At 39.9% G+C, this 143,484-nt stretch overlaps 1 protein-coding gene and 1 long non-coding RNA gene across 5 annotated transcripts; one reads left to right on the forward strand and one right to left on the reverse strand.

Moving 5' to 3' along the window:
* Positions 1-10,496: 10,496 nt before the first annotated feature.
* On the reverse strand, positions 10,497-114,963 carry OTUD7A (OTU deubiquitinase 7A). Of its 4 annotated transcripts, none has more exons than XM_066558678.1 (17): positions 114,915-114,963; positions 79,120-79,195; positions 74,104-74,221; positions 73,440-73,545; positions 55,936-56,068; positions 49,732-49,886; positions 48,483-48,637; positions 38,067-38,249; positions 35,973-36,191; positions 30,847-30,948; positions 29,338-29,465; positions 28,501-28,613; positions 22,635-22,762; positions 20,980-21,129; positions 16,686-16,800; positions 16,351-16,435; positions 10,497-14,556 (listed from the first exon to the last, which is right to left on the reverse strand). In XM_066558678.1, exons 7-17 carry the CDS (start codon positions 48,565-48,567, stop codon positions 13,123-13,125), a joined length of 2,742 nt encoding a protein of 913 aa, XP_066414775.1. In that variant the 5' UTR covers positions 48,568-48,637; positions 49,732-49,886; positions 55,936-56,068; positions 73,440-73,545; positions 74,104-74,221; positions 79,120-79,195; positions 114,915-114,963; the 3' UTR covers positions 10,497-13,122. The 4 variants fall into 4 exon arrangements, with proteins under 4 accessions (XP_066414775.1, XP_066414777.1, XP_066414773.1 ...); XM_066558680.1 differs by lacking the exon at positions 114,915-114,963 and adding an exon at positions 114,698-114,849 and having other exon boundaries at positions 10,497-14,553; XM_066558676.1 differs by lacking the exon at positions 114,915-114,963 and adding an exon at positions 114,698-114,849.
* LOC136562068 (uncharacterized) lies at positions 55,346-70,693 on the forward strand. The gene is made up of 3 exons (XR_010784460.1): positions 55,346-55,408; positions 58,177-58,273; positions 69,839-70,693. It is a non-coding gene; the product is annotated as an uncharacterized lncRNA (long non-coding RNA).
* Positions 114,964-143,484: the final 28,521 nt, after the last annotated feature.

Consider the following 143,484-nt stretch of genomic DNA (forward strand, 5'->3'; position numbering starts at 1 on the left):
ATACATTTCCTCCTCCCCCCACCAAATTCCCAACACAATACATCTATTCCTCAAATCACCAACTCTTAGTCCAGCACCACTCTTCAAACAATCAATCCTCAGTTCATCAAGAGGAGAGGAGTCCTTCTTGTACCATGGGCTTCCCCTGGAAACACAGCTGAAGCCTCGTGTGTTTCCGTGTCACTCGTGGCACTGCCCAGAGTACATCTGCCGTCGTGACCTCTTCCTTTTCATGTCCAGTGCTCTCACCACTGAACACAGACCAGAACTGCTTCTAGGGTTGTCTTTTTAAGGATGCTTTGTCCCGATCCAAAAAAGGCACAGTCTCTCCTTTGGGACACCTGTCCCCACAATCTCTCCTTTGGGACATCTGTCCCCCCCATATTTTTTCACCCCCTGGGGCCGAGGGGCACCAACACTGAACCCTCTTGGTTCTGTGGCCATTGCCTCCCCCTAGAATGCAGTCTCTGTGTCACAAGGAACATGGTTCTGTCCATGGCTATACAAAAAGAGCCCAGCAAAAGCCACTCCATCATCTCTTCCCACTAGGGTTCTTCTGTATTCTTCCACTATTTCTCACTCGCCCAGACCTCTCTCACACTTGCACATTCCTTCTTCATCTTCCACTCTATCTTCTAGGAGAGGTCAATGATCTGTAAAGTTCTCATTCTCTGAAAAGGGGTTAAAAGCTCCTACAAGCGGCCAGCTGAACCCCCCCTCTTCTCCGTCCCAGCCGTGCTGCCGGCACAGGCCCATGTTTATCAAGTCTCAAGGTTACAGTCCCAGGCAGCGGCTCTCTCTCTCTCTCTCTCTGTGTCTCTCAGGGGGGGCTGCCCGATGGCTCCCGGTCTCTCTCTCTCTCTTCCACCCTTCCACCCCGGGGCTCAGGCCTACCTCTCTCGGCCTCATGGCTTTCCCCTCCCCCTGCCCAGCCAGCAGCTGGGCCGGGGGAGAGACCCGAACTCTTTCCCGCCGGAAACCCAAAAAGGACCCTCCCAAGGGAGAGCTCTGCTTTTAACCCCGTGTTCTCAGAGGCGTGTCTATGTCCTAAATGGCCAGGTTAAATGCCAATATTAAAGTCTGAATATCCATTGGCCAAAAACACAGCATCCCAAAAAACACATTTCCTGTCAAACCACCACACAAATCCCAAAGTTTCCCTCTCTGGAGTTGCTGTACAAATGGTGTTTGCAGCCTGCTGGGAGGAACAGGATGACTGGACAGAAGAAGAAAGTTTTGTTCAGGAATGCCATCCCTCCTCTGCTGCCAGCTTACAGGGCCAGCCAATGGAGACACCCATGCTCCCAGGCACAGCAGCTTGGCCGGTCCCCCAAAGGAAATGACCTTCATGCACCTTCCTCCCTGCACGAGAGGAGCCACTCTCAGGGGCAGAAGGTTTGAAGGCAGCCACACTCCCCACCTTTGCAACCTCCCCAGAAGACTGTGTAGGGGATGGCTTCCCCTTCACGTGTCCTCGCAGGCAGCTGTACTGATTAACCGGGTGAGCAAATAAGAGGCAAGCCTGGAAACAGGAACCTGGTGCAGGGTGGGTCTGCAAAAACAACAAGACTGGGTGAATAAATCAGGTCTGGCTGTTGGCTTCCCTGCAAGAAACCTTTCATTAAGGCTCCACTGGATATTTTTGGACCACACCTGTCTATTTTTAGGAGGGATAATTAATGCTGAAGGAAATAAGGAAAAAAGTCAAGTTTTAAGTCCAGGAATGGGAAATTTGTTATTCTCCACAAAATCACTGTGATTAAGGAGATCTAAAATGGAAGGGCTGTATTTCAGGAGTAAAAATATGCTGCCAGTCACTGTAAAAATTGCATGTTATGGGATGTTTGCTAAGAGAGGGGAAGCTTTTCAAGGAGACAGCACTTCACCACTTAACTACTGTTAAATAGGAGTAAAGGCACAGCTGAATGGCCAGCCTTAAATCACAACTGTGCTGTGGCTGTGTTTTTGGCTAAGTCTGTGCTGTGCTTAGGCTCCCTCTTCTCTGGGTGTTGTGATCTGGCTTTGGGAGGGCCAGCTGGGACCTGAGAACATGCCCAGGCCTGTACATAAAGTTACACAGTGAAAGAAAAATCTAAACTATGCAGCACCCTCACCAGGTCCTTCAAATAATCTGCCTGAAGTACAGGACAATTATAAGGCCAGAAAAGTGGCTTTATGGCCTGAGATAGGAGATTGTTGGGAAAAACATGGGTATTTTCCTCCACAGCTACATTCTGCTCCACAGAAAGGATCTGGATGCTGTAGCAGAAACAGCAGATAAGCACAGCCCTGCCTAAAAACCATCTTCCTTCTTGCATGTGTCCTGTTCTCTCAACCCTGCAAATTCTTTAGCTCTAATGGCAAATGTATAACACACTTGGTAACACAGTAGCCAGCCTTGTGGAAAGTGTTTGTTACTGTATTCAAACCCAGCTAGCACACAGAAATTCTGGAAAATTATCAGAACAAGGTATGTGTCACCTTGGTTTTTTACCTTCTAATTAAAATGTATTAATAGCTGGGTCCTTCACTAGCCACTGCCACTTGTTTGTTTTTGTTTGTTTTTTTTTGTCTTCAATTCACAGCACTTTGTGAGTTTTGATTAGCTGTTTAGTAGTCCTGTTAACCATTATTATCAGGTGCTAGTGTAGCCCTCTAAGTCCTTGAAGCAGCCTTCATCATCCCTTCTCAGAGGCACATGGCTGGCACATCAACCACAGCCTCTACTTCCATTTCAGGATCCTTTTGCTGCTTTAAATTGTTCACTCAAGCTACCCTTGGTCTTTTTCTTTTTTCTTCATTTATTTCCCTCAAGGGGCAGCCTCTGCAACGTCCTCTTCATTTCCAGTGTGTCCCTGACCTGAGTAACTGTGACACAGACATTTTTCAATGGTGCAATTCCATTGTCACCATTTCTGATGTACACTTGTCATCTTATTGCAAAAGCTCCAAACCTCGGTGATTTCTCATAGGCAACTCCTCACAGCACTGACTCCTTCTTCCTCACAGCACACAACAAACTCCAGCTCCCTTCTCACCCAGCTAACCCACTCTTGTATAGCACTCATCCTTATTGGACACAGCTGTGGCCTGTTAAGGGCAGGCCTGTTCTTAATCTTTGGTAATTAGTACAGCTGCAACTCCTCAGGGGTGAGATTACCTTCTGCACTGTCTTTATTTTCTTACATTCTATCCCCCCACATACACTGAAATTAGATAAGACAGAATTAGCCCCTACAACAGGCAAGAGACATGAAATCTTTCCCACAGGACTTGTACTTGCTCCTGCTCTGGGGTTTATACCAATGTTAGGCTGCTTGAACTGCTTTCATTTTGTTTCCTCTGAGGTAACAGAATTAACAGCTTGATTTCAGCAAGGTATCCAGGCTAGATGGAGTTTTGGGAAAGGGACTCAATTTGGTATTTAAATGCACTTTATGGCAGCAGCACACAAGGTTGTGCTGAGCCAATTGCCCTCACAAATTGCAGCAGCCCCTTACCCTTGTCCCTGCTTCTTCCCTGGGTCTGTCCAGCATCACCCTGAGAGAGCACAGAGAAAGCACAAACAAGAATTCAAGCAAACAGGTACTTTAGAAATAAGTTAATTTTATTGAATAGGCATTGTAGCTTCTCTCAGATTCAAATAATGGAGAAGCCAATTCACACAGATTACAGAGCTATCAGTTACTTTGAGTAATCTTTCATAAAAGAAAGAAATTAAATACAGTTCTGCTATAAAAAGTGCAACAGTTATAACTGGAAGTTTTTCAAAACAAAAGCAAGTTTTACTACCTATTGCAAAAATTGGTTTAGTGCTTTAATACTTTACAAAGTAACAATCCAACTGCTAAAAACAGCTCTTACACATCATCTTTGTCAAAGTATGGATCAGATTAAAAATGACATTTAACTTGAATGAAAACTGTATGTAGAAAAGGTTCTCAAGAACTCACATTTTTCACAACAAGAAATATTTCTTATTCTTGAATGTTAATTAATGCTCCTGTTTCATTTTAACAGTAGATTCAAACAATATGGCAGTCAGCTTAAAAATCATCAACTGTTTTCTTTTGCAGAGAAAGGTGACTGCAACCAAGTGTGTTTTGAAATTATAAATATGGAGGGGAAATGGGAAAAGAAAAATTCATTCATTTTTGCATGAAAACGGTCAAACAAAAAACCTGAAGAGTAATTTCAGCTATAAATAAATTTCTGTAATTTCTATTACATAGTTTATTGAAAGCGTAAGTCAATATTTGCTAAAAGAGTATAAACTTATAGAAGGCAACAAGAAACTCAGACTCTGAAAAATGAGAAGAGTGGTAAGACTATGAAGAAGTTGAATTCTCAGCCAACCAAAATCAATGAGACTTACTTTATTCTTTATTAACATTTTCTTAAGCCCCCATGAGAGCCAATTACTTTCTTTGAAATAGACTTCAAATACAAATACATTTATTGTACATTTCTATGGGTTAAAAATGCTGAGTTGGTCAGGTTATTAGATAGAGTCACATTACCAGTCCTGACACTTTATATAATTAGCTTTGGTTATAATTGAACAGAGACTCTCAGTTAATGAGTAAAAATACTTTTTTAAGCCAAGGGTGCAACATCTGTTACCTTAATTCTTGTTAGGGAGACAAGCCACTCTATATACAACCTGAACTGCAAAACCAAATCTTCTTTACTGGAAAATCTACCACAGGCTTTAAGGACAAAGAGCTTTAGAATTTGTCTAAGAAAACAGAAGATTAAAAAAAAGTTAGCGATAGGAAAAAAGATGTACAAACAATGGGGGGGGGGCATATTATATAATAGCAACAGTAGAGTTCTGATGAATTAACTACATATACCTTTTGCATCTAGTACTTCAGACTGTCCTTCAAGCTTTGCCCATGTCTGAGAGGCATTGGGTTTTAACAACACAACGTGTACCAAATGGCAGAAGTACATGTAAACAGCGGAGGTACTTTCAATGGTTCATTCAACTTTTTCCATACAAAACTGTTAGTCACAAGACTCAATGAAGAAGAACAAGGCCTCCCAAGGAGAACAAAGTCTTTCAGCCCCACAAGAGACAAATTCAAGGCATTATGAAAAGTTCATAATATTTTATGTCTTAAAATTCAATGCAAAGTAAAACTCGAGATGGATTCCAAAAAGAAAACAAGAGCTCTATGGAAATTTTAAAAACTGCTTCCTAGCTGAATCATGCTAAGCCTGGCACATTACAAACACAGGAGTTAGAGACTAAGAGCAATGGGCTTGAAAAAGACACAGAAGTAATTGCCCCTCCCCAGGAAAAAGCACAAACCTAATCTCAGTCATTGGGACAGAGTTTTGTACAAAGCTGTCAAAGCTGGCCTAGAACATTTCGGTTGGGAACTCGCAGCTGTTTAGGTCTATGTGGCTAATTTCATCCATTATTTAGTCTAGGCCTAAATCCTGTTTGTTCCCCTTGGTTAGGGTGAGTGGGCAGAGTTGGGCACCGTGTGCATGCAAGACTCTCCGGTGGCTCTGAGGGAAAAGCATTTCTGTACTGTACACACACTGTGCATTATACAAAGACTGTATTTACAGTACTCAGAATCTTGAGCAAATAAACAATAAAACCATTACTCCATTTTTGTTAGTATTTAAAGTGCTCACAATTTTCAAAGTTGAAAGATGAGAGCGCTTCTGTGACGCCCATATGGCTGTGTTTCAATTCATACCTGATTGCAAAGCCCATTTAAAGGAGATGTGGGGCATTCTCTGAGCCTAAGATGCCACATTCTGCTGGCTGCATCTCCTGCATATTTTAACCAAAAGCATGGGGAAGAGGCTTTTTGTTACTCAAACCTGGAAGCAAATGGCAGCAAGGCAGTGTTCCACTTCATCTTTACTACAAAGATACTGTTCAGACACCCTGGGCCAGAGTGAACTGCACCTGTGTTAAAGGCAAGAATGATCAAGAGCTGCTGATTCAGTTACGGCAGCCATGGCTCTCAAGCTGCTGACATGCTGTCAGCCTTCATCAGGCAAAGGTTCCATTTTACTCTGTGACAATGCAATTTCATGGAATTTACCTATTTGGTAAATGGAATTTACCTATTTGGTGGCTTTTACCTCTCAGCAGGGCAAGTGCAACTCTAGTGTAACTCTTCTCATGTTTATATAGATTCCACATGTGAAAGAAGGAAGAACTGGATCATTAACATACAAGCTTAGTCTCTTAACTTCCCCATCCTTCTTTTTCTAAAGAAATGGTGTTTGAAAGGGGCAAAACGGAAATTAAATACAGAATGCACATAAGAGTTAGGCACTGTTTAGTTCCAACATTGGATCATATTTTTGCAATCTCAGATGATTCTGCCACTAGAATTTGCTTTAAGAAGGGAAGAGAACTTCCTTTTCTCCCTTCTTCCCCAAGAGCAAACCTCTGCAACAAAGTAAGAGGCTCCATTAGATGCAGAGAGGAATGGCAAAAACATTTCTCTGTTTTCCCAGAATACAGGAAGATCTACAAAACATACAATGTTGACAGGAAATAGCTTTGATACATCTTAATAATTTCCCCCTTTTTAGTATTTTGGTGCCCTGGTTCCTCCACTAGCCACGATAATTTCTCTGGTTTTACTCCATCTCCTCTTTTGACTAAGGTTTCCTGACACATTAACACTCTTTAAAGAAGCACAATATTTTAAAGAAAATTTTCTGTTAAGATTACAGGGTATTCAGATGAGTATGTCTAGAGACACACAGACTACCAGGCTTGAAATTTTTACAGTCATGGTTAAATGAGGAAGTAGGACAGAGGCTGCATCCAGTTAAGTGACTCTCAGTCCCCAGAGAGTAATAATTTTAAGGCTGTTTGGAACACGGTGGCTTTAACCCACATGGCCTGTTCCACAGTGCAAATGTGCATCAGCCATTTCAATTCTCTTGGTATACAGTACAGGCATTCAGGTAATGGGAGATAAACCATCAGAAAACAGCAATCACAATAGCATATTCACTTCAGAGGAATAACCCAATCAGACAAAGAACAGGATCACGATACCCAAGGAAAAAATAAGGTCTTATTTCCCCACCCCGGCAGTGGAATACAAGAGCCCCATTAAGAATTCAACAGTTAAACAATTATGTGGTGTTTTGGTAAGTAAGGCGAGTTTCTCCATACTCAAACAATCACTTTATGAATAAGCCCAATTATTTGTTTCCACATGGAAGAATGCTAAAGATAAAATGTAAATTCCACTGACTGAAAAGAAGAGTGCTAATAAGGAAAAGACTTGAATATGTGTTTGAGTAACACAAGAGGGAAACCAAGAGGGAGCTTTTCTTCCCACACAAACTGATGCTCAGTACACCTTAAAACCAGTCTGTTGATCAGGAGAAACCCAGATGCACAATCATTAGGTATCCAGGTTTGAAAATTTTGGTTGCAGTAAACACCTTAATAGTAATTCTTAAACAAACAAATCCCAACAAACTAAACCAAAAAAAGTTAGGGAATTTTAAAAACTACACAGACTTCTAATTTAACATAGGCATTAGTTTGTGAAGTCTTTTTCTTTGCACAGTTCATCAGTAATTAATATGTACAGTACAAAGAACTATGAAGAAATAGAATCTGAACACTTCAATCTGCAAGAAGCTAATCCCTACTTGATACATATTAAGAGGATGTACCTGCCAATTAGGGATGACATTTCCATGATCTAGAGTGATTTTTTTATTCCAGATGCTAAATGGTTGCATTCATTCTTGACTTTCATTCTGAAGGAATAATAAATAGCTGATTCTCTTTAAAAAAAAAAAAACAACAAACAAATGAATCCTACTCCAATGGATTCAGGGTGTATTATGAATGTCCCAAGTCAATCAATATCTGTGCAGAAATGTTTCATTTGGTAAGGAAATTTTCCAGATGCATGTTATTCAGAAGCTGCTTATAAAAGTGGCTATTGGCTAGGACTGGAAGAGAATTAAATAGAGGAACATTGTTGTACCAAAATACATAAAGAAAAATTTAAAGCTTTTCAATTAATAAAAAATTGTATATTCAACTCATATTAGATACAATGTGCACAACAGACAGAGCAGTTAAAAACAAGTACATTTACAAAGCTTTCTTTTCATGGTTAATTTCTACCAGCATTTCTGAAAGTAACCCACTAAAATGATGACCCTGTTTATAATCAAGGCGCAAAATATTGCTCTGTAGTGTATTTTGAAAATAATATAAAAATAATTTCTATACTACAATTTAAACTTGGATTGTAGAATTCCAACATAATACAGCCTTAAGTCTAGAAATAGAACATACTTACAAACACCTTTGTGTTGTTTTCCTCTCATTTTTAACAATATAATATTTTAGTCATATACACTGGAAATCCATGTGCAAATTAAAATAGATATTAGTGTCAGTTACTGAAATAATTTCATTTCTATGCTATAGTTTGGTGATCCTCCACATAAGCTGCCATTCCCTAAAACAAATACTCTTCATAACACTGACAGAGACTTAAAATACACTAAGCTAAAACGCCATCTACAATCAGCATCAGTAATTTTGCTTCTCTGGACTTACGTTTATCTGAGATCATTGTGGTTTCCATGAACATATGGGTTTTCACCTGTGCAAAACACTCACAGTGCTATGAAGACCGTACTCCCTTACTAGCCAGTTTGCAATGTTTTACATGTCAATGAAGCACCTGGTTTAAGGCCCCCACTGCTAATGGGATTCTGTCCACACACTGCAGAGGACAGCAAAGGTAGCCCAAACAGACCTAAGGCTTCTCTCTACTTCTCAGGCAGAATTCTCATCCACTGTCTCCTTGGAAGAGGAAGGTAGGCAGCCTGTGGGGAGCAGGCACTGCCAAAGGCTCAGGCCTCCATCAAAAACATTTCTTGTGTAACACTTGCTGAGAGTTTCTGAAGAGAAGCAGTCTGCTTGCTGTCAGGGAGAGCAGTCCCATTGGTGAAGGTGAGCACCAGAGTGGCTGTGTCAGAGAGGGGAGGTGGAGGGCAGTGTTTGTCAGCTCTGTGCTGTGTTTTGATACCTGCACGTTCACCACCCCAGCAGATGAGGAGCAGCCCTCCGGGCCCTGCAGCCGGCTGTGACAGGTCCTGGGCACCTGGGCAGTGTCCTCAGCGCCCTCTGGGCCGCGCTGCACTGCTCACACCTCAGCTCCCAGCCCCACAAACACCCTGAACGCTCCACTTGGCCTGCTTAGACTTCTAGGATACAAGCAACACAAAGCTTTTCAAGTACAGCACCTTTCTTTTACTGATGCTCCTCACGTTACCTTTGATTCAGGAAGAAGCAACTAATTGCTAAAGAAAGCTGGGACAATATTGCCATTGTATTTATAGAACAAAAGGTTCACCAATTGTTTTAAAATCCAAAATCTGAAGTTACTTTTGATAGTCTACAAAATCTTCTTCTGAAGGAGCTGCTTGTTAGCCATATGCTACAACTGACACCCACCTCTGAAAATATATTAGTAAACTCTAACAGTGGCTTATTAACTCTGTATAAATAATTTAAAATGAAACTTTAATATAAAGCATGACTGAAACCCATTATGTATCACAGGTATCCTCTGTTAGAAACAGACATTTGCATCATTGTTTAGAACAAAGTAAAAAAAAAAAAATTGCATAATAGGTTTAAGCCTTTTTTAAATTAGAAAAATTACACATTCACACTTTAAAAGAATTCCAGCTTCCTCCAACCTAAATATTTCCTGGTGATCCATCTGGGAAGGTGTAGCCTACCCAGCATTTACTCTCTACTTCTGAAATCTGGACTACAGTGACAAACGCTGAATCAATATCAAGAAGAGAGGGGGGAAAAGCACATACAAATGCAAAAATACATGTGTTCACTGCAGCCAGTCGGGCTAACAGAAGGAATGAGTAGGGTCCCTCCAAAGCAAAGCTGATTTCTCCGTATCTGGGACTATGTGGGAACTCTACAGCTCTGGAGGGTGTAGGGAGAGCAGATCAGGCACAGGGCTGGCTGGCCTGTGGGCTGCAAACACTTCCAATTGTCAGGAAAAATAAGGCAAAAGAGCACTGAGAGGTTAGCATATAGTACAACAGAAAAATACATCCAAAGATAATTACCTCTAGCATGTAGCTAAGGAATGGCACAATGTCTTTCAGCCCTGGTGAATGCAACTCACAAAGCAATTGGGAATTCTCTCTACAAAAATAGGTAGAAAATTTTCTTCTATAGTTACAGTCTTCTTTTAATGGAACAACACTTCTTCAGGAGGAGGGCACAGTTTCTGCATGTTTGGTCTGTTTAATGACAGCTATGGCACAGCTGCCACAAATAACTCAGAAACAGAAATAATATTTGAAGAGAATTCTAAAAGAAAACACCAATTAGAAAATTATTCAAAGATATCCCAGCAAAAAGATTCTAAGGAAATAGGCACAACTAAAAAGGGTTCTGTCAGTATTTCATACAACAGATATTTTAAAGTGAGCAATCCTGTAGAGGTAAATATTTATTGAAATATCTGAGTGTCCTGAGGATGATAATGAACACTCAGGTTTGGTATCTCACACAGACAAGACTGACTAACTTTTCAAAATAATCTAACACGCAAGCACAATGTATTAAATAATTCAGAACAGAGTAAATTATACCTAAATGCTGACCAGTTGTAAATCCCTTTCTTTTATGAGAAGATCATAAAAACATACTATAGAAATGAACCCTGTAAAAATGGGAAACAGCAAAATCTCATGGTAATTGCTTATTTTTACACATGACCTGCTTTTTTCCTCATTCAGAACAGATGTAACTCACTTCAGCACTTGGGCTGGTGTGGTTTGCTGCTAATGTAATATTTCTTAAGGACAACTTTACACAGAAATGATTCTTAGAGTATTACACAGTTCTGCTACTCGAATGCCCTAAGAATTCTTAAATATTTCTGTTTTTCTTGAAGTCATATCCTGCCAGTTTTCTCAGTCTCAGCAGCAAACACAATCAGGTATAATACTGAATTTCTTTTAACATGGTCTGGCTTGTTTTAGAATAATTTGCAATCCCAGTTTTCTTTGACAATTAGAACTTAAATGTAATAATCACAACAGCAAAGCAAAACAGGACACTGCTTACCGGTGTATGCAACAGGAGACAAGGGATTTGGAAGGTGCTTACCTTAAGGACAGAAGTCACATGGAGCTTTAACAAATACCAACGTTTTCCTTTCATGAAGGAATGCAAGTTCAGTAAGATTCAGTGTATGCTTAGTATACAGTAAGAAATACAAAGTACAGGTCTGGATTCATGGAACAGCTAACATGGCAAAGACCCTAACTTTTTATACAAGGGACCAAGGAACTTATTTTGAAAACTCCCATTCAGCAGAAAACCTAAAAATATGGTCAATTTTAAGTATGTTCTCAGTTCTACCAGTCTGGGACACTGGAAAAGCTCACGTGCTTTTTCTGAAAGCCAGGACACAGCAGCAGAAGTTTGTGTATCTTGTTTCACAGGGGACTTGGTTTCAGGGTTAATTAGGATTAACTGTATGCAACGGTGCCACCGTTGTCAAGAATTAAAATTGGGCTGCAGCAAGCAAATAATCAGAAATGGAGATTCTTTGGCAAAGAATCTTTCCTGTGTGGGCCATATTCCTTAATGAGGAAGGCAGAACTCCTGTTCTGCACCTTGAGGTGGCAGAGTCAGCAGCCCTGAAGGCAGTACCTTCACCTGTTATGCAAAATTGGCTCTTAAAATGAGCCATTGTTCACAAGGGTAACAACACCAAACAGCTCCTGTTCTGCATTCTGCCAGCTGATGGTGGAGGGGTGCAAACCCAGAGCTGTATCCCAGAAAACTTCCTCATGGCATCCATCTACTTCAACAGTATCTGCAGTGTCTGCTTTGCAGAAATGCTTCTGTGAGCAAAGTTTTATTTTCAGAAGTTATTGCAAACACTTACGTAAATATTTGGATCTCAGACTTGTGCAAATCTGTGCTAGGAGCTGCCATTCCTGCTGGAGGCATTTTACAGCCATCTGGGAGCCTGCTGGGGGGGAGATGACTCACTAGGAGACTTGAAAAGAGTGGGAGCCAACAGTCTTCAAGAAAGGCTCAAGTAGTTACACTTGCAATAATTATCACTCAATAATGTTCAGAAGCAGTAAGTAAATAATGATTAGGTTCATGCACTAGCTAAGGCAATAAATTGATGCATTGCATTGGTTTTGGCAAGTAGTTGGAGTCTAAAATGATCCTAAATTTCCTAGCTGGTCATGAAATTTTCCATATCTAGTAATTTTTAAAAATATTTTATTGTAATATTTCTCTGCATTTTAACATCAACAGAAATACGTCTAAAATTCAGGTGTGCAGAACTATATGGTGTGGGGGCTTGGGGACAAAGTCATATTGAATTTTCCTATAAAACCTCTTCAAAAACTCAGTGCAAACAAAAGTGGCTCAAATCTACTTTTTTTTTTTCAATGAAAATTTAGAAATAATTGGTAAGAACTGAAAGTTAAGATGACCTACAGCCCTCATGAATTCAGACCTTTCACTCCCATTTTTCCAGAATCATTCCATTTCAGACTGAAATATACAAACATTAGTAGCAATGCCATATGCTGCCATGTTAAAAATGTGCAGTATGCAAAATCACTACCCTCCTAAAAAAAAAGGCTATGAAAAATTTAGGTTTTACTAAGGAAAAAATACTCTATACCTATATAATTTCAAATGTCTGCAAGGCAGATACTACCCTACTACAACACCACATCTTCACTAGTATGACATTCCCCTATCATTCTACTACCTGAGTGATATCAGTGTAAATTCAGGCACCATTAGTAAACTTTTGACCAAACATATACACAGCACTGACAAAGGAGTAAACAACCCTTCAGCTTACCAGTACATGTAAAAAAGACACTGACAAAATGGAAAATAATATTTTTATGATAAATTATTCCTATTATTTCCTCATTGCCCCAGAAAAGCGAAGAGCTAGACACTATTTACTCATCAATCCTTTATTCTTTAAGGATTCCTTTTACTGCAATCCAACACTGTTTACTTTGTAAGTAAGAAAATGGTAAAACTAAGTAGTCATGGAAGAATCCTCAATGCCTGTGTCCCTTGCTGTCCCTCTCCCTGCGCTTTAACTCCTCTTTGTAGCAGTAGGAACAGTAATTTTCAGTCTCAGGACGACCATAAAAGGAACAGTTCTCCTTCTTACAGCGGTTCTGCTGGATGGAATATATTGGGCAAACTGTGCTTCTGCCTTGGTTTTTGTCGTTGTTCAGCCAGCTCTGAGGAGCATCCTCGTCAGCGTACTCCAAGCAGTCTCTGATGTCCCCGGTGTTGAAGCCATTGGTGTAGGTCTGGGACTTGTGTTCGGCCGGCCTGGCGTAGCTCAGCGACTCCACCGTGTTCACTGTGCGCATCCCGGGCAGCCGTGCGGGGCTGTAGCTCTGCGAGGACAGTGACCTGTTCTGCTGGGGGTAGGTGGCACAGGTTTTCAGGGTGCCAACCACTGGCTTGTAGGTATCATCCTGGAAGCTCGATGGCTTGGAGTTGACGTCATGCAAATGGATGACACTTTGCCTTTGAACAGGGGGGGTATGGCTATAGTGGGCAGACACCGGGATGGGGCCGCTTCTCTTGGCACCGTTGCTGGGTGAAGAAAAGGACCCAGGAGTGGGACTAGTGCGGTCTTTAAACTTTAAAACCAGTTGGGTCGTATGGCTTTGAGGTAAGACGGGTGATGCCCTATCCTGAGGAGATGGTTCTAATTTTTCTTTTGAAAATGCCTCTGGCTCCAGTTTCCTGCTAGAGGAGCCATTCAGCGCAGCCTTTTTCTCAGCTTCCTTTCTTTTCTGTTCCTGTTCTGCATTGAAGCGCTCCTGGGCACTGGTCAGGTAATAGCCGATCATCTCCTCGTGGAACTGATGCCTGTGACTGGTCAAAAGAAGGCCAGCAAAAATAAACTTTCGTTCACCCTGCATGGCAGCTCTCAAAATATTTAGGCTGAGTTTCACGTCTGTGCTGTACTTCCATGGGTCAGACTGCTTGTCAGAGAAGGGTTTAGTGTTCACTTTTTCAGTGGGGGAACTGCTGGCTCTGTCAGTCGGAGATGGAGTGGTCTTCTCAGACGGAGACGTGCTCGCAGACTGTCCAGATTCCTCTTTGCTCCCTTTGCGAGACTTGGACTTCTTCTCTTTGACTTTCTCTACTGTGTCACCATTTTTTCCATTCCCTGAATTGGCTCTGCTCATCTTCCCATGCACCAGACCTCCAAGACCACCCATGTTCTTTTTCAGTTTAATTCCCAGGGTTTTACTGAGGCTTCCTATTTTATTGGCAACTGAATCCGTCCTGGTTTTGTCTTTATCTTTCCTTTGTTTGTCCTTTTCTTTTTCTTTACCATTTTTGCCGTTATTGCCATTGGAATTACTACAGATGGAATCTCGGTCTGAGTCCATGGAGTCAGCCAGAGACTGCACGTCTTCTCCAGCAGAAGCTGTAGGGGATTCTGGTTGAGCCAAAGGGGCCTGCTATGGAAAAGGAATTATAATTAGATACAGCAAAATTCATTTCATACAGGAGTTGGTGCAAAAATACCCACCCCAAATTCAATACAGGTTTTGACACCGATTTTAAATACACTTTTTAATTTATGCACTGACATTTTTGACTGGTTCCATCACTAAATAAAGCTTTTCTAGCTGTGCTCATTATGTTATTTTGCTTGTTCCTAAGTAGCCTTTGGCTCATTTCAGGCACATTTGTAGAATAGAGGTCAGTCACTCAGATGCTCTGTGAAAGTCAGTGTCTGAGTCTTGGGGGAAAGCGAGTTCCCTCCTGCCCCAGAGAGCCAGGACAGGGAGGATCAGCAGTGTAGGCTGTCCCTCAGGCTGCAGGAAAGGAGCTGGGGAAGATGCAATGGAAGGGGAATGAGCTGCTGCTGAAAGCTGTGAGGGGCATACAGCACACAAACCTGTGTGCAGCAGTATTTCAAAATTGATTATGTTCAAAACCCAACTTATTTGAATTGACTTTTTATTTATTTAGGTCACTGGTGCGTGAAAATTAAAGGGAGGATGCACTGGAGCTAAACATCTCATATGAAATATCAAACATTAAACTCAAGCAAGTCGGCTGAGGAATACAAAGATGTGTATTCATGTTTATTGGAAAGGCAATGCAGATAAAACTGGTCATAATCCTGAGATCCACTTTATATTTTAGGTTACATGATAAAACACCTTCCTTGAAAATGCAATAACATGGATCCTAGGGTACTTTAGAACAGGACTCTGTTCATGTACTGCTGCAGAACAGCCTTGCTTTCAGGCACCATGAACCTAAAATCTGCTAGAGATAAATCTAAAATATTCAACTGGCTACAAGGACATGGGGAGGGTACGCTCTGTACATGTGTATACTTATGGTCTGGAAATACCTGCCAACATTGTCCCTGGGTACTTCCATGTCCTCTCTCCCAGGAAGCCCTGAGCACCCCAACACTCAGTTGGGAGCAGAGGTGTTATTCCCACAGAGCAGAGGGGAAAGTGCTGCAGTGACCTGACCATGATCATGCAGCAAATGTGAGCAGAGAGAGGTAACCCAGGTTCCACAAGGGCTCACCACTTACAACTGCAGGACCATTTTGACTCTCCTTTTTCTGATATGGTAGCTACTACTGTAGAAAAATGGATTTTTCCTCTCTTGCATCTTGTTCAAATACTTTCTCCTTTTGTGTTCTCTTTCTCTGTTCAAAATCCATCTGTGTAGGCTGTCTAAATCACCTCCATCCTCCCCTAGCAACCTTTTGCTTCCAGCCCAACCCCTCCACCTATTCAAATGCAATTTGCAGAGAAATTTCAGTGCCAGCTGGGCATAGTTCTAAAACAGCTCTCTGGAAGAGGCAGGCTACAGTTTAGTGCCAGTCTATAGCCTTTTGTCAGCCACTCCAAACTGGGAGTTGTCCACAAGTGCAAATGCACTCTCAGAAAGAAATTGGTGACCTCTGACACTAGCATCAGGAGAGCAAGACAAAGTTCTGAGATGACAATGGTGAGAAAAGTTTTCTTTAAATTGCACAAATAACTGAAATTTATACCAGAAAAAGTAAGCTAGAAGACACATTTCAGCAAAAAATATACAAGCAATAGTGCTATTAAAACAAATAACCAGAAAAATCTGTAAGCCTGATTGGTGTCAGTGAGCCATGAGTGGCTGTCCCTGCTGCCAGGGCACTGAGCTATTTGCAGCTCATTCAAGGATAGGCAAGGCAGCCTATCCTTGAATCTCCCATGCTGTGGGAGCAAGGGGGAAGTTTACCTTACCCGTGTCTCAGAGGGGATGCGGATCCAGGTTACATTCATGTAGCTGTGCAGAAGATTAAGCTTTGCCTCAAGAGACAGAATCAAACTAAAGATAAAAAAAGAAGGGAACAAGCAGTCAAAAAGCTTGAAAGAAAAAGCAATACTTCATAACAGGGGGAGATGCAACAGCATTTGATTGTGACTGTCAGCTGAAGAACCGCCCCCCCCCATGTCTCCTACAATGTAAGAAGAGCACATGAACCAAGCCCTCACTGTTAGCAGTTCTCCCAGTACTACCACCAGGTACAGCTCAAGACATTTTACTGCTTAACACTAAAGTTACAGAAAGGTCTTACTTGGCCAGTCTGGTGTTATCATTGTCATCTTTTCCCCACTCCCAGTCTTTGCCAGGATCGACCGCAAAGTGCAAAGGCAGTAACTTGTGTTCAGAGTCAGTCAGGGGGATCACCGCTGAAGCAGAGAAGAAACAAGGATTGGGGTGGGGGAAACAAAAATTGCAAAAAGAAGAAAAGATTCAGCTGTGAAAAGCAGAATCACTGCTTCAAGAAGAGTAGAATTTGTGCTGCAGAACTGCCTCATTCAGAGCACCACAAATGATTTATACTGGGCTCCATTTGCCTGTTTTCATGTTTGTGCAATAAAAGAGGGAGAGGTTAATACACTGATTGTTCGTGGAGTGAATGATAGTCACCTGTGGAGGAGGGGAGACCTCAGGAGAGAACCACATGGCCATTTGTACTGTACAATCAACATTTCCTGGAGACAGAGCCATTAGAATAGCAGAAAGCAGTAAAATGTTGCAATGTTCCTGCCTATTCCTCAGAATCAGAGATTCACATGTTCGTTATTTTGCCTTTTTAGTTTACTACCTTTGTACTATCAAAGAAATAAAAATATATTGATATCAGCATTAAGAAAGAAAACGAGAGGAAGCTACTGTGATTTTGGATTCAAACTGAATGAACATAATTGAAGAGCACAGATTAACAAGTATATGGGTTAAGAGGTCAGTTTGAGGCCTCTGAGTGAGTGCAGTGCAAAGGCCATTATTGTTCTTACAGCCCAGCACTGCTGCCAGCAGTTTTGCTCTTCTGCTCTTTCCCCTCTCTGCTCAGGCTCTGTCCTAATGACTCGGCCTCTTCTTTATATTCAGCATGCAGGGACCACACTCAGATGTCACAGAGTGTCTATCATTCATCACCAGCAAGCGACTAAGAAATAAAACATTGTCAGTTTTAATTAAAGCCACCGATTCACTTCTATTTGATTAGGAAAACAAGTAAAAAGTTGTTGAGGGTCTGGGTAGGATCCTCGGCATGGTGCAGGTCACTGCTGCTCCTCTGACAGCTAATCAAGGCATTTACCTTTCTGCACTAGAGCTCTTCAGGACTTGCCTTGAGTATTCATTCCAGACAATCCAAGGGCAAAGAAACTTAGAGAAGCCACCCAAACATCGTGGCACTCAGTTATTGAAACCTGACTTCACATGGGGTTCTATGCTGTTTGTAACCCTTTCTGCGGTGCAGCACACACGCGCGGTCAGAGCGGAGGCGCAGCATTTCGGGCACAAGCTGCTCCCTCGCCCCCGCAGCGGCTCCGCGGCCCCGGTGCTGCCCAGAAAGGCCCGAAGCGGCCTAAATCCCGCGAGGCGGCGCCCCCTGCCGGCCGCGCCGGGAACCGCCGCGCTCTGCCCCGCAAAGCCGGCCCGGGGGCGCCGCTCCCCGAAGGCTCCGCACGGACACAGAGGGACAAGAGCTCCCCAGGACAGCTCCGGGCACACGCGGGGAGCCCAAGTCTGCCGTTCGGAATACACTGCACTGCAGCAGCCTGGGGCACCGGAACAGCACAAATGTACAGCAGGTGTGACAGATGAATGCACTTCTAACACTTCCTGGTGTAATACAAGGTCTTACCCTAATGCATTCAATGAAATTATTGCAACCAAGAAGCTGGAATAACTGAGAATACAATTAACTGAACGTGTTTCACAAGGAAAATGCATATTCTGCCAATTAACTGAGTTACCGGCAGGCACTGACTGGACTGACATCTGACCTCAACCATTTAAAGGAAGAAGGCAACTTAGGAAAGAGCAATGTTGTAAGTTTACAACACAGCAGTTCCCTTCTGGTAGCACCTGGTCTTACAGGTACAGCCTGGTAAAAAAACTGTGACTGTAATCCTAGGACAGATGATGGAAAGCTTGGAGCAAAGAACCACCAGAGAGTTGAAGCACTTTCTTCTTGGGATAGAAACTTCAAAGGGTAAATGTGGCTTTCTTCTCTATGGGCAGCTTGAAACTAACTCATTTTCACATAGTTAAATAAATATTTTGGTTTATAAACAAATTTTTTTAAAATCCTTTTAAAAGCTTGCTATTTCTACTGATACTGAAAATACCTATTAAAAATGCTTAGTGATACTCCATTTTATTAAAAGACAAAGTTAAGTAAAAAACAAAGCTTAGAACTGATTGTCTGTAGCATGTCACTGTTGTCTTAACTCCTGTATGCATTCTGAGTGTCAGAAATGTGTTCACTGGAGTTGAGTGCTGATTGTATCCCCGTTCTAAGGTATAGTCTTATAGGCTGGTGTGAAGCACTGCTGTTTTCATGGAAAACAAATCTGCTAAAGTGAAGGACTTTGAAAATTCTGTCTTCACTGGAAGAGCTTTTCTCTCTCAGGGAATTTGGTTTGATAGTTGGGGTTTAATGTAAGATTTCCCCAAGTTCCTGAAATAGAAAAGTATTTTTTTTGTCACAGCTGCAAGCAGAGTCCACCCCATTCATTTCTAAAGCAAACCCCACAGACTGCAGCACCTACCTGACACCCAGCAGGGTCTGCAGCTTTGGTTGGTGCTGGCCCCACTTGGCTGTGGCTCTCTAGATGGAACTGCACTTCTGCAAGCACAGCCTACCAGCCCTAATTCCAACAGATGGGATAAGTGACAAGCAACAGCTGCTGGCTGGTCCATGGCAGTGTGACACACACAGTGAGGACTCTGCTGCCATTCCCTAGCTGGGTGTGCTGCCTCCTGTGCTGTGAAGGAAGTCACAGCACTTCCCAGCTCTCATCCTCATGCCTCAAGTGCCACTATTCATCTAAAAAGAACAACACTTTAACTCTTTCTGAACATGCCAGTACAATAAAATGCTGGCACAGAAACTGCCATGGTGCTGCTCAAGACCACTGCCACACCTCTCTCAGTGTTACTTGGCCTGAGCACGGCAGCATGAAAAGCTCCAATGCCAAGGGAGCAATCTCAGGGACAGTTGAGACCTAGTCTGTGTTTTCCATAAACAAAGACACAAAAGACCTGCATCAGTAGAGTCTGCATTAATATAAAAGTATTTACCTGTTTTTAATCAGACACTGGATTTCAAAGAGGGCCCCTGGTGACCATCAGAATGCCAGGGGCTGTGTGTAATAAGAAGTGTCAAAATGTGTCTTAAATCCTCTCCAGACAAGGGGATATTAGCATGTTTTCCCTTTATATCTATTTACAGTAGTGTTTTAAATGTTCTGATACAGGACTCTATGCCAAAGCAGAACTTAAAGCATTGACATCAGTATTTAAGTGACCACACATACTTCTCAAATGCAGACATAACTGTCTCCTCCACTAGAGAGCTCAGCAGCTGCCTAAATATGTGTGTATGTACCTGCAGTAGTTCAGACACCTTCAGATGCTGTTCCTGACACTTGGTGAGAGCATAAATACTACAAGTTATGAATGGCCTGGATCTCCAGGATGCTATTTTAAGAGGGTGCAGCTCTAAGTTGCATTCTGATAGCTCAAAATCTGCCCATATGCTGAGGCCCCTGTGCCATTGCTGCTGACACTTGACAACTGTGGCTGTCCCTTGCCATGTGCCAAAGCTGCCAGAGCTGCTCTGCTGACAAGGTACAAGCCCCAGGCATTGCTGGAGCATCCCTGTGCCCATTTCCCTCCTGTCACAGCACATGGAGGACAACAACAATGCTGTGACTGCTGCTGGACTGCTGCAGTCTCCAACAGCAACTAGCTTGGCAGCTACAGCATTCTCTTCATCCCAAATTACATGCCAAATGCTCTCAGCTGCTCTACACAACTGAAGCCTTTGCATTTAAGGCCCTGAAGTAAGAGAGGTACAAACAGGTCACACAAAACAAACACCACTTTGATTCACTAACCCTTGTAATTAACCTGGATGAACTTGTACATTAAAGTCAGTAGTTAATGTTTCTGAGGCTGTGCTGGATATCTGGTAGGGGTTTCTTTCCCAGCACCTTTCCTGTGGAAGTACAGGTATAGGAAGATCCTACAGAAAAGCAGTTGCTAACCTCAAGAAGGACATTTAACATTATTGTAACATTACTGCTCTTGTAGGACCTGAGGTACTGAAGGCAGAGAGATGTGCCTGAGATAAATGAGGCTCCCGTCTGCTGATATTATTCCAGCTGTTTGAAAGGAAGAAATGGACTGTGCCATTGTCTTGTGATTGAGCCACTCAGATTCCTAAACATGCAGCAATAAAATTTAGTGAGTACTGTTTCCTTTCTGACAGATAAATATATCTACAGGTAAAAGAAAGTACTGTGTGCACTGTATTCAATATATATGCCAGTGTTGCTGTGTTTAAAGCATACCTTGTTCTCTCTGTTGGTCTTTTTGTTCCATGGAGACAAGAGCAGAGAAATGGGCCTGATCATAGGCCAGCACAAGAGGTGAGCAATGGCATCTGTTAGGCAGAACTTCAAGTGGCAAATAAATTCCTCCAAATGGTATCGGTGCAAATGCTGTAGAGAATAAGGAGATTTGTACAACTATATGAAAGAACAGATGAGTTGTATAAACAATTGTGCTGCAATATCATCAGAGCTCCAGGAGAGCAGCTTAAAGTGGGTAATCAATGCAGAAAACAGTTACAACAGGTAAAATTTCATTATAAAATGTCAGGAAATAAACAAAGAACCATAAGGAAGATCTTCCACTCTTACATAGTTTTTCTTGCTCTAACTGTTTATTGGTAAAGGTATTATGGTTTTATAAAAAAATCTTGATGACTCTCATGCATGTAAGCAGAGTTGTACCTTCCTGTAATGCTTCTAGGCAGAATTATTTTCTAATAATCATCAGTAAATACAGTGTCAGGTCTTTTGGTAACATACTCTGCTTGTGCCTTCCATTTACAGATATCCATAAGAAACATTACAAACATGTTTATAGTCCACACGTTGTATATATCTGAATGCACGTACACATGTATGTATGATAAAGTTAAGGAAGGACTCAAAAATCCTTCAAGTAGAATTTTAATAGAATGTTCTATCTGGAGGGGCACAATTTTCCTTTGAAAGATTCTACACTTGTTTATACATATAATTATGGGAAAGAGCAAGTTTGGCCAGGAAAACTCTCTCACTGTTTTTGCTTCCAACCAATTATTTTTCCTTTTGCTACAAAAATATGAGACTTTATTGCTGAAATATTTGCAAGATGAGTTCCCCTCATGAATCCCTCACTCTGCACTGTCTTTCAGGTGTGTTTCTCAATAGCCTACAGAATAATCTACAACCATTACTTGTAGTTCATGATTTGCAATGCAAACTGAAATTATGCAGTATTTTCTTGTGGAAGTAAATTTCTGTAAACTCCGTCACCTGCTGAACATCCTCTTTTAATCAGCCAAACATCCCCCTTAAATTAAGTAACACCCCATCATGAATTAGAATCCTGTTAGTTCATGGTAGAGAGTGACCTGAATTTAATGCTTTGGGTCCTGCTCTGATAGGGTCGAGCTGGCTCCACATATAGATCTAACATTTCTGTGCTCATATGTGCAAACTTTTGAATGAGAAGCTGCAAAGGAGTCATTAAAAACAAAAATCCAAGATACACACATTTAAAATTCAAATGTTCAAAGTCAGATTAGATTGATTTCTGCAGAGTTTTAAGGGGCACCTAAATAACATGGCAAAATTAGAGCTTTGTTCACTTAGACCAGTCAGAAATGTATCGTGTTCTGTAATTTGGTGGTTATTTAAGTTAATAGGGAATATCTAGGATAAAGAGATTCTCAGCAAGGGTTGTATAATTATCCTGTATTTTTTTACTTTTATCTAATAGAAATGGATTGAGTATCCTTCTGTTTTCCTTTTTTTTTTTTTTTTTTTCTTCCTTTCAGAAAAAGGCAGCAGCTCTGCCATGAACACTGGTGTGTTACAGCTGGGTCCTTTGCTGGTGCCAGTTTACAATTGATTCAATTTACAGAGGTGCACGGATCTCTAATTAAAGCTCTTACCTTCTCCCCCTGAGTCTCGTAACATTGTGTCTGCTACTACAACAATCGGTCTTCTCAAGATATGGGCTAAGACAAAAACATGGAACTCTTCCAAGCTCTCATACACTGGATCTTCTGCATTGTCCACCCTGGAAGGCACAGCATTGAGACTTTATGAACCAGCTTGAACCAACCATGAGACTTTGCTGGATCAACACACCCCAGCAGCTATTTCTTCTTCACTGTCCCTTATATCCCCACTCCTCTGAAACCCATATTTCAGTCACTGAAGTAGGTAAAAAGAAATGGAAAGGAAAATACACTTTTGTAAATAAAATAATAGCAGCATTAAAAAAAAATTCCAGCTAGTATCACTATGCTTTAGATCAGCCCCACAATCTTCCAGGAGATGGAAATGCCCAGCACCTTTAGAAACCAACCTAGAAAGTCAATTTTCTACCAAAGAGGTCATTCTTTCACCTGGACTGCAAGAATAAATCTAGTAAAGTCTCCACTTCTCTAGGTGACCATTACCAAGCCCTTCTATGACTACATAAACAATTTAATGAATTTTTGGTTTCAGTTATTCCCTTTCTGTTTTCCCAGTTTAATGTCATTGATGTCAGTACCACATTTCAAAGCTTTGCCTTTGCCTTGAAAACAAAAACAAACTAGATGAAAGAAGACTGAAAAATGGGAGGGTTGTGGGAAGCAGACAAAAGTGAAGATGATAATTCACTGCTGAGTGCAACTTAACAATATAATACACCCAGAGCCCAGCTTTTGTGAGCCCTGACAAATGAAGGTGGGCAAGGTGACACAGGCACACTCTTTAATGGAGGCAGCTCCTGTCCTCTTCCTGCCAGCTGTGCAGGGAACCTCCAGAACTGACTGCTGTTAATTTTCTGTGCATGTGAAGAACAGTAAGAGAGCAGAAGTGCCTGGACACTGCTCCAGGGTATGTGGGACAAACACAGCAACCTCTCAGAGGTCTCACAGCATCCAGCCCCTCCCTGGAGCATCACTTGAAAATCCTTCATCCCAGCCTAGGAGCATAGCGGGGTGGAAATGATCCTGGTGCAGGACATTCACTGGTCAATGAAGGTCTCCTTCTCTGGATCCCTCCTCCTACTACCCACACTCATCAGAAAATGTTTCCTGATGTTCAAACCAAAGTCCCTGTTTTGCAATTTCTTCCCCTGTTCCTTACTGAACTCTCCTCCACAGCTGGCTGCAACAGCTTTTCAGCATTTGCAGTCCATTCTGTCAGCTCAGAGTAAGCTGTCAGCCAAAAGCAACTCAGGGGAATCATGTTATTGGCAAGACAATATGCCAGATAGATTTCCAGCTATCTTCTCACATTAGTATTTCCAGCCTAACAGTCCTAATTTTTCCCTTCAAATCCTCTAATTATTCCTCATCTCCTAGTTAATGAGGTTTCTAGAAGTGAAAGGCATATTCCATATACAGCTGTTATCAGAGGGATCTCTATCCCTTGGATCAGCTGATGCCATGTCTGACTGCACAAACTCCAAAATTCCACTGGGCTCTTTTCCTCTTCAGTATCACATCCCCATGTTGCTTGATTCACTGTCTCTGATCATATTCACACATTTCAAACCCTTCTCTGCTATTACACATTCCACTGCTCACTGCCACAGGATCAGAGTGTCTGGGGTCATAAGGGAGCTCTAGGGAACCCCTTATTCAGCCCCTGCTCCATCAGGGCCACCCAAAGCCCAGGACTGTGTCCAGACAGCCTTTGGGTACCTCCAAGGAGAGAGAGTTCACAGCCTCTCTGGGAAACCTCCTCAATGCCCAGTTTTCTACCAGCACTGCCAGTAATTCACATGGCCTGTTTTATATTATTTCAGTGCCACTTGCTGAGGATTCAGTATGAATTTTCCTAAAGATTAATGAGAATGAAAAATCATCATTAACAAGTATCCATAGCAACCTGCCACATCCTTTGATCCAATGATCATTCCACTTTTTTTCAGAGATTTTTATGTATGCTGGCTACATGACCACGAAAATCATGGACAGAGTAATTTTGTCAATAAAACATAGAACCAAAGAAAATTTAAGAAACTGAAATTAATTCCTCTATTCATGTAAAGCTAACTTTAAACAATGAAATCCACTTATATAAGAGTAGGTAAATCTGCATTGCAGAATCCTGCTCAACCAGAGCACTCTGACTAAATAAATTATGTTTATTCTAAGAGCAAATTACTAATAGAAAGAAAAGCAAGTAAAAAATCTCAGTCTGACCTACAGGACCACTAGCACCTCCAGTCCAAACATGGGAGACACAGTCTCAGCACCCCAAAGAGATTCCCTCTCTTATGGAAAATCCAACTTGTACTGCAGCCAGGAATGAAAGAAACGCTCTTTCAAAAAGTTGGAAGGGAAAAGTCACCAACCCTGCTGTTCTACCTGGCTGGCTGCTGCTCTCACCTGTAAATTCTGAGCAAGATCTGTTCTCATGTCCTTGGATTTCCTTCTAACAGCTCCCTATGGTAACATTGCTTTCCTTCCCCACACACAGCTCCAGACTTTCAGTCCAACAGACTCTAACAGCTATTCTGAGTTTAGGACTCATTTTGGGATTCACACAGAGCAAGAGACCAAAGCCCTCAGACAGCTGAGATGCACTGAAATAACATGACAGGGATAAAGTTCTCCAACCCCGTGATTTGCCAGAAGCAGGAGATCAAAATGATATCTGAGTTCTGGGCTCTGCCTCCATTCCATTTCTGACACCTTTCTTTTCCTGCTTAACAATCCCCAAATGAAAACCAGCACAAACCACAGCTGCAGCTGTAGGTGTAGGAACCTCTCCTTTGATTTCCTTACAGTGTTTGTCAGCAATGGGCTTCAATTCAAACACAGGAAATTGCACAGTAGTGGAACATTCTCTTTCATTCTTCAAGGAAAAAAAGGTATATTGAATTGACTAAAGGAAAAACACAGAATGTGAATGCTTTGGGTTCCATATTTGAACCACCACAGCAATTTGGATGTGCTTGGCTTCAGTACTTTATGTGAACTGAAAATAGGCCAGATAAAAAGAGGTATTAGCCTTTAGAAACTACAGCTAGTAATCAATAAATATGTTATAATGAACCATTTCTATCTGCACCCTACAATAGCTGCATATACTGAACAGTTTAAAAGAAATAGCACTCCTGTAACAGATGCTAGATCAAATAAAATCATTTTAGAGCAATGTCTTGTTAAATGGTCTAAACTACATTATGTACAAGGTGAGGGTCTTGCATGGCTGCAGGAGTTGTGTATGAAGAGCTGTTGAAGCACTCTGAATACCAAGCCAAGTCCAAAACCTCAGGGGACACTTGCATTTGAGAGGTACTTCCTGTTTAAATGTTCTGGGTTTCTGCCTCAAACTCAATTCCAGTGACATACACGAAGACTACAGCAGTATTCCCTCCCTTCTTCCCCATTTTAAGTCCCTTGAACTTATTAATAAGATAATGCCAATAGCACAGATACAGCTGGGAGGTGACAATAAGTACAAATACCATCCACTTCCAGGGTCTGTATGAGCTCAAAGCACAACAGCACCTGGGTTTTCAACAGTGAATAACAACAGTGATATTCACTCTCACATGAGAACAGGCTCTGACTGACAATTGCACAGTGAAGGAAGGGGTTGGAATTTTCTCTTGAGCAGGATGGCAATAGTTAGGTTCTTAACAAAAAACAGGGTACCAGACGTTTTCCTTTTTTCAATGCAGTTCCTTCAATTCAGTGCCCCTACTTTTGCTTGTAAATAGAGATAAATGAAGCAATTATGTTAATCTAGAACTCATTTTTACATTTACAGGAAGATGTGCAAATCTGTTTCAAAACAAGAATCTGCTTCATAAGTTTGCTTTGCTTTACATGCTGGAAACAAGAACTTAAGAACCAGGTTTTTCTGTGTTTCCTTTTTCTTTTTTTCCAACTTCCAGCCTCAGAATGAGTGTCTCAAAGGAGAAATCTTTAGAAACTTAGCAACGATTGCTGATCTCCTTTGCACCTAGCTTACTCTGAAAAATAACTAAAAGAAGTTTGCAGGTGAATGAAGCAGCACAATTCCAGCCTTAGGTTTGTCACTGAATTCTTTTGAAGCAAATACAACTTCTGATGCTTTAGCTAATTCTGACACCAAAGGAAAACATCTCATCTACAGTTCAAAGACTGATGTGCAAGCTTGCTTAATATAGCAACTAACTAGAGGACAAAATATACCCCATCTCAAAAATACTATTTTGATATTCCTTTTCCTTGTCAAGGGCCCTACTTTGAACATGGGCTCATTAAACTGAAAAAATAATTCATTCTGCCACATTCATTCTGTCTTTGGAATGAATGCAAAGAGAAGTATACATTCAAATCTTTAACAGGATAAGGATTTCTTGCCTGATCCATCTTTCACTATTTCAAAGGAAAAATTAACTGTTGGCTATTTGTATTTACTTTATTTTGATTGAAAAAAAAGATAAGTGCAAACCATAATGAGAAGATTATTTATGTACTACCTATACTCCCCGTGTAGGTACCTGGGAACTGAAGGCTGATTGCCTGGCAAAGATAACATTTGAGAGCATGTCTGACTAAAAGCTACTGAAAATATGTGGTACATGGAACATAAAGAATGAAATGGAACAAGTCAGAGAAAACTGGGGCTGAATGACCAGATTTAATAGAAATATGAACTGAACTGCCTTAGAAAACTGAAATGTATTAACAGGAAAATATCTACAAACATAAGAAACAAACTAGAGATTAAATTAAAAATCTTTTTTTTTCACTACAGAATAGAAGAAAAGGAGACACACTGTGGCTGACAATTTTCTAAGCAAAGTCCTCCTGAATTCCTAGAATTACCTATCCTTAATATCACAAGGTTAAAGGGAAAACAAAATATTCTTTCAAAGTCCAAAGAATATTTTCTACAAACTTTGTTACTCTCATTGTGCTGTATCCCTTATTTTGTCAATTTATTTATCACCACGCATTATTTTCTCCAGGGGCAACAGTAGGTAGAGAAAATTATGCACTGAGCAAACACTAAATATTTTTAGTGATGAACACTCGACACAAAAACTAAAGCTTCTGCATTCTGAAGGCTGGTAAATAATCCTGTCCTTTGGGGATAACTGCACTGAAAGCAAGGGATGGTTTATAACAGCGGCTATTTAAAGCAGATATTCTGTGTGGGTCAGGGGTATTTAAATGTTGTAAATACTGTTTCATCCCAAATCTTTTCACAAATATATTCCTGAAAAAAACTAAATGATACTGCCAACATGCTTGTTCCATGTCATTGTAGGACATGAAACAACACAAGCGCACACACTGCTGCTTTCAAGGTGAAGAAAAGGGAAGTTTATTTTCTGACTTTAATATTTATAGTTTTTTAAAAGTGACAGTGGATTGGAGGGCGAAAGTGCCACCTTTCCAATGACATTGGACAAACTAACAGTCTATCAAATTTCTCTTCTTCTATAAAAGAATACAAAACAATAAGTTATTTACAGAAAGCGTGTGAGAAAGTTCGTTACAAAAATGTAAACATCAGAAGGTTTAAAAAAAATCTTAAAACATCAAAACAACAGTTCCACAAGAAAAACAATTAGGATTTATTACATGCAGACTCTTTTGGATACAATATAACCTCAAGTTAGTGTGGTAACTGTACAAGAAAGCATGACCAAAATGCTAAATACTATAATGGGATATTTAGATAATTCTGCCATGCCAAACGAGTACAACAGCTGCAAAGGCAGTTGGGTGGTGCTATGAACACCTTCCCTCAGTTGTGACGTGCTGTTTTCCTACCGAGAGCCAGCCTGGGGCTGTGTCAGTGTGAACTTACCCCCCACCAGTGCCCCCATTCTTGCTGAAGTGCGTGCGTGGCTCGCTCGACGCCAGCTTGAGCAGCTCGTTCCACTCACGCTCCCACTCCTCCTCCGTGTATACCAAACCTGACTATGGGGCACAAGGAAACGCTGTCACCACTCTGCTGACACACAGTGCAAGCTGAGCTCTGTACCAGTGTTTACAACTCACCTGAGTTTCACACATGACTCAGTTCAGTATCTTGGGCCATTAACAGTTCAACATTTCTACTCAGGTGAAAGAACATTAACTTATTAAAAAGATCTAAAATACCAACTGTAGAGTTAGCACATTCACTTGTTTGCCCTCAGGATTACTCCTGAAACTGGCTTTTCTAGACACTGCCAGACATCTTCAGGAAATAGTAACATGCTGAAGGTACAGCTTTTAATCTAAAATAAAATCAGATTTAAAGACTATTTTAGTTAGAACACTTCCACTCAATATTTGGCCACAGCTCTAAAAATCCTAATTCAAGAATCTGGGAAATCTTTCCTAAATGGGGTTCACTCTGTTTTGTGGATTTCATCCACTCATTTTTAAATGCTTTTGATAGCTAAATAACACATTTCTTTTTCTACATATTCCAAATGCACCTTAGACCTTTTAGGCACAAAACTCTGCATACTTATACCCATAAAGCTACAAACACATTTGTATTCTGGTATGAAAATTTCAAATAAAGGTATCTTTTTCCCCAAACAAAATGGCAGCACAAGGAATTTAATAGCAATTAAAACTTTCACAGCAAACTTCAGAAGAATGCTTGTAACCCTAAATAATATTAACAAGGCTGTCTTTGGGCCATACAGACCTCCTTATTCTGCTGAGTCTGTTGCCATCTCCATCTTCTTTTCAGTGCTTCCCTTTCAGCTCCACTCCTCATCATAGTATAGAGAGCTTTCCGTAACACAAGGTCCCGGTCATGAAACCCCCACATCCCTAAGGCAGCACAAGATGAAATCCAGTTTTAAAGAAGCTACAGTGAAATAGAAATAGCTAATAGATAATTGAAGATTCTCTCTAGCAAATAATTCACTCACTATTTTTAAGATTTCTGAAAGAAAGAGTTATCGCAAATAAGCTAATGAGCAACAAGAGTTCTAACACATTTTAAACTTTGATTAGGAACAGCCAAGGATATGAGCTGGTTCAGTTGCTTGCAGGCAACTCCAGCTTTGCTGCAAGCCATGGTATTCCCTGCAATAGTCAGTGCTCAGGTTGGTTTTAGCTGCAGTTGCCAGCAGGCACAAGGGTGTTAATGAGCACTGCAGGCACCCCTTGGAATCACAGACAGTGCTGGCTCCCAAAGGCTCCGGCTCTTACACAGCAGGAAATTTCCTCTGGCTTCAAAATGAAGAGAAAAGCATTCAAGATGATAGAAAGTCTAAAACTATCACCAGTCACAGGCTTTCAAGTTCATTTTAAGATAATGAAACATCTTTATATGGTTGGGAATAGTAACCTACACCAAAAGAAAGCAGAGCTGTCCCCAGTCCCGTGCCTACAGACAGCCATGTTTCAGTCACTACATTGTCAGCTACTGGGTTCGGGTCAAAATACTCCAAACATTTACAGTAATTAACATATAAAATTAAGTAGATAAAGATAAAAGGATACTTGGACACACCAAAAACTCTTTTCTTACTGCATCTTTCAACAAGAGGAGTCGCTTCAAAATATTAAAAACCCCAGTGTTTTTAAACTGTCACTCTTTGGAGTACTTTTGGTGGAAGATTTTAGCAGGCTAGGATGTAGAAAGTCCATCAAAGAACTTCAGCTCCACAGCTTTCTACTGATTTGCAGAAAGGCTTAAAAAATCTTGCAGAAACAATTAATTTATCAATTGGAGATTATTTTAATTCACCCCAAATGCTGTTTCACATATGCTTAAACACTACAAGGAACTAACGGAGATTGACACTGCATTCTTGAAACAGCAGAGAACTGCTTGAAGAATATCAAGAGAATGAATGAATTTCTTTGCACATAAAGTGGACAACCCTGCAGAAGCTCCTGGAATTTGCCTGTTGACCTGTTAGAGCACAAAAAATATAAGGAAAATACAGATCACTGGAGTTTGTGATACATGGGTCTGAACACCGTTCCAGTTATACTTTTATATCCTGAGAAATCTTTTCCTTTCCTGCTTTAGGTATGCTTGAGGTAAACAACACTACAGTGAAATGTGAAGGACATATTGCTCCAGAATCAGACTTTTAATGCAAATCTTTGCATCTCATGTGTTTCTGAGCTTTGCTGGGGCTAGAGGAGAGCAGTGAATATTTCTGGCAGAAGGTTTCCTGCCCAGACTGCCCCTTACCTAGAGAGGCAGCATGCAGGAGGCAGTTTCCATCACCCGTGGTGGCCAAGGGCAGCAGGCGCTTGCAGCTGGTGCACACCGTGGACCACCAGTTGAGGCGTCCTGGAAGGGAAACAGCAGTTACAGGGGGAGAGGAACCTGGAACAGGAGCAGTGCTCTGTGCAGGTAAACACAGAGCAGGAGAGGTAACCATCAACACCCTCCTTGCCAAATAACCTTAAATGTAATGTTAGAAGTCAAAACTGAGAAGATCAGAAATGAGGCAGATAAACTATTCTCTACATGGATCTAGAAAAGAAAAGAGCACCTTTAATTCCAGTCTCATATGCTGCATCCAGTGATGGATTTCCAAGGAGTTTATTGCCTTAATACCATTATGAGCCTTGCTGTCAGTTCCCAAACATAATCGACATTGGCCTCCCACACGCACATGACAGATTACATTAAGGTAATAAAGGAATTTTTGTCTACAGACAAAAGCAATATGGATGTGGTAATCAAGATAGGTTACTGTAAAGGTAAGTTTATTACGTAAATTATTTCAATCAGATGGATTGTTTCAACAGCTGATTCTCCTCTCATTTCCCATAGTGTAAATCATTATTAGATCTACTAAAACCAACAGCTACACTACCAGAGAATTAAAATGACACCAAAGCATAGCCCGAGGTGTAGTATAGAATGTGGCCTTTCTCTTTAGGGAATACTTACAGTACCACTTATCCATCATTGCTATGTGAAGCATGTTTTACAGATTATAAACCAGAGACAGGCTCTGAAAAAGCCTGGCAAAAGGACATCTATTCAGTGAAGAAATAAGTCATGAAGACTATCACTGCCCAAGCCCACACTAAAAGTGGGTAATTCCTGGCACACAGGCTGCCATGTGCTGGCAAACTGGAGTGTTAAGTCTTGGTTAAAAGATCATGGGAGCCCTCCTAATAGAAAGAAAGCAAATGGGGGTAATTGTGTAGCATCTCTGGGGATGAGGAAGAGCAGATGATTAACAGGGATGAGTAGAGCTGGTACATTTCCCAAGACTTGGCAGGTCTGTGGATAATGCACAAGTGAATAATTGAATGAATAATGCAATAGTCAGACTTTTTCTCCCCCAGCTTCTTGACTGGGAAGAAATAGCATCTATGTATTTGTACAGGCAGTCTTGTGCTTAAGGTTAAACCCCAAATCAGAAGGAAGTCCAAACAAAAATAAATGCCTCTCCATTGATAAGTTCTCATTACAAAATTATAGTGAAGCTTATTTGTAACTACAGGTAATATACATTAGGGGGAAAATAGTGTAGCAATATTTATTATATATCTCAGTTATTTGATCTGGGTACTAAGAACAATGAAATTAAATTGCAATTAGTCCAAATGTGTTAAGAGTACCAGACTGTAAAGATGCATAGTAGATCAATAAGCACATCTGGTAATCCTCAAATGATTTTAGCAGCTGGTTTGTAAATGCACTACACCTCAGACTAGGCTTGAGTTCTAAATTAAATATGCAATAAAGAAGCTTAATTTAAAGCACTATTAAACAGCCTTTGGAAAGAACAAGATCATTTTTAGCAACTCCTGCATCTGTGAAATAAAAATTTGCCACCTGTTTTTAGCAGAATGTTTTGGTGGGATCATATTCAGCAATAAGCTATACCAAGGTGCTGTGTAAAGCCTAGTTAGAATACCTAAAAACAGACAGACCTTAGGTAGGACTTAAGGAAGTAATGAGTGGCATTGCTTTGCAGATTAACTAACATCTATTGGTAAGAAATGCCAAAGTCTGGTGTTTGTGAATCTTTTGAGTAACAGGAGGTTTCTATAAAAGTAATCTTCTGTCAAGTGCATCCTGCAAAAAGCGTTTGGGGCTTGGTTAACACCACAAAGCTTATGGCTGACTGAAAAAAATAGCAGGTATGGGTTTATAATTGGATTATAATAAAAAAGTGGTGCATTTTCATTTTTCAAATGTAGTGGTTATAGTGGGCCCCTTTAGGGAAAAACCAGGAAAATTAAGCTTAGATGAAAACTGAGATCAAACATTTCCACAGTTTTGGTGGATTGATTTGGGGGACACAAAGCCCAGGCTTAACAGCATATTACTGTTTACTTTGGTGGTAGCTTTCTAGAAAACACAAGCAGGAGCACAGAAAGAAAAGTGTAGGGAAACAGCTCTTGGACTGTCATACATTTGTATGTACCATTTGTATTGAATTATACTTCAGCACTGCAATAGAATTGGTTTTTCTTTCAGTTAAAAACACTGTGTTGGTCCAGCCATTCCTCTGCCTGTACTGTTTTTTAAAACACACTACTTCACTACAGCAGAAGTTTTCATAACATCTCTTTGTGTCAACCCACACATTAACAACACACAGGGGAGCACGTGTCTATAATGAAAATCAACCTGCTGCAGCAAAATATTACGAATTATAAAATTGCTTCCACCCGGACTTCATTTAATATTATCAGTACCTCGAGTCATCCTCTGTTGAAGAACCACTGCAATTCCTGCCAGAGCTCACAGAGATCAGCCTGTTACTCAGGAGCTGACCTCATTCCAATTCTGGCAATAATCAACAGCTGAGTTTACAAGATGGACAAAACCTCAAAAAGTTTTTATGAATGTGATGCATTCTATCCTTTCAGAGGAATATTTGGAAAGCAATCATATTAAGGAGTAAACAATACACTGCAGCAGTGGGGAGTAAGTAAATCACACTTTGTCTAGGCCTTTGTCTAGGCCTTTCCTTTATCATCTCACACAGCACTTTGCAGTAAATTGGGAATTTTCTTCTGAGTTTCCATACAGATAGGATGTAACCAGGACATGCTGTCACATATAGATGTCAAGCTAGCAAGAGTTTAAGCATAAAAAAAAATAACATAAAACCTTAGAGGCTTTTACAGACACCCAGCTCATATGGCCACTTCAGAACCCACGTGTGACACTGTTAGTGACACTTCTGCTCTCCCACTCCAGGTTTTGGGAGTAGTAAGCTGTTAGTTCCTAGCAAATGCCCTCTTCCTTTGCCTAATCAGCTTCTTTTTTATTTCTTTTCTCTTGAAATTCATGGTATTATACCCAAGCACACGCCCCTCTTCCTTTAACAACATCCCCAACCTCACCTACAAAAATTACTGTCCTTCATGGGTTGGTTTGAAATATATTTTAAGCTCTTTGCAGGGAATACACCTCATCTTTTAGAGGTTTTTTTTATGTCATTGACCAAACCATAGTCAAACTGTTGGTAGGAGACAATAAAATGTCTAATACTATGTGGCTTTCCTATTAATTCATTATCTTCATTTTGTACAACAAATAAAATAAAATAGGCAGGAAACTGTATATCTTTACATCTAAAACAAAGACAAAAGGTTCATCTCTATGAAGTCTTACATGATTTTCTTAAGCAAACTATTCGCTCTGTTTAACTTACATGAAATACAGAAGTGTTTCTCAGAAAGTTCCAGGTTATCTGAATGAAATGCTCACAAAGTAAACTAAGTCTATGCAGGCTACAAGGACACCAGTGATCAAAACCCTGAGGACTTCAAATGGTCAAACCCTCTCCTTTCCAGGTGCAAGAGGCTCTGGGGATGAAGGCACTTTTCCAGTGTGTGTCAAGTTACTGCCCTAGTTAATGTGAAGAATAAATTATTTGTTCTAATTTTCAGAGAGGTTTGAGAGAGGAATGCTAGCAGCAAATTCAGTAGTTTCTGCAGCCATTTCCAGTTCAAAGCCAGCCAGCTCTGCATGGATTAGAGGATGTCAGCTCTAAATTCACATATTCTCTAATTTTAAGGTCAGAAAGCCTCTGTGATCTTCTAGTTCATACTAGACTCTAAAGGCTGTAATTGCACTGAAGCAGGTAGGTCAACAATGGTGCTGTACCAAGGTATCTTCTGTTATCCCTATGGAATTTGGAGGGTTTGGCAGAACTGCCAGAGGAAGACTCATTCCATTTTGCCCTGTCCTCCTTGAGTTAGTTGGTTCTTAGAGAAACTGGATATATTTTCTTTGTAGGTGACTTGCAGTTTTCATGCTTCATAGTTGCCTGGTAGCATTCCTACCTTATTTTACACTGCTATTTCTCCCAGAAAAAGGCCTAAAGGCCTTCTGAACACTGCTTGGGGTTCTTTTGGTTGTTCATAGGTTTTGTTTCTATTTCCTTAAGTATGTACTGTTTGGGGCTATTATCTAAGTATGTCTGGCTTTTCAATTACCAAAGCCAAAAAAGAACACATGACAATATCTCCCAAGTACTCAGTGGGACACCAGATTAGCAGAGCTCCTGCCTCAAACGGGAGCTGCACTTCATCAGTTTGGGCTCACACAGGGCACCAGGCTTGGAGAATGAACCTCAGATCAATCCAGTGTTACACAAGTCAGTAGAACAATCCACACACAAAAAAGGTAACTGTCTGTTCCATATCCCACAAGCAACCATGAAATCTGATTTTACAACTCACTATACAGATGTGTTCATTTCATGGTTCATTAGCACTCCTGCTGTTTCATAAAGCACCAATACTAATTTTAAATAGATTTCTGCATATCCTTCAAAATTGGCTTAAAACTTAAAACTACTAATAGATGTGAATTAACATTAATTTTAAATATCTATACTTTTTTTCCCCATGGCAATACTGAACTATTGCTTCAAAGTTATGTAGTTTCTCATTATAAAAAATAAGAAATACATAAAATACATATCTATTTTCTCAAGCTGCAACAGAACTTGAAGATGTTTCCTTTCACAGTCACTGCAATGTAATTTCCTCATGAGAACTGGAAGTACCAACTCCCTCTGACCATCCAGACTCATGTCCTTGTCTATTGCATGACTTCCCCACCAGTCCCTTCCTTCCTCTCTCAATTTCTTTCTTTTATTAACGAAATTTGACCTTTTTTTCTATAATGTTTTAAAAGAAACAGAGGATTGGGATATGAGTCATTTGGCAAAGAACACAGAAACTCTCTGGCTTTTATTTCCCAGGCAGGATGTGCAAGCTCTGGACACGAAGCAGGATTAGAAATGCCAACCCAAAATGCTGGATTGGCCACCTACTGACACCCACGGTGTCACCCAGCTGCTGACAGACACCTGAGGTGTCACCCACCTGCTTGCTCCAATGCCACCATGGTGGCCTGCTCAATTAGGTCCCTCTCAATGAAGCTCCTGAAGTCCTCGCTGTACACGCTCAGGTCTGGCAGCTGGAATGTGTAGATGGGCATCTCCAAAGGGAACTGCTCATTGCTGCAGTCATTGGCTACATGGGAGCGAGCAAGGGACACTATGGCTGAGCTGGCATGGGAAATCCCTCTGGAGAGACGCTTTTCTGTGGAGAAACCAAAGAGCAGTTACAGCCTGTACCACTGCCTAAAAGGCCAGCACTGCCAAGGCTGGTGGATGCACTTTCATTTCACTAGGAATTTATTCCATGTCTTGTTTGCTACCTTTTTCAGGTTATTTTCCTACTGTAAAAGATTGCTTGTTCCTATTACAGGTCCCTTTGGCAAGCCAGAGGAACTTGACTCTCCTTCTAGCAAAAAAGACCAGTAGTAAAAGTAACAAAATATGAAAGTTAAATATTCCTATAAAATTCTTCCTTGATCTATCTTAAGTTTTCAAAGATTCATTGGAAGAAATATTTATTGACAGACAGATGATAATTAGTTAATGTTTTGAACTCCTAATTAAAGCTTACTTTAACATAACTTATCACTAATAGTGTTTTTAAGACATCACAAACTGACTAATGGTCATTTAAAATTAACTTTCTTGCAGTAGTGGATCAAATGGAGAGTTAAATTGCACTCCCTAAATTATCCTAAATGGATGGTGAGGGCAGAAGGTTTGATTTTGCATTGGTTTCTTCTCCCTCTACATCTCAGCTAAAACCCCTGAGAAGGGGCACTGAAGTGCAGGGCAGCACCTCCATGTGACATCCCATCTCTGCCACTCCATCACCCCTCCCAGCACAGCCCAGCCCTCCCCTGCTGGCTGCATTCTCCACTCCTTGCTGCAAACCAAGGTGCTCCTTTCCCTTCTCTGCTCCTCCCTGAACACCCCTAGGTCCACCTGTCAGTCAGAGGTGGCTCTCTGGTCAGGAGATCCTCAGCTACACACTGAGTTGGCAGGCAAATTCCTGTCAGTCCAGGCTGTCAAAGCCAGATGTACCTCACACTACCTACTGCACCCACTAAACATCAGATGGACATTTCAGTGCAAACTGTATCCCAAAGAGGCTGAAGGGACATGGTTTTATCAACTGTGCTGCTCTCGCTCCCTTTATTTGTATTCAGTGCTTTAAGGAGACTTAAGAAGCACCACAGTTCCTTTTCTTCTGATGGAAGTCAGCAATTTTTAAAAAACTTTACTGAAACTCCTAAGAACTGATGCTATTTCCTGTTTAATAGGAGGGAAGAGCCAGCAGGAGAAGGGAAGCCCTTCTGTTCCTTTTAATGGCTGCACAGAAAGCCATCACCAGGCTACTGCTATTACCTGCCTACATGACAAGCTGCCAGACCTGCAGATTTATTTTGGTGCAAACTACAGCTTCTTGAGAAATTCATGGAAAAAAATTGCAACCCAACTGTCAGAGAGAGGGAGAGATCTGAAATAAAATCCCTAAGAGCTCTGAAAACAAAAAAGCAAATTCTAATGCTTATCATCTTGTACTGGAAATTAACTGTTAGAGATAGCTGATTAATTTTACTTAAGGTTTCATTTTCTATTCAGCAGGGGATAGGAGGCAGTTTCTGTGGAACCATAAAAGAATGACATTTTAAAGCTGAAAGTTATTCATAGTCTGCATACACCCTTTTCACACACTGTGAGTAAGAATGCAAAGAGTGAAATACGATTTTTAAACCTTTTGGTTTGTTTGTTTCAATAAGCATAGAAAACTATATACAACAGTGGTCTGTGACACCCTCTAATTAAGTCCTTTCATGAGTACCACAGGTCTGCTTGGAGACAACATATTTTACTTTAATCACTCATTAAAAAAATAACTTGCAGAACTGATGCAGAGCTCACAACCACCAAAACATGAAAAATAGGGTCTAGCAGCAGCTCTGAGCCCCGTGACAGTGACACAGCTCACACGCTGCTGGCACATGGCCTCCCACTCTCTGCAGCCAAGCACAGCTCCCAGGCAGACAGGCTGGAGACCCTCCTGTCCCCTGAAACCCCACAGAGGAGCTCTTACCTTGGGCAATGTCATCCTGCCTTTGCAGGCAGGGCCTCTCAGCCTTGGTCACCTGGGGAGGCTGCTCTGGCTCCTGCTGCTTGTAGAACCTGCCCTCGTTGAACACCTGAGGCAGGTTGGCCGTGTGCACCTGCCGCAGCTGCTCATAGTCGTTCAAAGCTGCTGTCAGGTCCCAGTTCTTGCCTGCAAAACAGCAAAGGAACCCTCAGCTCAGCTCTGTCTGGGGAGCAGCTATCCCCACCACCCACCCTCCTGGGACCCCCCCCAGCCTGTGGCATCCCAACACAGCAGCACTGTCAGAAGAAGTGTCAAAGCCAGCTAATATTGACTAAAAGGCACCATCCACTGCTCTCCTCTCATCCATAAACCCAAAATCTATGACATTTATCACAGGAGGTGATCAAGGCCAGGACCTCCCTTGCTCAGATTTCAATCAAATGGCTCCAGAAATTAGCAATTTAGGATGAACTCTAAATCCCACTGAGAGGGAGCAATAATTTGTAATTGTGTGGTCGTATTAATAATAAATAATAATTAGGAGCAATGATGGAAAGACAAGAGTGATAGTGTCATAGCCCAAAAGAGTGAGAAACTTTCTTATCTTTCATTTGCAGAACAGCTAAAATGCACACACAAACCCTTTATCTCATACATGAGAGAGAAGTCGCTCTCTTGGAGATTTTAAAAGCCTTTTAGAAAGCAGGTAATAAAGGACAGAGTTCTGTAACAAAACCTGCAGTTTTTGAGAGACTCAGACAGCGTGGCTCCATGTCTGTGGGAGCTGCTCGTGGAACCTGTCAGCACAGAATCCTCTAAAGGATTTGCTTCCACCTTCCACTTCAGTATATTGCTCTGACCAGTAACCACAGAATGCAGCCAACATCCAGAGATGCACAAATCTGTTTAGCACAGGTAGTGAAACAGGACTTTGCATTCTCAAAAAAAACCATGAAAAACACGTTGAGGTGTCTTCCTGCTATTTTCAAAATAATCCTGCTCAATTAAGATACAGAGATGTCTACCATTCTCCAAGTACGTGTTTCTAATTGGAAAATCAAAAATATTAAATAACAAGAAAGAGAGACCCTACAAGTTACATGAGACTTTCAGAGCATTCCACAAGCACTTTTCCTGGCAATTCAAAAGTAACCTGATTCTGACTAATACATGATTTATTACACCATAGAAGGTTGTCATTTTATGTACTTTGAGAAGCTACATTACCTGGGTAGCAGTTAAAGATAACTTACTTGCTTACACCAAGGAGATAAGCTAAATATAGTACAAAGCAGTTTTAAACAGATAGAAGAAAGTCTTTTACTGTTACAGTCATATCTGTGAAGAACAAAATCCTAACCAAAGAAGGAAAAAACCAGCACAAACAGCTGGTACCTACAGGATTGGGCTAAACTACCTCAGGTTTTGAAGTACTTAAAAAGCTCTGAAAGGGGAATTGGTATGAGCAAGAACGTTATCTAGCTCCTGAGCAGACTGTAATATAAACCACCATGTGAGCCACACAGAATTGTTCTGTAATGCTGTAATTGCCTATTAGAAAGTCTGTAGGAAAATATGTAAATTCAGTGAAAATTGTCAGAGATACTGGAACAAGAACTTCAGCTATTGCCAGCATTTGTTCCCTAAAAAGCCCACGTAGAGTGAATGGCTGTAATCCAGTCAGGGCTCTGCTCTAACTTTACACACATCCCAACCAAGTTACACAACCCAAAAAGAGCTAGGAGTGCATTCCCAAAACCAATCAGTGTTTGGAGTAAGAACTGCTTTTCTTTGGTTCTGGTTTTAAGAGGCACTTTACACACATTTTAAAATTATTCTTCTCAACCACAAAAACAATAAAGTAAATTTTAAAAAAAAGTAAGTATAATTCTAGGAAATGTAGCTTTAAACACAACATTATTATTCTAGTATTGGCAATGCTACAAACCAAGGGTTATGTGACCCCCAGGAACATCCTGGATTCATTGAGTACAGATCCCTGAGCACCAGACCTGCAGCAGTGGAACTCAAACAGCATTTCTCAGGGCATTCCCTGCAGTTCCCCTGTTCAAGATTTTTTCATGTTTAAATTCTGAAGCTAACAAAAATCCCAGTGCACGTGCTGTAAGTGGCTGCAGTGTGACAGGGCTTTGATGTATGTAAGAGGAAAGCAGAAAATCAGCAGACTCACAGAAATCCCACTGGCCTCAGTTTTAAACCAAATGCAATCATCTTATATAAAAGCTCTGTCATAAAAATTACACTGAGCCTTCAGAAAGCAGGCTTGCAGTGTGTTGCATTTAAAACTGGATTTGCACAGTGGCTCTTGAGTTACGTTCCATGGTACATTGTAGCAACTCAACTTCTAATATAGACTTGAAACCTTACAAAAATTAAAATTTCTATACCTAACACAGAAATATTTGATTTTCAAATCTCTTCATATCCCTGGAGTTCTCCCCATCTCCTGAACAGAAGCACCAATTCAGCACCAAAGCCCTAAACTTCAGAAAACCAACACAGGAAATTATTATTGGACTCACTCTCCCTAAATTTGCTGGAGCCTCCAAGCATTGAAATGCAAGAAAAACATTCAACCAAATTAAAGAATATTCAACACCTTTCCCTCTCCATGAAATAGTGGTTTTGAAAATTAGCCACCCTCACTGACCAGCATAAGTGTTCCCAGCTACCTCTCCACTGGAAAGATGGAAGGTTTTCCCCCTTTGCCCCTCTCCATTTGGTTTACACTTTCACAAATAAATACAAATGACAAATCTCTTGTTTTTCCCACCACCCATAAAAAAAGGTGAGAATTCATCAGTTTGGGAGAATTAGCAAAGAAAAATCCTAAGCAAAAATAAAGAAAACTGAAGGCAGCAAAGACAAATAGAGAAAAGAAAGAGAGAAAAAAAGTAAGGGGTTTATGAAAGACTCTGAGAGAAGAAATACAAATAGGTACAAAAATTTAATGCAGTGCAAAAAAATTTTAAAAATTTAACAAATCTAATAAAAAATATGATGTAATTTGTACCACAGGAATAGACTGCAGAAACAAGAGGCAAGCTGGGAACCAATCAAGAAAATTATTAAATTCAGAAATGTCCAGAGTAGATGATCTGAACAAGGATTTCTATCAGTGTGACAAGTAGGTGAGAAAGTTTCAGCTGCAAGGTACTGAGGAAATTAGTGGGGCTTGTGGTTGTGGAGCCTATCTTTCCTCCTTTAAACATTGCATACTAAAAGCTTTTGAATTTCTAAAACTGTATCTTATTACATCATAAACCAAGTTTTGAGAGACAAAAGCTCCCTGAGTTATGCTAGGTTGGGAATGACAAAAATAAATTCACATAATATGGCAAACAAACACATCCTGCCCCCCAAAGCCTACAGGGCAGGTCCCTCCTTCCAGTCTTGCCCCTTATCCAACAAGTGGCATTGGCCCCCTGGTTTGGGGCAGACTGTACAGAGTTCCTCTGTCCCTAGAGAAGGGAAAGAGGAAGTCTTCTCCTAAGTTTGTTTGTGTGTGTCTCCCACGCTCTTCTCTGACATCTCCCAGACCCACACAACCCTCTCTTCTCTGTTACATCTCTCACTTTCTTTGCCATCTCCTGCACAGGCAACCAAGAGAAAGGGCCAGTCTTTCCTACCCCCACAGAGGTTATGCCTGAAGGACAAGTAACAGGCAATTAATTTATTTTTCATAATTTCATCAATTAATTTAAGTCAAGTAAAAGCTTTTGTTGCAATTTGACAGACAAAACCAACACAAGACTATTTTTTAGATTGTCTGCTATGTTTGTTTCACTGTTACTTATCTGATGCATGCTGTTCACTGACTGCTTCTTTATTTATATGACACATTATTCTATTTTAAAAGGCATTTCAGAGGCATAACAACGTTATTTCAGTGCACACAATCACATCAGATAAGCCACTAGCAGCTCTGGATCAGTAACAATTTGATTGCTCCAAACCAGCACCAACACAGTAGGTTTGCAGGAAAGGCTTCCAGTTTCAAATGGCCAGAGAACATCAGTCAGCAAAAAAGCTGGAGGAGCACAAAGTTGGTTGGAAAACACAGGTAGTGAAATCATTATCAGGGTGCTGGAACCAATTCAACTCACTGACTGAATAGAAAGAACACACTTACTGAGCAATTGCTTCCTGAACAACTATATGTGCTATGGGAGTCAGCAGGTGTGCAATTTAACAACGCTCAAAGGTCTCTGCTTTGAAACAAAGTCTTTCTTGTTCGGAGGAAAAACAACAAAACACACACACACACAAAAAAAATCCCAAAAACCAACCAAACAAAAAACCAAAAGAGCAAAAAAACAAAAACAAAAAACCAAAAAACCCAAACTAACAAACAAACAAAACAAAAAACCCAAACCAAACCAAAAAAAAAAAAAAACCACAAAAACCCCAAACCAAACAAAAAAAAACCACCAAAAACCAAAACCCCCCAAAAAACAAACAAAAAACCCAAAACAAAACCAAAACAAACAAACAAAAAAGTGCAACTGAGTAGGGAATAGAAGATACACTGTGGCTGATGGCTGGTACTGATGTGTTAGTGTCAGAGATAGCAGACACCTACATAAAAGGGAAATTCAAAAATAAACACAGCTGCACTGTGAAATTTCTGCCCTAAATAATGGTTCCTTGAATAACAACAGGAGGTATTATAAGCCTGAAGAAAAAAAACAAAGATTTAGATAAAACAATATATGGTCTAAGTAGCCACTTCCCTTCAAACTAGATTAGCAGAGGGTTAATAAACAAGGTACTAAAGGACAGCACAACTAGGATTCACCTTAGAAGCATTGATAAAACATAGACTCCAAGAATGGTTTAGGTTGGAAGGGACCCCAGACATCATTTCATTCAGAGCCTCTGCCACAGGCAGGGACACCTTCCACTGTCCCAGGGTGCTCCAAGCCTTGTCCAACCTTGCCTTGGACACTTCCAGGGATGTGGGCAGCCACAGCTAGTCTGAACAACCTGTGCCAGGGCCTCACCGCCCTCCCAGGGAAGAGTTTCTTCCCCATATCTAATTAAACCCTGTCCTCTTTAGTTTGAAGCCATTCCCTTGTGTTATCACTCAGGCTCCTGTCAAAAGCTCCTCTCCAGCTCTCTTGGAGCCCTTTTAGGTATTGGAAGGTGCTCCAAGGTCCTCCCAGAGACTTCTCATCCCCAACAGCCCAAGGGTGTCACAGCAAAGGTGCTCCAGTCCTTTGAGCATCTTCATGGCCTCCTCTGGACATGTCCTGAGAGGTCCATTGGGAGAGCACAGCTGGATGCAGCACTCCAGGTGGAGTGTCACAAGGGCATTCTCCAGTGCTGTAACCCCAGAGCAACATGGTATTATTTAGTCTTTTGGGTTTTTTGCTTTGTACTGTTTTGGCTAAAACATTATAGCTTAGTGGGGTTGTAATAGTTAATAAATCTGTTGTCTTTCACTTCTTAAATCAGGTATAATGAAAACCAAGAGGATTTTATCATTAATTAGTAGGAAAAGCAAACATGCAACTATTACATAGTTCCCTCCCCCTCTAAACTTTCAAATATCCACCTACTCCAATATGTTAAAAGAATATTTGAAAGATCACCGAAATTCCTGATTTAATGATAAATAAAATACTGGAAAAGATGCAATTTGAGATGTGGAACTAGGAAAGATCTGAATAGTGGGAACCACAAAGAAAGGCAACTTGCAGCAACAACATGTATAGACAGGACTTCAGCAGAGGAAATGTTCAAAGGGACATGAAACACTGCCTGGAGTGAAACAGGACCAATACAGGGACACAGCCACTATGGGACAGCATCAACTGAGAGGGCAACAAATTAACTGTCAGTTAGAGAAGAATCATCTGAGGAAGGCACTGAGCATCAAGAAAGTATCTATAAGATGCACTGTAAGTGCAACTTGAAGGCAACACAGAAACACCCCAGGCTAATGCAAAGAAGTCTGTTCTTACAAACCAACTCTTAATAAAGCAATCCTCAAGTTCAGTTTAAATGCAGGCACTGCTTCCTGTCTGGCATGAAGTAGATTAACAAATATTTAGAGGCAAAAGGTAAGAAGAACTTCAGATCAGCGTTTTTTTCCTTCTGAAAAACTAATACACAAAATTAGGATAAAATTAGACCATATGCTTTAAAACAAGATTTTATTTTGGTCCATGTTCTCAAAGGCCATTCAAAGCAAGGCCATTTTGTTAACACATGCCTCATTTTCTGCTAGAATGCAAAGTCAGTCCAAACTGAACAGGCAGCTGGAAATGACAGTTTTGCTCCCTGTTTAATGAGACATTGGTAGCAGCTCAGCTTCCTCTTCCCATTTCCAAGCCTTCCACAAGAGAACTAAAAAAGGAACCATCTGAGGGAGAAGAGAATAAGAGACTATTTTTGGAGAGTTAGTTTTGTAAACTCAGTCACATGACAGCACTGTAAATGTCTCTCTCCCTCTCTATAAATTACATGCTTTTCTTTGAATTCTGCTTGTATACATTGTTCTTTTGAGGAGATGTCTCTGTACTGCAGTTCTGTCTTATTCCATGGGGTCAGTCACCTTTCCTGCTCACATTTCATGACTGGAAAGCCAATGCCCCAGTTCCTGAGTTCATGTTCAGCTATATATCCCTCAATTAAGTGCTGTTTGAAGCTGGAAATAGACAGCAGTTATTTTTATATAATGATGAAATGCCACATCATTTATATAAATAAATGAAACCATTTATACAAGGGCAAGTTTTCAGTTAAATACATTATTTCACAAATCCTCCAGTACCTGATGATTGCCCTACACTGTTGGCATTTTAAAGTATTTCATCCTATGCCTTCCCCCTCTGTTCCAGGGGGCGCTGCCTGCACACCTGCTGCTCCCTGAAAACTGAGCTGCTTTCTCCTGATTTATCAGTGATCTCTGAGTTCATCCACACCTACAGCCCTGACACGGTGAGCCACATACAGTACAACTTGTTTTAAAGATTAAACTATTTTCTTTAATGGTTTTCTTTCTGTCTTAGGCTGCATTTTAAGTAGATTATACATAAACACACCAGCATTACTGTTACTCTATGTGTGAGAGAATCGAGGTGCCAGACCAGACTATCCAGGAGGGAAAGGGATGTGCCCTCCTTATTCCTTATTATTGGGGAAGCTGTTGCTCACACAGCTGAAGAGAAATTAATTCTCCACCATGCAGAGTTCTCAGTTTATGCTTGAGAACATTCCCAAAGCTGAGTGAGCCAAAGGAGTTTTCCCAGTGACTAGAAGGTGCCTTGCACCCAGAGAGGTGACATCTGGAGAGTCCTGCAGCTGATTTCCTGTTTCCCTGTGACATGAGGCTGATCCACTTCTGAATTCACTCCTGCCCAAAGCAGGGATAGACATGGCTGCCAGCACAGGCTTTTTTCAAACTGTTTCGCTGAGATTGTTGTTTCTGTCACTTGGGTCACATTTATTGTCAAATTGCTCTGTCAATATTAATAACTCAGTTGAGGGGTTTTTTTAGGCTGTTTTTATAGAAATCAGCAAAGGCTGAGAATGAAAGGCTGAAAAGGCAGACCCAGTGAAGGTTCAAAAGACGTAATTTCTACTCTTCATCACCTTACATACAGAAGAATGCCTTCAGTTCTTGAGAGCACATAAACAAGGCAAAAACCTCTGGAAGTGGCAAACAACATCTCAGAGACAGGAAATGAAACATGAAAGACTCAGTAAGTAATCATCCAAAAATGAAAGCAAAGCTAGAAAATAACATTTCTAAGTAACAAATGGTTTAGAGCATGTGTGTATAATCCAGTAATACAGAATTGGTAGAGCTAATGATACATAATTGAAATTTAGGAATATTAATTTATAATTAATTTGAAATAGCTGTAAGCAGCTTAATAAATATGGAAGTCCAATACTAGACTTTGATACCAGATACTAGCCATGAAAATGTTACATAACTATTATTTTTTAAATCTTTTTGCCTCTTCATTTCAAAAGTAGAATGGACACTTTCTGAAAGATTCATGTCAAGCACAACCAGCAGAATGTTTTCTGAGATAAAGAGACAAGCAGCTGCACTCAGAATAAAGCCCAGCAGAAGAAAACTGCAGGGATTTTACCAGCAGGATAGGCAAAGCATAGAAACATTCAGTGAGCCAACATTTAGGACAGCTTCTGGCAATGCAGAAAATCTATATGCAATGTATAGATTTCCTAGCTATTTGCACAACAGTCAGTATGTGTTGCTGCTGGGATGAACAACAATACTGTGCACAACTGTGCTGGGGATGTAGCAGGACATAACCAAAGCAAAACAATTAATATGTTAAAATGATTGGATAAGGAAGCAGAAATTGGTATCCTTGATTATCTACAGTATAGTGAAATTGAGGAAATTTCCCCAGGGATGAACAAAAGAAACAGCATTGGCTCTGAAAAGGAGGTGTTACTCCATAGGAGCACACTATGAAAATTCAGTCTGAACAAGTCATAAAGAGCAAAGGGCCATGGGGTCATACTAGATATGACCAAAACCTGCAATTTCATGGAAATGAGGCTCTGCACAAGCCTTTTTTGGCTCCAAGTTCACTGTGACCATAATTTTTAGGGCTATCAACAACCAAACCTTGAACATTTTGGGGTGCCTTGTGCACACCTGTTTTTGAAGTTTGATGATATGGACATCATCATTCCCAGGTACAAGGCATTGGCATCATTGGCATCACAGGGGGGTGGGTTGCTCTTCTGAATATTGTTTATATTATTGTTAAGGAGCTACTCCATAGGTTTCAATGCTGTGAGGGCAGCAGTCCCCGTCATGCCTTTTTTAAACAAATGAAAAACCACTCTATCAATTACTGCCTCCCAGCACAAGATATGACCAGTGTTAGAAGCTGTTACACCAAATGTAGCTACAGCCACAAGTGTTGAAATGGTTGTCTGAGCACATGTTGTTCGGAACTAGCAACAATCCCTTTTACTTTGAGAAATTCCTGTGTAGGAGGAAATTATTTGGGGCAGATGCATATGTCTATTAGCCTGTCAGAATAATTAGATTGTTTATGGATTATTTCTTGTTAGTATGCTCGATGTGGATCTATTCATCTACAGAAATGAGAAGTACAACACAAAGAAACTCTATTCGATATTTATTTGAAAGCATTGCTCTTTATAGAAAGGAAAAAAGGTAAGTAACTCTTCTGAAAGACCTCTGATATGTAGGAACCCTTTGAAATTTTGGCAATACTCTATCAGCACAATATCTGACAATCTGTCCTGATATAGCTTCTCATGTTCTTTTTCTAAAAGACCATCAGACTAAGACAGACTCTAGGCGAGAATGACAGGTTGATCAAATCAGTCAGACAAAACAGAGGGCTCTTAAATATAGCAAGCCTATGCTAATATTCCTTGCTAGGCATTCCAAGGTTTTATTTCATGTACCAGATGACTTGGGAAATGCTGCAGAATTGTGTGCATCTCTGTGTTAATAATCTCTCATGTCTTATTACTAAAACACCCAGAGTAAAGGAAGAACTTACCACAAAATGAAAAACTTTCAGCATAAAGTGAAGCAGCTCTTGCAAAAAGGAGATACATAAAACAAGGTATACTTTCACATCTGATGAAGCTGTTCGGTTACTTTGATTTAACACGATTTCTTAGAGCACATTAAAATAAAAAAATAAAGCAAACCCCAAACCTCTCAGGAGGCAAGTTCAGTATGGAAGTTTTAAGCCCACAGAACCACCTTGCAATTTGCAGGTATCATCTACGCCTTTCCAACTTTCCCCTCTTCACAATTATTATTAGCCCAACACAAGAAGAAATGAACAAACCCAGCTGTTATGAAATGCTCTCAAATATCAATGGTGTCTTTCCACTTTTAAGCCTATAAACCTAAAACAACTAAAACAGAATGAATAAATAGACAGTTATTTTTCTGATACAGCTTCTTAGTTGTTTTTCAACCTAGCCACTTGGCTCCCATGCTGTAAAGTTCAGGTATGCATATTAACCACTGGGACCCAAAAATACCTCTGGTATCTCTATCACTGTACAGTAAATCCATTTCAGACTAAATACAGTGAGGAGAAACTTTTACAGCTACTTTCAGGCAGCTGAATATGAAAATTCAGCTAAAGTCTCCTCCCTTCTCTCACTGGCACGTAAACATATAGGGCTTGACTCTTAGTAACTTAAAACACAGCAATCTAATACTAAGAAGTTTTTAAGAGTTTTGTTAAAACACTTGCCTTAGTATAATCTATGGTCAGCTTATTACAAGAGCTGTCTTGGTAAAAATACCAAGAAATATCTGTTTCCTTGGACCAGAGCTCTCTTGTTATGACTGGTTCTTGGTTTAAGCAAGCAGTGAGCACAGGAAATGGTTGGGTCCAAGAAGTTTACCTTCTAGTAAGTCTCTGGCCAGACCTGGTTCTGCCCCTGTGGACCGAACAAAGTCTGACAGGACTGCATCCATATCAAGAGTCATGTGATCATTCAGAGGTGCTGCCAGACATGCAGCAGGAGTTGGACTCACCGGCTGGCTAAAAGGTCTCCATCTGCCAAGGAGAAAAAGAAACAGGGTTTAGAATATACTCCCAGGTGACATAAACCACATTTTTCCTCTATTCCCTAAACAAGACTATTAAAAAAGCTTGCAGCATATTAAAATATACAGCGTTTGTCATCCATCTCTGCCTTAGCCTGGAGCTGCTGGTCACTCACATGGGAAGGTTTTCTCTATCCTAATATTTCATATTTTTATTGATTTTGCTTACGTGCAACTCAAATAGCTTTGCAACTTGACTCCAATTCAGCTAAACATAAGATTGGTTTATTAAAAGCACAATCACCAGATCATTGTCACTGCTCATAAACTGAGGTTTAGCAAGGATTTAAATGTCTAGAGCTCTTCTGCCTTACTAATACTAACACACACACAGCAGGGCTTAGGATTTGTTCCTTTATTTGCCTTGCAAATACAGCTTCTGTAATTTATAGATTCTCTGCTGTGCTGAGTCTGGCTGGGATGGAGTTAATTTTCTTCTTTCATTTTCTAGAACTGGGGCTAAACCAATGTTCATAGTAGCTGATAATACAGTACTTTATGAGGTTTTTTTGGTTTATTTCCTTTTATTGGTGACCATGGCTATAGCTGCTGAACAATTTTTACTATGTTTATGAGCAGTCTGTGGGGGACAATCTTACCAGGGTGCTCTCCTGGTGGCACAATCACCCAGGGAGCTGTTAGGAAGCAGATCATATTTTGCCCCAAGTGAAATGTGACAATGTCTCACTTGGGAATTCTTCCTGCCAAATCCACGGCCAACAAAAAAATATGCCTGCTCTACTGCATTTTGCATCTTCTTTTCATTTCTGAAAATAGAAACCTTTTCCTTCTAGGCAATGCTCTTTACAAACATAAAATAGAAATTAAAGCAGTCACCACAAGGGGAGTTCATGCCAGGCAAGCTATTAAAACAGCTGGAATTTAAAACACAGTCATCCTAAGCCTATTTCCATACTTCAACCCTGCCTGCCTGCTGCTGAAACAGTGCAAAGCAAAGAAAACAGGAGGAAATTGAACAATACACAAGGTAAGGAAAAGCATATGTTTTACTTTCATGCTTGTTATTCACTGGCCAAAGTTTACCTTTGAGTATGAATTGGATTTTTCCCATTGATTCCTCCTCACAGCCTCAGTTGCAATTTTACCTCGTGCCAAGGGTAAGGTCTGGCACAGAGATTTTCTATTGGCAGCAGATGATGTTGGTTGGCTCTTGCTTGCACCACAGCTAGGAAAATAAACTGTGAAGGAAATTGGAATCCAATTAATTTCACTGTCCCCCACATGAAACAGTCCTTTCCTACTTCATGTTGCACATTACCTGGTTATACTTAGCCTGAAAAATGGAATGCCTTTGCTCTCAGACATTGCCTTTTTCTGCAAGTACATATCCCTGCTACAATGCAAACACCATTTACCTTCTGCCTCAGGAGGGTGGGGTCCTTCTGAGCCTCATCCATGGGGACTGGCCGCTAAAACCAACTTAGTCCAACAAACTCAAAGTTTGTGGGATATAAAGTCACAGAATCATAGAATTGTTGCAGTTGGAAGATACATTTAAGATCAATGAGGCTTGAAAAGACATCTGAGATGATCAAATCCAACCCATGACCTGACACCACTTTATCAACTAGACCATGGCAACAAGCACCATGTCCAGTCTTTCCTTTAACATCTCCAGGGACTGTGACGCCACCACCTCCCTGAGCAGCCCATTCCAATTTTCATCAAGAAATTCCTCCTGATGTCCAACCAGAACCTCCCCTGGAGCACCTTAAAGCCATGTGCTCTTATCCTGTCACTGTTGCGTGGGAAAAGAGAATAACACCTGCCCATCCCCAGCCTTCTTTCAGGCTAGAGCAATCAGGTGCCCCTCAGCCCCTTTTTCTCCAGGCTAAACAACTCAAGCTCCCTCACAGCTCCTCACCAGACCTGTGCTGCTGGATACCAATTCCATGTTTTCCAGGACAAAGGTAGATTACGCTGCTGCTAATTCTACCCACTTCACACTCTTTAGGCCTCTACACTGTTCCACTGAACGTTTCACATCTTTTATACTATTTATACAAGTCTATCATTATGTTTGGGCCACATGAGGATAGCAGGGGAGGTGATCTTTTCCCCTCTATTCAGTCCTGCTGAGACTTATCTGGAGTACTATGTCCATTTCTGGATCTGAAACAAAGAATGACATGGACATATTGGAGTGAGTTCAGTGAAGGACCACAAACTGCAGTGGATCACCCCTGTGCAAGGAAAACATTTCTAAAGGGTAATCCTAATCAAAGTGTAGTAACAGAAGGAAAGCTGGAAATATTGAGGAGACTAGTTAAAAAGGAATGCAGATATTTTGAAAAGAGAACTACCTTAATGGATTATGGCCAAATTTGACATCTAAGCTCTGTTTGAACTGAATCTGTTCCAATGCAAATGCAGGACAAAAATGCTACTTTTATTTTTAACAAAGACTCATACATAGACGCACTGTACTCAACAGCACTAATCTGTACAAAAAGATCACCAGAAACTGAACACAACTAATTTCTTTAGTGACTACAAGAAAGATTGAAATTAATCTTAGCCAGCAGGATGGAAACATATGGATCAAACTAAAGGAACCTTCCAGAGATGATACAAAGCATTGGTGCATTTCAGACCACCACCAGAAGTGACTCAGTAGTATAATGAGTGTTAATTTAAATGCACCAGCTGGGCCCTCAAGTACAGTCACTGTGTGGGGGCTGGAGTGCTCATAAGTTTGGGGAGCTGAAGTGTATCAGCTTGGAGAAGCCAATTCATGAGTTGTCTCAAAATCAGCATTACTTCAGTATTTTAAACAGTAAAATAGACATCCTTCTCAGAGCAAAGAATAACACCAATCTCGGCATTTATGATGTCACCATCACCTCAAAATTACCGCATAGAATCTACACTCCGGAAGCAGCAGAGTTAGCAGGATCCTCTCTGCATGCATTTAAACTAACACTGGTTTCTTCCCTATGGAAGTTGTTTGCTCAGGCCTCTAGAATTTAGATTTAAAAAAAACCAAACAAAACAACAAGAAAAAACCCAACAGAAAAAGTCTTAAAATATTATCTTTGCCAGTAAACTACTATCAGCTGTGAAAACCCACTGAGATGGAAGTGTAATAAGTAAGCAAAAAAGGAAATAAATTATAAATTCCAGAGGAGGCAGTGACTCAGAAGGCAGGTGGCCTCAGACCCATTTCTCCCCAGATGGATTTGGTCTCTCCACACCTAAGGAACCATCAGCACCACCTTTGCTCTCAATGGCTTGTCAGAGCATTAACACAACTTACACTTCAAATACACACACGGAGCAGATCTTACACAATTATTCAACTCACACCACTCCTGTGGGTAACACTACAGACACACACATAGACACCTGCAGTTTTCATTTCTAAAGTGTCACACACGACACACAAATGTCAATTGGAACTGAATGGATATTGACACATATTGGCCATCAAAACACAGGAAGACCTTGGTTTTCACTCACTTTCTGGCCAAACTTCTTCCCTAAAACATTTCTAAACAGCACAAATACAAGAGGCAGTGAAATCAGATAATTCGTTTTATATTATAAGAAAAATAATTTTAAAAGTATTTAAAGAGGAGATACTGATTAATTTGAAATGTTAAGATGAGCTAATAGGACTTGAAATCAATTTAGTACAATCTCAGTTGTATTTGATCTTTTCTTCTCCTTCAAGTACCTCTCTCTCAAAGCTGAGCCATACTTGGAGGTGAACAGTCTTCACCTGAACATAAATTTAACTTCTTCAAAAGCAAACAGCTTCACCCAGTTAAATGACATGAAGGGCTTTTTCTCTAAAGAAGCTTAAAGAGATGCACAGGGCTAACTAATGAAGCAAAAGCAATCATGTTAAAACAAATCCCATCCCATGCATCCAGAACAGACACAGCTGACAAAACCTAAGTGAGGAACAGAGAGAAAACAGCACCCACTGGACAAAGCCTCAGGAAGACAGAATGACTAAGCTGCAACTAAGATCTTTCACTTTCCTCATTTTCAAAGAAAGGATGAAATAAGCACTATCAGTAAGAGGCACAGTCTTGGTGCTCTGGGAAACCAATGGAGGGAGACACCCAGCAATTGCATTAAACCAGCTCCCCCAGGCTCTTTTTATGTCCCTGCAGTGTGACAGAGCTCAGGGCCTGTTGAACATCCCTGCTGGCTCTCAGCAGCTCCGCCAAGCACACAGGTGCAGCCAACTCCCAGGTGCAATGTTCCTGCTGCCTGACTGCCTGGGAAGGCAGAAAGACCCTCTTTGTGCACAATTTGAGGTTCTGAAAGTAATTCTTTCTGAAAGGTCACAATTGATAGGAAATGCCATAATTCTACAATCTTAACAGTATTATGGAATTAAACCACCCTTTATTAGGTTAAACTATTAAGCAGAAATCTATAATTAAGCAATCAATTTCAGTGGAGAAGATTTGTTTAGGAGAACAGCAGCTTTAAGGGAAGTGGTAGTTAATGCAGGCTACATAAGAAAGTGGAGATGGTATTTTTTTTCTACTAACTGGATTAAAAGGCATTAGTTGAAGAAGCCAAATCGATGATAATTACCTAAAGAAAAGGTTACTGTGAACTAGACCTGATGGCAAAGTGGGGAATTTATATGTTAAAATGTGGACTCTCAAAACACAGTCAAATTACAAGACAGCATTTGGTGAGGGGTATCTACCTTCTCAAGTCTAAAATATCAGTTTGGAACAAAAGGAGACCAACAAAAAAGACAAAAAGTAAAAGTTCAAATCAGACATCATTACTAAGGTTTAATCTACACAATGGAACTCAGGAAAATTAACCCAATTAATTTGATTGGATTTGTCTATATCCATTCCTTTGCAAACACTTTCATTTGTGAATAAAATGCTGGCCTTAATTTGGTTTGGCTCATCTTGCCTTCGAAGTGAGTTAAATTGAATTCACTGGAGACCATTTTAATTATGAATAGATAGTGCACACAGGGACTTGGTGGCACTTAAGCTGCCCTCTTTAAATTCCTGCATTTAGTTGATTTGCATCAATTTTCCCTGGTATCTTGTGTAGACAATCCTGAACATTAAACACAGAGGTGGAAAAAACAGAGAAAGAAAGAAAGAAGCTTTGCTGAAGAATCCTCAGCTCTGTGGGAACCATCAAAGAACAGCTGTCCAAGAGAACTGTTCAAGTACATCAAGTCTAGTTCTAGGATAAATACCATCAAGGTTCAGGGACCAACTAGGAAGTATTTTGAAAATGCAGGTACATTGCAATTTTCAGAAATGCTACTTAAAGTGTCTACTATTTGCTTACATATTTGAATTATTTCAAGATACTAAAGTATCTTTAGATGTGATTTTTACAACTGTATTTTCATGGACCTTCAGAGGTTTTCATAACACCATTTTTCTTACTTAAGAGTGATTACCTTCTCAGAAGGAAAAAATGTCACAGATAAACAAGAAGTCCATAGAAACAGGAGTCCTGAACTGGAATAAACCAAGCAAGAGACAGTCTTTTCAGGTAAGGATCTCCTACACCCCCGCTTCAGTATTTTTGCAGGACAAAACACCACCTATAGTATTTTTTTTCCAAACAAGAAAACATGATCTGGATAACAAGATAAAACAAGATATGGATGAATCTAAGTCAATTACTATGTTGCTCTTATTTTATTCACAAGGGCCCTCATAGTGTGGTAACTGTATTCTAACAGAAAGCAGCTGTGTAAAGGATAAATGTAATGCCACTGATAAAGCCAAAATTTCTCTGAAACAAATACCTTGATTTTAAAACCAATTCAAGTATTAATTATTCTTTCATCTGTGAGAGTGATAAAAAAGTAGGCAGTATTATACTGCACTGAAAAAATGACAATTAGGCTTTCAGATGATAATCTGAGGCCTCTTATTAAACACAGTTTCATTAAGTAACATATATCTCCTTTAGTAGAATATATCTCCAAAGAAGCAACATGAACAAACTAGATTACTTCCTCATTTGAAATTTTTTCCTTTTTTTTTCCCCATCATTTTCCTTTTTTACAAATTGGTCCTGATACAGCAAGAAGATCTTCTACCTAAATACTGAATATTTTTCTCCAAATGCCATCCTTTTTTTAACATAGAAGCTATGCTGGCCAAAACTCTAATTTGAACACAGCCTTCTCTCTCAAAACATCTATCATGTACTCTGCCTGCATAAAATTAACTTCAGTGCATGAAAAGCAAGCATTCTGAGCAGCCATTTTTAGATATCCATAACGTGGAGTTTAATTACTTTTTTCCAAGTCGGCCTTGCATGAGGAGTGATCCACTCGGGCCTGTGGGCACCACGAGCAGCCTTCAGCTCCACAGCCACCACCAGCAGCTGAACCCCTCGCAGTTCTGCTTTTTGAGCTCTTTACCCCCCTGTTTCTCCACTGCGACGTCTGAAATCAATCGTCATAGCAACAGGAGGCTGAGCCTTCATGTGCACGGCAGATCAGCGTCCCGATCAGCCGCTGTCAGCGGGGCCTGACCCCGCTGCGCGGAGCCCGCTCCTGAGGGGACAGCCGGGTGACACCAGAGCGGCGGGCTCAGCCCAAGCCCTGCCCTGAGGGGACACCCGGGTGACACCGGAGCGGCGGGCTCAGCCCAAGCCCTGCCCTGAGGGGACAGCCGGGTGACACCGGAGCGGCGGGCTCAGCCCAAGCCCTGCCCTGAGGGGACAGCCGGGTGACACCCAGGTAACACCGGAGCCGCGGGCTCAGCCCAAGCCCTGCCCTGAGGGGACAGCCGGGTGACACCGGAGCGGCGGGCTCTGCCCAAGCCCTGCCCTGAGGGGACACCCGGGTGACACCGGAGCCGCGGGCTCAGCCCAAGCCCTGCCCTGAGGGGACAGCCGGGTGACACCCAGGTAACACCGGAGCGGCGGGCTCAGCCCAAGCCCTGCCCTGAGGGGACAGCCGGGTGACACCGGAGCGGCGGGCTCAGCCCAAGCCCTGCCCTGAGGCGACACCCAGGTAACACCGGAGCCGCGGGCTCAGCCCAAGCCCTGCCCTGAGGGGACAGCCGGGTGACACCCAGGTAACACCGGAGCCGCGGGCTCAGCCCAAGCCCTGCCGGCACTCCCCGCCTGCTCTGGTGCCGCTCAAGAACCACGAGCGGCTGCAGCAAAGCTGCCCTGCCCAGATTAGCGCTCCTGAGTCCCGAGCTGTAAATAGACACACAGCTGATTAAAGCTACCATTAAACAAGTGGTTCATTTGACTTACAATAGACTTTAAATAAGAGTTCCTTGAGGCAGGTGTTGGATGGGTGTTATGCTGTTGGGTTTTGGTGAGGAAAAGAATCCATTTTTGCCACAGTAGAAGGTATGAATAAGCAAAATTTTGTCCCCTGAGAAATCTGGAAGAAAAAAGAACAGTAGTATATTAATCATTACACTTCTGCTATTTGAATAATAATAACTGCCAAAATAGTCTTTACCTTTGACCTTAGAAGCCTAATGGATATTTCTCTTAATACAGATAAATTACCACATACAGTAATTTGCATTAAGAATGCAAAATTCTTGGGCACAACCCAGACAATTAATAAAAAAAGAATTATGAATGTACAAAAATATCCTTACGGCTCTCCTACATGAAAATGGCAACTTGCATTTGGAATTTCTTTTAAGACTTCTTTGTCCTAAGACTCATCAAATACAGCTTTGAAAGTTTTCTTCTCTTAAGCTTCCAAAATCTGAAGCAATGAACTAATGAAGAGATATCCAGCAGACTCAAGCCACTCTTTTGATGAAAATAAAGAGACAAGCACATGAAGAAAGAAGGAATACCATTTCATAGGGTCTATTTATTTTTAAAAGATACAGCAGTTCCCTTTCCATATAATCTACTCCCATCTCCCAAGAATAAATCCTGCGACTTGCAAATGCAGAATGCAATTACTATAAGCTTCACCTTATTATTCTAAAAGGCGTTTACAATCAGTTTTATTGTTTCTGGTTTTTTAATCCATTCACAAAATTGATACAGTTGTAACTGGGCTCAACCCCACTAAAATCAGGATTTAACAGCCAAATCTTTTTATGATGGAAAACATTCCTTCTGATAATGCTTTTAAAACAGGCAAAACTATAAAAAGGTCCACAATGTTATGAGTTTTTGAGAATTAGGATATGAAAACAGAAGATAACATTATTTCTTGCTATCTCCTAAAATACATACACAAGTAACCAAATCTCAGTAGATAATAGTTCCTATGCAAAAACTCCCAAATGTCTGTGTGACAGCTCAGCTGTAACATGAGTTAAGTACCTCAATTAACAAGTATTAACTTACCCAACTCTTAACTCAGGTGCATGTGAACTAACATACAGGAGTTAATAAGAGTCCTACTGGTTTTTTTTTTTCTTCACTATGGCATATTTTCATGCAAGAAACATAAATATGACCAAAGTATTATCTTCAATTCTTTTTTGGAAATCACTTATGGATGTAGCACACCACAGATACCCTCACACTGAAGTAGATTATTTCAAAGTTTGTAACATCATAAAAAGCTTAATTCCATACATTGCAAAGGAAATGCAGTCAAACCACATTCGCCTGTGACCCACTCTTTATCACCCTCAGGGAACTTAAAAATAACTGTAAAACCCTCAACTTACAGAAGCAACTTTAAATAACTCTTAACACTTTGAAGGGTACTTGGACCGCAGGGGGACAGAAATAATCATCAAGTGTGAATATGCCTCCACATTTCCAGCTATACAATATTCACAAACTGAAATATCCACACTAAGAAACTCCCCTTAGCTTCGGGTAATAACTAAAAACTCTGATATCCAGCCCTCAAAACTGAATGATGATGCTTCTGCTAAGGGGTTTGTAACTGTTATCATTGCCCTGGAAATAAACAAGCAAAGTCGATTCCTTTTTTCAACACATATTAACAAACAATGATCAAAACATTTTTATAGCTTTGTTCAACACATCTGTTGCACAGAGTAATAAACACTTTCCAACACTCAGGCAACTTCTGTTCAAAGAGGACTCAACTTATGTACTTGCAGTAATTTTATTTTATTATATCACAATTTACCATTTAAAAATTAAAAAAAATATTTCATTTAGCTTGCAATTGTAAATAAGTTATCTAAAATATTACCCTGGATACTGTAATGATCAGGACACAAGGACATAGCACACATACTCAAAACCCTTTTCAGCCTTTCTCACATGTGCATTGGAGCTTCAGCAGTTTAAGATCAACCCTAAGTACTGCTTACCCTGCTGTATTCCCCTGTAAAGTGGACCAAGAAACCAAAGAATTCTCCCTATATGACCCCAACTTGGTCTGTGACTAACTACATGAAGATATAAAAGCTCAGAATAAAATTATCATGAGATATGAAAAGGTTCAGAATGGAATTTCAATTGCAATTCTGTCATCATTCTGAGCACAAATTTTGAATTTATCTTTTTACCTTTGCATGGTCCCTGCAACAGCTTCTGTGTGAAGTTAGCACAGAAAATGAAACGCAGACTGAAGATGCTACATACATATTGCAAACCAACAACTCCATCTCCAACAGGTATTTTGAAGGTAAGAGTCTGAGACAGAATCAACTGAGGCCAGAGATCAGAGATGTTCTCTGTTAAGAATGAATATCCACATTAACTCTCATTTTCCCCCTTTTTTATCTGACATTTCAAAGCAGTCACTAACAAAGAGCTGAAGAAGCTTTCTCCACTCAGTTTCTAGAAATACCTCAATTCTCTCCCAAGACTCTCATGCACTGCTTGTTCTGAACTCAAAAGGGGTTCCATTTCCCACTTCTGACACAGGCTTCAGATACTTCCTACAATTTTCTCAGCAGCTTTGGATCAGCTGCACAGTGCTGAAAACCTCTGGCCATACTCTGTTAAATGTGGATCAGCATCTCCCCAAGCATGAGCACATCTCAAGTGTGTGCTTGCTTCCATTATTTCTGTTACATACATGAACACTGAACTAGCTGTAAGTCCAGACATAAATCATCCCCTTCTGTAGCATCAGCTTTGTGCTTCGGTTCTGTCAAGACTTGGCTTCTTCAGTGCAACTTCTACATTCTGTACAAGGCCTTGCCCACTGCTCATTGGTTCTTTGCAATTATTTAATTTAGCTCAAGCAACACATGAGGGAAATTTATCTCTAATAAGAGGGAAGTAATAACATTCAAGAAATCATAACAAGACCACCAAGGGGCTTCCATGATAAAGATGGCCACTATTGGTACTGGTCTTCTTAAGGACAAAGGACAAGTACCAAAGAAATTATAATTCTATTCTAGCCATGGAACTGTGTCTATTTGTGTCCTGCAGATGTCTGTGTTGAAAACTATGGGGGGGAAGGATGCAAAATTTGACACATAGCATCTGTCTACAGCTCAGCTACAGAAGATTCATGACTAGCTAATGTTTCATGTTCTTGCAGATCTGTGACAGTTGTCATTCCCCAGAGTAAGGCAGCACCTCAATGATCTATCTAACTTTTCAAAGACAAATTCTTGAACACAGTCTGAAGTGCTGGCACAAATTCAGTTTCTTTTTTTTTCTGAACCTTCATCACTTGAAATCATTTTATAATCACTGCATGAGAAACACTTATTGCTTTATCTATGTCCTAAGTATGTATGTCCGTCACAGGTAACTGATGAAGGAAAGGATTTCTCCTCCTGCTAGAAAAGTCTTACTGTGACCAGTGTTCTTGCAGGTGAACACATTTCTCCCCTTCCCAGCTTATGCCAGTTTGACTCAGAAAATGTGTGCAGTGGATTGAGTTGACAGGGATATGAAGGCAGAAGCTTAAAGGACATCAAAAGTGTTAGCAAAATGAGCTCTGTATAAATAGTCTTACTGATACAAGTCTCCAAGCATCCTTTGTCTTCTTGTGCACAGAGATTAGAGGAAAGCTCAAATGCTTAATTGTATGTCAAGTGCACTGTCAGCGATTAAGGGTTCAGTATAGTCTTTAAAAATGGAGTCTGGAGCACATCCCTGCCTTTATGGAGACAATTCAGCTGCTGTTTTAAACACAAGGCTTGACTGTCTGTTAAGGAACAATGTCACTGTCTGCACGTGACATTGTTCCTTACATCAAGGCAAAACACATACCGGTGATTTTTTTCACATTCCTCTTAAAAATACTGATCCTCTCAATTGGTAAATCCCACAGCTTCAGTGACAGACTGATGAGAAAGTTCTCTCTCTTACAGGTACCCTAAAAAATAGCAGCAGGATTGAACGTCTGAAATTCAGATTATGTGCAAAAATCAAGTCCTTGTAAGTCCTTAGGTGCACGTAAGTTAGAAAGAATAGCAAGCTATGAGCAGGCATTTATGTAATGTGCTGGAATTCAGCAGAAGCTGGAATATGAGCTCAGTGTGTGCTGAGCTAAATGATCTCCAGCAGGGAAGAACACACACACACACACACACACACCATGCAGCAAAACAGAACTGGGGAATTTCCCCCCAACCCTGAGACTCCCACCCTTGTTTCTGTGAAACATGATGTTCCTTAGTTACTGCATTCAGTTTAGAAAATGAAACTAAGAGGAATAGAAGACTTAATTCCCTTCTATCCTAAAAAAACCCTATCATTTAATATAATCTCCAAGATTTTAAAACAGATAGAGATACAAATGAGGAAATAAAGATTTGAGACATGGCATCTAGAATGATTCATTTCACAACATTTTGAAGATTTAGAATATAAGTATAGCAACTGTGTGTTTCACTTAGACTACATAAGTAATTGAAAAGTCCTGCAGTAGGAAACTCATTCGTGAAATGAATGTAAAATTACCTAGTATTAAGAATGGTTGTTCATGAAAAATTAAAAAAACATGCCCTAAACAGTAAAAAAAAATTCCTTTCATTTAGTTAAATCAATTTGGTTACACAGACTTAGCTTTCTCCAGCCATAAATAAGCTGTAACTACCTCTACAGTTATGATTTTTCCTGTAATTCAGGCAATATGAAAAATAATAATTAATAGGAAATACTCAGGCTAAACAAGGAGAACTAAGAGCTGATGAAACAAGGGAAGTGTTATAAGGAAACATGCACCAGAATTGTACACACAAAAGAAAGCAAGAGAAACTAACAGATATTCCAAGTTTGATGTTAAAATAGCCTAATTTCTGACCAAGTTCAACAGGATGGATATTCAGCATCTCTAAGAAGTAGCCCATTAGTTCTAATTGCCACTGTCATCATCATCTATTATTGCATTCTATGGAAAAGCAGGACATGGAATTAAATAGCACTGTACCAACTAGGAAATTCATAATGCCAGGAAAAAACATATGGAAAAGGCTATTGATTGCAAAATAGAGCCAGGGGTGGGGGAATAAAACCCTTCACCACATTGAATATTAATGTCTACCGGCAAGAGCTAAAAAAACCAAAAAACCAGTGCCTGCATTTTTCAATTTATGTACCAAATACACATATGAAAAGAACACCTGGAAAACTAAATGAAGAACAATCTCTTCTGAAACAAACAGCTCATCATGAACTCCCAGACCAAGACCAACTCCCAGATCAAGGGACCAAGCTACCCCAGGGATAACAGCGCAATCTCCCCCGAGAGTCCGTATCGACGGGGAGGTTTACGACCTCGATGTTGGAGGAAAATACAAAAGAATTTGCAGTCTCCTTGAGCCTTAGCTGACAAACGTGATGCCAACCTCACTCTAAGGAATTAGGATATATTTGTAAAGCTTACTGCAAGCTCCAGCATATAAATATCTTTCAATTTAATCTGCTGCAGAGAAAAATATTGATATATTTTTAAAACATCTGAAATTGGATTCTGAAAGGATTTCAGAAATACCTGTATTTTCCCCTGAACTTTGTCATAAAAGCCATGGAGAGTTGACAGATATATTTTAAAAAATCCTTTAAGCTATCAAAAAAACTATTCTCTTTCATACATTTAATTTTTTTTCTTTTTAATTTTAAAGACATTGATCAAACTCTCCTGCTTTGATGCTGATCAGAAGCCAGATGCATAGCAGAGCTGATTGGGAGTTGTTACTGATTATTTTTAGAAACAAATGTTTCAGCACTTTGGACAATACCCACTGTCAGTTTATTAGAAATTATTCAAAAACTCATGGCAGAAAATGGCTCTGCCTGACTAGCAGGGCTGCTTATTAGCCAGAAATTCAAGGAGGAGAGAGAGAATTGTGTTACTGTTGGTTCAGAATAAAAAGTTGTGCATGTGGAACAGGAATGATTTCAATGAAGATCTTTAAGTTCATTTAGGTTTTATATGAAACAGAAATAGCTGTGTGGGAGGGAGGGAAAGAGAGAAAATTACAATTATATGCAGGGAGTTGGTCCCACAACAACAGATCAGTAGTGTTTGGAAGACACATGCTCAACAGACAGACAAGACTATAAAGCACACAAAAGGAATTTTAAAAAACCCCAACAAACCCCACCAAAAACAAATGAGCAAAACAAAGCCCCCAAAAACAAAATAAACCCCTCCAGCCCCCCAAAACAAAGAACCCAACCAAGAAAAAAAAACAACAAAAAACAAACAAACAAACAAACAAAAAAAACCAAACCCAACCAAACCAAAAAACAAAAGAGTTGGCTTGAAACCATGTTCTTCCATGGCAGAAAACCCAACTATGTGAGCTTTTCACATTGGTGGCTTAAGGAGTGACCAACTGTAAGAAGCAGAACTCCCATTTCCCCTGCTTAGCTTTGCAGAAAGCCATTTAAAAAAATGATGGCTTTATTTTTTACGTCAGTGACTTTGCACTAAACCAGTCAGGCAGGCAGTGTGTGCTGCTGTGATGGTTTAACCCCAGCCAACAGCCCAGCCCCAAGCAGCTCCTTGGCCAGCATGAGAACTGGTAAAGGTAAAAGCTGAAAAACTCCTGGGTTGAGATGAAGATAGTTTGGCAGGGAGAGCAAAGCAAAACAAGGAATCAATTCAGTGCTTCCCATGGTTGGGCAGGTGTTCAGCCATCCCCAGGAGAGCAGGGCCCCAGCACACAGAATGGTGGCTGGGGGAAACAAACACTGCCACTCCAAATGTCCCCTCTTCCTCCTTCTTCCCTTCTGTCACAGGGTCTGGAACATCCCTGTGGTCAGAGGGGGTCACCTGTCTTGGCTGTGTGTCCTCACAACCTCCTGTGCACCCCCAGATCCCTCCCCAGCCTAGAAGTAGGAAAAGCAGTAAAGACCTTGGCTCTGTGTGAGCTCCAGCCAGCAATGACAAAAACATCTCTATATCATCAACCCTGTGTTCAGCACGAATCCAAAACACAGCCCCATACCTGACAGTGTGAAAAAAATTAACTCTAGCCCAGCCAAAACCAGCAGACACACAATATTGACTCACTTAAGTCAGCTTTTCTCTTATGTACAAATGTTTGGGAAAAACCTCTTGCTTTTCTGTTTGCTGAAGCAGTGAATTACCCAGCAGTGTTCTCCATTTCATGATAGACAGAATGAGCTCATTTCTTGAAGCTACAGTCAGTACACACTGAAAAGCAAACTATCTGTGGGGAGTTCATGATACTTGAAATGTAAAATGGTACAAGCTGAACTTTACCCAGTTGATAATAATTTGATTTTTTCAAACACTAGTTTCAAAGTAAAAGTGGTATGTCCAGAAAAGAAGAAGGTCACCACCATCTAACAGTCAAATATTTAAACTTGGATCAGAACTAAACTCATGCCACTAGTATATGTGTTTTAATTAATATAGAAACGGATCTGCTTATGTGCATTGTAATATATGCAACTCAGAAACTACACAGCAACTACTATTTTCTTATGTGTAACAAAAATATTTTCTGTGATGATGATCTCTATAGATTGGAGACTTTAAATAAAAGGAAGAAAAAAATACCACTTCCATAAATAGATTTCATCCAAAAGAAATTTAGTTGCAAAGAACTTCTTGGGCAACTTCAAATAGTCCTGAATCTGACTGGTTAATTTTTACACAGCTTATGTGATTGAATAGCTACTCCACATATACAAATCCGCATCTTCTTGATTAAATTAGTCTGTCAGTCTCCCGAAGCAAAGCCACAGCCAAATGGCCCAAAGTTATACAAACCATCTCCAGCAGGAGGTTGAAAATCTGGCTCTATACCTTCTCTGTAATTCAAATGATAGAACTTAAGCTCTCAAACAGAAAGACATTCAGAAAATTTATATTATAATGCAATTGGTACTTACAGATAAGCAGTAAATGTTCCCATAATACTCTACCTCTGGAAAGTCAGACACTTAATAGAATGTCACTCCAGCCAGTGTCACCCCTGAAAGCTGACCTTGGAAATCTTCCTGTCCTATCAGGCATTCTACAAACCACTACAAGAATTTACCAAGGGACAGATTTGCTCACATTGTTCCCAATTCTTTCCATGAACTAACCCATCTGTTAAACACTGAAATGAGGGCACACACATCTATGGGACTGTCATGGTTTGACACTGGCACAATGCCAGTGCCTCCATGAAGATACTTTTTCCCTGGTTTTCTGCTGTGAGATGTGACTAGGAATAAGCAAAGCAGGCTCCTACTTAGGGAAAAAGAACCAGAACTTTATTAACTACTCTACAACTACAGATAAAAAGGAACACACACACAGGGAAAATGAAAACTTCACAAGTGCATTTCTTCTTCCCTCCACTAAATTTCTAACACAATACATTTGGTTCTTCAAATCACTAACTCTCGCTCCAGCACCACTTTTTAGACAATCAATCTTCAGTTCATCAAGAGGAGAGGAGTCTTTCTTGTACTATGGGCTTCTCTTGGAAACACAGTCGAAGCTTCGTGTGTTTCTGTGTCACTCGTGGCACTGCCCGGAGAACATCTGCTATCGTGACTTCTTTTTCATGTCCAGTGCTCTCACCACTGAACACGGACCAGAACTGCTTCTAGGGTTGTCTTTTAAGGATGCTCTGTCCCGATCCAAAAAAAGGCACAGTCTCTCCTTTGGGACACCTGTCCCCACAATCTCTCTTTTGGGACACCTGTCCCCCCCATATTTTCACCCCCTGGGGCCGAGGGGCATCAACACTGAACTCTCTTGGTTCTGAGGCCATTGCTTCTCCCTAGAATGCAGTCTCTGTATCACAAGGAACATGGTTCTGTCCATGGCTATACAAAAAGAGTTCAGCAAAAGCCACTCCATCATCTCTTCCCACTAGGGTTCTTCTCTATTCTTCTACTATTTCTCGCTCGCCCAGACCTCTCTCACACTGGCCCATTTCTTTCTTCATCTTCCACTCTATCTTCTAGGAGAGGTCAATGTTCTGTAAAGTTCTCATTCTCTGAAAAGGGGTTAAAAGCTCCTACAAGCGGCCGGCTGAACCCCCCCCCTCTTCTCCGTCCCAGCCGTGCTGCCGGCGCAGGCCCATGTTTATCCAGTCTCAAGGTTACAGTCCCAGGCAGCAGCTCTCTTTCTCTCTCTCTCTGTGTCTCTCAGGGGGGGCTGCCCGATGGCTCCCGGTGTCTCTCTCTCTCTCTCTCTTCCACCCTTCCACCCCGGGGCTCAGGCCTACCTCTCCCGGCCACATGGCTTTCCCCTCCCCCTGCCCAGCCAGCAGCTGAGCCGGGGGAGAGACCCGAACTCTTTCCCGCCGGAAACCCAAGAGAACCCTCCCAGGGGAGAGCTCTGCTTTTAACCCCGTGTTCTCAGAGGCGTGTCCATGTCCTAATGGCCAGGTTAAATGCCAATATTAAAGTCTGAATATCCATTGGCCAAAAACACAGCATCCCAAAAAACACATTTCCTGTCAAACCACCACATTCCACCCTTCGCCTCTGAGAACACACTTTCTAAAATTATTAACAAAATTACAAAACACTTCAACACTTTTACAAAACAAGAAAACTTTCATCTCCAGATTTTACTATGCATCTACTTTAACTCAATACATGCTTTGTTTTTATTCTTCTTTGGTCTCATCTTACAGCTTTACTCACAACTTTATCTTATCATTCTCCCAAAATTCGTTTCCCGGCCAGGGAACCAAAAATGTCATGGTTTGACACTGGCACAATGCCAGTGCCTCCATGAAGATACTTTCTCCCTGGTTTCTGCTGTGAGATGTGACCAGGAATAAGCAAAGCAGGCTCTTACTTAGGGAAAAAGAACCAGAACTTTATTAACTACTCTACAACTACAGATAAAAAGGAACACACACACAGGGAAAATGAAAACTTCACAAGTGCATTTCTTCTTCCCTCCACTAAATTTCCAACACAATACATTTGGTTCTTCAAATCACTAACTCTCGCTCCAGCACCACTTTTTAGACAATCAATCTTCAGTTCATCAAGAGGAGAGGAGTCTTTCTTGTACTATGGGCTTCTCTTGGAAACACAGTCGAAGCTTCGTGTGTTTCTGTGTCACTCGTGGCACTGCCCGGAGAACATCTGCTATCGTGACTTCTTTTTCATGTCCAGTGCTCTCACCACTGAACACGGACCAGAACTGCTTCTAGGGTTGTCTTTTAAGGATGCTCTGTCCCGATCCAAAAAAAGGCACAGTCTCTCCTTTGGGACACCTGTCCCCACAATCTCTCTTTTGGGACACCTGTCCCCCCCATATTTTCACCCCCTGGAGCCGAGAGGCATCAACACTGAACTCTCTTAGTTCTGAGGCCATTGCTTCTCCCTAGAATGCAGTCTCTGTGTCACAAGGAACATGGTTCTGTCCATGGCTATACAAAAAGAGTTCAGCAAAAGCTACTCTATCATCTCTTCCTACTAAGATTCTTCTCTATTCTTCTACTATTTCTCGCTCGCCCAGACCTCTCTCACACTGGCCCATTTCTTTCTTCATCTTCCACTCTATCTTCTAGGAGAGGTCAATGTTCTGTAAAGTTCTCATTCTCTGAAAAGGGGTTAAAAGCTCCTACAAGCGGCCGGCTGAACCCCCCCCCTCTTCTCCGTCCCAGCCGTGCTGCCAGCGCAGGCCCATGTTTATCCAGTCTCAAGGTTACAGTCCCAGGCAGCAGCTCTCTTTCTCTTTCTCTCTGTGTCTCTCAGGGGGGGCTGCCCGATGGCTCCCGGTGTCTCTCTCTCTCTCTCTCTTCCACCCTTCCACCCCGGGGCTCAGGCCTACCTCTCCCGGCCACATGGCTTTCCCCTCCCCCTGCCCAGCCAGCAGCTGGGCCAGGGGAGAGACCCGAACTCTTTCCCGCCGGAAACCCAAGAGAACCCTCTCAGGGGAGAGCTCTGCTTTTAACCCCGTGTTCTCAGAGGCGTGTCCATGTCCTAAATGGCCAGGTTAAATGCCAATATTAAAGTCTGAATATCCATTGGCCAAAAACACAGCATCCCAAAAAACACATTTCCTGTCAAACCACCACAGGGACCAAAGGTTTCAGCAAGAGTCTTTTTTTCCATGTGGAGACAAAAAGGTAAGGACTGAAGCTGTAGTGTATCAGGTTTCTTACTGGAGAAACCTGGCTGAGAAAATACCTGAACTGCTGGAACTATATCACTTTGGCTTGCTAACATGGAACAGCTGCAGTGAAGGAATGTTTGCAATGGAAAGATTGTAGAAAGGTGAACAGATTCACCATGCCTTGGCTGAGCAGGAAAAATGGCCAGCATGGACAGCATGTGCTGCTCTAAAGAGTGCTGATGTGCTAAGGAAGAGCAGGGAGGAACTGCAGTCTTTTTCCTTCTCCTGCATCTGTATTTTAAACAGCCTGAAAAAAAACCCACTGAAAACTTTTTCAGCTCCCTGCTCATTGTAGGTAGAGGCATAGAGATGAGGTTAGCTTTTATAGTACTTTTGCTCTCCCTTCTAGGCCTTGGAAACTTTCTCCTGGGCATTACTAAGCTGGCTATGATGTCAAACAGCACAATGTATATACCATGTACTCTGAAGACAAATAAAGAGAAACACTAAAGCTTTATACATCATTTGCAATGTGCCACAGCGCTTCAGTGAAGATAAAATATCCAGTATTCTTGCAGAAGGCCTTAAAAATGGAAAAAAATAGTCTTGTGATTGTGAAAGCTAGGAATAAAATTAATTACAATAGTACATCAGAAGCTTAACTAACAAGCGTAAGCATGATAAGCCACATACAGTCCTGTGATGTTCCAAATTTATAAATAGCTCCAATATTTTTCAGAAATAGAAGGCAGATCTCACTGCTGAAGGTGCCAATCTCTTCAGTTTTATCTGGACCCTTCTATCTACTTTTGGCTAACACACAAGGATCAGCATGCTTCAAGGCACACTTAAAATCTATGAATTCACAGAATGAATAATCCAGCTCCATGTGTAGAAAATTTATTTGGGAAATCCTATAAGCTTTGCAGGAAATTGTTCTGCAAGCAGCAGAGAGAAAGAAGCATCATTTTCTTTGGATTTTTGTCCTTTAATACCCTAAACTTGTGCAGCCACCAGCACATCCCAGAGTTAGCCCAGACACGTGCATGCACTTCTGTCTAACAGTGTAAAAAAGAAGTACCATGCTAATTTCAGGCATTTTTCTCCTTCACCAGCCAAACTTTCCCAAAAGAGACAATTGGCTTCCTCTTGGGGGGCACCTCCTCTCAGTGATGCTTTAATTGTCACAAGAATGAAAATTGTATCTAATTGTCTCATCAGAGTATTGAGCAATAGAGCAGATGCTTTCAGAATTAATGAAAAAATATTAAAATTATTTCTTGTATGCAGTAAAATCTCTTAACAATTGCTGAAAAGAGTGTAAATCTCTCTTAATTTCTGCATAAAGGGAAAGATCATTCCCTCACAAAATAAAATACCTCACCATAAAAATTTATCGAATTACTCACGGAACTTTTCAACCAAGACATTTTAATAAGACATCCTTTTAATCCCTGCCCATTTGATAAGACATTTGGTAGTTTATAATACCAGCAGTGCACAATTCATTTTTGTAACACAGCAATAATAAATAACACTATTAAACAGTCAAATCTCAGCCTCCAGTGAAACAATATTTGGAATATAATTACATGCAGTACACATTTTGCAAAGGATGTAGACTCAGTTTCAAATTTAGCAAAATGTGACCAGGAAATAAGAATCTGGAACTTCACCACACTGTTTGTTTGACCCTTTTCAGCCTTGAAATTTACTATTTGCCAAATGTTGTTTCAGTTTACAAGAGTGTTAAGGCTCCTCTAGTCCTCTGTAAAGAATTGACAGCTCCACGAAGAGATGCTTTTAGAATCTTGCTGGTCTAATTTATGCTGTAACTTATTTTAGTTACTCAAAATCTTATTCTCTCTGGGTAACGTTTCCAAATATTCTAAACATCCTTGTGAAACAAATGATGTCAGTTTTTCATGCTTTAAATGTACAGAGGTAGCTCAGAAGAAATGTGAGAGGAGATGACTTACTTGGAAACAAGGTATTCCCTGTCTTCTCTATGAACTGGCTCTTCCTTCTTTTAGCAATACAAACAGTGCCAGCTTCCCCAGCCATGTGCCCTCTGCCCTTATATACATTAAAAACCAGTGAGAGATCAGGTATGGATAGCTTTTGTCTAATTTACTGAAATCCTTTCTGGCTTTGCAGGAGAGGTAATTCAAAACCACATTAATCTACTGATAAAATGACTCTGAACTTAGGCTGGACCATAATTTAGTTGTGCAATGCTTAAACCCTACGACAGAACACATGCAGCATCTAGAACAAATAGACATACTTATTTTGAACCATTCTGATTATAAAGTTTAACACATTAGAAATTAAAGAGTTTCTAATGACCTTCTCAAAATTAGTAATACCTCAAGAAAGACAAAGATCATGCTTTCATCATGCAGCCACTGTCTCTATTTTTGTCTGCAGACACCATGCACATCATATTAACAGCAAAACCAGTGAAATAGAAATTCCCATGGACTTCATGCCAAATAACTATAAAAAGAGTGTATAAACACTATCAAAGTACCAAATACTTAAACTGTATCCTTCTACTATCTATATTGCTAATTTTCATGGATTACGATTCTTAGATTGAGATATATTTCTGTAGAATGACAGAATCTTGCTCTGAACTGAACCAGTCCATATTTTTTAATTAAATGGTTAGATTGTCCAGTGAGAACACTTTTTAAAAGGATACATTTAATTCTTTTCACCCAGGTCTAGAACTACCTATCTTGGAAAAACAGGTTTACTGTGAAAAAGAGATCTTCAAGACAAACAAAAACTTCCTGAAATTCCATGAGAAACTACCTTGGACAGTACTGGCTAAGAGAAGAAATACACTGGCCTGAAAGGCTTTGTGAAGTTTGTGCTTTAGAGACATGGATTCAGTGGTAAAAGACAGGATTTAAACAGTTTGTGCAAAAGAGAATGAATCTAATTTCTCACTGTGGAATAGGACTTAGAAGTATTTTACTCTACTTCTAAAATATAGCAAAAGTATTTTCATTTCATGAGAACTGAGTAAATTAATTCAGTTCACACTGACAAAATAAGTGATGAAAGCTGTACAGGCATGTAGAAGAGCACTAACTGGAATGTTTATGTTTTCTACATCTCCATGTTTGCACTCAGTCACAGTATGTACCTCATGCCATAACAATATTGTTGCTATTATGTAATATAACATCTGATTATAGACACTTATTAAAATAACCAATCCAGCTAGAAATTAAAACTCAAAATGACAGAGCATTGTCTGTAATTACAACACAGTTCTACTTCCACCCACGTTAGGCAGAGCTGCCCAAGTATCCTAATGCAGCAATTAATCTTTATTAATTGTATCTTAATGAAGATTCCTAGGACAAATTCAATATTGAAATTCAGACTATAATCAAATGGTACATCATCTTAAATCAGCCTAAAATGAACAGTAACTGCCAAATGATGAATTCAAGAGTAAGCTGCCTGTAGTGACAGGTAATGTGTCCCAGTTACTTGCAAAACCAAATGCCACTGCTCTATAATAAGCCAGCTTCTGTAAAAATACTACCACAGCAACCACCAAGATGAAACTTAAATAAAATGGAATAACATTTGTGTCTTATCACTCTGACTACAAGTTATAGTAACTGCATCAGAAAATTAAAAGTGATAACCACCTCCTCACTACAGGAGAGTTCTGGGACATGGCCTACATCCCAAAGAAGGCAGTTTGCTGACAACTCGTAGGCAGGAGTTGGTTGTGCTTTGGGTGATGCTGTCCCCAGCCCTGCTGGAAAAAGCAGCTGCCTGATGCAGATGTGTAAAACAAAGTAGAACCTGGAAATTCCTTTGCAAAGGAGAAGCACCCAGGAGGCTCAAAGAGGAAGGGTGAGAGATACTTGGGCCTATTTACAAGGCAGACCACCACCTTGCTCTAGTAGACACTGAGCTCAGTAGGACCTGAAGGGCTCCCACAGCTCAAGACAGCAACAAACAGCACCTGTGACTTGAAGATTTAGCCATCTAAACCAGGGCATCAGGGGTTTAGAGAAGTAAGTTGTGTGAAGTTGGTAAAAGAAATATCCAGGAAGGATCTGTTTTTACTAAAACAATCAGTAGCTTAAAAGAGACTTATACTATTAAAAAAACCTTATGCAAGGTGGAATAATAGATAATTGAATTTCCTCCTCTTTCTTCAAGTCTGCAGGTTCCTTGGTCTGCTCTAATTTTTTCCCTCTTCTGGACCTTAAAATCCAAAATTTAACAGAAGTATACAGTAGAATTAGACAATTCAGATGCACAAACAAGATACATTGGACAAATCTGGTTTAGATTAGATACATGAGACTTAATGGTATATAGAGGGCTAATCAGTATTACCTGAAATCAACATTGGAGAAGATAAAGCACATAAGCCATGCAATTTTATGACTTCTGAGAACCAAGTTCAGAATTTTTTTTCAGATAAATTAGGCACAAAATGAGGCAAGATTAGAGTCTGACTTGTCTTATTCAGGCACTGCTTATCTCTATTTGACTACTATCCCTAGCAAGAGAATGGAATTGGCTAGAGCCACTGCCCCAAATAAAATAATCACTTTTAAAAGATTAAAGAAGCCATTAACATGGATTGACTTTGTCCCAGCAGAACAGAGCAATGCAATCTGCTCAGTGCTGGTGATCTGGCAAGGACAAATCAAAGTAGTCTGACACCCAAGCAGAAAGACAGGGACTCACAGATGCTGAGTGCAGTGTCCAAACTCACAAGGACTTCTGAAGTGACAATGGTTCCAAAGGAAAAATTCTGTATTCAAAACATGGATACTGCTGCTTCTCCATGATCAAAATGGATACTTGTACAATTCTCAGCAAGAATCCCAAAGGTTTTAGTAATACCATACTTAATCCTCAAAAGCTTAAATAAAATCCAGTAAGCACAGAGGAGGGTGGAGCTTAGAAAAAATTTGTGCATCAGCTATAGAGAGAACTGATGAGCTCAGCAATAGTTCAAGAGCCTTAAGACAGTTTGGAACATCAAGTCCCACTTCTGAAAGGAAGAGACAAAGAATCTGTGTTCAAGCAGAGACAGACGTAGAAACTATGTTCAAGCAGAGACCTCTGGCAGTCAGAGACAAAAAAAAAAAAAAAAAAAAAAAGAAAAACCCCAAAAAACCAAACCAAAAAACCAAACCCACAAAAAAAACCCCAAAACCAAAACCAAATAACAAAAACAAAAGAATGTGCTCCCAAAACAACACAGGAATGGGACAAATTAATGCTTGAAAGTAGGAAAGAAAGATTTGTGAGCTCTAACTTTGGTTTTCTGTTTATCCATGCACGATCCAGTCTGTTTACACGTATTTGGTATGAAGGTTTGCTTGAAAGGAAACATTTCTCAGAAGATACTGCATTTGTTTTTGTTTAAATTAATCCTGAATTAACTCAAAACTGTCATATTTGTAGACACACAAGTGCTTAGGCCTGTCTGAGTGCAGTGTGTGGGAACCCTCTGTCCAGAAGCTTGACCTGACACATCCATACAAGATACTGAGATTGTGTGAAAACTGAGATAACACAGAAGTGGGAGGCTGGGAAAACCTGGAAAAATGAAGGCAATAAAGAAGGCAAGACAGGAGACAGAATTATCACCATGAGAAGGAGGGAGAAAAGCAATGCTTCTATAACAAATTATGTTTCATTACTCCCTGTTGCTGTTGAGAAAGTTCTTTGCAGTAAATTTCAAAACTAAGGTTAAGCTTCAAAATTAGAAACAAACCCATTACATGAAGATACCAGGGCAAATACAATGTCCATGCTGCAGTGCTACGGACTGGGACTGCACTCTTGGGACTCCTTCACAATCACAGTATACAATGACAGAAAACTTAATCTATAGTCATGCAGAATTAATCTCTATGAGTATTAGTATGAGGTATTTTAGAGGGTATTTAGCAACTCAAAATTAAAAATACAGTTCACATGTACTTAATTTTAGGATAATGTTCAAGACAGATGCTGTGGTTCCAAATCAAAGCTACAGACCAGTTTCTCATACTTTTCATGCATAGATGGTAGAGAGTAATTATTTTCAGCTCCATTCAATTTGCTGCTTTAATTTGCTGAAGGTCCCCCCAAGCACTTTTGTGGACCTCATGGGGCAGGGGAGGCAAAAGCAGTAGGGAAGAACCTCTCAATCCAGCACTGCTGCCAAGGAAGTGTTATGTGTAACATACTTCCAGGGGAGAGAGAATTCTGTGTAAACAGTTTGGTTTAAGCAATGCAGGGACAGTGAGAAGCTCTACAGCAAAAGCAGGGACAAAATCTGACTCACCATGATAGGCTCTGCTTGCAAAAGTCTCCCTTCTCTCCTGCATGCCCTAACTCATTTTGGTGAAGCAAACAAGGCAGGCATCCACAGCAGCAAACCCACCTTCTCCCTGGAGAAAGGACAGAGAAGTCAGCAAGGAAAAGGCAGTTCAGAGCAGGAATATCAGCTACACAGCAGCAATTCAGCAAACATTGTTCTGCTCACTGCCCTGACCAAGGGGGTCACTGGGGATCTTCTGTTCAAGCCTCACATTGGGTTACACCATGTTATTACAGAATGAACTGCTAAGAAATACAAAAGCAAAGAACTGAGCCCCAGACAGCTTCTGCAGTGACACATCAACAGCAGCATCAGTTTAACATGGCAATGATATGGATGGTTTTAGGAATTTATGCAGCATGCAAGCTTTAGGAAGCACAGGAAAAGGTTGATTTAATGAGTAACAACGCATCATCCATCAGCTCTGTGCAGTCACAGGCAATAGGCATGTGGGTAGCCTGGTAATAATTTTAGTTGGTTTCTTTAGTTGTCTACACTTAATTGTTGCCAATAAGAAAACAAATTAAAATTTTTGTTTTCTTCACCACATCCTTATGCTCAGCTTTCCAAAACAACTACCTGGCAGATGCTGATTTGAGGGGTGAAGGGGATGTTTATAGCTACTCACAGGAATGAGGTAGGTAGGCCCCTTCTTCTGTTGCTAATATGTTTGCCTATTTAGGAAGGCAGGAGGCAACTGTCCACCTGATTTACTTCTGATTTTGAATCTCGGCAGTATCATGTGCCTGTGAAGACAGAGAGAAGAGCAGAACAAGTTTTACTGTTTTATTCCAAAAGTGACACTAATTTGCTGTTCTGCATCGATTTGTCATACCCACCACACACTCTGACCCTGGAATAATTTTCTGTAGCGTTATTATAGAAAAAAATAATTCTATGCTATCTACATCAGATGGCAGCTTCTTAGGAATCCAGCCCCCTCAAGTTTGGCTTAGATAACCAGAGGAAACACATCTCAAAATCAGTTTAGAGGGCTGGTTTTCTACCAGTTTGACCAGTTCTGTCTGTGGCAGAACTGAGTAAAATACTCCAGTAGATCCAATAGATTTAGTCAGTTTCTACTTATGAAAAATTTACCTGCAGATTGAAAAGTATTCATTTTGTTAAAAAGAAAAATAATATTATTTAAAAAAAAACCAGTAACCCCAAGACCAACAAGTACTGTAGACTGATCTAAAAGAATCCTCAATATTAATTAAATTAACCATGAAGCATAGACCTACATGGTTTAATGAGCTTTATCTCAGGTGTTTTGCATCCTGACTGGATATATTGTAGTTTATATAGCTTTGATCTGCTTGACCTGCTAAGAGATCAAAAATGACCTGCACATACTCTTCTTTTACAGCCTGTTTAGCAATGCTGTGACCAAATAACAGTTTTTCTTTGACACTGATTGCTTCTCTATTAGTCTATGCATCATTCATCAAAGTCTTAAAAGATAATCTAAAGTTTTTGGGGCTTTCATTCTTATAATTTTTAAATACTAGGAATATTAATTGTGACATCACACAATTCTTTCAAGTTATATCCCTCCTAGTTACACTTTCTCCTTTGTTAAAAAGAAAATCCAATCCACTCTTCTATTTTCTTTTTCCACTCTTTTAGCTGTGTTTTTTCCAAGTATATGCTGTTGCACAAACTGATTTCAACATAACACACCTTTGGACATTTTAAAAGCCCTTAGACACTACCTGCTCCACAGGCTGAGCTGAGCTCACCTGGTGAACTCATGTCAGCCACCTAGAGTATTAAGTTCGCTATTCTGTGGAATTGCACTGAAAAGGGAGAACAACCATGGTTACCTGACCAGAAAGAGCTAAATAGTCTCCATGTTCATATACAGAGTATTTCCAACTAGTGGTGGTGGTCACAAAACCAACATATTGAAGATTTAGAAAATGAAGATACAACTCCATGCTGTTGGGAACTTACATGTACATTTTAACAAATTTCTACTGGTAGAAATTTGTTAAAACTTTACTAACATTTTTTACTAAAGATAACGCATCTTTAATTCTCAGCATTATAGGAAAGAATCCAAAATGCCAAATTTAGACATTTTAAAGAGATTTAAAATCCAGATACTTTTTTCATTCTTGCCAAAGTCTTTACTTCAAACTTCTAGACTGAAACATTACCCAAACTTCACCTCAGTTTCACTGTAGTGTTTTTATTGTTATGTGCAGATTGTACAAGTACGCAAAATTATAAACTAAAAACAGTGCTCAATATTTGTGAGGTCATCTGATTCCTTTGCAACAGCAGCATTTCCTTCACACATGCATTACAGCCACACCGAGAGCAAGTGGTGCATCAGTAATGCTCCTGTCTGTCCTGGTGCCCTCTCATCCTGCCCAGCCGCTGCACACTCACAACTCAGTTAGAAACAGCACACATGGAAGGACTTCTCAGAGTGTCACTGACCATCAAAGTGCCCCTTGGTCTCTCTGAAGGCCCAATATAAACAGCTGTTCCAATTGCAGAAATTAAAAGATAGCCAGAACAAATATCTCTTTAGATAGTAAAAACCTGAAGGAAAAAAATTAACACATAGGGGGCTGCAGAGAAAAGTCCCTTGTGGTTTCTCTGCCTTCTGGATGTTTAAATGCATTCACTGGGTAATAAAACAGAGGTTAGGAAAATGAGAGAAAGAATATTGGTGTCATCCTAATTGGGTTTAATTCCTATGACAGCACAAATAATGTGCATGGAGAGGCAAAATGTGTCTTTCAGTGAGGAGGCTAGAGCAAAAGCCACAGCTTCTTACAAGTGTGAACGACAGATTTAAATGAAACTGTAGTTACCAATACAAGCAATGAATTTGACCTCAGTCAAATTCAATTCTACATTCAGCTATTTGATGATTCATCCATAATGAAAGAAAAACAAATGGCACTAGAGTGAAACTGAAACAACCACAAGAAAATTTTTCTGGAAAGAACATGAAACATTTACAGTAAGTTCCTATAAAGGTTATTAATACTTTCAAAATTCAACCTGAGTCTTGTTTATGGCATAACCAAAATGTGACAATCTCTGATGACTCATGAAGGGTTTGGTGACAGAAGCAGTATCACCAAGATACTGGGAAGCTTTCTGTATCTTCCCTTTAGCTCCCAGAGCACATGTCACTTTGAGGCAGATGGCCGGTTATGTGTCAGTATCTGTGGTATCAGCATGAAGTCACAGAAAACACAGCAAATGTTTGACTGGTCAAAAGCTAGAGACACCTTTTCACAAGGGAAAACTCTCTTTTTAATCAAGACCTTACACTTAGTTCTTTATCACAAAAAACAAAGGCACTTCTCCAGGCCCATGCTAGAAAGATACCAAATCTCAGCTGTCAAGCTGATCAATTATCTACATTCTACATTCATTTTCTGAAATAAGATAGGTACAATCTGAATTGAACCAACAGAGGATGTTATCCCCAATCTCCACCTATCTGCCTTACAGCACTTCCCTAGGAAAAGCAGTCTGCACTGACTCAAAGGTGATGCTAAACCCCAGAAGGCCAGAACAGGTGGATTCCTTCCTTCTCTGCACCACTGGCTTTGGGCCACCTGGTGACACCTGCTCTGCTGATTGTCTGAGTGGTCTGTAAATATGACTGAGAAGTCAATACAAGACCATAAAGCTTGTTTTTGCCTCCCCAATACTGTGAACACCTACACTTTATTAAACATATTCATCTTTTAAAAACACTATTAAATAAGTAGCTCTTTTTTTCCCCTAGCCACTAAAAGCTCAGAATTCTTAATTAAATGATAATGTATGTCCTTCATTCATTCATTCCGAAGTGGCAGAACATTAATGACTTTTGGCATATATATTCCTAATTTCTGATGATTTCTAGTTAACTTATCTGCCCCAAATTTCTGTGAAAAAGCTATTTCTGAACCTCATACACATGCAACCCCCCACAACAGTAACTGAAAGCCAACAGCAAAGCAAGTTCCAGTCATACAGATACTTCAGTGGTGGGCTGCAGTGGAAAAACCTACTGCTAGAGAGCTGCACAAACTTTAGTGGAGTGCACTGCTGCTAACAGAACTACCCCTTCTGAAAGAATACAGAAGTCGAATTGAAGTTACTCTCCTACACTCTGTACCAACCACACAGTTTGATGACTTCACAGGAAAACACAGCCATAGCTTCACCCTTAAAGGGCAACACTTCATCAACTTCATAGAGACAGCTCCACCTTTACCAATAATAAATGCAATTTAACTTTAAAAAGAATAATATTTTATTAACTGCAAAGCCACCTCTGGATACAAAACCTGACAAGCTCCTAACCCAAAACTAGACCACACAGTACATATGTAGTCTTAAAGACTCACAGCATAAAGTGCAATCTCCTATTGATTTTAGCTTCATCTCGTGAGATCCATTTTCCTTTAAATCCTATTTCACCTAATAAAGCCATTTTCCAGTTGCCGTTCTCCTGATAATGTTAAAAAAAAAAAAAAAAGACTGACTTAGAGGTTAGTGAGAGCTTCCTATAAAAACTGGGAACCTGCTACTGCTTTACATAATCACAGAACCATTGTTTCTCCTTGATCAGCTTCTTGGAACTGAGGATTGAGGGAGAAGAAGGGGGCACAATGGCCTGGCTCCCCACCATGGTACAGCTGAGCCATGGGGAGGGCAGAGGGCTGCCCTCAAAGCCACTCAGCTGATCCATCTGTGCCCATCTAGGATTCTTCTGGCAGCCCCTCGGGGGTGAGATGTGGGCAGGAAGAAGAATGGTGCATCAAAGACATCAAAACATGCACAAACTCCTGCTTTCCTCAGTGATTGCTTCTACACCATGAAATGCCAGCAGAGCCAATCTGACCTCTGTGCAAGAGAAGGCAACTAAGGAAAAAGAAAAATGACTAAGGGAAATCCTCCTATGATCTAATGAGGGGTGTCTGAGTGTGAGAATATATTTTGAACCACAGGCAATAACTCTTCTATCACCCAAAATATGTACCTATAGCCCAGAAGTCAATGAAGGTTTTCCAGAAAACAATTATTCAAAATGTCTTTTTAGAGGAAAAGCAGAAAGAATTAAACCAGCTTTCTTGTTTTTCAGAGATGCTCTAAGTGGAAAACATGATGATTATATGATGAGCTGTCACTCGGCTACAGCCCACTCAGTTCTATTACTGCTTGCTCCAGCTCCTTTAACATTCAGTCATCTCAGTTACCTTTTATACTCATGGCACCCAGGAATTATCAAATGCCCCTTACAACACAGGGCAATCCCTACCCTCAGAGTCCAAGCTGATTTGATCTCTTTGTGCTTTACTGGAATTTAGGACTGTATTGTGAAAGGGAGTAGGAACCCTGTCTCCATATCATTTGAATTCCTGCACCACACAGATTTTTCTCTGCCCTTCCTTTTGCTCTCTGGAAGACTGAGGTCACAAAGTATAGTGCACTATTTGCATATCAAAAGCAGTAGCACTTTACATAAAAATGAAAAGCAGGCACTTTTCTGGTTTCAGTGACCGAGAGCTCAAGATTTTCTTCCTCTGAACCTGTAACTTCAAATTCAGGTGTAACTCAATTCATCAAGACTGATTCAGATAAATATTTTTAAAATTAACAATTTCCCCACTACCAGTGTTACCTGATACTTCTTTGCCAGAGACATTTTCCTTCCAGACCCTCTTCTTCTGGAGCAGTTAAAGACTTCACTGTTTTATCTGAAAGAACAAATAAGAAACATGCAAACAAGTTCAAAGATCATAAAGAAACAACTCTTATTTATCTCAAGTTATATATAACTTATTTGAATGCTACATGATGCTACCTCACTTACTGGGGGTTTCAATATCTTCTTCCAGCTGGCCTCCTTGGGCTCAGGTGTGTCAGATTTTATTGTTAAAAGAAGCAGGATGACCTGCTACCTTACACCAGCTAACAAAAGAACACATACACAAAATACTATTCCAGATTACTGTAGCCTCATGCTGAGGTAGCAACCTTGCCCTAAGCTTCTACATGGAGGTGCCTTTTCTGAAGCAAAATGGCCAGCCCTGATGTTAACAGACACAAGTTGTTAGTGCAGGACAGTGAGCACACCATGAACTCTGACCTGTGACCTTCATCAAGCTCCAAGACACCCAGCCTTGACACTTTATTATTGCACCAGTTTTTCTCAGCAGGAGGCAGAATTGATCCAAGCACAAGCCATGCTACCTGCTGAAGTTAACATGTCCCCAACTGTATCACCCCTAACCTTTATACCCTTGATCAGATCAACTGCTATCGACCTAAAACCACCATCCACCCCCAGAAAGCAGAAAGGCAGAGGAATACAAGAAGATATTCACAGTTGTGTTTCTGAAGAAGACCCTTCCTGCACCATAATAGGGATGTGCAGCCTAGTGCCTGGCATTATCACAGACAGGTGAGACTAAAGATACAAGCTGTGTTGGTCCCTTGCCCTTTTTACTGGTGGTCACGTACAGCACTCACTTTGTGAGTGCACAAAGGCTCCAAAACAGGTAACAAAAAGATGCAATCATGTCCCCTCTCCCCCCTTACATGACTGTGAGATGTGACATCAATTTTAATGACTTCCTTGCCTAGAAATGCACCTGGCCACCCACGCAGGTAGACAGAGCCATGAGGTGGGAAGGGAGAATGAATGACTCAGAGAAACCCCAGCTGTTTACCACCACAGTGTCTCACTACTCCCAACACCAACAGCAGTGCGTGGTGCTCAAACTGTCCTTGACCCTGCCAAATCCCTCTTCCACTACTTCCACTTCCCACCATCAGAAATGTTGATGTGTTTCCAAGTTCTACCCTAAGCACATTACCAATTTCATGAGGAAGATCTATCTGCTTCAGATGGTTTAAAAGAAAGGTATGCAATTGTCATGCTCAGGAGAATCATGCTATAGTGTGACTGCACTGATTACACATTCCTTTGACCCGTTTATCATTCCCTACTCACCCAAAGCCCTTGTTAATCCTCAGAGATACCTGATCTGTTTCCTTATATGTCTTCAATTAGATCATTTAAAGAAACTGCACTGGATCAGAAACAGGATCAGTATTTACAATCAGTCTCAGCAAATGTCTTTCCATTTTCCATCTGTTTTTTACTTAAAGCACACAGCATAATACAAGCTTATTAAACACAACACAAAAGTGTTTATGAGTACATTGTTTTTTGCATAGGAATCTTAATCCCCTTGCCTTTTAAAAAAATGTTTCCAAATTCTCACACACATTTCTGTACTAATGCTCTGTGCCTCACACAAAGCCAGTCCTGTCAGGACCATGTTTGAAGAGAAAAGGAACAGAATAGTGGATGCATAAAGATACCATTGCCATCACTCCTTAACCCTTACAGGACTACCACTCACATGAAGTGCCATGTCCTTTTATTGCCCTTTCATCAATAAAAGGGAAAACCTCCCACAAGTGCAAGTTTGCCTTGGCTGCTGAAGTCACACATCTTGCAGTGAATAGTTCTCTTACATGGCTGTCAAAGGAGAGCCTGGATTTGCTAATTATTTGGAGGAAGCTACACTCATCTTTCTATAAGGACTTGCTTTTGTGGGTTCTAGATCTGTGCTGATTCTTCCAAGACCCTGAAAAGCTGACATGCTGTACATCAGGTGCTCAGGAACTCAGGATCCACTCTGACTGCACCTGCCTGGCTGGAGACAAGTGTGAGAAAAGCAGCCACATTTCAGTACATTCAGTCCTGCTCTCTGGCAGTCTGCACCAAACACTGATGAAAGAAAAGGATTTTCCTATAAAATTGCATAAACCAGTTAGAGATAAAAGGCACGCAGAACATAAATAGGTACAGACACCCTGCAAAGACCAATGTGACCTAAGGCAGGTTGGAAAACGGCTGGCAGGATGACAAGAACAATCCCATTCAGACCAAGGCTGACTGGATGCATGTGTTAGGAGTGAGCATTTCTCACAGCTCTATTTCTCAAGAAGCGTGGAGAAGCAAATTAAAATTCTCAATTCCAAAAATATATACAAACCTCTTAAAAAAAATCCTAATTCAGCTGTCAAAACTGTCTTTTATGTCGAGCAGTATCTTCAGTGCAGTCCTGCCTTTCTGTCTGCCTGATGTATTCAGAGGTTGTTGCTGGAGTCCCTTCCTCTTGTCTGTCCTATTTAACTAATGCAATTCAAGAGAATAAAATAAACTATTTCTGCAATAGCAGGAAGGCACATAGTGAACTGTGGAATACCAAATCTACCAATTCACTTTATTCCCATAATACTCATAATACTTCTCTGTAACTGACTGACACTAAAACAGAACAAATAATTCAGTAATCACACCTGCACCCAGAACAGTCTGTCTTGTTCAGAACTGAGGTCATCCAGAGAGGGGAATTTGCAGTGCAGCTGCTGTACTTTACATAAACACAGAGCTTCCATGGAAATTTGAATGCTTGCTTCACACCCCTCCTCCTTTTTTTTTTTTAAATATAATTTTCCTATATCCTTTGGAAAATTGTAAATTTTATGGGCAGATGTGGGTTTTTTCCTAATATGAGAGGGAAATACATCACAAAATTGTTTTCTCTTGTAAGCAACAGAACTGTCTGATGATTCTAGTATGATATTAACAGAAAGTCCTTACATATTGCATATCATAGGAAACAAAATTTTAAACTGCTTAACTCTACTTTTTCAAAAGTAGGCAAGACAGAACTTTAAAGGAGAAATGCCCAATATCTTAGATTAAGTGTTTCAAGCTGATGTTTTATGTTTACATGGTTATAGAGTTTCATTGGCAAAATGACCCAGGATGCCCTCACTTCTTCACAATGCGAAGTTTTGCTCCAAAAATTACCCTCCTCCTACTCCACATTTTTTATTATGCTAAATAAAATAGTAACTGTTATTTCTCATGTGCTAAATCAATATTATTTTCACATCACCCTTAATGGTTCCCTTTTATTAAGGGCATTCCCCAGTACATGTCCTCTCAGTCCCTGTGAAAACCACATTCTAAACATTTCTCAAACCATGCTGGTATAAAGTATGAAATTCAGATGTGATGTACAGGATAAGCAATTTAAAACTGATAGCTACTATTTAACAAAAACAGTAGAATTCTGCAAAACAACTACATATTTCCTAAACCCCAAGATAAGTTCATTACAATATCTATGTGTCTGTGTATCAATAAGCTACATCAAAACATAATTAAGCTCTCATTTTGCAAATAGCTCGGTAAGGGTGCAGAGCCTTATTTACCCATGCTCCTGAAACACGTTGCAAAGGCAGCTGTTTCAATATTGGCCAGTCTAGTGTTTTACCTGAGCCCAAGTCCCCCTCTGCAGCAAGCTGGGAAGCCTGCTTCAATAAGCATTCTTAGTAAGACCCATTCAAATTCTCATATTTATTGGCAGAACAAGCAGAAAGTTCAACAACAACAACAAAAAAAAAGAAGTCTATTTGCATATTTCAATGCATTAAAATGATGCAGGACTTCCATTCTTCTCTATTCAAGTTCCTGTGTATGTGCAAAAGAAGATGAAGAAGTAAAATTTTCCATTTCAACCAGGACTCTTAGAAATGGCATCAAAGGATGAAAATGTGTCTCTACCAGTCCAGCTGAATGTCATCTGTTATAAAAGGTACTTACTAAAATGAGTGGCACAATCACCATTCCCTCAATAACAAAGAATCCTCTCTGAAGCTAAAAAAATTACAACATGGTTGTTTTGCACTTCTACTAAGAGTTCTTGCATTACCTCAGCGTTTGCATCAAAGCTGGTAGTGCAAAGAGGAAAGCAAAGCCCATTTTATGAACTGATGTAATCAAGCCCAGCATCTCTCTGGGGTTTTTTTGTTCCTGTGGTGGCAATGACATCAGCCTACTCTGCCTATTCAGTACAGTATGACAGTTCTTCACCTCTGCTCACACATTTCTCTATTCTTTTTCTCCTGCTTGCACATCCTGACACATTAAGAGCCCCTTGCATTTCAATGGGACACAGAACAACACTTGCCTCAAATCCCTCTCCTCACTCTTTTCCTCAATGTTACCAGCTGTCGAGGACAACATCAAAACTTGTCCAGAAAGTGGAAAGAGAGAAAAGAGAAAAATCTCAGGCCCACCAAAACACTGTAAAGGGGCCATGAATTTACAGTGTGGATCCCACACTGTTCAATAATAGCCTGATGTTAAGTGCAGCAGACAGTGCCACACACAGAGCTGATCTGCAAAGGTCCTGGTTCTGTCCAGCCCATGGCAAGGGAGATGTTTCCCTATATGTCTTCAATTAGGGTCAGATGTCAGGGTGCCAATGTTTAATTGGCACCCAGAGACATCCAGGCTGCAGTTCCAGCAGCAACTCAGTGCTGTATCTGCCTTCCCACGGCCCCAGACGTGCTTCACAGGGCTCCTACAAACCCAGTAAGTAACTCTGCTTTTCCAAATCAGTTTCTACACCTGTAAAATCAGACTAATTATACTAATCTTAAAAAGAACTTAACATCAACTGAAGAGAAGTCGATTTACTTGCCATTGACATAATCCAGCCCTGGAATTCCCCATCTAATTAATTCTCTCCTCTGAGACACAACATCTAGGCCAGAATACATTAAAGAAAATATATTTACACATGGCAAGTACTGTAAAGCTTAGTGACAAATGTAATCTGTTACTAAAGCCTACCAGCAAGCACACTGTACATTTTGTACATTTTCCTACCAAGAATTTTCTTGGATCTGCTCTGCTGTATAGCACACAAACAACTAACTGCACAGTAGAAGCTATCAAAACTCATTGAAAAAGATGAAAAAATATCCACCATCAAACCAACCAACCAATTAACCAAACAATCCCCCAATCTCTGCTTCTTCCATCTTTCAAACTACTAGGAGAAACTAATAAATAGAAAATTTTTTATTTTTTTTTCACCAAATTAGATCTTTTACAAGGTTTAAGGAAGACATTATGGAGCACCTAATGCAAACTGCAAGAAACATAACCTTGCTATAGACTGAAAAAACCAAATGTCATGTTAGAGAGTTGTGTACATAAGATTATCACAGATTTCTTATGTTATCCCCTTCATATATTCTTCAGCTGAAGTCAGAGAAATGATTTCCATATCTTCCCTTACAAATGTAGACAATAAGAAAAACATGATTCTCTGTAGATGAACTTCCTACTTCAATCCCTAGAACTGATTTTTATTTCTCAACTGGCCTACCCATTAATAAAAAGGAGCATAATCCCCCCATATCTGCTATAATTTTTGAGCAGCTTACCAAGTAACATGCAAAGAAATGAGCAAATATTTTAATAAGTAGAAGTCAAATGCATTAGAATAAAAGCATTATAAATATAAAAAATAAAAGTGACTTTTTATGGACAGAAAGAAAATGCTCTGCACACATTAAAATGTATATAGACATGACATGTTTATAGAATCTATATGCAACATATAGGTAGATTACATCTATACTGCATCTATATGCCTGTGTATTATTGATATATTTATACAGATAGAAATATACATAGTTTTATCTCTAGATAATATGCATCTCTTCACTAACATCACTACCACCAATTTTTTTCCCCATTTGGGAGAAGCTGTCATTTTAAAATAGAGAACTTGATACACATTTACCCCTAACCCTATGGTAAGACATGCAGTTAGAGGCTAAAGGATTTATTTAATATTCTTCTTACTAGCAGCTGACAGACATCTGACAACACAGGAATGTAACATTTAATTTAATTTCTCCACTTTCAGGCTGCTTTCATTGAGCCCCAGATGTTTTAGCAGAAGAAAGAGAAAGACATTCCACATTTTTTACGGTGGGTAATGGGAAATTTGTTTATAACAAATGGCTCTTGCTTTAATAATTTCTATGAAAAAGTAAGAGGCATTAATTTAAAAAAATATCCTAAGTAGTACTCCATTAGTTTGTCTCTTTTTTCTTTTTTTTAATTATTTTGTGTGTTAAGGCACCATGTGTGGCAGAAGCCAGTATGAAATTTTCTAGAGGATATTCCATATTATCCCCCCTAAACTTATCATGTATGTATTCTTCTCCCTCTAGCAGAAAGAAGGTAAATTACAACAGAAGACAAATAGCTCTTTTTAGTGTCATATCCCATGCATGAAGCAGTATACAACAAAATGCGATGAGAAAAAATTACAATAATCCCTAAAATGACTGTAAGGTGATTATGTTCCATTTCACTTCCCAAGCCTTCCAGAAGGATTGAATTGTGCCTTTATTTAACCTGCAGTATCTTAAGCAATTCTTCAGGGGGATTTTCTCAGACAGGACACACACACCCTATGACAGAGGTGGAAATGACAAAAGGCAGAGTCTGAACAGCTACAGCTCCCCCCACTCCTGGCAGTGGGGCAGGTGAGCCTGTCACATGTCCCTTGGCATTGGGAGAAAGGTGACACTGCCAGGTGTCTTGAACTCCATCCCGCTTGGCTTTGTTCCTTTGCCAGCTGCATCCAAAGTGTGTGTAATTACTGTCAGGGGAACCAGCCATTTGCAGAAGCACTTTGGAAGCACCTGAGACTATACACATGAAGTCTGTCAAAAAGTCCAAGGCAACATTTCAAAATACACTCACTTGCTGTAGTGTTTGACAAAGTAAAGAGCTCTGAAGTGCAGCACAAAGGTCAAAGTAGAGAACAAAATCCTCAGTAGAACTACAGATCAAAGTGATTCAAACACAGTGACAAGATGTAAGTAACATGTAATTTGAGGAAGCTCAACATTTAAACATAACAGCTTGGCCAATAGCAGAAATCCATCAGAAACTAAGCTGAGTATGATGGTTATTATTACCTCTACAGGTAAGTATTTAAGCTCTTTTTGCACTTGTTCGTTAGATTGTATTTTGTCTGAAATGCATATTGTGACCAAGGCAGATGGAGAATGATGAATTATGGACTTAGAAAGAACAGATAGTGCAATATAGAACCACTATTGCCTCATAATGTTGCCACCTTATTGCAGGGGTTCCATACTGTTGTCTCCTTATCACAAAAGTTCCAAACCTCCTCGGTGTTTCTCGTGGGCAGCTCCTCTGAGCACTGACTCTTTCTCACAATGGAGCCAACCGACTCCAGTTCCCTTCTCAAGGGGCCACCCCACCCTTTTATAGCACTCTGCTTCTCATTGGTAAAGGCAGGCCTGCTCCTAATCTTTGATAATTGGCCCAGCTGCAACTCCTTAGGGATAAGATTACTTTCTACACTACCTTTATTTTCTTATATTCTATACCCCTACACATAATATAGATATTACTGTAGCCTATTAAAGAAAAAAGTATCTTTACCCTCACTACAAGTGACTGAACACTGCTCAAGGATAAAACATCTCCAAGGTTGACCTGGCAAAGTGTCATCAACACTACCTTTCACTGAAAGAAAAAGAATCTTTTTGTTAATTAAAAGGCTAAAACTTTGTGTTGTTAGCTGGCTAAGGAAGAATCACATACACAGCAACTTAAATATAATTTGTAAACCTCAGCAAAATATGCCATTCTTCCAGAAAAAAATCAACATGTTCCATAGTGATACTGGCAGAACATCTTTACATATGAATAAAACAGAAATGCATGCACACAGCATGCACACAGGCCAATGTTCAATAGAAAGATTGTCATCCTGCACTAGTAAAAACCTGTTCAAGTCATGAACAGAACTGTGCCTGCCTGAATCTCCAAATGAGCAACTATGTCACTGACTGGAAGGACACTGGGCAGCACAGGAGAAAACCAGCCCCAGTTTGAGCAGTCAGAAAATACAATGGGGTTTTACAGCTGGAAGGGAACTGAGCAATAGGCTGGAGACAAAACAGTGCAACTGACCATAAATAGAGTTTCAAGTACTACAGACTTCCAGCATTATTATACTAAATTGTAAAAAGAGAGGGCATTGCTTTTTTAAAAAAATTTCCACGTAACAAAACTGTAGCAGTGCCTGGGAAAATGAGCTGTGATCTTCAACAAGGTACATCTGTGACGTAAGTTAATTGGAATATTTCCTGCTGAGACACAAACTGAAACAGAAAAACCCACCATAAGAGGAGAGTGAGATGCCTAATACAGAAGATGAGAAAACAAAATCTCTTTGTCATCTTTCACTCTCTTTTCAGACACTCATCTACCAAAGATGTCAAACAGATAATATGCCAAGGCAGCAACCCAGCAGGAAAGGGATACCACATTCTAACCTCCTGCTCTGTAACTCTGCCTTACATGTGGGGCATCATTGAATTACAGTTCAAACTTCAAATGGAACAGAAAAGCTTTTAACACACTACATAAAACAATAAACTAATTAACCCTCGAGCAGACGTGAGAACACACTGTAAATTATCACTGCAATAACACTTTCAAAAGTCACAAATAGCTTCAGCAAAGAGCCAGCTGAGATACACTTTGAATAGGGTAGCCAGATTTTCCTGATGCTCAGGGCAGTCCAAGTATTTCAGAACAAAAAACCCAGAACAGGAATCCCAAATTGTCCTCATGATTTGCAATGTGCTTCTCAAGAATCTGTGGAGGTTTTTCCAGACAAAAAAGGTTTCTAGATTAACATGCACATTTTTCCATCTCTAAATCAGAGCTCTGCAATTACTCATGTAACAGGGTAAAGACTGGCTTGGTCCATCTGCTGCCTACTGCAGTGTGGTCCCTTCCCCACCCCCTTTATCTCTACTTGGGTTCCCCAGAACTGATGCACTGGAAATTGAATATGGGAAGAAAGCTTTAATTATGTCTTATATTGCCATTTCTTATTTTCTGTCAGAAAACAAACAGTATTGAGGTCAGACAGGATGCCAAGTTCTCTGTCTCAGGCAAGCTGGATTTCTCTGTCATGTGCAAATCTCTTCTGCACACTTGTGGTACATCTGAGCCGAACGCAATTCTAGGATTTCTCTGCATCTCAGAGGAACTGTGACTCCAACTGAATGTCCCATGGCTTGATTAGAGTCACTACTGGAATTCCCAGGCAATCCTCCAAAGGCCTCCCAAAGCACCCAGACAAGAACCAGCCTCACACAAGTTTCAGACACAGAAACCCACAGAGAACAAATCACTGGAGCAGGACAGAACACCCTTCTTTGTTAGAGGCTGAACTTCCTGAGAACTGGTCATTCTGACACCGCCTCCAGGAGGGAAGAATTATCATTCTAGGGATATCAAAATCTTCAGAACACAGATGAAAAAATTCACTATATTAGAATGCTAATTTACTGGTTTTAATTTCCCTAAACTTTAGAAGCTTTTGTGTGTGCTTACCAAGAGAAGAAAATAAAACAAATTTTTCTCTATAGCTTTATCCTCAAAAATAAATAATGCAAGGCTGTCAATATTCTCCAGACCCTTTGAAAATTCTCATTCTAGCTAAATGTTATTTTATTGCTGAAGCAGATATTGATCAATATTCCAGGACAGAGTGAGATTCCTATTCAGATTATCCCTATCTCCCTTATAAAACATTTCCCAACCACAGGAAGGCAATTCTTGAAAAATCTTATGAAAGATGCCTACCATCTTTCATAAGGGATTTGTTGTCTAGATCAGCTTAAGGGTCTACATGTCTGTACCAAAGACTTTAATGAATACTGTCAATGTCACAGTAAAAACCAAAATTCTGCTTCTATATCTGCATGTTCCTCTGAGACAACAAGAAGAAATCTAATTTTAATTCTATGACTTGCTTATAGAGACAGAACAAACATTATAAATAGTATTAGCCAAAGACACTGAACTACTGACTCCCTGTGTTTATGACCTGAACAGAGGGATGTCATCTAAGGAATAAACCTTAAAGAGATGTCTTGGGAAAAGCTGAACTATACTGCAACCAGTTCTTCCCTAAAATATTTTAATGTCTCCAGAGGACCAAGAAAACAACTTTTAAACTATAACCTGAAACAAGATTTTTGCTGAATTTGTGTAAATTCTTATGGACTTCCACCAGAGGAGCAGTCTAAGCAGAGCTTTACAACCCACCCCAGTATCTGCACCCTCATGGTTTTATCTACATTTCCTGTCTCAGTTTTCTTTCCTAACAAAGGTTTGCAAATTATTTCCAAACAAAGTAGCAAAGAACTGTCTGGGAGCTCAATGAAGACATTTGTCCCTGAATGAATGAAGAAAGCAAAGAGTAATAACACAGAAATTTGTATTTGGAGAGGGCCAGGATTTACTCCATTGGTAATCCTGTCCCCCATGGACATGCATACTCCAAATGCACAGACAATTAGAGCCAAATGGAACAGCTTGCAGAATCAAAATCTACCTGAGCAAGGCTTCCCTTGACCTTGCAGGCACTTGTCAGACTCAGTTGAGGGCTGTAAGCACTCCTATTCTAAAATGCTGCAGTGCTGCCTGACTAGGACAGGTCACATAGAGCAGGTTACTGACGATTGCAGATAATGTGCAATTCAGCTGACTGATTGTAAGCACATAAGGTTTCCTTATGTGGAAGAGCCCTGCTGGAGTGAGGTTTTCAGCAATGATCACTGCTGAACCCTTGAACTACTGTAGAAAACCAGATAGCTAGCATAATGTAGATTCTCTCTCTTTCTCTCTCTCGATACATATATATAAAGTAATACATTTGTCATATTTTACATTATTTTCTCAAAATTTCAGTCTAGATTTCTTAAATTCATTTTAAAACAATGTTTAGTTATTGCAAAATATTTTAGAACTAATACAATATCATATGAAGAAAAGGTCGAAAGATTTTTAGGAAGTCTTTAAGTCAAGGAGCACTTGATGCTGTTCCATGGATCAGAAATCCATCAATATCTGCTGTGTGCTGCTTACAGTTAACTCGAATTTTCCCCTATTATTCTATCCATGCAGTGTGCCAATGGACAGATGGCATCAAGGTACAAAATACGTAATGGACACAGATCAGCTGCATGATAGGGAACTTGTACCTTTTTCCAGTGTTTCCAGGTTTATGTCAAGAATGAGCTCTTAGAAAAAGCAAGTACATTTACAAGCAAGTACAAATAAAAGAAACATGTATTAGCATATTCCCATATACTTTCATAACATAATTTTTTTCATACTCAGAAGGGGAAGGAATCTTTCTTCTTTCTTGGTTTTCTTCAATTGCAGCCATAATTGGGCACATTGAAAAAGGAAGGTGAAACATGCAAGTGGAGAAACATTCATACAGGGCTGTGCAAAACTGAAGAAGAAAAGAAAAGGGGTCAACAATCACAGAGCTGCACATTGTCTTGCAAGAGGCTTCATAGTGCTCACAGGCTTTTATGCCTGAGGGCTGCCTTGAAAGGCAGTAGCTTGTGATTTACAACATGAACAAACTCATGCCATAAGACACTTCCTCTGAAAAGAACACCCACAAATTTCCTTACTCATCAAATTAGGCACATGGAATGATGTGGACACTGAGAAAGCTTTTGCCTTCATTTTTCCATTAAGTGCAATGACCACAGGAATACTAAGTTTCTAGACAACAGCAAAACTGTTCTTTCAGTTGTCAAGATCTGTAACTCAAAAAATCATAAGCAGGTAACTGCAGTCAACCCACTCTGAAAACTTGGTCAAGCATTGCTTTTTTAACCTGATCTAACACTGAATTGTTATGAATTTAAATTTCACCAAACATAAACCAGAACAATTAAAGTTACAGCTGGACTCATATCAAAAGTAAACTGAAATATTTATTGTTTTGATGTCCAACACTCTGGACATCTAAAAAGACGTAACAGAAAGGTGTTTACCGGGATTTTTCCTCCCCTTTCACTGCATTTTTCTCATAATTGAGCAGATTCTGTCATTTACTAGAGATATAAAGATATAACCTTTTAAGGAAAATTATTAATAAAAGGTTAATCAGAATTTTGTAATGAACAAATGGGAAAAAATTAAACAATACATTTTTAAAACTAGAGTTTTGACCAATTAAATTTGTTCCAAATATATCATTTAAAAATTGGCATTTTATCCTCATAAATTTAAGAATGGAATTGAAGTCAAAGTAGTAACGTAGAGGACAGTAGTGTAATTCAGGGTCTCTGACTGCCTAGCTCTTGTGTAAGGCAAGCCAAAGTAATTAATTGTGTCATCTTTGTATGAAGCCAGTGACTTCCACTGGAATGGAGCTAAATCCAGTTGGTCAGTCACTAAAGGTGTCCCCCAGGGCTCAGTTTTGGGGACGGTCCAGCTGCAGGTGACACCAAGTTGCGTGGGAGTGTCACAAGAAGGACAATGAGGTGCTGGAGCAAGTCAGCCTCTTCTCTTAAATAACAACCAACAGGGTAAGGGGAAATGGCTTCAGGTTGTGCCAGTGGAGGTTCAGGTTGGATATGAGGAAGAATTGCTTCACTGAAAGAGTGGTTAAGCATTGGGAGAGGCTCCCCAGAGAAGTGGTGGAGTCACCATCCTGCAAGAGCTCAGAAAATGAGTAGATGTGGCACTTCACAGTACAATTAGTGAGCGTGGTGGTGTCTGGTCAAAGGCTGGACTTGATTAACTTGGAGGTCTTCTCCAACATTAATACTTCTATGATCCTATTCATTTAAGCTACAAGACTGATTTTAGAAAGACAACCAGCACTGATTGAAAGACTTCAGCTGGTGGAAAACCCCTCAGATTCCAGATGGTTAATTAAACTTGCCACTGAAAATTTGGTCATCTGCTTCCATTCTGCTTTATCTAGCCCCATTTTGTAAGTCATAGAGCTCATTTTACCATGTCTATGCTTAAAAAGATATTCCTACTATCATTTGTCTTCTTCTCTGTTCTGGTAATTTTAGGCTACAACTAAATCTCCTCTTACCCTTCCCCCCCCCCCCAAAGTAATAGGTAGTTTTTATTTTTATAAAGCTTATGTTGTAAGAAGATATTGTAGAAATTTCAGCTCTCATCTCACATATAGGCAGATCAGTGTTCCTACAGTACTGGAAACCCACCTTCAAAAAAATAAATGAGTTGAGATTTACCCTTAGGTTTTAAAAAGACACTTTTACAGCTCAATAAAGTCCCATGTTGGTGCTGCAAGCACCCAGCAGGATTCTACGTGACAGTACAGGACATTTGGGCTGTCAGGACAGGGACCCTGGTAGTCACACCTGACAGTCACTGCCACTCCTTTTCCATTCCCAAGTGTTCACTGGCAGTTTGCACCCTGACAGCTGAGGACACCATTAAATGCAGTTACACATTCACCTTGCCTGTTTCAGCCTGTGGACTGTCAGGCATGGCAATACGTTTTTAGCTTAAGACATTTTCTTTGTCTGGAAGTAGTTAGAGCATCTCATAAGAAGACAAATTTCCTTTTAATTCATAAAGGGCTGACTAGAAAACATTCCAGTTATAAATACAGAGCTCTCTCAACTGCAGAGTGTTGCCCCTCACACTTGTGTGGGTGGGCTGTGAGCCTTCACAGATCTCTGACCTCACAGAAACCTTTATAAAAAAACCTCAACAAGTTTGTGAAAGGCCTTCCTATTTAAACCAGTACCAGGCAAAACTTTCAAAAAGTATCTGCAAAACAGAAAAAAACACATCTATTGATAGGGAAGAGGAACTGATGAACAAAGCCAGTTAATCTTTAAAAAACATTGTTCTATTTTGAAAAATCTTCTGTGGTGACTCTTTTCACATATGTTGGAAATGCTCAAGTTACAACCTTGAAATTGAGACCTAATAAATGACTTTACTACAAGGTTGCATTGTAATAAGTAAACATAAGACACTGATCTAGATAAATCTTTTATCACTTCCTAACTTCTTAGTCATTGGATTTTTCAAGCATAGTCATCTGCTAAGGTAGCTCTCGCAGTATGGATTTTTGTATTGTTTGCTTATTGTACAAATAAATAAACTGCAGACTTTCAGAACAGTTTTTAATTGTGCTGTGTGCACACCAGGCAATGCAGTTTTCAGTCAAACTGCTGGAAATATAACGTGAATTTTCATTATCACATAAGTTCTGAAAATATGCAATATCTTTGTGTTATTGAAATAAAACCCAACAAAACTTAATGAAAAATCTGTATCTCAAAAAGGATTCTACCTAGCCCCTAGAAATTTTGTGTTATGTAGAATTATATATGTATAGGAACTATTGGTAGAAGCAAGTAACCAAACATTGAGGTACAATTTTGGTTTTAAGTCCAAAAAGGAATCTTATGTTCACTGGCATCCAGCAAGCATTGAAATGGATCCTAGTCTGGTTTTCCCTCTCTGAAGTCAAAATGGCAACAAAACCCCCTGCTATGTTCTATTTGTTGGCAGAGCTGTACCTCAGCAGACACACATCTTCCCATCTCACAAAATCAGCCTACATCTTCTGTCTATCATCTACTGCAAAAAGGAAGAGAAATGCTGATTCCTTTTACAAAATCTATTTATTTCCTGGCCACTCCTCTGAAGATCTGGAGGAATCATTAGATGAGATACTTCAAAGTCAGAAGCAAAGCCCTTTGGACACGTGCACAAGTTCTGCCGTACTGATCCTGCAAAGAAAGGCTTTGGCACCCAGAGGAGGTGAGTGAGACCCCAGGCTCTGCAAGTTACTTGGCTTTCAAATATTAACAAATGACAAGAACAGGGGGAGGATTTTGCTCACTGATGATGCTGACACTGTATATACACCCAATAGTGAGTCCCTATCACAGCCAGTCCAACTATTCTTCAAAGCATCAGCCTCTCTGAACAAAAAAAACCCCAAAAACCAAAAAAGGCAATAAAAGCAAAAGAACACCCCAAAACCTCCCAACACACACAGGTATTGACAAAATGAAAGGCACAGCAGCTTATGCCTCTTTTGCAGAGGTCTTTTTACTCAATGACTGGTGGGGCAAAATAACTGCAGCTTTAAGTGATGCCACAGACACTGTAGAAATGATGAGGTTTTTTGCAAGTAGGCATCCTTCTAGTCAACTTAGGAAAGTTTAACAGGAGTTTTCCAGTGTCTAAATAACAAAATATTTAGCATACTGTACTGTATCTGGGAGATTTAGCTGCCTCTCTAGCAGTGGACAAGACTGTCTGGAAAAGCTGTGAAGTCAATTGTTCCTAAAGCTGCAGGGGAACTTATATTTTAGTGTAAAATTAATTTCATTGTCATAGCTCATAGGGGGGATTATTTAAATTATTTTCCTTTAAATTGTAATAGGACCATGTGACAAATATTCCACAAATAGGAATATACTGATGCAAGGAAAACCAGCTCTGTTAAAATTTGCACCAAATAAAGTCCCTCTCCCCAGCCTGTAGATACTGGATGGCAGGAAAGGGATTAACAAAGAATCTTCTGGCTACTCATACTTAATGTGCTCCTTTGCTGAAAACCTTGGAAATACACAGCATTCATTTCTTTAGGCCCTTACCAGAAGCCTTTTTTCCTCCAACTTCAGGAAGAAAACGTGTCAAAAGCTGCTAGGACTTCTGATATTCCAAAAATTAATACATTGTGCTACAGCTATGCTGTTTGCCATGTTCCAATTTTTCCTGCTTTCTCATTTAGAGTGATATTGGCTGCCAAAATATGTTTCAAGCTTGAAGACAAGAAAACACCTTCTAAAATTACAGTAAAATAGAAATAAAGTTGCTGCCTTGGTGAACCAGTAACACGTACAGAATCAGGGAATATATTGCCAGAGGTGAAAATATTACTTGAAGATAAGCTGGTAAACCAAGTTACCAATGTACAGTCACAAAAGCTTGCTGGCCTTTATTCCATCAACCAAATTATTGGGAAAATCCTTCTGAGACACAGAAAACAAAAGAACAGGAAGGGGAGATTATGTCAAATTATGAAAGCTAACAGAAATATCATTTTTATAGGAAATCCTCCATCCCATTCCTAGAGAGAAAAACTAATCATAAAAACTTGCTGAAACACAACAGTTACTAAATCAAAGCTACTGCAGTAATGTGAGTATTTTATTAGATAGTAAGTTGCTCAATTCCCTTTCCTACTAAAAGAACACATTTTAGAGTCCCCAGAGCTCAGAATTATTACTCCTGCATTCCATCCATCTTTCACTGACCACAGCCGTGGCTCAGCTTTTGGAGGAGACAGCCCTGAGCGCAGCAGGGGAAAGCTGCAGGTATTTTCCCCATGGCAGCTCCCAGAGCAAAGCCAAGCCTGTGTCAGGAGCAGGAGCACTGTGGGAGCAGCTTCTTTCCCCGCCTCTCTCTTTGGGAGCAGCACTTTCTGGAGTGCTGCATCCAAAGTTATTTGCTGCGGTACCTGAAGAAACAGCTTAACTCATCAATCAAAAGCACATTCTCAGACACCCACAGCAAAACCACCCACACACACTGTAGGCAAAATGTATATGTGTACCAAGAAAAAAGAAAATAATGATTTCTGACAGATGAGCAAGCTTTTTAGAAAAATAAGTCTGTTATCATTTAATTATTGAACTTGTACAGCATCTTTAACTACCTAGTTGCACAGATTGCTGTAGTACACTAGATAGAAAATTCAGTAAATTCTGTCTCAAACTCCCAGTCTAAGCTGTTGCATTACAAAATGATTCTTGTTTGAATAATAAAATTAATTTTAAAATTAACTGGATGACATACCAAACCAGAATTTATTTTCAAAATCTATGGAAAGTTTTGAAACCCACAGAAAAGGGGATGGTGAAGTATTCAGTCATAAACTTATACTTGATTATTTGAAATATTTGTTTCCCACTGCTACAAATACATTTTACAACTATTTTTGCACAGCGTCCTTTCAGAAAGCTACAGTACTAGGGCTTGCATTCTGTAGCTGCTTTGATTTACAGGTTTTTCCCTTGGATATTTGTGGAATTCAATTCTCACTTAGCCTTAACTATCACATTTCATTCTCCAATACATGGAATCTCCTATACCAAATCTGATTGCCTTACAGAAAGGCATCTCATCAAACTCAGCTCTCTCTAAAGGAAAAATACAACAGAATTAGAAAACCTTTTGTTCTCAGTATTTGAAATTCTTTTGGATTGTATAATCCAGCCTATTGAAAAAGATAAACTATTCAAATTGAGTCTTCATGTATCCACCCAAACAATGGAACCTCTATGAAACACACACCAATCTTGTCCTAAACAATTTTCTACATAATCTATTTATTCTGTTATCTAGAACACAACCCAAACTGGATATTACATCTGCATCTAATAGCTGTAGACCATTAATAGCATTTCTGATTAGACAGGAGTACATATTCCTCAGATAAAGCTGTATTCAATCATCCAAGTCAAGCTACTTTGGACTTTCTAAAATGTAGAAAAGTGAAATATTGCTACCAAAAAAAAATATTCATCAGAACTATGATAAAAGAATTGTGTGAAAGGCAGCATGCTGGAAATTTTAACAATCCTACTGCTTCTCATAATTTGGAAGAAATGAAAATTGTACCAGTGATTTAAGGGAAAAAGCAAGCTTTTATGCCTGATGAACTGTGAGCATATTTTTGTACTGTCTTACTTCTCTTAATCTGGGAAATGTGTAGTGACTGAGCTCATCAGCACATGCCTGCAGGCCTCAAGTGATACCCTGGCTATGCTTCCTTACCCTTTCACTCTTCTGACACAAGACTGCTGCTTTCTTCTGGGGCCTTGCTCAGGAGAGGGCTCATGAAAGGCACGGACTTTTATCTGTGTCTTGTGCCTCAATGACTGTGCAGAATTATTGTACAGCTGTTGATATGTGTAATTTAAAAAGAGAAAAAAACTGTATTAGTAACAAATCTCAGAGAACTGGCACTGCTGAGGTTGTTTATGGCTTTGGAAAGGTGGGGGATGAGAGATTTTGCTGACATTTGCACTTGGATAGCATTGAAACATGAAACAAAGATGGTTCATAAACTGTATATTAGTTTCTCCACACCACCAGAAAATAACACTACTCTCTTCCCAAATTACACATAAAAATAAAGAACCCTTCATGATGGGTGCTTTCTGCAGAGCTCACATAAATGGCTTCTAGCTGTCACTGTCTGGTCCAAAGCTTAATTCCACTGAGCTGCTGAGAATAAAAGAGAGTGATTAAAGGAATTCAGTGTCACTTCCAGGACTGGTTTTGCAGTATACTGGGACACTATAATAGCTCAGCATCGCTAATGCAGTTTGGAACTCCAGCATGTGCCGGCTGTACACCCCAACTCAGAAATCTCTCTGGTAAGACTTCAGGCCACGTTTTCTATATAGCTGGAGACTACTGGTTTCATGTAAAGCTGCGTTGATCTGATTTCAATACTCCCAGCACAGAATGTGCTGGATCTGACTTCCAAAGCTGAACTGCAGTAATGGGTTGAATATGCAATTGTGCTGAGGATATCAAAGACTATTTTCCCTTCTAAAACACAAGCATCTGTCAAGCTCTCCTCTATACAGATGTAGTAACGTTTTTTACTTGAAGATGTATTCTTGACTATGAAATCCTAAAGATTCACTATCTATTGTAACTTTTACTTTACAATCCAGGCAATGATGGGAATATATTTGTTAACTCTAAAAAAACCATAATAAGCAACCTTTCTTTGGGTAATCTATTAATTCATTTTATGACAGAACACATAGCACAGCTATTTGAAGAGCGCCATGGTAAGCTTCACCTAAAGCAGACAGTTATACATTTCTAATTATAAGTCAAAAAACTCTCTGCATTCCATATCTGCTTCAAATTTTGCTTTTAATAAAAGGAACTGCAACATATATACCTTCTGAAGCAAAATGAGTGAAAAAATAAATAAAGCAATTTGAGGAGGTCTCAAGAAAGACAGAAGTGCTATTAATTTTAGTATTAGGGAGAGGTTCAGAGAGATGACACTAATGTCAGTAGGGACAGGGTGAAGCTCTTGGGTTCCAGTCCAAATCTCTCAAATCCAATGCTCTAAATGAGAGTCCAAACTCTAAATTTAGGTGTCTAAAATTAAAGTGGCTTAAGGGGTCAACAGTCTATCTTCCAGTTTATTTAAGAAACTGTATAGTTACTCAACTGTGTGAAGAAAAAAACCAACCCAAATCACAAAGCTCATGCCCTAAGTTCAAGTGCCCAGGTTTAACATATAATGTTTTGCTGTATTCTATGCACTGATTTTCCCTAAAGTTAAAACTTTTGCCTCAGCCACGGGGGTCTCTTTGCTCATAGTATTCTGAATATCAAAAACCCTCTTCACATGCCATGGGCAGCAATACAGCTGATTAACACATGTATCAAGCAGCTGTTCCCTTCAGTTTTTACAAATTTGGCAACTGCTTTCTATACACTCCTTCATTCCCCCCCTGCCCCTGTTAAGTGGTCTATCAAGGGAAGAAGTACAATTCAGAATCTGAGTGTTAATCCTCCAAATGTTTAGTAAACTACAGTTGAGAAAGATTGGAAGTTACAGAATTGCACTGCCAGAAGATGCAATGACAGGTTAATAGGAGTTGAGAAGCTCAACTCCTGATTTTAAAGGGTCACATATAGAATTTTTTTTACTCTCATTTTTTCTGCATCTTTGAGAATTTTTAAGACAACCACAAAATATGTACACTTTTGAGTGGACTATTACATCTCCTGGCGACAGGACCTGACTCTAACTCCGTCTGAGGAGAGATGTGCTGTAAATATTCCATGTCTGCACTTCAGCACCTGATGTATCCATCAAGATGGTGATTATCACAACATCATTTTGCAAATGCTCTTCACGGGGCAGGAAATGTTCTAATAACAAGAGATCTTAGTCCATGAGCCAATAACCACATAGCCACTCAGCAGGAACCCAACTGCCCTTTCAGTGCCAGGTTTGCAGCAACAAACCTCACACACCTTGTACATAACATTCACTGTCCTGTAGAAACAGAGACTGTGACAGTTCAATCATGTCTTGCACCTGTGAGGTTATTTTCATCCCAGGTCATGTAAGAATGAAATAATAAGATGGCATTGCAAATCCTTGCTGTTAATGATTTTTATATTAAACCACACATGTGAGAGAAGAAAAAAAAAACCACCAAATCTAAAATGCCCACCCCCAGTACAAGATCAGAACAAACCCAAATTCAAAGAAAACCCATACTGAAGAGCATTAAAAAAATCCTGCATCATTCACTCTGTAATAATCTCACTGCCTCCCAAATCAGCTCCCTTGGGAAGCCAGCATGGCCAGAGCTCCACTACACACTACACCCCTCAGCATTCCCTGCTGCAGGCCTAGGACACACAGGCGAAGGAGAAGGGAAGGGCCTGTGGAAAAATCTTGCACTGCCCAGCAGGAACAGAAACTACTTGTGTTCTAGATGTTATTGTGTCCTAGATGTACATGCACACAGAAATGCATGCATATGCACACATACATACAGATATTTATTCTACCCTAACAGTCTATAAACCCCTGTGGCAAACATCTTTCTCCACCACAAATACAGGGAAGGCTTACCATGTAGAATGTGTTTTGTCTTTGCATGAAGGTTGATATTTTACATCCCCGAGTGCTCCTGACCCATTTTCTCTAATTGATTAAATGAAAAATAAATTCAAAAAGTACTAAGACATCTCCTACAGTTCTGCCACAGAAGTAGAGCAAACTGCCCAAGCAGTACTTTGTAATTTTCTTCTGAGTTAAACCGCAGAAGTGCTTTTGATTAGAACTGTGGCAAGCACACATTTTGCTACTATTCCTTTGGCTTCAGTCAGCAGCACAGCTCTTGGAGCTGGTTGAAACCTTCCCATTAAATTTGACACTCAGCAGCAGAAAGGATGCTAAACCAACAGAAGAAACCATCAGGCTCCGTATTGTTTTCTCTTGGGAACATTGGACGTGCCAGTAAACCCTCTGATTAAAATAGATCAGCAGAACCAAAAGCTGCAGAAACGCTACAAGGAAAGAACATAAGATGAGTATTTGCTCCCTAACAGGCCTATGGCAAGAGAAAATAAGAAATTTCCTCATCTCTGAAACTGTTTTTCATATTCCAAAGCTTTCTCCCCAACATATCCTGAAGCATAAAAATAACAGCCAGAGGAAGTCCTCTGCTGCTTCTACAGTGCAATTCAAGGAAGTCCATTAACATTTCTTTCTAATTTATAAGCACCTTAGTAACTGAAAAAAAATTTTGGGCAGCCAACAGTGAAATGGACAAATGATGCTTTTGGACCTTGATTGCCCCCAAACACTTTCTATTTCTGGGGTCAACTGCCTCCAAGCATGAGAGAGCATCCAGCTGGACTCCCAGATTGAAAAGTGAGGGGAAATGTGACCCTTCCCCAATCTACAAAGAGACACCCTCACGTTAACTATGTCAGAAGCACCAGAGAAAAAGGCCATCAACAGAAATGAAAATATATAAAGGAATAATCAAAATGTGCAATAAGAAACAAGACATCTTCTTGCTACTATTAAGTCAGCTTAGTTTTTTTAAATTTTACCTGTATGTTTCTACACTCACAGTCAATAGGGGAGTCTTTTGCATCGTTAAAGGACTACAACACTACCTGAAATTTATCATGTCAAGTACTGCAGCATGTGAAAGTTCTCACATTAGAGTTCTCACATTTCACACAGAGTAAACCTTGAAATTGTCGTGTGAGGTGCAAAGTGACAGTCATATGCCGTCCCTCCTGTTCTAGCACCAATCCACATTTGGATTCCTTTCAAACCACATAAACTTAGAAATTCTGTGTGGAAGTATGCTGCAAAGGCAAGATGCTCAGGTTAGTGAAGATCAGAGGCTATGACAAGGTAAATGGAGGTTTTCCTAATGGCAACAAGCATAGCTTTTGGCATAATGCATCAGGGAAAAGAACAGCTCAACTGCAAATGCTAACAGGCAGCAGAGCAGTGGGGATGTGGGGGGGTCTGTGGGTGAGTGAGGCTGGATTCTGAACTCTCAGGCAGAAGCCTGGTACTTGCTCCCTGCAGTCTGTACGGGCGGCTTGTAACCCTCAGTGACGCCTGCAATAAACACAACGGTCACATTCGGAATCCTCCAACTAGCACAGAGGCAGAACATGCAGTTAAAAAGGCTGCTCACACATGGTGTTTCTGCACATTAACTGGAGGAAAACAGGAGTTGAAGTGTTGAAAATAAGGGTTCCCTGAAAGCAGTAGCAGTCTCAGAATGAAGAGGGCAAGGAAAGAAGGCAGCAAAGATCATGACTGGCAACAAGAGAAAATCCTAGAGATGAGAGATTAGTGGAGATGAATGCCAAGGGATGCCCAGGAACCCTGGCCAGTGTCTTCCAAGACTGGTAACTTCGAGGAGAGGCACAGCACAAATCAATGTAACTTCCTACCCAACCTTCCCAATCTAGCAGTGCTCACCCTGCTGGGAAAGGAAGAGCCACTGAATGTAGTGGTGGCAGCAGAGCAGGTGAGTGATATCCCAAATGGGACCAATGTGATGAAAGCCTAACCCTTGCTGGTTCTACAATAAACCCACTTCATGCTGGTTTTAGCTCTGCCTCACCTTTGACAGCAGCAACACTCAATTTCCTCTTAGTTCTCCTCAGCAAGCTGTGGCCTACCTTTGCAATAATACTGCCTGTTTATAGATGTTTAAGCACATTTGATTCACCATTTACAAAATAAAAACAGTATATACATCTAACACACATCTATATATACATCTAACTCCCTCAAATCAAAGAATAATTAATGTTATACTGATAGCTGTTGCTACCTCATGGAAAACACAGCCTAACAGATTTAAAAAATAAACACTAATCTAAAACTGAAGTTCACAATTAATAATAAAATGTTAGGAATCCATTGAAGGATCTCAAAGAATTAATTTTCATTTCAAGATTTCTATTTAATGTATCATGGAAAGAAGCAGGCAGGAGTATAAAAGCTTGAACAAAGAGCATCTTATTCTCCTGGGAGTTCATTTTATGCTGTAACTGGTGAAAAGCCTCTTTAAAAAGGTTATAAATACCATATTAATTTCATTAGGAAAGCTCCCATAGCATATTAATTTAATTTCTGGCACTGTTAGTGCATCTTTTTAGATGCATAAAATCTTAGAGGTAATTTCATTAACAGTAAAGATCTGAAAAAGGCAACTAAAATATTTTAAATAGATTGGTGACAATTCAGCTAGAAAGCATGCAAGTTTACTCTAATTCTCTTCCAATTAACACCACCCTAACACACAAGAGCTAGCAGGCTCTGCCACTGAAGTTATGTTATCCCCAAGGCCTCTGTATTTGCAAAGACTGCATGCACAGCTCTCAAAAGATTAATGATCTGCTCATTTATTTAAGGCAGATACTCATCTTCAGCAATCACATATGAGCTCTGCAGCTAAGCATGAAATTTAACAGCTGTCTTAGCTTATTCTGCCAAGAAAGAAGATTTTTTCCCCAAACACTTACTGCACTGGAGTATTCTGGACACATAAAATACCCTAAGTGCCAACATGTGCAATAGCAGTAGCAGCTTCTCCATCCTGGCCTTGATTCTGTAGCCTGACTTTGCATACAGGACTCTGAAGCTACCCATGGCCTCAGCAAAGCCAACAGGAGCTTTTATCATAGGACAGATTTATAAAATGCCAGCAGATAGAAAGCAAGTCCTAGCAAAGAACATTTCACACTCTGTGATCACTTCTACAAATACAGGATGTTTATTTTGTATGTTTTAAGTCAAGACAGTTCTAAAACCCTCATACACTTACTGCTTAACTGAAACACAAGCTCAGCTACTACACAAAAATAAATCCTTTTTTTTCAGTCATTTTAAACCCAAACTCTCCACTCAACTTCACTCTTAGTCACAAGAAAGGTGATACAAAAGGGCTTCTTTGAACAACAAAGACACAACCTGTGTGTCCAAGGCTGCTACTTTTTACTGATTCGTGATATTAATCTAATGAGTTAAGAGTCTATAAATCAGGAGTGGGAGTATTTTCTGAAAACGATGCTAGAGTTCAACAAGACCCATAGAATTTTAAGAAGAAATTCCATCCCTGAGTTCTACAGCTAGAGTGATTTCAGGAAATCAAACCATGAAACCTCCTCAATGTCCCACCAGCCTCAGCAAACTAAAGACACACGTCCCAGACATCTCTCCATCAAGATACTAAATCCCCACAACAGAGGCAAAGTCTCTGAAGAATTTACCCTTTGATACATAGAAACTACATTCTGAAATAAAAAAGATGACTTTTAAGCCCTAGTCCCCTTAAAACTAAGGCAAATTTGGACAGTAAATTTTCCCATTCTTTGGGCATTTCATTTGAAGGACTTTTTTAATAGGTAGTGAAAATTAATTTTAGAAACTTTGTTTCATGACTGATCATCATTCACAAAGCAATATAAGCCCTCTGATTGACAAGCACGGGATTCCTAGGAAAATATGGATTTGGAGCAGTTCTGGAGGATTCCAGAAAGGGAAAGGTTGGAAGGGAATGCTGAAAAAGCTGCCATAGCTTCCCAAAGACTCCACCCTTGCAGGTTCAGTTTTAAACAGGCATATCTAAGAGCTAGGAAAACGTTTGTTTTAAGCACAGTACTGAAGAACAGACAGCACACAAGGGTTTGGGACTTAGGTGCAACTCTATCAGATACAGACTCAGTGTTTTGAATTAGGGTTTTACAGATTGGCTATTAATGAAATTACAACTTCATCTGGAAGTTTAATCATCAGGACAATAATGAACTTTTTTAAAGTACTTCATTGGACCTAGAAGCTTAAATCCAATTAAAAGAAGTCATTTGATCTCTTAAGCACCTGTAGTCAGCTTTTCAAGTGAGGCAAGGAGCATTGGAAACTTTTGAAAGAATCTTCTCTGTATGGCTGCTAATGTAAAATAATTCATTTTAACCTGTCTCTGAAAAAAAAGCCCAAATCAGATTTATCTCAACAATTCACACACAAAACTTAAATGTGCTATTGCAAAACATTAACAAAAGAACTATTAAGCCACTGGATGTTATAGTCTGCTTTTCGCTGCATTTGGTCAACTTTCTTGAATCCTGAGCCATTTACACACAGAGGAAGATTCCAGAGGAATGTGCTTTGTGAATGGCTAGTAATTTATTTAAAGGAAATGTGCTTATTTTAACCAAAATATGTTTCCTGTAAATACTGTGAGATCCTGCTGCTAACTTTTTCTGTAAATACAAGAAATCTTCTTGTCTTATTTAACATGCATTATATGCAGTGACCCAATTTTACACTGCAAGGCTTGAAGAAGAGCTGTTGGATCTACAAATATGTAACACCACTACATTCCAGCCAAGCAAACAGTGGGAACGTGAAAAAGCAACACAGAAGGAGAACTGCATATTATCAGCAGTTCTCTCCATCCAGATATTTTATTAAACAGACCATAAGTTTTGTTTACCTGGCTGCTTAGGAATTTCTAAAAATTAAAATAAAAAACCCCAACCAATCAACTAACAAAAAAAAAAAAAAAAACCCACACAACTTCCCTGGAAAATTACTGGAGGATTAGCTTATTTCCTACTTCAAAATAATTTTACAAGGTTTAAAGATTTCTACAGGTTTTGAGCAAATATTTTTGCAATTTGACAGTAACTCATGCTTCTAGAACACATCCCTAAGTCTTCAACTACCTTTTCCACATCCTTTTCTTTCAAAAGTAGTGAAAGCTCCTTATAACTGTGTACATATAGTTTTATATCTACAGCTACTGCATTTCATTGGCTTTGTAACTTAAGCTAGAAGATCAAACAAAGGTCACACTTTGCACAAACAGCTGTGCAGACAGGGAAGTTCTGCTTTGGCATTTCCACCTTCACAGCACCTGGTGAACCCCTGTCTGCAGTGCTCATTATCTCAAATTACAAAACTACAATTAACACCAGGTTAAATTTAGCATGGTATAGCAATAAAAACAAATAAGATAACCACAAGATATTGTAATTAGAGTTTAACTTACTAGACATTTTTGCATCTAGATCTCAGGATTTTACTCTACACATTGAATCACATTTAAAATTAGCTTCTCTTAAGACTGCAAAATACACAGTAGTGATGAAGTTACAGGTTTCATGAAAATCTATTCTTTTTTTCTTCCTCTCTCTAAACATAATGTATTTTACATAGCCATATCCAAGAAAGATATGGCTTGGAGATAAAATATCACCAGAAATCACACCTATGTGGCAAACTATTTTATACAGTTATATTTCGCCCCACTTTAAAAGTGAATATACTTACATGGCATCATTTCAAACAGCTCAAAATAGACATTTTTCATAGATATTAGTCATGAGACATGTTTTAAAATATCTGGGTCTTAATCGGCAGCTCTCTGACAGTAAAAGACAATTTTATGGGTTTGAACAGAGTAATGGTAATAGCAGTGAACTAAACCCACTTGTCCATCCACTCTTTTAGTATTTCAGCTCAAAATGTATTTTACTGCCACAATGATTCCCTCTAAGGTAACTTTCTGCCAGAGATACTCAGAACTCCACAACTTAAAGGCTATTTTTGGCCTTATTCTACTAGAAGAGAAGGCCCACTTCACTGGCCTGGAGGGGGTGGATGGATTTTGCATTTTTAAAGCCCCAGACCTCTTTTTCTCCAGTTCCTAAGGACCATGGCAGCTTGACTCTCAAGGAATTTGTTACAGAATCATTTTCTCCCCCACTGATAAGTCTCAGATATAGAAGAAAACTGGTGCACAGAAAACATACATACACATGATACTACAACCTCTGTAAGAAAATAATTGGGGTAATTCCAGTCATAGGACTATTTCTACCCAAAATATACAGTAAAATTATGTGGTCTCCCAATCTTTACCGCACAAAAATAAAGCAACTTCTTATGGAAGTAAACTTAATTATGAAATCCAAAGAAGGATATTTCACATTTTTCATTCTGTAAAGATACATTTAATGACAACCAAAAGGTTTCAGAGATATCTTCTCTCATAAGTACATACCTCTCTATTTATACTGGATAGGAAAATATTTAATCTTAAATATGAGAGGCATGTGGAATGAAAACTAACAACTGAATAGCTCTTGAAGGGGCCATTTCTCATGTAAAGCATATTTTAGGACACAAAACTGGAGGAAGGAAAATTATAACAGCTCTGTTTCTCAAATTCTTTATCAAAGAAAGTCAAGAGATTATCATCTAGATGCAAACATGTCATCAACTCCAGACACTTAGAACTGAGCTGCTCAGGCTGAGTGAATATTCATCTCTGGTGGTAGCAAAAGATAATGATTTGTATTTCCATGCTAATTGAGGTCTTAGCAGCCTTGTGTGCTCATAATCAAGCACCTGATCTGCATTAGCACTGAGGGGAGCAGCCAGCAATACTTCACCGGGAAGCACATGCATCAGGTTTTCCAGGGTGAGTAGACAATGCTTATCTGCAGACATGAGAATATCATCTTTTTGAAGTCAGAGTGCTACCAAGCCTCATGAGCAACATACCACAGCAGCGAGGGGCGTGTGTCAGTGAGTGCCACAGCCTTGCTTTAAAGATTCCCTCATGTGGAACAAGTAATTAATAGTTTGTAGCATGTGTTTTTAACCACAAAACCAGTTCAAATACACTTGGACCCTACTAGAAAATTCTTATTAATTCTTCCAGTCAAGTATTGAGATTCAGTTGCCAACTACTAGCTGCTGTTTGACACATCCTCCTCTGCCAATCACAGAGAATTCCCTTTGAAAGGTAAAGGAAAAGAGAACAGTATTTGGGATGGATTAAGGGACAGGAAACAGGTATCTCCTGTTACAAAGATGGTGTAGCCCAGCAAGAGACAACGCAGTGATTATTGTTACAAAAAACACAGCTCTAGATTTATGATGCTGCTCTTTCTTCTGCATGGGCTTTTATCTGTCAACATCAGAAGAAATTTTGAACAATGAAGAATTATAAAAACGTGAACTGTGTTGTCCAGGAGACAATACAGATCTCTACATGGGGTTTCTTAAGAGAACCTTCATATAACATTTTTTCACAGCCTCGTTTCCTCTTATTCTTGCCAAGAAAAGACATCCTTTTAATAATCCTGGTTAAATTCTGCTTTGAGTATTTACAGCCTGACTATACACTAATAATAATAATAGCTACCTTTGTATTTCCTGCCCAAAACTGTTATACAGTCCTTATCTACTAGGCATGCTCAGGTTGGAATGCCAGAGCAGAGATACAAGTGCGACTACACACAGTGAGAGAAATACGAGAGAAAGAGCAAACCAGCAAAGCACTTCTGGGTACCTCAGAAAAGGAGCATTACTCATATGAGTGCAAGCAACTTTTCCGAGTTTACTTGAAATTCTGTCTTGAAGAATTGAACAGTGAACTGAACCACAACACAAACATCTAAGAAAACTTCAATTATAAACACAGATGTGAATTCTGTATATCTGAGATTCAGATGCATCCATATAAAGAAGCCTAAAGGTATAAACTGTCTATTGCTAAGAAACACTTTGCTTCTACAGTTCTCATCAGCCACTGAGACAATCCCAGTAAAAGGCTCAAAAATGCATTCCTTCACACAGGTCTTCTTTCAATACAGAAGTACTACTGCAAAAAGTTCCAGTAGTAGAATATCTGATTTTCCTCCACCTGCATCCTGAGATATCAAAACCGTACACGATAAGAAGCTGTGAGAGTAGCTCATGGGGCCTCAAATCTCTGTGGAAAACCTGGAAATGCCACCCTAAATGACTTCATATTGGTATGCCTTCCCACAGTTTTATTTTGAACCTTGCTTTTTATGATTGTTAGAAAACCAAACATGAAACACCAACATTGATATAAACCATTTCAGCTCTCATGATTTTTCATTTAAATTCTGAATTTTCAGGTTAACTTCACAATCTCCAATTTTAATCCCCTCCTTGTAAATGCATGGTACTCAGGGGTAATGAAAAAGGATACTACTTTTCAATGGCAATTTCCTACCAGCCAACAGCTTCAATTTAGCTAAGTGCAAATAGTGTATCAACCTGGTTTTACTTAACCTTATCCTTCTGGCTTTCTCCATTATATGTTCTTCTGTTAACTTGTTCTGAAGGGAAGCTTGTCTCCAGCTCTTAACTCAGCTGTACTTGGCAGAACAGATGAACACACCATACTAACTGAATCTTTCCCACACGTGAACTTTACAGGTTGTATACTTTGTCATTTTTTCTGCTGAAACTACATAAATCTGCCTTCCCTTTATACTCTGCCTTTCCCTTAAACCAGTTGTACTCTTCCAGAGACAAATATGTAAAGGGTTATTTAGAGGGACATGGAGGTGATTTCATTGCTTCACAGTTAATTATTGTTTGTTAAATCAATGCTTTATTTATACTAAAACAATCCTGTCTCATTACCATAATCTTATTTAATACACCTGTATGTCCTCCTCTTCATCAGAATTGACAACGTAACAGCTCTAAGACTTGAAATAGAAGCTACTGGGATATTCTATATTCTCAGGTAAGAGATAGACAGATGTTAACGGATGCCAGATCTGAAATTGTTCCTGACACATCTGCAATGCTTTGGTCTGGGTTCTGTTCTCAGGTAAGTATGTTACTCTGATTAGAGAAAGAGTGTTATCATCTCTGTATCTAAGGGTACAGCTTGATAGCCTGTGTTTTCTTCTACTGTCTGCTGCTTAGTACAGAATAAATCTAAGTAATAAACTCAAGTTCACCACCATCAAGCAACTGTCCTTTACATTGATCTCAGCCCTAAGAGGGAAAACTATTTAACACAGGATAAAAGCTCCTTTGCACTACCTCAGAAACTCTGCAGGCAATATAAGTGTTTGCACAGAAATTTAATCAGTATATAGCTAGACAGATACATCTGGGTTCATCCCCCCATGTCCTTGCTGAGCAATTTCCAACAGGGTGTAAGTACCCTACAGAGTCACTAATTAGTAACAGTGAAATGACTCAGTCCAACCAGAGACAGAGCAATGCAAGCCAGGCACTGTTTCTTGCACTTTGTTTCTTGTTGCAATAGATCTCAAAAGAGATGAGAAAAGCTAAACCAGTAAAGATATTAGTGCTATATGATGTTAATGGGCATTCTTGTACTCAAGATTTGCATAGTTTGAGTCAGACAAGACCCTTTACAAAGTCAGGCTCCCAAATTAAAGATCTTCCACTACTGTGCCATGTCTATGCACACACTGGCTATGGGACACAGTCCTTCTTTGCTTGAAGAGTGCTTTTCAAGGAAATTATACTTCTTGTACTATTTAGAAAGTAAATACAATGGAAAAAAGTAAAGTGACTTGACAACAAATATCAGCTCTGTAACAAAGGTCTCCTACCCCAGTGCCCTTGTTCTTGGGACTAGAAGTCATCTGAGGGATGACTGAATTGTCAGTCACTCATGCATTTAGTGTTTCAGCAGTACCAATACAACAACCTGAGCCCAGTCTGCTCTGCAATACAAAGGAATTCATTCACTATGTTTTTCAATCAGAAATACAACATCAGCAGAGTTTCATTCCTGTTTAGGTGCTGAAATATAAAAGACAGAAAATGGAGAAGAATTTTTCATTCAGATTTCTAATAGGCACTGATTATTTTACCAGTTTCTATGGCACTATCACCATGGCAGCTAGCCATTTTAATCAAAGGCATTCGAACAGATTTCTGATAACATCACACTATTACATCTCCTGGGCACACGCAGCAGTAACCACTTTGTACATTTCCATAGGACAGAGGCCACTAATGTCAGCAGACATCAGGATTAGAAATGTGATATTTCAGGCATCTAATTAAAGAACAAGATCTCAGTGTTCCTTACTCTAATTCTGAAAACAATAGTGGAAATATAACGATTGTGACCAAAATGAAACTCAAAATTCTTCCACAGCTTGCTCAGTTTCTACATGGGTTTTGCCCCTTCCTTGATTAACTACTCAATGCAAATGATTACTCAGCATATCCTAAGAGAATGTGCAAATGGAAAAAAAAATCACTGTAGAGAACTGAGTATCTGCAAAACACTGACAGATAAAAATAGCTATTTACCCTTTGTACAAAACCCCCATACTTTGCTCTGTGTATAGGCTAAATTGAAGCATTGCATACAAGACTGAAATCATGAGCAGACAGCAGCAAAACTCAGGGTTCTGACCAAAGGAATTTTCAATGTAGAACAGGAAGCATTTTAATTTTACTAAATAGATCATGAAAAAGTTGCAAATATACTCAGCCTGAAAAATGCCCGGCAAGTACTGAAAAATACTTGCTGTTGCTTCCAGCAACAGCACTCCTTATGCCATCTATTAAATACTTAAGAAAATAATTTTTCAAACTAACTTATAGCAAATTCATACTTTTGTCCTGAGACTTCTGGATTTTTTTTTTTACTAAAAGTGTATTTCAAAAGGCTGAGATACTCTAAATAAATGAATTTATAAACCCTTTTAATAAAAGCTAATAAGCAAGCTGAACAAATTCTCTATTTCAAGCCTAAAGCTTTTCAAAATGTCCATCCAAGAGATATTAAATAAATACAGATAATGTCAATAATGCAGATAATGCCAATACAGATATTGTATTGGTATCTATATTGTGTCAGCTAACAATCGCTGGCATAACAACATCCTAAAATAGACAACACTGACCTCAAATAGATGAATAAGACTTAAGTAAACTGAGAATGAGACTTACAATGCATCACAATTAGCTTTGTCTTTTCAAACTGCTTAAATTCAGAAATAATCATGAAAAGTCATGTTAGGAGAACAATATGAAAACAGAACAGTAAGTCAAGTCTCTCGTATCCCAGTACCTCCATGCTTGTCAGATTTATAGTTTTTCCTCCCTTGGGTCAGTAGCTGGGGAAGGACAACAAAAAAAGTCTAGAAAATATGACAGTGAAAGTGTTGTACTGTTACATTTACATGTATATACTAATTAATCTGCCCTTAAAATAAAGCAAATCAATTACCACCTAGGATTTTAGAAGAGTTCTGCCATCTTACTCAACTTCTCTGTTTTGTGTCATGCTTTGCCTTAGGAAAACAATAAAAAAGAAATACAGGAAAATGCAATATAATATCCACACAATATTTCTAACACACCTCAACTGGCAAACTACTTTTGTATAAGTCTATATAGCTGGATTTTCAGACCATCTAAGCAGCCAGGTTAATCTCCCGGTTTTTTCATTAGGGCAACCTGATTTATTTGTTTAGAAGGTCCACATACCATTTAGCTCCATGCTTTAGTCTAAATATCTATGAATGCTTGTATAGTCATGTCAGTGATAAATGAACCAGTATAATACAAAATCTTCAATCACAACAAAGCCTTTTCTGTTTTCAGTCCTCAATTTAATAACAGTTGCACCTGGTATTTTAAGCTTACCATTTGCTTAATTAAAAGTTTATGTTTAATTTTTGCTTAGTATGAATCCCAAGATATGTTATGAAATTTGAGTCAAAAGGAGCTTCAGATTTCATTATGTTTTTGAAATGCAGAAAATATTAAAGAAGGAGGCCTCATTAAAAACTGCAAGATATGAAGTGTAGACTATCTGGACACAAACATTCTGCTCATTCCCTTGGTCTTTTCCTTCTCTCAGATCCAACTTTCTCTCCTGTATAACTCAATACATAATTATGCTTTGCAAGTGTTCTTCTCCTCCCATGAAGACTACAGAAGGTTACTGGGTCCAAAGGCAAGAACAGGCAAAATAACAGTATGTGACAGCACAATGATATACACATTTTTTTAATTCTTGAGTTTATGCAGTATATAATAAATTCAATAAAAACATTTCCCCCTCCCAAATAACACAGATATAATGAATTCATACAAGACTCTAAATCATCTGAAAACGCCACAGGGATTATATTTAAAACATGCAGCTTTAACTTAAATTAGATGCTCTATGTATACTGCTGGTTAAAACATAGATTCCCTAATTTTTAAATAAGTAACACAAAGGGCAACTATGACAACAATTAGCACAATGGTTGCACCAGTAACATCAGTCAGTGTTCACAGCCTGCCTGTGCACAGCTCTATGAAATGCCTTACCTGGAGTCCCATTCACTGAATAGCCTTTTTGCTGAGTCTGCCAACATGACAGTAAGAGAGATGTGCCAGGGCACTGGAAGATGCAGAGTGAGGCTTACTAGGGAAGGACTAAGTACCTTTCTACATGCTCATTACACGGTTCTTTGGAGTCTGTAACATCCAGCCAGCATCACCTCTACGTGAAGACGTATTGATTAAACCAAGACTAAAATCATCTAGAATCCACTGGCAAAAAAACCTAAACCAACCTTTTCCAAAACCAGATACATTATTATTAAGCAAACAATTAGTTACTTTTGCACTATACACACATAAAAATATGAGTCTAAAAGACCTGATCCCTACCCAGTCTAATTCTCTTAATATTGTTATATTATACCTGATTTAAGCTGTCCTGGAGATGACTGAGTTTCTTGTAAAAACTACAGACATGAAAATGTAGTACCACAAAAGAACCAGACTCACAAAGGTGTCATTGCTACCCCACGTCATACCACGACTGCTGCTGCGTGGGCACACACAGCCCACAGAGGTTCTGTACTCCACACCAACGTTACAGCTTTAGCAAAAGCAGCCTTGCAATAGAAAGTGTTCTAGAGGCTGGTAGGCACTGATATTCATCTATATTCCAGATTCAAATGGGAAAAGTCTAGCTTGCCCCTGCGTGAGCAGCACAGTCATACCAGGGAAAAATCTGGCCTCTATCCATAGAAAGGGACCATTTAGTCAATTCACACCAACAGCAGAAAACAGAGCCAGATCCAGCCTTAACAGCTAACACACTCATATTTTAATAACAGATTGTAAAGAATAAAACAACACTTTTCCTATCAACAGCAGTTTCAATTCCAGAAGCTTAATACAATTTGCTTTAAATCTGTGCCACAGCAACCTTTATTAAAGTCAATGTCATCTGTAAGGACTGAGTTAAAATAAAATGTGGGCCAAATTTATCAGACATTAGTTCCCTTTGATACAGAGCTCAGAATACTGACTGTGTGCCATCCTATATATGGTATGAGTTGCATACATTGCATCCAGCAGCATATTTTAAACCAGGCCTCTCCAAAACACTTTCCCTGATCATCTGTTTTGAGTATTTGTCTGGGATGGTGAAGGTCAAATGAAAAGTGTGAAAGATTTCTTTCGGCTTACATCAAATTTATATCCATATGCTAGAAAATGAGCACTACTCAGGCCCAGGGAGAGAAGCTTCAAGAGTTTATTAAAATATGACAGTGTTTTAGCTGATCAATTTAAAGGCACATCCAAGGGACAACAGAAGAGACCATTCCCTCTGGCTGTGGAAGCTGTGTATGCCCACGTAGCCATGAATATCACTGTGTGTGAGAGACACTGACCAGCACTGAGGAACTTACTGTGACAGAACTACAGCAAAAGTAGTCAACAATTTATCCTTTTATTTTCAGAACTGGCTCAGAGGGCACAGTGCATCTTTACGTCAGACAGGTACCGAACGAGTCTCCAGAAAGCACTTAGAACAGACATATTCCTACAACCTCCAGGGTAAGCGTAGGGGTAGTGAGCTTTTTAAATTTAGATTATGTAAGGTCGTGTGCCTCACTGCATTATGTTTTATATACACGTTATATCTCACTGCACTATATTGCACCCTGTGAACTCCTAATGAGCATTACTCCCGCAAATCCAGGCAGTACCCCCTTTTGTAGCTGTTTCAGAAGGAGAACAAATATCATCTGTACATCTAATAGTTATCGAATGAGGTCAATCCTGCCAAATGCCCTGAGATGGTCTAAAGATACACAGAAGGACATCCCACCTGCCCGAATCGGCCTCTTGCCCAAGTAGCACCGAACCACCCGGCCAGGGAACAGACTCCTTGTAGAGGCTGAAGCCGCGAATGCAGGAGCGAAGCGAGTCTGCAATGCAGAAGCCCTTCCCGGAGCTCATCAATGAGCCGGGGGAGACGGGGCGGGGGCAGAGCCGACAGCCCTGCCCGCATCCCCACCACGACACCCCGAGGCACGGGGCGGGCGGCGGTTCTGAGCGCCGGCTTTGCCCTGACGGGCTGCGGCGGAGGGCGCTGCCCCCGGGCTGTCCGCCCGCGGCTCCGCGCAGCGGGAACTTCTGCGGCCGGGGCGCCGCGGGCAAGGACACGGCAGCGGCCGGGCCCACCTGTGCCGATGGCACCGGCCCGCCCGCCGCTCGCAGCCCGGCCGCGGGAGGAGGAGTAGCAGCTCTTACCTGCTCCCGCCGCTCCTCCCGCAAGCCCTCGCTAACCGACCTCCATCTTCCTCCGGCCGGGAGGGGGAAGGGGGGCAGGGAGTCAACCCAGCGCTGCCGTCCCCCGCCCACAGCTGCCGCTTTCCGTCACCGCTGTTCCCCGCCCGCGCTGCCCGGTGCAGCGGCCGCCTCTCGCCCGCCCTGCAGACGGCACCGGGAGACGGAAAGCGAGACCCACCTCGCGCCGCCGCCGCCTCCTTCTCATGAAGTCACCGGCCGCAGGGCCCTCCCTCCCCTGGCTGCCCGCAGCGGCCCGGGGAGCCGCGCTCCGCCCCGCTCCGCCCCCGCGGCAGCCGCGCCGAGCCCCCGGCACAGCCCTGCCCTGGCCGCCCGCGACGCCGCCGCCTTCCTCCCTCCTCGGCGCTCCTGGACGATGCTGGCGCTGAGCACGGCCCGGAACGGCCCCAGCCCCCCTGCACCACGAGCGCTCCTCCGCCCCCCGATGGATGTCCCGCGGCAGGGGGAGATGGGAAGCGTTGCTTCCTTTCCGTGCCCATCCTCGTTCTGGGAATCACCATGCCCGGTTTTGCCCACTGCAGAGTGGGGTACGTTACAGTAAGTTACTGCTGTAGATGTGCCTTCTATTTCGACATGAAAGTCTAATTCAGGTTACAGTAACTTCTCAACTAACCTGGTTCCAGCTATTCCAGTGTGCACACAGGTGTGTTCTGTCTCACTAGGTTAAATCTACGTCCCCCACACCAAAGCGGTCCTTCGCTGTTACTCTTCCATAACATTAGAGTTGAAAAGGAAATGGATTAAGGAATATACCTCTAGAGCTAAGCACTCCATTTTTTCACTTACTTTGACAAAACCAAAAACATGCAAGACTAAGAACAAGGCAAAATATGTGGGATAGAAGGAAAAAAAAAAACAGATGACAGGTGTACCTGTCCCTTATCTAGAAACACAAAGAATTCTCACCTAAAATCAGCCTACTACAGATTATGTGCAATCAGTGACATGTATAGCAACCCCGAATCAGTAAGAAATGCCAGCTGTAAACAATGTAATACACTTTGCACCAACACACCCAAAGAAGTACATTTGGTGACACTTGAAGGCAATTTTGCCGATATGCATTTTCATATAAGCTAGTGAAGGTTCATGGTAAGGGAAAAAAAACAGATCTAGTGCTCTGATGGAGCCTCAACATCAGTTTAGAATATTGTTGAAAGTCCCAAAAGAATCTCATCTTACCTTTGAAAAATATTTCCTTCTGCAGCTAATGTGAAAAAACAGGACAGGAAAAAGCCATTTGAAGAAGTTCCCAACAGTTGTACACATAAACTTTTGCTGTAAATGCACTGAACTATTAGCTTTTGGCAAACCATGACTGGCAAAAACCAAAACAGTTTTGTCCAATACTGTTTTGGGCCTGCACAAAATGAACTCTGATTGTTTGCCCCTCACATTCTCTATTTTCCTTAGAGAAATTCTTTATGCTCATGATTGAAGATTACTTCACCCCAAAACAAAAAAACCCCATGAGCAGAACAGTTCCTTGGTTTCTTCACGAGTGCAAAGTCCAGCATTCTTTAAATGCGGCAAAGAAAAATAAATTGTGAAGTGTATGGATAACACACCCAAAAAGAACCATAATTACAGAAAGACATACTTTTTTCCTTTAGGTGCCTGTCTGTACAGATTGTCCTACAGGCGATTCCCAGCCAGGAAGAGTTCTCTCTGTAAAAGAAAGAACAGTTTAGCAGAGTTTTGCCAAAATCTCTAGTCCGTTTGCCTTGCAAAGGAAATTAATTAGTGAATATGAGACCCTCAGGTGGCTGCTCTAGATCTCCCAGGACTGAAAATACTCTAAAAGTAGTCAGAGAAGCTGTGTAGTGCCAGATATTCAAACAGAGAGAGATGTGAAGGCTCTAGCTAGCCCCACAGAGCCGGGGACTCATTTAGATGGTCACTGCACAGGAAGGGGCCAGTTGTCTGTCAAGCAAAGCCAGAGATGCCAGCAAAAGTCTGAAGGGATTAGCAAAGGAAAGGGTGGCCAGGTACATGCAAGAAGAGGCTATCCTTTGAGGCCTGGAAATTCCTCATTCTTCATCTTTTCTTCCTACAAGCAAAACTTTCTTTTATGCCACCATTATGGGAAAACAGACATGTTTCTAAGAAAGTCCCAGATGAAGTGTGAAGATGCAGAGATGCTGGATTTAGATCAAGTGTACTTTGGGGCTATTATATTCTACCTCCATGGAAGTGGTAGTATCTCACAGTATTTCACAGGAAAGAGTTATTTAGTAGAAAATTATAAAAACACAGAATTCATAACATTTAGCAGAAAAAATGAGCTTAAATGAAAATCTGCTGAATCCTCAGCTTGGGGAATGAGGTTTCCTCCATAGCATTTGCTGTGTATCTCCTTGACATACTTTGATGTTTTCTTCAGCCATCATACTTTTTTCTTCAGCCTATCCACATTTCTACACCTAACTGAATGCAGGAAGTTCTTTAGAGGACCACAGATGTGCTGCAGCTAAAAAAATTATATAAATACATATATCTATGACCAAAAAAAAAGGTGGAATAAGGTACCTAATCAGGCTTCATTGGTCTGTAAGGTATTTTGCCTTTATAAAACAGCTTTGTTTCTATTCCGTGTCTTTTGTCTTTAATATAATGAAGCATCCACTTTAATCTCCCCCTTCAGAACACACAGAAACTGGGGCAAAGCTGTTAAAGACAAGGTATATACTACAATTTAAACTATATCCAACAGAAATGCAAATTGGATCCCTTTCCATTGCAAGTGATACTAAATACAAATGGTAAGCACAACATACAGTCCTCTTATTTCTGCTAATACCTGTTGCAGCACACGTCACAGCTGAGATGGCCACGATGCACAGAGTATCATCATACAAGTTCAGAAAGCTTCAACCCACACAGAGTAGCACCACATCACTGCAGAAGGCTGCACGTGTCTGCCTTTCTTATTCTTCAGCCCAACCTTTTACAGCCCTCATGCTGATGCATTGCCCCTGGGTGCCCTCTGCTCCCTTTGGTGCTTGCTCAGTGCCCCTGGGCATCCATGGCTCATTGCTGGCAGTGCTGCTCACCTGCTGCTCACAGCTGCCCCCATTCCCAATTACCACAACCTGTGTGCCTACACATACCCATCTGCAAGACCATCAGAGACTAGATGCAAATGGACAGACAAAAGTTTCATCTTGCATACTAAGATAAAGAAATATCTATTATTCTTAGAGTCCAACAGAAAGTAGTTAAGAAACTGTAGCTCTGTCTAATGCAGCAAAGACACAGTCAACTATCCCCAAGAAGAGAAACTCCTCTAGTCATCTTTTATGGCTGCTACATGAGAAATAGCTCTTAGTGATGGTTGGTCTGTAGCACCTGGAAAGTTTCTAATGAAATACCTCTTAATAAGAAGTATTATTCTATTTTAACACACAATATCCACAGAAAAATATTTCCTTGAAGGTTTAAGAAGAATCTTCTTTAACTATAGGTATAAATTAAAGCTTTAAATAAATAAAACCACAGACACAAGGAGGCCAGTTAAAAAAGCAAGAAGAACATACATTATGAATATTTAACTTGAACTAGAAAGGAGGGGTATAACTATTTTTTTTAGCTGGTTTTGAGTAGTTGTAGCTAGTAGTACATAAAATTAGGGTTACTATGAGTTGCTGCTTTCCCTCCTTATGTTTATAGAAATCAAATCATCAGAATCTTTGCTGCTCAGTCCTGCACTGCTTAAAGCACACTCTGCAGGCCAGGACAGAATAGGGCAGGACAAGAAATCAGACTGGTTACCTCTTCTTTCTTCTGACCTGTGAGACTGGGACCAAGAAGATGTTATTTCCTAATTAATTTGATTTTTAAATCTCATTATTATTGTCACTGACATCAGCAGTATTTCTTGCCAGCCAATTGCTTTTACGACTTGTTGACTCTATAAATATCTACTCAACAGGAACACATTTTTCTGTCAGGTCAGCTGGGAAGTTTATTTCTCCTGTCATTACATCAGATTACTATTTTACAGTTAAAGACAGATTGTTATCAGCCCTCAGAGACTTTAAAAATAATACAATATGGTTCCTGACACTCTCAAGCAGACTGATAAATGCCACCCACACAATTAGCAACACTTTTTATGCAGCATGCAAGAAGATTTGTTCTACAGATGTTTTGGAGTTAATTCTGCAGTGAAACCTGGTACAGAACAGAATCACCATGGCATGACACTTCTCCACTGAAACTTGCAGCAAATCTGCAATGCCTTTGCAGTTTACTGTAGAGAAAAATAGATCTGGAAGTTGTTTGTCACAGACAAAGGTGGCATAACATTCCAATTGAAATTTTTTTATTTCTTATTTCTAAATCAAGTTGAGTAGCTAAAAGGTCAGCACTGCATGCATAAGGAACACAGTAAGCATTCCTGATTTATAAATAATATGGGAAAGTTTTGTTTTGTGAGAGTGACCACACTTTTGGCTGATATTTCAGGGGTGGAGTAAACTTCCTAATCCACTGGATCTCCATGAATATAGAGGTCTTTCAGTATAAAATTTAGAACTTGTAGAAGATAACTGCCTATGTGCTATGACCGAGTACTTGGAACAGTCAGTTCTGGATATGGACAATAATCCGGTAATGAAGATCATCTCACCTGTCTTTAATAGAGCATTACCATATTGCTGTGAAACAGGGGACTTGTTCATTTACCAGATAAACCAACAGTAGTGCAAGAACATCCCTGAGCATTCCCAACTCCTCCTGAATTGCAAGCTCCTAATATATTTTTCACATCTATGCAGATTGGCAGAGCAATACTGTTCCAAAAATCATAGAACCAATTAGCAGACTTGTGGCAATTTGTTTGAAAAGAAAGAAGCTACAAATTTTAGTAACTAAAAGCTTTTACAAAGTCCTAAGAATAAAAAGTGGGAGATAGATTCTGCTCAGTTTGCAGGAGCCTTGGAAAGAGCAAAGAAAACACTGTCTTTCAAAAGTAGTAGCAATGTCAAATATTTTACTACTGAAAGGTAAATTTTCTTTTGGATTATTGTGTTCAGCCTGAAAATGCTATCTAGGAGCAGAAACTGAAGAGAGTCAGAAAGACGTAAAGAAAGAACAGATTTCTATGTGAAGAGACAGTACAAACTAAATAGTTAATAGGACAACAGTAGTGGGCTTCTGTTATCCTCAGTGGGGAAATTCAAAGAAGGATGTTATTAAAATGAACCCCAGTGACTGAAATTACAATACTTCCTCTTCCCTTTTAACACCTTAATTGCATGGCTGTAAGAGTAACTTAATGGTCCAAAGACTGCTTCAGGCTTGAAGCAGAAATTATACATTGGTCACACTGAATTAGCAGTTGTCATAGGGATTTTGGAGACCATTATTCCCTGTATGTACCGACAGCTCCTACTACATTGATGTGGTTACAAACACACTGAGAGGAAAGCTGGCCCATTATGTGAACATTGTTGCAAGAAGATTATCCAATTCCTCATCCTAGATGGATGAAATAGAAGTTTCCAACACTGATTCATTGAAGAACATGAGAGAACACACTGCTATTAAATCAAGGCATGGCACAGACCAAGGGGCTACAGAGAGCAATACCATTCCCTAGGAATCCTCTGCTTCAGAGCATGGACAGGACTGGCAACGAGGCCATATGGACTTCATTCATGCCATGGATGGATCCATGGTTAACCACACACACAACTTGATCTCTTCAGAGATCATTAGTGCTATCTAATACAGGAGCTATCTAATACAGGTGTCCAAATTACAAGCCTGCACTCATTATAGTCATGGAGCCTTTAGAGGACTCCCAAACCAAAACCTACCACTCTCCATTGAGTGTTAAAGAAGGCCAGACTGCTGCTGCAAACACTTAAGTATAAATTATTATATTTCCACTAGCAGCAAAATACAGTGGGTTTTCTAAAAAACTCTGCAGGAGGGAAAAAGCCCTGGCTGAGGAAGTACCAAATGAAAAACCACAGAACACCTCACATTTGAGTAATGACACAATGGCACAGTATATACCTGCGTCAAGGCTTTATAGGCTCACCCTTCCTGATGAATACAACTGAAAATGAAAGAACAGCTCCCTGGAAACATTACCTGCAGGGATGTCTCATCACCTGATTCTACAGCAGACTTAAAACAAGGTCATGAGATTAAGAAGCGTGAAGGACAGAAAGCCAGAAGACATGGAAATGCTTTATCCCTTCCTGGAGCATCTGCCACCTCTCTCACAAGGAGGAGAATGTGACATTTGGGAAGCACTGCAGCTCCACGGCAGAGCAGAGGAGCCCAAGAACACTCTGTGTGATGCATGTAGGTCAGTGGAGCATGGAAGAGAATGGGATTTCTGAAAGAGCCTTCTAAGCAACAGCTGAGGATCAGCGTAGAAACCAGTCCTGTGCAGGTTTGTGACAACACTAGTGACTGACAATTACTAATGTACGTGCACTCAACAGCAATGAAATATCACAGCCCTGTGTCACATGAACAGTAGTGGTTTTTACAGGAACTATGAAAACAAGATAATAGGAAAACCCCTGATATTTTAAATAGAGTGGAAAATTTGCCCACAGAAAAATGAAAAAGTTAATTACCAACCATCACAATCAGAAATTAATCTACTGCAATAGCAGGTTTGCTCTTCTTCCCATCAGTTAGAGAAGGAAGGTAACCTAAGAAGTGCAAAATCAGGTGTACATAGAGCTAGTTTTGCAACTGTTAGCTCAAGATCCAGAACCATGGCAGAGTGCTACACATTTCAAGACCAGCTCGTAAAAGAATGTTTCTTGCTTTACCCCACAAAACTCAAACCCACAGAAAAGAGTATTATTCAGATAAGAGATATTGTAAAACCCCTCTTCAGTGGTAACCAGTCCCTAAATCAGCCTTTATGTTCCTGCTCAGTTCTTTCCCCAAATAGAACGGAAAATAAAAATCATCACTTCCTTACTCCTCCCAGACATTTAAAAAAAGAAAATTAAAATATTGCAAACAAATGACTGAGTACTAACAGGCAGTTAATGACCAATACTTAGTTGCTAACACCTCCTTGATTACAAGTATGTGTTTACCCTTTGGCTCAGCACAGGGCTATTACTCGCCCCTGGAGAGGAAAGGAAGGTTTTATGGACAGAAACAGCAAGCAGGAAGTTCTTTATATCAAAGGAGACAAACCTGTTTGTTAAAAAAACCCTGATGCACATCTCAAAACACAGAAGGGCAGGATGCTTTCTAAGGCCAGTCATTACTGTGGGGTTTACTCCAGGCTGAAAATGATTCATTTATCCAGTTCTCTGGTGAAGTTCAGAAACTGGACAGTAAGAGAGAAAATCCTGAGTCCTTATTGCTGCTCTTGCATTTCTCAGTTCTTATTCCCTTCTCCTCAAGCAGGAAAAGGCCATATGCTGACTAAAAGCAATCAGAGAATACATTTGAGCAAAAGATTCTACAGCATTAGCCCCATCCCCTTTGTCAGGCCAGTTTTCCACACTGTCCAGCGCTGCCAAATCCAGCAGAGCTTAGCCCATATGTACAGACTATGAAAAGTGGGCAGCTTCTACCAACAGAATTTACTGGAAGTGTTACCTAGAAAAAAAAATCTCACCAAAAAAAATTTAGCTTTGGCTGAGAGTACAGAAGATCTAATTAAATAGTTGGGTTTTTTCCTTCTCTCCAGGAAAAGAGCTGAGTTAGGTCCCATCAGAGGTTTGCTTATAGAAGGGATGTTTAATGGCAACACCATAGAACTCATCCAGTTTGCTCTTACACATAATGCAGACATTCTTAACTGAGAGAGGGTCTGTGAATCTGAGATAAGATTTTATCCTCTGAAGAAGTGACTTTTCAACAGTTACCCCATTTGTGCTGATTATGAGTTGTGGGTTTTCAATTTGAAGGGAGCACAGAGCACACTGTATGGCTGGAGTTTACTTCAGGACACTTAGCTATGACTCACCACAGTAATTTTGTGACACTACTGAGCAAACAAGCACTCCCTGGGCAGATGGGTGGATGCCACACATCAGTACAGGATTTAATGACAGGAGGAATCCCTGGGCAGATGGGTGGACACCACACGTCACTCCAGGGTTTAATGACAGGAGAGGCTCACATGCAGCAGTTTCAGGGTTTGCAACATGCAGAACATTGCCAAGCACATGTTCAGGAGGCTGGATGCTTCCTGGAGACACTGCTCTCAAAGCCAGAGGCTTTACTTGCACATGCACATTTGGTATGTGAGATACTCCCAAACAAGCCACAGCCCAGGCTCCAGCTCCAATCAGGGTGCTCAAGCAGAATGAAACAAGAGTACCAAGTCTTCACATTACACCGTTCCAATTTCTGGGAGAAACTCAGGATGTATTCAGGGTGTTTTAGAAGCAGAAAGAAAAGAAGAGGCAGAAGGACAGTTACATATCCAAGTTTTTCTCCTGCTGCAGATCAACTTAAGCTGAAAGACTACATCTGATCTTCCCAGAGCAGCCACTAAAAACATTCCTGTGGCAAAACCAAAACTCATCTCTCTGCTTATGGGAGAGAAGAAAAGCAAGTAGCACAAAGAGAGAAAAAAACATAAAAAGAAACATAGTGAAAAATTAATTTCCTAAAAGACAGTGTTCAAGATGGATCGCCCTCAGATACAAGGCAGGACCTTTGAGACATGAGTCGCAATTGTACGTGTGACTTAATGAAAGAGGCACATGGATAAGGCTGATACTGACTGTGGGGAAGTCAGCAGCAAAAGCCTCACATAACAGAAGATTAAGTTCTCAAATGAATAGGATTCTTGTACATATAAAATTCAGGGATCTCTATGTATTACAGAAAAGCATACCTTGTGCCTCTACAGATTTTCATGAAAATAATTCTTGTGTAATTTAAGAGAGTTTTCTCTGAGACACCTCCTGATTGACACTGCTCTAACAGATGACACTTCATGGAAAGCAATTAGGCATGTATTCACTTTGGTGATTTCACTCTGTCAACATCTGTTAAGACTAACTTCATTTAAAATTAAACTTTCTTTGGGCAAATATATTTTTGCCATCAACTAGAATTCTTTCATATAACTACAGCCAGAACTTGCACTGGCAAGCCTGAAAATTTTATAATTAAACCAAAATATGTATACACACAGGTAGAACAGAGATAGCAGAGTGACAGCAATGTCTGTTGTGTGGGTTTTTTTGGTTTTTTTCCCCCTCTATTGCCATGCAAGGATGTTATTTTCTGATACATATACACAGCAATGTACAGCTGTTCGCCATGAGCCTGGATTCTACAGTTGCAATAAAATATGATAAGACTAATTTTCACCAATTTTAAATAGAGAGGAATTACTATCAACAAACATTAAACATTTCACATTACACATATGCTGGTTTGGCCCTGCACATATGGTGCACATATGGTGCAAGTGTATCACTGTGGTGCACACAGGTCTGGAGATGCAGGTTGGAGCTGTCCACAGGGACACAATTTATTTCCAGAGATCATTATTCTTCTACAATTAACATACAACAGAATAGAATGAAGTCAGCTTGCTGTAGAGTTTGCCTTTCCTAATTTTGGCTTTTCTGTTTCTGGGACTGCTACTGTTACTCCTCTGAGATTTACCAGCCCATTGCTCACAGCCTGAAGAGCAGAAAGCACATGGCACAGGATAAACAGTCAAACACACTTCACACATTATTCCAGCAGATGGGTCAGAGGCACTCTCACCTTGATTTTAAACAAAGAAACATAACACAATGGGGCTTATACCTAGTTTTTACCACAATGTATATGTCATACCAAGTGGGAACCCTGCAGGAAGACTGAAATCAGCCCATGAGACACACCACTACCTTCAATAAGACTTCTATTTCTGAACCAGCATTCTTTCTTTCCCTGCACTCAGCAAAAAGATTAAGCCTTTATTGTAAGGAAAAAAAATAGCCTTTTAAATTATTATATGCTCTCATTGTCACAATTGTCTACAGAAAGTGTTCCAGTGGCCTTTGGGACTGAGAAATTTGACCTGCAGTTATAGGTTCTTCTCTTACTTTGATCCAAAGTGCCTCAAATGGCTTAATTAAACGTATCCAGTAAGTGGCATGAAGGCTGTCTTGCTCTGCTGAACCTCAGAGGGTAAAAGAAAGCATGAACATCATCTTCTGTGGAAGGCAATCTACTCCATACAACTGATGCACTGGTCAGAAACTCTGTATTTCATTGTTTTGATGCTGGCAATTAAGTGCAAACTACTTATTATAAAAGAAATCTCTTAAGGTTACTAAGGTTAAGAACACCAGAATGTGAAAAAAACTTTGATCAATTTTGTCTATATTTTGATGTTTATATATAATATAATTATACCATTAAAGTATATTTAACAGACTTAGAATAGCTATTCCCCTAAATAAGAGAGTTATTTGGCTTAGGTGAACCATCTCTGTTAAAATGATCATCCTAAACCTACTCAAACACTCCCTAGAGTTGACTTGTATTGATTCTCCATTCTCCTGCCTCTAAAACAAATTCCAAAAGTCACACTAAAATTAAAACCTAACTGGACATAAATATAAATAACTGCTTCAGTCATCCTTAGTCCCTTTTACTCATGTCAGCTCACAGATAATACATTGGTATTTTATATTAAAATTACCAGGCAACTAGAGCATGTGCTTACACCCAGGCTTTTTATTTCTTGCACAAAATCACAAAATTAGAAATTTTCATTGGTAGTAATTCCTATGAAGTTTATAAGTAACTTCAGGTTTGGGAAAAAGGCTTAAATACAACTCCCTTCCTTCCCAATCCAAAATATTCCCAAACGATAGCTGTCTGTTCTGACTCGTGCAGCCTCACCTTGAGTCCTGTGAGCAGCTTTGGGCACCAGAGCATAAGAAAGACATTAGGCTATTTGAGAATGTCCAGAGGAGGCTACAAAGATGGTGGAAGGTCTGAGGAGGCCGTGCAAGGAGCGGCCGAGGGCACCTGGAGGAGACGGAGGGCAGCCCTCACTGCAGGTACAGCACTGACCTCTGCTCTGTGCTGACCTGACAGGGCCTGAGCAAAGGCCCTGAAGCTGGGTCAGGCAGGTTTAGGTTGGGCATTAGGGAAAGGTCCTTCCCCCCGGGGGTGCTGGGGCACTGGAGCAGCTCCGCAGGGCAGTGGGGACAGCAGCAGCCCCACAGAGCCCGGGGATCTCGGGCACAGGGTGGGGCTCCGAGCAGAGCCAGGAGCTGCACTCGAGTGATTGCTGTGGGTCCCTCCAGCTCCAGAGAGTCTGTGACTCTATAAACTGGCACTCACTGTCAGGAATGCCGTGATCAAGATAGACTCAAACCCAGATATTATTTACAAAAGGAGGAGTAGCTTAAGACAGACATCCAAGAGAATGTGCTCTTAAGAAAGAGAGGCATAAAGAATATATTCTTTGGGATGGGAAATAGAGCTATGAGCTTTCTCTGTTCTGAAAATAAATTCAGTATTAAAACATCAAAAGCTTTTTCAAAACCACATTTTAAATTTAGATAAAGTAGTGGGTAAATCTTAATTGACTAGATTTAGTTCTCTAGAATTTAATGATACTAAGAAGACAAAATTGAAATGGCTGTAAAACACTTATCAGATGACAGTGAAGGTCAAAATAGTACATTTCACTCTCAGTTTTCATGGACATTGTGTAACTTATCTGAAATTCTACTCTTAAAGCAAAAAGCGTTTTATAAAATTTTCCTCCTCCTCCTCTTTGACAGTTAGAAAAAGAGCAAGGGAGAAATCAGATTTGCATGGAATTGATTCTGACTCATTAAATGAAAGTTTTTAAGAGTCAGTGAAACAGTATTCACCTAATACTCATGAGCTAATACAGCTCCTCATCTCAAAAAAAATCAACCTCCTAGGTATGGCAGCTGCACTGTTTCTCAAGAAGCTCCCTCTGCACTCACAGGGGTCATCACTCCTAACTCCAAGTCACACATTTTATAAGCCTTCTTTCAGAGCAATTCATTAGGAAGAAACAGTATTCATAGCAACCTGTTTCCTGCTATCCACATTACGTTTCTCAATGTAAGATGAATTTACCTGTCTGAATGAGGAAGACTGAACCTTTCATTAGTCAAATAACCTTCCTCACAATTATCAAGCAAAACAGAATCATCAGCTAGTTTAGTACCACAGATGAATTTGGGTAGAGAAAACAGATGCAGTAATTATCTCTAGCAGATCCCCTGTGAGCTTCCTATGGGCCACTGCCATTTGCTGTGTGTCTTATGCCCATACACCAGAAGCAGTGCAATGTCCCTGCAGGGAGTTTGGTCTCTGCAGTAAATCATGAAGGAGTAGAATTTAGATAATAGTTCCTTTCATCACTATTCCAATCTGAAATAGAGCCTAATAATGAATTAATTCCAGCAATTTATGGTATTTTTATATTTTTAGACACAACTTGCCAGTGAGATATTCAAATCGTGGAAAGACAAACAGCTACTTCAGCAGGCCTACACTTGCACTGTGTGCAAAAAACCCTACAGATCATACTGAGGTGAGCATTATGCTTTAAAAAATCTGCAATTTCCTTCTTTTTTACAGTGGTAAAGGTAGAAATAGAAAAGAAACCTCATTCATCTACATATGTATATACACAATAAACCTACTGTTAAACCAAAGCCACTCATTTTGCAAGAACTGTACAGAAGCCAAAGTCCAGGTACAAAAATAACAACTCCAACATTTATCCATGTGAATCAGTAGTCTTAAAATTTCAATATAACACATTTATCCAATTCCCTGTTATCAGCAAAGATGGCCACCTCTGTTTAAACTAAAGAAAAATAGGAGAAATCAGAAAGCTACCTCACCAAAATGTTTAAAAGCAGATAATTAGACCCATGTATATAACCATTAGAGAGACAAAACCCTGCCAATAGCAGGCAATTCAGATCAGATTTCAAAACAACTGCTTCAAGGTAAATTTCGTTATAAGCATCACCAAGAGGAAAGATATGCAATAACACAAAACCCCTTGTAAACATTCCAGAAAAAAGAATTCAGCTGAAGCCAAAGGAATTGAGCTGCCTGGAACTCATTTTAAATCAGAATTCCCCCTCATCCCTTTTCTGTTTTTATTTCTTAGCTGCAAATTAAAATAATAATAAAAAGAAAATATAGCCTTCAGATGTATACTGGCAGCTCTGCTTTGGACAGGTAGCACTTTATGGTCTCTTCAGCGTCTTTACTGAGATATTACTACAAACAAATGGCAGATTTCCAGACAGTAAATTGCTTTTATTTCCACTTACCTCATCAGCAATAGCATACTCTCTACTCTTCCTAGAAGATAGTTTTCTGCTGTTTATGTTGCTCTTTTTGCCCCTGAAGTGGGGGCCACCCAGGTCTCTTGACCTGAGAACTCTTTGTTGGGTCTTTGCAATGACTTGAATTTGGCACTGTCAAGTTCTTCCCCTGGCTCTTTAGCACTACAAATCCAACCCAAGCTTACCAGACCTGCAGCCTGATCACAGTCTCAATCTAGCATTTCAGAGATTTACTGTCACCTATGGAACAATTCCATAATTTGCTAAATCTTCAATTCTGTGATTAAGTAATCCTGACTTTGCAGGCCATCTTTAAGGAAGATCTCTAGTCAATACTTTTGAGGCAGCAGTCTTCAAACTCCTTTTTCCTCTAATGTTCTAGGGGTGCACTGTGAGGCACCTCACAGAAATGGAACATTTCAGCCCAAAGTGTGTCAAAGGTATTTCCCAGTGGCAATCACAGCAGGGAAATTCTTCCTCTCCCACAGGCTGCAGTGCTGGATTTGTGCTGACTGCCACCAGCCCTGTCTGTGCTTAGTGAAATTAATTCAGGAGGACTTCACTGAAGTGACCTGAGGTAATGCTCTGACTGGGGAGGGTCTCACTGTAACAGCTGCCTTGACCAGGACCACAATCATAACAAACATGCACTTCTGAAGGGAGCAGAGGCCATTTTGTAGGGCTGTCAATGGAAGGAAACTATACTGGGCCATAAAGGGAAGACATCTACCTGCTTCTGCATAAGAAAACAGCAAAAAGAAACAGACTCTTGGATTGGTTGTGTGCTTTCTCCCAGTATTACTTGGGGTAAGATTCAGCTCTCTGAAGGAGCACCATCCAGGACATTTTATGTTCCCCAAGGACAGTTACTAGGGCTTTGAGAATGACTTATCAGAGTTACAGCTCTCTGCCAGGATTAAGGAGTTCCATAAAGGAGAAGAAAGAAAGAAGGAAGAAAGGTGTTCTGTCAGTTTGGATTGCTTCAGGCACATGCTGCTGTAACAAGGCAGGAAATGTCCTGTGTAATCTCTAAGCATGGCTCAGCTGAAAACACTGTGAGGGAACCTAACAGCAGCAAATGCAAAGTAAACAAGCTACTGGTGTTGAAGAAAAATATTAAAATATTTTAAAAGGTAAGTGACCTGTGACTATTATATAGACCTTTCTGGGATACTATGCTAGCTGCTTAAGTACATTTTGTAAGAGTGTAACAACTGGCAAGTAAAACTGTATTTGAAGAAAAGTAGATGGAAGAGAACTTTATCCAAACCAAGTTGTTAAAATTGTCTTTTCCTTATTTCACGTGAAAAGCCTGTGTTAGAACTTCTAAGTCAATCTGAGGCAATCCATGATAGAATTTCTACATTTTTAAATGTATTTTCCTTTTTTAAAAGTAGCTTGAAGTAGCAAAAAACCAAAACAAAACAAAAACCCCAAGACGTAGAGTCAACTATTTCAACACTGGGGATAGGGGGGAGGAATAAATCCATTTCTCAACTTAAAAGTTTACAGGTTTGATAGTTTTATTCCCCTCCCCCCAATTCTAGTTCCAATAATGTTGCTAATAAATAGATAGTTGCTTATTTAAAAGCACTCTCAGATTATGACTGCATGAATCTCAACTATATAGCACAGTCTTTCTGTATAAACACCAGTCTTGTTTCTCCCTTAGGAAATTTTTCTCAAAATTATACTTTATTATTTAAATGAGAGGTATAAAAATGTGACACAAAATGTAAAATGGTATTGGGAAGTGGCTGGAGAACAGTTGCTTTGCTCTTTAGCTTCTACCTTCAGAATGGAAATCTGAAGCAAAGAAAGATTGACTCATAATAGCAGTTAATGAATATATAAGTAGGCTGCAATTAATTAAGCAGATATGCTGCTTTTTAAAACTTCCCTTCTGTATTACAGTCTTCCTTCTTATCTCAGTTTGCTCAGTCCAACTCTTCTGACAGCTACTGACAGCAACAGCCAAAAAATACCCCAGGTCTTCCTACAGAAACCCTACCAATACTGACTGCTAAATCCAGTGGTGCATGTCAATTTGATGACTCATGCCTCTTATTTCATTTTAATCTCCTTTCCTTTCATGTTGATGAACTGAAGTTGTACAGTTTCATTTCAGCCTTCTCCCCTGCCTCTCCCCATGTACCTAAGGCTAAGTAGGACAAGCAGAAAAGCTCCCACTGGCTGTCACTGGCAGCACTTGTGCTGTTGTGATAGCAGCCTTTAACAATTTATAGTCTCTAAAGCTTCAACAGAAGGAACAGAGACAGGAACAGCTCTCAGTAATGCCACTCTGCTTGCCACAGAGTAATAGGATTTAAGATAGAATTAGCCTGTTTTCTCTTTCCTTTTGCTTTCTTCCCTACAATGCTGAAGTCTGTAGAAATGAGAAGAACGGCCACATTTCCATTTTGAGTAGTGCACTAAACAGAACCAAAATAGACATACAAATAGGACTGAAGAGCTTGATATTTGTGATATTTTTACTTTCCTGCTCAAACAGAGTAACTGCACTTGTGGCTATGATTAAGGCTGTTATTCTAGGTGACCATACCAGATTGTTTGTTCATTAATAATTTAAAGGTTATACCAGTTTGTCTTACCATGTGTTTTGGCAGAGACTGGAACTCTGCTTGGACAGATATTTCTATTACACATTTCTATTAAGCATCTGCAGCTGCCTCCAACTTAACTTGGGTTTGGATACTTAAACACAGGGATTTGAACTCTGTGTGCAAGCAGGCCTCTGAAATACACACTATTCTTAAAGAGGGAAAAAAAATACCCAAACAAAAAAGTAAACCCTCAAGGTCCTAGAAATTATGGTACCTCTTTCAGGACTAGTAGTGCTAAACCAACTCCTATGCACAGCTCTAATTTAAGAAGTGGTGGGATCTAAAAATTTACTCTCATGCTGATTGATATTCCTTGACATTTGTGAACTTACACCTACAAATGGGCAAAGCTACAACAGTAACATGAACACAGTTCTCATTCATCCAAACAAACGTGAGAGGGTAAAACTGAGTCTGTGACATACTAGACTGTGGTATGTGTTTCCCAAAGCTAACCAAAGCTGGTCTAGGCACTTTGACATTTATGAATTTATACTTCCCACTCTCAGTCCTTACTCAATTATCTGGATATACAGCCACCTACACTGAGCAAGTCATGGGTGAATGGGTGAATGTGAGAGATAAGAGCATTTCTTCACAGAAAATTGGGGTATTTGGTTTTGTGAAATACTATTTACAATACAGTTAGTGTCTGAAAACCAAATTAATTCCAGTTTTGCTTTTTTACTATGCAGCAATGAAAAACAACTAAATTCTGAAAATGTCAGGTAATTGTCAAGTTATATTTAACTACCACGTTTCACTTGTAAGGAAACATCAATTTGAATAAACAGATGGTGTTGCTATGGGGTTGCCATCACAAGTAAAAGCACACATTTAACTCTGAAAATGGCAGATACAAAGGACAAGAAAATTATATGCAATGTTGGGCATTTCTAAAAGCAAAACTATGGTTATTCTAAATCTTTGCTTCATTTCTGCACTCAATAACAGTGTCTTACTGTTACGATGACTTGATTCCTAAGAACTAAATAAGAATTCATAATATTAATAATATTAATAATATTAATCCTCAAATAATATCAGAAGTATTTGCAACTCTAGTTTCATTGCTCCCTGCCCTGAAATCCCTGGGAAAGCAAATCTACAATTTTGGTTACTTCCTCAAATCATTTAGGTAGCTGAGAGTCTATTGAAAATAGACTCTTGTGCTATTTCAGGATCAAGGATGCCATTGGCCAGCTAATGGACTTAGTCAATGTTACTTCAATGTTGGAAGGCAGATTTTTCAAAAGCTCTCAAAATAAAGAAATGTGTAGAGTATTTGAGTTCCTCCAAAGAAATGCAAAGGGAAGGCCTGTTTAGATATTTATGATGCCTGACATTACTTGTATCAGGAGTTGAACTTTACTAAAACTGGACATCATGTTAGGAGAGAGGCACTGTTTTATTTCCAATAATTGCTTTAAAACTACAACAAATAGGCATTTTTCCAGACTACAATGGGACTTTGATCGGTTTAAACACTCAAATAACATGAAATTATATAATTTAAACATTCAAATAATTTCAACATTCAAATTCCAAGTTAGTACCAAGAGGAATGAAAAGGGAAGCATGGACAATTTTATCAGCTGCTTATGTAAGTTAATAATTGCTCAAGAATGCTGTAGATAATGTTGACACTATACTTGCGGATTACTTTGAGATTTAGAAAGTGGTTGGTTGTTAGATTTCATTTTGGCCTTGTTGATATTTCACTCAAATACACATAATAAAAAATTAAGTATAACCAATCTATTCAGCAATATATAATAGAGCGTTTCCACAAACTACTTCTGATATGTAGAAAGGACTGTGATTATTATTTACTTCATAATTTCCCAGTGCACTAACACAAGGATGGGCCTGCAGGAAAAGTTTCTCCCTTGAAAATATTACCACCAGCATATCACTGCACTACTGTCCAGGAAAGAATAAAATATGGCAAACAGGAAAATTCCATTACTGACACAATGGCCTCTTCATATTTCAATGTCAGAATCTTAATGAAATTTAAGACAATTTACAGCATTTTATGTACAACCACAAACAAGTCAACAGAAGTGTGGAATCACTGAGCAAAATGAGAGCACAAAAGAAAACTGTAACAAATTAAACTGAATTTTAAAAAGACTACTGAAGTATTGATGGGGACCACATTTAAAGTGTGATACAGTAAAATCAAAATGTCATGTATTACACTGGACAGAGGTAAATATGCTTTCCCTGTTTACAACAAATATACAGCGAGAAAACTTACCTACCTTCCTACAGATACCACACAAATCACTATTCAAAAGCTAAAATTCTGGGTTTGTTCAGGAACAGAAGTTTCTATTGATTAAAACCAGAAAATTGTCTTTCTGCACTTAGTAAACATCCAGTGCTAATGGTAAAGATGGGACATTTTTCCTTCAGTACCAAGTATCACAAGCTTGGCAACAGCCATTCCCACTTTCAAGGGTATTTCCTTTCTAAGGTAGAATTGTTAGATTCTTACTACCTGAGAGAGAAGGTACCATAAACCATTCCAATTCACAGGTAGAAAGGACCTGGCTCAGTCCTTAGTCTGTCTGGGCAGAACAAATCCCCAGAGCAAGTTGCCCATCACGTTTGTTTTCATTCCTCCTTTCACGCTCTTTTGTAGAATTATGAGCTGCCCTGTGGACTCCTTCCTTCACAGTGAGATGTAATGCACTTTATTTGCATTACACCTGGCAGCAATTACAAAGCTTTTATATTTAAATGATAATTAAAAGAGTGTGAGCATAAATAGCTGCATGTAAGTAGAACCTTGCCAGATCCAGATTTATCTCAATGCAGAAATACTAATGCAGCATCTTTTGAAGCCATAAGTATTACAATGGAGATCAAGCAGCACAATCACCAGTTCCAGTGAGTTCATTGTGCCCAGTATGTAATTATCTTTCCAACGTGCTGCAGATCATTACCACTAACCAGAGATTAGCACCCATAACATTTTATCCAAAAAAATTAAGCATGCACACAGCTTCAGTCTATCTGCAAAACCAAAGCTGTCCAGGAAATTATAAATAAACTGATTTATGTGCTGTATCTATGATACTGTAAATAGCATGTTATTGTAGTAGGTATAAACTACCTTAGAGCATTCAGCCAGGAGTTGGTTTGTGAAGTTTTTTAAATTCTTACAGCAAAGAAAGAAGCAGCACCCTAGAAAAAGCAGCTTAACTTCAGTCACCAAGTTAATGAATGCATGCAAATTGAGATTCCTCCCCACTCCTCTCAGAGGCAACACTTCCTGCTCTTGCAATTTTATCATGACTCTCACTATTTTTAGTGCTTTGCTTAGAGTCTGCTACTGGAATCATGTCTGAGACTCAGCATTAATTTTAAAATAAAACATTTCCACTCCCCTGCATCCTGAGAAAAGCTTGAACGTGTGAAACGACTGCAGCCTACAGGCTAAAAAACTAGAAATAATACAAGAAATTCTGGGTGGGTTTTGTTTTGTTCTTTAAAAATCTCACAATATCTAAGCTGATTGCCTGAGTGGCAGGAGCTAGATAATGCATTGATTCCTCATGGCTGACTGTTCCTCAGAATCTTCCCAGAGCAGATGTAAGGCACATCAGCAATTTTACATGGAAAAAAATATTCGGTGCCACTGTCACTGCTCTTTCTATGCAGGGGATATTCTTACTCTTCAGAGTACGATACAGCTTCTCTTAAAAGTCATACTTTGAAAGAGAACATTTGGCCTTTTGAACTAAAGAGAAATATTATTTTGTACACAAAGTGCTCTTGGTTTCTCTTCTCTGAAAGCTAACTCTTCTGCAACTAAGAGCATTTTGCTTAAGACAATAAACAAAACAGTTATCGGCAAGAAACATGTAAACACATGTTAAGGAATATAACATCAGACCTCTTAGGGGAGAGATGATGCTTAATATTTGCTTTTACACATCCACTTGTTTTTAATTATACATGCAGTTTGCATCTAAAATAGAAAGTTAAACAGATTATCTGCTTTTATCTTAGGTGATTTAGAGGCTTTTTTGAAGAGGTACCGCTAGATGGTGCAAGAGTTTAAATAATTCATAAATGCACAGCTAGTCCCCTGCCTCTTCCCCACCCCAGCAACAGCTAGAGACAACTTAGCACTGCCAAGCAAACAGAGCTTCTGTGATTTGTATTTGGCAAAATTGCTGACTTTGGCCCTAGAGGCAATAACTCACTCCCTTCTTTGGTATTTCTTTCGAAGAGGAGGAAGTATTTGGTCATCTGAGGGAAAACTGGTCACTAAACGGCTGTGACCTCCCTAAGGCTCTGGGACCTGGGAGCTCTGGGAGGAGGGAAGTGACCAACCACTGCAGATCAGAGTGGACGGAATGCTGCTCTTGATCTCGAGAAAAGGCAAATTCAGCTCCCTCCTCTGCTGGACAGACTAACACAGCAAACCCAAAAAACAAGTCTCAACCTCATTGCGCCTCAGTTCTCATCTGGAAATAAGTTCATGGAGTGTTTGTTAGCACTTCCAACCTCAGAGGGATGCTGAGAGGAAAAATACATTTTTAAATTATGCCATGTTCCAAAACAGTGAAGTGTTTTAGTATATATATGATGCCTTTACTGGTGGTGAAGAATGACTGGATTTTTATTTTAGTAATTTTGGTTAAACATTTAACAAGAGTAGCAGGAACCATTCATTACAAATTAAGTTAAACTGACACATTGTTGTCTCCTTATCACAAAAGTTCCAAACCTTCCTGGCGTTTTCTTGTGGGCAGCTCCTCAGAGCACTGACTCTTCTTCACAAAGGAGCCAAACAACTCCAGTTCCCTTCTCAAACAGCCACCCCACCCTTTTATAGCACTCTTCTTCTCATTGGTTACAGCTGTGGCCTGGTAAAGGCAGGCCTGCTCCTAATCTTTGATAATTGGCCCAGCTGCAACTCCTTAGGGGTAAGATTACTTTCTACACTATCATTATTTTCTTATATTCCATCCCCCTACACTGATATATAAAGCAAAATGTCTTCTCCAGTTCTACATGCACAGCATAGGAAGATGTGAGCTTACTTTGTTCATGACCAGCAGAACTAGAAACCTAATGTGTGCACTATTCCAAGAAATATTTTTTTAATGATCATCTGTAATGGGATTATAACCAAAGTTTTGCATAATATACATTGAAGCCTATAAGAATAAGGAAGCGTTGGATAGGTAACACTGGGAGTAAGTCATGTAGACAAGGTAAATTTTCTATCAGGCAGTAGACGTCAAAGAGACTATTTAATTATCCAGGCCTGCGAGATAACACATGGAAAGCACACGCCTTCATTGCACAGGAAAGAAACCTCCACCCAGCCACGGCTACCCACCAGGTGAACCTAAAAACCCCCCAAAACCAAACAAAAACCTGCTGAGTAACACACACCTACTGGGAGATTGTGACTAATACATTAGTAACTAAGACCTGAAAACCAAGATAGCTGAGAAGATTCTTCTCACTCTGAATACATTCATGGGATAAAATTTCCCAGGAGATGACAGGACTTGTGACTTTCATTATAGGAAAGAACATTTCTTGGATATGTGTTATACATTTAGCTGTCAAGCCTTTTACTGTTCTAAACAAAACCCCACAAAATCAGTCATCAAGTCTGTAACTCTGCCAGATTAGCAAAGAGAAACTGAACTGACAGTGTCAGAAAGGTATGACATGATTTACCAGGAATCCAACTGCCCAGAAGGGATACCAAATGTGCCCTTTTCCCCTTGCACTGCACTGAACAGAATTGTGTAGTAAATATGCCAACAATTTAAAAACAAACATGAACAGAGCTGTTAAGAGATAGAGTGGAAGTCCTACAATAATCAAGAAATATGATTATTGATGGAAGAAAATGAAGAGCAATAATCCAGTTACAGTCAAATTTTTTCTCATACACCATATAAATTCTTTATACAATGGAATAAGGCAGCTATATAATAACTAAATAGCTTGAACAGTGATGTAGCCTCTTTGGGTTGACACTATTCCCACAGGAAGTAGAAGAAAATCTTTTCACCTGAGGATGAGCAGAAGGCACAAATCAATAATGAGGGCACATCTGCACTACAAGGCATTTCCCAGCACACCATGTGGTCTGTGGCACTGTGAAAGTCCTGTACCACCACACCAGCAGAGCTGCTGGCCTGTACTGAGAGCAGCTCATCCTGAAATGCCACCCCCTTAAGTGCCATAGGGAGAGCTGACCTAACCACATATTTCCATGCTGGCAAAATTATGTTTACAGTGGAGGGTTTGCTAAGACAGGTATTTTGCCAGGCCAAGCCTAAACTTAAATCCCCACAAATGCAACTACCCATTGGTTGTATGGCTATTGAAATGCCACCTTCAATATCTCCATCTCAGGGTACTGCCTTGGGCAACTCCCTAGCTCAGCACACTTGACTTCCTCTGGAGGACGAAGCCATTTCAGCAAGATCTGTCCTTTGTAAGACTCCTCACATCTAAACTGGGTGAGAATCCTGTTCTATTCCCTTCCTTTTCCTTTCCTAACAAAGCTCTTCCACTTGGTTGCAAATTTGGCCTCCATCCTCTTTGTTCCAATGCTGCTGCAGACAGGGGCAGAGCAGGGGACAGGTTGAAGAGAAACAAGGAACAGGGCCTCCAACCCACTCTGAATCCCAGCATCAGCTAGCCCAAAATCTGCTGTGGGAAAGTCACCTTGGTTGCCCTGTGAGCATGACTGCTGGCAGCTCTCTTTTGAAGCCAGGCTGTTAATTTCATTATCAGCCTCCAAGCGACAGAATTTTAGCTTAATTTCTCCACCACAGGATGATGCTTGTGGCCATTCTGGACAACAGCAGGGATACAGGTGTGACCCAGCCTTGCAACCTTAGAGAAGCTGTGTCAGAGAGCATTGCATGACAAACTCCAGGTCAACCCACAAGGAATTACATACAGCACGTTAAAACAAATAGAGGCCAGGCTGTGGCACTTATGCTTTTCCTGGATCCTCCCATCCTGAGAACAAACACAAGACAGCAGGGGAAAAAAAAATTTGACAGATAAGCTGCTCTTGAGAAATCTGCTGGCTAAGGTGCAGCTGTCACAAAAGCAAACAAGGAAAGACTGAAGACAAGACACAATTTCCATGCCAGCTTTGCCCAAGGCTGAAAAGAACTGTGACAAGCCATAGAAGAAGAGAAAATGGCCCCGGGCTGCATCAGGGGAAGTTTCGACTGTGAAACCAAAAGTGTGGTCAAGCACAAGAATAGGCTCCCCAGGAAAGTGGTTGAGTGACCAGCCCTGGAGATAAAAGACTGAATGTGGACAGTAAAAGTGAGATGTGGCACTTTTGGACATGGTTTAGTGGTGGACTGAGCAGTACTGGGCTGACAGTTGGACCTAGTGGTCTCAAAGGCCTTTTCCAAGCTAAACAATTCTATGATTGTGCAATAGAGACTACACCAGCTTCTGTAGGAGGCAGATTTCCAAAGCATGTATTGTATATCCAGTGCTCTGATAAAGTTCATAGGTCCTAGTCAGGGAAGATACTAAGTGCACATTTTTCAGCAGATCTTATATATTCGCAGACTTGATCCCTCTGGGTGCCCAAGAACATTCATGAGCTAAAATGCCAATCTAAATGAGGAAGATTAGCTTTATGATCAAGGTTTATGTACTCACATGGCACCTCATACTGTAGAAGAGATTACATAGAGAAAATATTTAACTTAGGAAAAACCCTGTCAGACACGGAACATCACTTCCACAAAAGGAGTACAAAAATGAAGATCAAAAATTTACATTACATTGCTTTAAACCAAAGCAAAGTCTAAAAATGAAAACGAATCTTATTCCCAGGCTAGCAATCTGAACATCCTTGTCTTCTCTGAAGCAGGAACAGTCTCTCCTCTTTTTGCTTACATTATTTCTTTATTGTTAGAGTAATAGTGCTGAAAGAACACTGAAATATATGCCCAGATTCTATTCAAACTGCACCTTTTCTCAAAGTATTGAATTCTGCGAAATATGTAGGCTAATTGAAAGATGGCATGACCAAAATTTATGTCACTAACTAGGATGAAGCAAGGTCAGACAGCATGGCTAAAGAAATGATCTGAAAAGCAGTTTTTCTTTTAATCAAAAAATTACAACTTCTAGATTGTCTAAAAGTTCAGATTTCATCTACATACAGGCACATTTGTGTTGTACTGGTCACTAATGTGAACTTGTAACAGTTATCTAAATAAATATCAGTAGAGGCAACTGAAAGTGTTCCCTTTTCTCTCTCACACACACAAACACACTTTTTCCTTTTTAATCCAAAAGTTTTCTATTTTCTAATAAAAAGCACCACAAAGTATAAAAAAAAGCATGGAACGAACTGAATGAATGCATAATTTGTCTGGAAAATTACTTCATTTTAGCTATTCTAGTAACTTTAACAGAATTATTACCCAAGTATAGGCAAAAACTGACGAGCTCCCATTAAAGGAATTTCTAGTGTATTCCTTTCTGGAGTTTAGGTAAATTCTTGTGGAAGAAAGTATGAGGACTGCAGAGAAAAGACAGTCTGTTGTCCCTGTCTCATGCCTTTAAGAAAAGCTTATGTGACTCTGACTTCTAGGTCACTGAAATGATCTGATAGAGAGAAGCGAGTAAGTGGAAATCTTGACTCCCTTCTGATGTGCCTGCTCTCATTACTCAGCCATCCTGCTAGCCGTGACAAGGGAGCTCAGAGCAAGCAGGGCCATCCTTCCTTTAACCACCAGGTGAGTGGGCTTATTGCATCCAAAAAGGTGCTAAGCTAAAAGCCATGGTGTTCTTTAGGAAGGAGACATTGAGTTATTCTTGCATTACTAAGCAGGCACTTGCCCAAAAACATTGTATTCACATATTTTAAAAACATAAAACTCATTCTGTAGTAATTTATGATTCTGCAATGTGACAAAAACAACTTTGTTCGTTTCATAAAATGAATTTAAAATCTACAGGAGAAAAGACAGCTGATATTGCTTGAACAACATACATGTTTGTATACAGCAAAACAAATAGTTTTTAACTTAAAAAGATTAAGTTAACTTTGTCACCATTACTTTGTGATTTGATTCAAAAACAGTGCTGCACAAACCAAATAAAACCACACAGAACCTGTAATGTTTGAGGAGAGTTTTGACACAAAATTGTTCTTTCTTTCTAACCAGCAGTACTGGTCTTGGTGATTATTTTAGTCATGTTTTATTTATTTTTCCTCTTGAGAAAAACAACTTCCTTTTCTTTTTGCTTCCAGTAGCACTAACCTATATATACCCATTAAAACTCACATTCTGAGTCTCAGTAGGATAGAGATTTGGACAGATGGGAGTATGTGTATATAGGAAACAGTAATTTCTAGCTGAGGGAGACTCTTCAAGGATATACAAAAGGTAACAGGCAATGTGCTATACATACCTTCAGTGTCAGAGGCAGTGTCTAGTCCCAGCATTCACTGGGAGACAGAACACGATTTGTTACTATGGATGAAAGTTCTCCTCACAATGCCTTGGTGTTGATACTGCTCAGCTCCTCACTGGAAACCATTGACAAGCTGTAAAGAAGCATAAGGAGTAATTAGTTGACATTTAACTAATAAGACACATACAGCTTTTTCACCATAAAAGAGTGTAATTCTATCAACTATCACACGGGACACTGCTCAGAAGAGGCATATTATCTTTATATGTAAACAATATAAATATAATTAACTTGAAGTTCAGAATTAGTTACTGGCAGAATGTCTCACGCTCATTATTTGAATCATCTGCTGGAAACAATAGAAGAATTTGAAATACAGTTGAACTCTTCCCCCAGAGTTGAACAACAGGCCTAGTCAATGGAATTTAGCCAGTTCCCTGAGCTGTAAATTGACTTCAATTTTGTTAGAAACACAAGGTGAGAGTGGAAAAGTACTAGAGGCAGATCCTGCAATATACTGGATTTGCCAGATCCTCTGCCAGGTGTCAGAGAGAAGGTGTTGCTGATGCACCCAGTAATTTGGCAAGGCTATATCTGCTTCAAGTGCTTGTCTAATTTAGTCCCACTGTTAGGCCATTCAGTTGGTGATGAGGGTTTCAGAGTCCAGCACTGCACTCTGGCAATTTTTCATGGATTCTGAAGCTGAAAAGAAAAGCAAACAATGCTGAGATGACTCTGAAATACAGAGGAATTGCTTTTTACAAGTATGACATGCTTCAAGTGTTCTTTTTTAGGTGACTTGAAAGCAAAGAGTTGCTTGGGTTTGGTTGTTTTTCAGTTGTTTGTTTTTTTTTTTCTTTTCCTGAAGACTTCTATCCTCCCTTCATCTTTACTCACCTTGCGCTAAAAATGCTGGAGTTGCAAAGTGGGACTTGTGCACTTTGCAGGTATTATTTACATCTGCAGCTGAAACTTGGCACTCCATCTAGAATGCTTTTGACCCCATTGGCAGTTTTAAGCATACACAAAGTATTAGTACTGAACAAAATTGATGGCCTGAAGATAATCCCAAATTAATCATTAATGGAAGCTCCAAACACAGCTGGAAACCAAAACATTGGACAAGCAATTTAAACCAATCCTCTTACGGAGAAAGGAAAGAAAAATGGACTTCTACCACCATCCTAGAAAAGATAATAATTTGTTCAGTCTTACTTAGAAAACTCTATGGACTACCAAGTATTTAGCATTTGTTCTGGGTTTTTAGTACCTTGTTTCAAACAAGAATTTTCCTAACCCAGTTTTCAGCTCACCACACCTGTTACGGAGGTAATGGAAGCATGGAATTCTTTGGGTTCAAAAGGCAAAACTACCCAGATAATAATGCCAAAACTACCCAGACTGTAGCACAGGGTATCCTCCTGTGTGTGAAGGTTTTCCCTCTTTTTTGGTGAAGAGAGTTTAATCTGTGATGTGTATTTTTTATTCAAATGAACACAACAACAAACACCACATTTCCTGACCCAATTCTTTTCTACATGTTAAATATTCCCACTAGTGAGTATATATGTGCCTGTCAAGTCTTAGCAGTAAAGAGACACAGCCATATTGCTGGTCAGATTTACAGTTCCAGTTACACTAACACTCATATGAGAAAAAAATATAAATATATCTTTAAAAAAGGAAACAAACCACCAAGCAGTTGATTGCCAATACTCTGCACTTCCTCCTGCCCATTAGCTTTAGCAATGGTAGCTAGCACCTTGTGTCAGCAGCAGGTGGACAATGCCATCTGTATTCTAGGAACTCCGTCCCACACTGGCACAGCACAGGGTATCCTGCCACAGTATCAGTCAGGATTTACACATCAGTGCTGGGATCTCACCATTTTAAATGTGGAACAGTGTAGCCCTTTTTGCTGTATCATTTCCAAGTGGTTTCCAGGAGATCCATGAACCATAACCTTCCTGAAATAAAGGAACATTAGTGCTCTTAAAGAACACCTTGTTTCAGTATGGAATCTATTGTTTGCTGAAATATACCCTTGCAAAGGGTGGTAGTTTTCTTGGCATTCTTTTTTAGCTTTGTTTTTTGTAAGTTTGCCTGGGGAAGATGGGAGGGAAGAGCAGTTCCAACTTACTAGCTTGGTTGAATCCAGTCTTTATTGGATTGTCCAATAAGTGTTTATTGTCCAATAAGTGTTCCACAATTAGTCAAATACATATTTTGCAAACATTCTAATTTTTTATGCACTAGCATTTGGCAAAATCTTTCTAGCCTAACCATTTTTATATATACACCTCAGGAGTCTGATATGGTTTTAGTGACAATTCCAGTGGTTTTTCTCTGAAACAACCCACAAAATTTCATCTTGGTTGTGACTAAGAAAAATGACCTGAATAATTTTTTAACTGAAAATATATTTTATAGTACCACGTCACTCTTCTGCAAGTTGCCTAATAACTAGAGATGCAAATATTCAAATAGTTATTTTTATTTCATAATCATAAAGACACTGGCTCTATGATTTTCAATTGCCAACAGAGTCCGGAGATGAAGTGATTAATAGCTACTTGTGACAACAGCAAAATTGCTTTAAAAAGGTGGGTGAAATGTCCTGGAAACAGCTATTCACAACAGCAGCATTAGACAATACTGAAGTAATCTAAAGACCAGCAAATCACTGAAACACTCTCCTTCAGGTATATGGGCTATTCCAACAAGAGAAGTTAAGACACTGCACATTTTTAGCTAATATCAGAGCAAAGTTGAGCTCAAAGGTTCGGGTAAAAACTATGAAATTATCTGTTTGAAGTAAAACACAAATACACTTCTCTTCTTCCTCTCCATCTGATTTCAATGAGAGAGTGCTTCAATTCACACACTCCCACTCAGATTTATTGTCATTGTTATATAAACTGGACTTTTAACATCCTCACCGCTGAAACACAGAAGAGGTAGAAAAAAAGACTTCATCCAAATCTCGGACTGAAAATAACATGAAGAGAGGGACATGCCAGTGTTGTGTCTTTATAAGACTAAACTACTTCCCCTTCCCACTGTTAAATTTGTAATTAAGGTGTTTTACCATAGGCCTACATTTTGGTACTCCTTCAAAGCACACTATTTGCCTAAAACAAGTTCCAAAACCATGGAGAATGGCATCACTTTATAGGCAGAAAATGCATGCCAGAAGGTTAGAAGCTATTGGGGTTTTCGGCTTGTTTTGGGGGTTTTTGTGTTGTATATTTTTTAGTAAGAATAGTAAGTAGAAATACATATGCCAATCTTTGATTTACTGACATCTAGCCCTACACCATAACCAGCTTTGTTCACAAAGATAAGC

Source organism: Molothrus aeneus, chromosome 13 (assembly GCF_037042795.1).
Source record: "Molothrus aeneus isolate 106 chromosome 13, BPBGC_Maene_1.0, whole genome shotgun sequence".
Classification (NCBI taxonomy): Eukaryota; Metazoa; Chordata; class Aves; order Passeriformes; family Icteridae; genus Molothrus; species Molothrus aeneus.

Bases quoted from the DNA above. Each gene is read 5' to 3' on its own strand.
- OTUD7A (XM_066558678.1), bottom strand. From the start codon at position 48,567: ATGACTCTTGATATGGATGCAGTCCTGTCAGACTTTGTTCGGTCCACA. The intron at 22,763-28,500 runs GTAAGTTCACAC...TGTGCCTTCCAG, and splicing joins AATGGGGGCACTGGTGGGGG to GGTGGACAATGCAGAAGATC. The intron at 16,436-16,685 runs GTAAGACCTTTC...TTTTATCTTTAG, and splicing joins GATAACACCAGACTGGCCAA to TTTGATTCTGTCTCTTGAGG.